Below are 144179 nucleotides of genomic sequence, written 5' to 3' on the forward strand. Positions count from 1 at the left end.
CATCGGACCATTTGAAAGGAGCACCCTTCAAGGTCAATCTAGGCAAAGGAGCTGCGATAGATGGAAAACCCTCTACGAAATGGCGATAATAACCCGCCAAACCCAAGAAAATCTGAATCTTTGTACCTGATGCTAGTCTAGGCTAGTTTTGAAATGCCTCAATCTTCTTCGGATCCACCTTAATCCCTTCACCAGACACTATTTGGCCCAAGAATGCCACTGAATCAAGACAAAACTCGTACTTGGAGAATTTAGCATATAGAATTTTTCCCTCAAAGTCTGGAGCATGATCCTCAAGTGTTGCTCAAGATCCTTCCGACTACCAGAATACACCAATATGTCGTAAATGAACACGATGATGAAGAAATCAAGATACAGATGGAACACGATGTTCATCAAATGCATAAAGGATGCTGGTGCATTAGTAAGCCAAAAAGACATCACCAAAAACTCATAGTGGCCATAGCGAGTCCTGAAAATCGTCTTTGGAATGTCTGAAGCCCGGATCTTCAACTGATGATATCCCGATCTCAGGTCAATCTTCAAGAACACGTTAGTACCCTAAAGTTGGTCAAACAAATCATCAATACGCAATAGTGGGTATTTGTTCTTGACAATAACTTTGTTCAGCTACCTGTAGTCAATACACATCCTCATAATGTTGTCTTTCTTCTTCACAAATAGAACTGGAGCACCCCAAGGTGAAACACTTGGTCTGATGAAACCCTTATCAAGCAACTCCTGAAGTTGTTCCTTTAATTTCTTTAACTCCACTAGTTATATCCGATATGGTGAAGAAGAGACGGGCTGAGTGCCCGGCACCAAGTCAATACCAAAATTGATATTCCTATCAGGCGGCATGCCTGGTAGGTCTGCTGGAAACACATCTGGAAAGTCTGTAACTACCGAAACTGACTCAATGGTAGAAGTATCAGCACTAACATCCCTCACAAAGGCTAAGTATGCCAAGCACACCTTTACAACTATCCATTATAACTTTAGAAAAAACACCACTCTACTAGGAACATAACCAAATAAACCTCTCCACTCCAATCCCGGCAATCTCGCCATGGCCAACGTCATAGTCTTAGCATGATAATTTAGAATAGCGTGATATGGTGAGAACCTGCCCATGTCCAAATTAACATCGAAGTCCACCATGCTGATTAACAGAAGGTCTACCCTAGTCTTATAACCCCCAATATAGACCACACACGAGTGTTAAATATAGTCTAACACAATAAATTCTCCTACGCGTAGACACATAAACAGGAGCACTCAAAGAGGATAACACATACGAATTAGTGGAACCTAGATCAAATAATATTGATGCATCTCAATGGAAAATTGGTACAATATCTGTGATGATAGCATCGGATGCCTCTAACTCGGGTCTCGCTAAAACTGCATAGAAATGTGGCTGAGCCCCACCAGTCTAGCCTCCACCTCTCAGACGGCCTCTACCTCTAATTACATGATCACCACCTCGAGCTGCCTGACCCCCGCCTCTAGCTGGTTGAGCGAGCGGTGGAGAAATCGGTGCCAAAATCAAGGAACCAGAACCCTACTGCGCACACTACTCTGAAGCATGAGACAATACCTACTGATACGACCCGAGCCTCTACACACAAAACACTCTATTGGCTGGCGTGGCTGCTGAATCTAAGATTTAACCTGATAGTCTGGATAACCACTGTGATAGCTCTGAATCTGTGGTGCACTGTAGGCTAGCTGCTCAGGACGATACCCATAAGAACCATGACTGCCCAAAACACCGTGTGATGCCTGAAGTATTGACTGAGCCCGCCTGATAGGATGGCCTCTACCAAAGGAACCCCATCCTTCAGATGAGGCACCACTAAAACGACCTAAATAACGAGGCCTCTTCTCAGATGCCACCTCTCTGCCCTGACCACATACCCTCTGCATCTGTCTAGAAATTTCTACAACTCGGTTGAAAGAAATATCATCCTCAGTCTCTCTCGCCATTTGTAGCCTGATACCATATGTAAGGCCATTTATAATCTCATAACCCTCACCCTCTCAATAGGGATCAAGACAACTGCATGGCGAGATAAATCCACGAATCTAGTCTCGTACTGGGTAACAGTCACACTACCCTGCTGGAGGCGCTCAAACTGGCTACGGTAGTCCTCTATTAGAGTGAAGGGGGTGAACTTCTCAAAATATAGCTGTGAAAAATAATCCCAAGTGAGTGGAGGTGAATCTGCTAGTTGCCCTGAACATACTCCTGCCATCACCTCTTGGCGGAGCCATGCATCTGAAATAATGCGAAGTCAACTCCATTGGACTCCACTATACCCATGTTATTCAGTACCACGTGACAACAATATATGAAATCATGTGGGTCCTCGGAAGGTGTACCACCAAATTGTATAGGAAATAGATTGGTGAACTTGTCCAATCTCTTCAACCCCTTGGATGACATAGTGATTACTTTATCGTTTGATTAACGAAAATATGTACTATCATTATTCATGGATGAGTTTGGGTAGAACAAAATCTAATAGGCTTGCTCGGCCTTTTTGGGTTGAACAATGCACTGGAAAGTGAAGGAAAAATGGGTAGACAAATACATTTCTGCGGCCCACTATGCGGCCGCAGAATCACTCTGCGGACCGCATAATGGTCGCAGAATGAAGCAGGGGCGAGACGGTTTGGACGAAAGTCTGCGGTGCATTATGCGACCGCAGACCAGCATTATGCGACCGCAGACCAGTTCTGCAGTGCATTATGCGACCGCAGAACAGGTCTGCGGGCCACATAGTGACCGCAGACCCAGGCAGATTTTTCCCAGCTTTTGGCACCAAATTGTGCGGCCGATATGCGGACCGCATATCCATTCTGCGGTTGCATATGCCACCACATATCCTGTTCCGAAGCTTTATTTTTGGGTTTTTATAACCCGACCCTACTTTGTTAAATAGATGATTTGTACTGTTTTTAGCTAAAACCTTACATTTTTAGAGTGAGAGAGTGCCCTAGAGTGAGAGAGTGATCTTTAACAAGTTGTCCTTCAATTCTTGCTCAAATATTTGAAGATTAACAAGGAAAACTCACTAGGTCTTCATCCTTGAGGTAAGATTCTACACCCTAACCCCTAATTTCGAAATTTATCTGAAAATGAGTAATTAGCAAGATACTTTTCGAGCATGAGAGTTGTTTATTTTACATGCATGTGTTATCAAAGGAGTGTAGGAAGATTGTTGAACTAAAAATGATAAAGAATAGGTTGTGGGATGCTGGAATCCTCCATAAAAGGACCTTGAAACCTTAATGCACACCTAGTGTTTGATAAAATACTCAAATGAGCTAGAACCATGAACATCTTCCTAATTTTGGTTCAATTTGTTATATTTCTCAAATAGATTGAAGTTGCTAAGAATTCCGGAACATGTTAGAGTTTAAGGAAACTCCATTGAGGTATGTTGGCAGAAACATTCTCCTAGAATTGTATCCCATGGTATCCATGTAATCTATGTAAGTCCCGAATTATTAATTATGAAAGTGGCTATTCCGAGTAAGGTTGTGTTGAAAGATATATGTCAATAAATATCCCAAATATTTTATTTATGTTATGTTATCAAATGAGGATGTATTCAAAATATGGGTTGTGCATTAATAATGTTTCGACTTTAAGTCAAGTTCAAACGAAGGCTATTATGCCAAATTTTGTGAAATATCTCTATGTGCCTAAGACTCTAAATTGCTCACATGTGTACTACAAACCTTGAATTGAATTGTAGTTGTTGTTGATGATGATGATGATGTTTGAAATTGAAAAGGTAAGAATGAAATACTAAATGCAGCCAACGTGCCAAGAATGATTTTATAATTGTGGCCACTAGTGCCAATGAAATGAAAAGATATGAAAGAAGTATGAAATGCGATGATTGATATAAAAAGGTTGATGTCTCGAATAAGACACCCTAGCCGATCGAGTCATGATCTGACACCATGTCGCACACATGGTGGTGATTGTGCTATAAATTGTAATTTAAATGGTGGTTGTGGTTAATGTCACTAATGAGATGGCCTAGTCAATCGGGTCGTGATCAGACTCTGTGCTAAAGGTACAGTGGTATTGGTATGAGAGTGATTGTGGTTGATGTCTCTAATGAGATAGCCTAGCCGATTAGGTCGTGATCGGACTCCGTGCTAAAAGAACGATGGTATTGGTATTGTGAACACTGGAGTCGGGAATGGTATCATATTGGTATTAAAGACCTCCCAACTTAAACATATTGAAATTTATCTGAACACTTTTTTGATCCTAAATTGAGGTTTGATGTTGTTTAAGGCTTCCATTGATATTATGATAATCTTGTTTGTATTATTTATTATTCTATTGAGAGTGTGTTTTGTCATTCATACTAGTACTATTCCATATGCACTAACATACCTTTTACCGGGGGCGCTGCATCTTCAATGGATGCAGGTGGTTCCACAGCAGGAGACATTGATTAGTGATAGCAGTACACCTTCTTCCCAGCTGACTTGGTGAGCTCCACTTCATTTTGGGTTCATGTATCTTTTATTCCTCGTGTACTGTGTTTGAGGTATAGCCGGGGCCTTATTGCCGGCATTATCATAGTACTCTTTTGTATCTATTAGAGGCTCCGTAGAAATAGTGTGCGTTGTATATTGGTGCGGGAAAAGTCAAACTATGTTATGTTGTGGTTGATTACTTGTTCCAATTGAGACTTTAAAAATGATGAAACTAATGGAAAGAGTTGGTATTGCACACATGATCACTCTATTGTTCAATTAACGAAAATGTGTATTCTCTTTATACATGGATGAGTTTGGGTAGAAGGAAATCTAACAGGTTTGCTCGGCCGGGTTGTAAGGCCCCGTAAAATTTTTGCAAAAAGAAATATAATGTGGAAGTGGGAAATGATTAATATAGACTTTGTGGTAGGATTACCCCGCACTCCTCGTAAGTGTGACTCAATTTGGATGATTGTGGATCGACTCACGAAATCAGCATATTTTTTTGCTGGTTAAGGCTGCTGACACAGCGAAACAGTATGCTCAGTTGTATATCAAAGAAATAGTCAGGTTGCATGGCACTCCAGTTTCCATCATTTCTGATCGGGGAGCACAATTCACTGCTAATTTTTGGAAGAAATTTCAGCAAGGTTTGGATACTCAGATGAATCTTAGTACAGCCTTTCACCCGCAGACTGATGGGCAGGCAGAACGGACTATTCAGACACTTGAGGATATGTTGCGTGCTTGCATTCTAGAATTCAAATGTAGCCGGGATGATCATTTACCACTTATAGAATTTGCATACAACAATAGCTATAATGCTAGCATTGATATGGCACCGTTCAAGGCTTTATATGATAGGAGATGTAGATCTCCCATTGGGTGGTTTGAAATTGGGGAAGCAGAGTTTATAGGGCCAGACCTCGTACATAAGGCTATGGAAAAAGTTAAAATCATTAAGGAGCGGTTGAAGACTGCTCAGAGTCGTCAGAAGTCCTATTCAGATGCTCGTCGTAGGGATCTAGAGTTCAAAGAAGATGATTGGGTATTCTTGAAAGTTTTCCCCATGAAAGGTGTAATGCGATTTGGTAAGAAAGGGAAATTGAGTCCGAGGTATGTCAGACCCTACAGAATCATTCAAAGGATTGGTGAGGTTGCGTACAAGCTTGAGTTTCCTTATTATTGTCCTCCATGTATTTGGTGTTTCATGTGTCTGTGTTGAAGAAAGTAGTTGGAGACCCGACACTCATTGTTCCGGTTGAGTCTATTGAGGTTAATGAGAAATTGACTTATGAAGAGATTACAGTTTCTAATATTGATCGGTAAGTCTGAAAGTTGAGAAATAAAGAAATTGCATCCGTGAAAGTGTTATGGCGTAACCAACAGGTTGAAAAGGCTACTTGGGAGGCCGAGGAAGACATGAAGAAAAAGTATCCTTATTTGTTTGAATGACCATGTATTTATAAAGTTTTGATCTAGGAAAAAATTCTAAGACTTACTTTCTATGAATTATGTATCATTTGTACAATTGGCATTAAGGGTGTTTCTTTTCTGGTAATATACTGTTTGTGAGGCCACAGTTGGTGTTGTTTTGTGTTATGCTACATCGTTGGATTATATATATGTTGTTAGGATGTGTTTCTGGGATTCTCTGACAGGTGGATAGGCCCAGTTACAAGGGAGACTCTAGCAAAAATTTTGGAAATTTAGGGAGTTAGCCAAATTTTGAAACTACTAGTGAGTGTGAATTAACAGTTGGGCCACATTTGATGCTAATAACAGATTTTCACCCTCATTCGAGGACGAATGATTCTAAGTGGGGGAGAATGTAAGGCCCTGTAAAATTTGTGCAAAAAGAAATATAATGTTTCATGGTGCCGGATTGGGCTTACGTGTTTAAGGATTGTTAAATTTTTTGTGGCTCGGACTTTTTGGGTTGAATATTGCACTGAGGGATAAAGGAAAATTTTTGGCAGAGAAATACATTTCTGCGGTCCATTATGCGACCGCAGAATCCCTCTGCGGACCGTATAATGGCCGTAGAGTGAGGCAGGAGAGGGGTAGTTTTGGATGCCATTCTGCGGTTGACTATGCGACCGCAGAACTGTTCTACGGTTCACTATACGACCGCATAACAGGTCTGCGGGCCGCATAGTAACCGCAGAACCAGGCAGATTTTTTTCCAGTTTTGGACACCAATTATGCAGCCGATATGCAGTCCGCATATCGATTATGCGATCGTTGACCTTGTTCCGGAGCTTCATTTTTGGGTTTATAAAACTCGACCCTATTTCGTTAAATACACACTTTGGGCTATTTTTGAGCTAAAATCTGACATTTTAGAGTGAAAGAACGTGCCCTATAGTGAGAAGGTGTTCCTCAAAAATTGTTCTTCAATTCTTGCTCAAATTTTGGAAGATTAAGAAGGGAAACTCACTAGGTCTTCATCCTAAAGGTAAGATTCTATACCCTAACCCTCAATTTTGAATTTTGTCTAGAAATAGGTAATTAGCAAGATAATTTTTGGGTATGAGAGCTGTTTATTTTACATGCATGTGTTATCAAAGGGTGTAGGAAAATTGTTGAGCTAAATATAGTAAAGATTGGGTTGTGGGGTGATGGAATCCTCCATAAAAGGACCTTGAAACCTTAATGCACACCTAGTGTTTGATAAAATGCTCAAATGAGCTAGAACTATGATCATCCTCCTAATTTTGGTTCAATTTGTTATATTTCTAAAATAGATTGAAGTTGCTAAGAATTCCCGAACATTTTAGAGTTTAAGGAAGATCCATTGAGGAATGATGGCTAAACTCTTATTTAAGAATTGGAACCCCAATATACTTATAAGTTCAAAAAAATTTATTACAAGTTTAGTATTCCGAATAAGTTTTGTGACAAAGGTATATGTTCAATTCGTGTTTCAAATGTTGTTATCATATTGTATTATAAATTGAGGATGTGTTCCAAACTATGGATTGTGTATCTATGTGTTATGATTCCAAGTCATGATTTATGTGGGAGACTATTATACCAAATTGTGTAGAGATTGTGATTGGGGTTACTTCTCCACCCGCATGTATTGGGGTGAGGCGGAAGAGCCGCTTTGTGTATGATTTTGGCATTGTTGTTGCACCACCACCCACATATACATATTGGGGTGAGGCGGCATGGCCGCGTTGTGCAGGTATTGGTATCATTGTGTTTACACCTCTACCCGCATATATTGGGGTGAGGCGGTGGGGCCGCTTTGTGTGGAAATGGGTATTGTGTTTACACCTCTACCCGCATATATTGGGGTGAGGTGGCGGGGCCGCTTTGTATGGAAATGGGTATTGTGTTTACACCTACACCCACATATATTGGGGTGAGGCGGCGGGGACGCTTTGTGTGAAAATGGGTATTATGCTTAAACCTCCACCCGCATATATTGGGGTGAGACGGCGGGGTCGCTTTGTGTGAAAATGGTTACAGAGGTCCTCATCTTAAATTCTATAAATGTTAATGAGAGCTCTTGATAAGCTTGCTTTGGTTTAAACGGCTATCTATGCTATTCTATTGTCGCCCTAGTTCATCATATTTATATTGTATTTCCGAATTCTTTAATTGGTGTTTGGTTTTCATACTAGTACTATTCGACATGTACTAACGTTCCTTTTGCCGGGGGTGCTGCATCTTTAATGGATGCAGGTGGTTCCACAACGGAGGATATCGACCAGTGATAGCGGTGCTCATTCTTTCCAGCAGACTTGGTGAGCCCCATCTCATTTCGGGGTTGTGCATCTTTTGTTTCGTATGTGTTATCGTATTATAAGGTATAGCCGGAGCCTTGTTGCTGGCACTATCATTGTACTCTTTGGTATTTTAGAGGCTCCGTAGACATAGTGTGGGTTGTGTATTGGTGCTGGAAAAGTCAAACTATGTTGTATTACTTGTTCTATTTAAGATCTTAAAATGATGGAACTATTGGTAATGAATTGGTATTGTAGACATGATCGCCTTATTGTCTAATTAACAAAAATATGTATTATCCTTATTCATGGATGAGTTTGGGTAGAAGGAAATCTAATAGGCTTGCTCGGCCGGGTTCACTCGGTTGAGCGCCGGTCGCGCTCCCCTGTTTTGAGGGGTGACAAACTTGGTATCAGAGCCTATGGTTTTAAAGTGTCCTAGGATGTCTCAGAGCCGTGTCTAGTAGATTCCTTCTTATCGGTGTGTTGTCGACCACATCTATAATTAGGATACTACTTGGACATTTAGGAATAATACCCTTCTTTCATGTTCTTAATCGTGCGATAAAGCTGGATGTAAGATAGTTCCTCCTTTAACTCGTGTATTACTCTAATTTTCAGTACATGGCACCTAAGAAGAAGGCAAGAACTGGCCAAAGAGCCAATGTCACCCCGGGAGTGGCAGTTGATCCTATATTTGATGATGCGGGTGAGCACCCGAGAGGTGAGGATATTCCCCCCATTTACTACACTGCCTGATTCTACCACAGCTGATTCGACCGCCCCTATCCCTACACCTACTGAAGGTGCAACAGATCCTCCAACTGATATTTCAGTTCTACCTCCAGCTCCAACTTCTGATTCTGCTGTTTCTGATGTTGATCTTAGGGGAGCCATACATATGTTGGCACAGATAGTGGCTTCTTAGGCCCAGAGATCAAGTGTTGGGCCTACTTCTTCCAGTCAGCCAGGGGAATTTGCTAGTTCTAGGGTAAACAAGTTGCTTCAGTTAGATCCTCCAGTGTTTACGGGTAGTGATCCCGAGGAGGACCCCCAGGAATTTATTGATGAGAAGCACAAAACTCTCCGGGTTATGCATGCTACAGAGACGGAGGGAGTGGAGTTGGCCTCCTACCGCCTGAAAGGGGTGTCCTATTCTTGGTTTGAGTTGTGGGAGGAATCCCGCGAGGAGGGAAGCCCTCCGGCAAGATGGGGTGAGTTCATCGATGCCTTCATGGATCATTTCTTGCCTGCCAAAACTAAGGCAGCCCGTGTCGCTGAGTTTGAAAGCCTAAAACAGGGTAGTATGAATGTGTGGGAGTATCATATGGAGTTTGCGCACCTATCCAAGTATGCTATTCACATGTTGCCCACTATGGAGGCTAGAGTGAGCCAGTTTGTACAGGGCCTTAGCCCCTTGGTTATTAATGAGGCCGCTACATCTGTCTTTAATTCCGATATGAACTATGGTAAGATGGTGGCATTTGCTCAAGCCACAAAGACCCGCAAATTGAAGAATAGAATGGAGCGTCAGGGTAGCAGCAAGGCCTGGTCCGCGGGCAAATTTGGTGGTTCTTCCGATAGTGGTGATGGTAGGTCGGCATTCAGGGGAGGGTCATCAGTACCATCTCAATCATTCGCTCAGTCTTCGATGAGTACACAGTCATCTGGTCCAGTCAGGGCAACAGGGGACACCGCCAGCAGGGTCGGCCTGACAGAAGGTTTCAGCAGCGGAGGCTCCCATGCCCTAAGTGTGGGAGGATACGCTTTGGGTCCTGCTTCATGGACCTACCTGTATGTTATGCGTGCGGTGTGAGGTGTCACATTCAGAGGGATTGTCGCTCGTCCTGCCAAAATATGGGCAGAGGTGCGGTGCAGCCAGCTAATTCTGCAGCTACTACATCCATAGCTCCTCAAGCTCGAGGCACCCCAGCACCTGCAGGGCATGGTGCAGCTAGGGGTGGTGCATAGAATTTGGGAGGACCCAGCAGACTTTATGCTATGCGGAGGCGTTGGAATTCAGAGGTTTCTCCAGATGTTGTCACAGGTATATTGTCTGTCCAATCCCATGATGTATATGCTTTTATTGATCCCGGTTCCACTTTATCATATATCACTCTTTATGTTGCCATGGAATTTGGGATAGAACCGGAACATTTTCATGAGTCGTTCTCTGTATCTACTCTGGTTGGTGAGTCTATTTTGGCCGCGCGTGTTTATAGGGATTGTGTTGTCATGTTATGTGGTTGTGACACCATGGCCGATCTTTTTGAATTGAGAATGGTCAATTTTGATGTGATAATGGGGATGTGTTGGCTTTATTCATGTTTTTCCAAGCTTGATTGTCGAACCAGAACTGTTAGGTTCGAATTTCCAAATGAACCAGTTATTGAGTGGAAGGGTGATGATGTAGTGCCGAAGGGTAGGTTTATTTCTTACCTTAAGGCCACGAAAATGATCAACAAGGGGTGTATTTACCATTTAGTCTGGGTTACGAACACCGATGTTGAGGCACGTACACTTAAGTCTGTGCCTATTGTGAATGAATTTCCCGGAGTCTTTCTGGATGAACTCCCCAGGATCCCACCAGACATGGAGACTGATTTTGGGAATGACGTGATGCTAGGCACGCATCCTATATCTATTCCACCCTACAGAATGGCACCGACAAAATTGAAGGAGCTAAAGGAACAATTGAGAAATTTATTATAAAAGGGTTTTATCCGGCCGAGTGTGTCACCTTGTGGCGCACCGGTCCTTTTTGTAAGAAATAAAGATGGATCACTGAGAATGTGTATTGACTATCGGCAACTTAACAAGGTCACAATCAAGAATAAGTACCCACTGCCAAGGATAGATGACTTGTTTGACCAATTGCAGGGTGCTAGGTACTTCTCCAACATCGTTTTAAGATCCGGATGTCACCAATTGAAGATCAGGGAGCAGGATAATCCGAAAATAGCTTTTACAACCCGATATCGGCACTTTGAATTTTTGGTAATATCTTTTGGGCTAACAAATGCCCCAGCATCTTTCATGGATCTTATGAATCGAGTTTTCAAAACTTTCCTCGACTCCTTCGTGATAGTGTTTATTGACGATATTCTTGTTTATTCGCGGAGTAGGGAGGACCATGTTGATCATCTCAGGGTAGTTCTACAAACCCTATATCAGCACGAGTTATATGCAAAATTTTCGAAATATGAATTTTGGCTTGAATCTGTTACATTCTTGGGTCATGTAGTCTCTAGTGAAGGAATTATGGTTGATCCTCAAAAGATTGTGGCTGTGAGGAATTGGCTGAGGCCTACAACTCCAACAGAGATTCGTAGTTTCTTAGGCTTAGCTGGGTATTACAGAAGAATTGTGGAGGTATTTTCTACCCTTGCCTCTCCGTTGACTAAATTGACGCAGAAGGCAATTAAGTTCCAATGGTCAGATGCTTGTGAAAGGAGCTTCTAGGAGTTGAAATTGAGATTAACTACGGCACCAATGTTGACTCTACCAGACGGTACGGATGCGTTTGTAGTATATTGTGATGCTTCAAGAATTGGACTTGTGTGTGTATTAATGCAACATGGCAAGGTGATAGCTTATGCTTCTAGGCAACTCAAGAATCATGAAAAGAATTATCCAACTCATGACTTAGAACTCGAGGCGATGGTATTTGCACTAAAAATTTGGCGTCATTATTTGTATGGGTCCATTTGGATATATTCACGGTCCATAAGAACCTTCAATATATATTCAAGCAGAAGGAATTGAATCTGAGGCAAAGAAGATGGCTTGAGTTACTCAAGGACTACGACATTGATATTTTATACCATCCGAGGAAGGCTAATATTGTGGCAGATGCTTTTAGCCGGAAATCTATGGGTAGTTTGGCTCACTTTGAGGCATATCAAAGGCCATTGGCCAAGGAAGTTCATTGATTGGCTAGTTTGGGAGTTCGTATTACGGACTCTAGTGAAGTAGGGGTGATTGTACAAAATAGGGCTGAATCATCACTTGTTGTGGAAATCAAGGAGAAGCAATACAACGATCCATTTTTGGTGCAATTAAAGAAGGGGATTCATAAACATAAGACCATGGCCTTTTCTATTGGCATGGGTGATGGTACACTAAGGTACCAAGGGCGTCTATGTGTTCTAAATATAGATGGTCTCCGGGAGAGAATCATGACAGAGGCTCACACTTCTAGATATTCCGTGCACCCGGGTTCTATCAGTAAGTGAAGGCCGAACACCAAAGGCTCGGTGGGTTAGCACAAAACATAGAAATTTCAATGTGAAAGTGGGAAATGATTAATATGGACTTTCTGGTAGGATTACCCCGCACTCCTCACAAGTTTGACTCAATTTGGGTGATTGTGGATCGACTCACAAAATCAGCACATTTTTTATCGGTTAAGGCTACCAACACAGCGGAACAGTATGCTCAGTTGTATATCAAAGAAATAGCCAGGTTGCATGGCACTCCAGTTTCCAGCATTTTTGATCGGGGAGCACAATTCACTGCTAATTTTTGGAAGAAATTTCAGCAAGGTTTGGGTACTCAGATGAATCTTAGTACAGACTTTCACCGGCAGACTGTTGAGCAGGCAGAATGGACTATTCAGATGCTTGAGGATATGTTGCGTGCTTGCCTTCTAGACTTCAAATGTAGCCGGGACAATCATTTACCACTTATAGAATTTGCATACAACAATAGCTATAATGCTAGCATTCAGATAGCACCGTTCAGGGCTTTATATGGTAGGAGATGTAGATCTCCCATTGGGTGGTTCGAAATTGGGGAAGCAGAGTTTATAGGGCCAGACCTCGTACATCAGGCTATGGAAAAAGTTAAATTATTAAGGAGCGGTTGAAGACTACTCAGAGTCGTCAGAAGTCCTATTCAGATGTTCGTCGTAGGGATTTAGAGTTCAAAGAAGATGATTGGATATTCTTGAAAGTTTCCCCCATGAAAGGTGTAATGCGATTTGGTAAGAAAGGGAAATTGAGTCCGAGGTATGTCGGACCCTACATAATAATTCAAAGGATCGGTGAGGTTGCGTACAAGCTTGAGCTACCACCTGAGAAGTCATTAGTGCACCCGGTATTTCACGTGTCTATGTTGAAGAAAGTAGTTGGAGACCCGACACTCATTGTTCCGGTTGAGACTATTGAGGTTAATGAGAAATTAACTTATGAAGAGATTCCAGTTTCTATTATTGATCAGCAAGTCCGAAAGTTGAGAAATAAAAAAATTGCATCCGTGAAAGTGTTATGGTGAAACCAACAGGTTGAAAAGGCTACTTGGGAGGCCGAGGAAGAAATGAAGAAAAAGTATCCTTATTTGTTTGAATGACCATGTATTTATAAAGTTGTGATCTAGGAAAAAATTCTAAGACTTACTTTCTATGAATTATGTATCATTTGTACAATTGGCGTTAAGGGTGTTTCTTTTCTGGTAATATACTATTTGTGAGGCTACAGTTGGTGTTGTTTTGTGTTATGTTACATCGTTGGATTATGTATATGTTGTTAGGAAGTGTTTCTGGGATTCTCTGATAGGTGGATAGGCCCAGTTACAAGGGAGACTCTGGCAAAATTTTTAGAAATTTAGGGAGTTAGCCAAATTTTGAAACTACTGGTGAGTGTGTTAACAGTTGGGCCACATTTGATGCTAATGACAGATTTTGACCCTCATTCGAGGACGAATGATTCTAAGTGGAGGAGAATGTAAGGCCCCATAAAATATTTGCAAAAAGAAATATAATATTTCGCGGTGCCGGATTGGGCTTACGTGTTTAAGGATTGTATAAATTCTTCGCGGCTCGAATGTTTTGGGTTGAATATTGCACTGAGGGATAAAGAAAATATTTTGCAGAGAAATACATTTATGCGGTCCGTTATCCAACCGCAGAATTACTCTGCGGACCGCATAATGGCCGCAGAGTGAGGCAGGAGAGGGGCAGTTTTGGATGCCATTCTGCGGTCGACTATGCGACCGCAGAACCATTCTACGGTTCACTATGCGACCGCATAACAGGTCTACGGGCCACATAGTGACCACAGACCCAGGCAGAGTGCCAATTTTGGACACCAATTATGCGGCTGATATGCGGTCCGCATATCGATTATACGATCGCAAACCTTATTCCGGAGCTTCATTTTTGGGTTTCTAAAACCCGACCCTATTTCGTTAAATACACGCTTTGGGCTATTTTTGAGCTAAAATCTGACATTTTAGAGTGAAAGAGAGTGCCCTATAGTGAGAAGGTGTTCGTCAAAAATTGTTCTTCAATTCTTGCTCAAATTTTGGAAGATTAAGATGGGAAACTCACTAGGTCTTCATCCTAGAGGTAAGATTCTACACCCTAACCCTCAATTTCGAATTTTGTCTAGAAATGGGTAATTATCAAGATAATATTTGGGCATGAGAGTTATTTATTTAACATGCATGTGTTATCAAAGGGTGTAGGAAGATTGTTGAGCTAAAGATGGTAAAGATTGGGTTGTGGGATGATGGAATCCTCCATAAAAGGACCTTGAAACCTTAATGCACACCTACTATTTGATAAAATGCTCAAATGATCTAGAACTATCATCATCCTCCTATTTTTGGTTCAATTTGTTATATTTCTAAAATAGATTGAAGTTGCCAAGAAATTCGAAACATTTTAGAGTTTAAGGAAGCTCCATTGAGGTATGATGGCTAAACTCTTCTTTAAGAATTGGAACCCCAATATCCTTGTAAGTTCCAAAATATTTATTACAAGTTGAGTATTCCGAATAAGTTATTTGACAAAGGTATATGTTCAATTCATGTTTCAAATGTTGTTATCATATTGTATTATAAATTGAGGATGTGTTCCAAACTATGGATTGTGCATCTACGTGTTATGATTCCAAGTCGTGATTTATGTGGGAAGCTATTATACTAAATTGTGTAGAGACTGTGATTGGGGTTACACCTCCACCCGCATATATTGGGGTGAGGCGGAAGAGCCGCTTTGTGTATGATTTTGGCATTGTATTTGCACCACCACCCACATATACATTTTGGGGTAAGGTGGCATGGCCGCTTTATGTAGGTATTGGTATTATTGTGTTTACACCTCCACCCGCATATATTGGGGTGAGGCGGAGGGCCGTTTTGTATGGAAATGGGTATTAAGTTTACACCTCCACCCGCATATATTGGGGTGAGGCGGCGGGGCCGCTTTGTGTGAAAATGGTTACAGTGGTCCTCATCTTACATTCTATAAATGTTAATGACAGCTCTTGATAAGCTTGCTTTGGTTTAAACGGCTATCTATGCTATTCTATTGTCGCCCTAGTTCATCATATTTATATTGTATTTCCGAATTCCTTAATTGGTGTTTGGTTTTCATACTATTACTATTCGACATATACTAACGTCTCTTTTGTCGGGAGCGCTGCATCTCTAATGGATGCAGGTGGTTCCAGAGCGGACGATATCGACCAGTGATAGCAGTGCTCATTCATCCTAACTTACTTGGTGAGCCCCATCTCATTCTGGGGTTGTGTGTCTTTTGTTTCGTATGTGTTATCGTATTATGAGGTATAGCCAGAGCCTTGTTGCCGGTACTATCATTGTACTCTTTGGTATATTAGAGGCTCCGTAGATATAGTGTGGGTTGTGTATTGGTGCTGGAAAAGTCAAACTATATTGTATTACTTATTCTATTTAAGACCTTAAAATGATGGAACTATTGGTAATGAATTGGTATTGTAGACATGAACATCTAATTGTCTAATTAACGAAGATGTGTATCCTATTTATTCATGGATGAGTTTGGGTAGAAGGAAATCTAATAGGCTTGCTCGGCCGGGTTCACTCAGTTGAGCGCCGGTCACGCTCCCCGGTTTTGGGCATGACACGAGTTCACTAGGTTGAGTGCGGGTCACGCTCCTCGAGTTTGGGGTGTGACATACTCGAACTGTCGGAGTCTCATACATGTGAGCCATTTTCTCAGTAGTGTGAGTGGCGGGAGTCTGGGCTCCTTCCCCAGCCTAATAGACAGCTACTGCCATCGAAAATACTCCGTCCTGGGCACACTCTTTATAAGGCCACATTTGATGCTAATAACAGATTTTCACCCTCATTCGAGGACGAATGATTCTAAGTGGGGGAGAATGTAACGCCCCGTAAAATTTTTGCAAAAAGAAATATAATGTTTTGTGGTGCCGGATTGGGCTTACGTGTTAAGGATTGTATAAATTCTTCGCGGCTCGAACTTTTTGGGTTGAACAATGCACTGAGGGATAAAGATAATTTTTGGCAGAGAAATGCATTTCTGCGGTCCATTATGCAACCGCAGAATTACTCTACGGACCGCATAATGGCTGCAGAGTGAGGCAGGAGAGGGGCAGTTTTGGATGTCATTCTGCGGTTGACTATGCGACCGCAGAACTGTTCTACGGTTCACTATGCGACCGCATAATAGGTCTGCGGGCCGCATAGTGACCGCAGACCCAGGCAGATTTTTTGCTAGTTTTGGACATCAATTATGCGGCCAATATGCGGTCCGCATATCGATTATGCGATCGCAGACCTAGTTTCGGAGCCTAGTTTTTTATTTTTAAAACCCGACCCTACTTCGTTAAATACACGCTTTGGGCTATTTTTGAGCTAAAATCTGACATTTTAGAGTGAGAGAGAGTGCCCTATGGTGAGAAGGTGTTCCTCAATAATTGTTCTTCAATTCTTGCTCAAATTTTGGAAGATCAAGAAGGGAAACTCACTAGGTCTTCATCCTAGAGGTAAGATTCTACACCCTAACCCTCAATTTTGAATTTTGTCTAGAAATGGGTAATTAGCAAGATAACCTTTGGGTATGAGAGTTGTTTATTTTACATGGATGTGTTATCAAAGGGTGTAGGAAGATTATTGAGCTAAAATAGTAAAGATTGTGTTGTGGGATGATGAAATCCTCCATAAAAGGACCTTGAAACCTTAATGCACGCCTAGTATTTGATAAAATGCTCAAATGGGCTAAAACTATGATCATCCTCCTAATTTTGGTTCAATTTGTTATATTTCTAAAATAGATTAAAGTTCCTAAGAATTTCCGAAAATTTTAGAGTGTAAGGAAGATCCATTGAGGTATGATGGCTAAACTCTTCTTTAAGAATTGGAACCCCAATATCCTTATAAGTTCCAAAATATTTATTACAAGTTTAGTATTCCGAATAAGTTTTGTGACAAAAGTATATGTTCAATTCGTGTTTCAAATGTTGTTATCATATTGTATTATAAATTGAGGATGTGTTCCAAACTATGGATTGTGTATCTACGTATTATGATTCCAAGTCGTGATTTATATGGGAGACTATTACACCAAATTGTGTAGAGATTGTGATTGGGGTTACACCTCCACCCGCATATAATGGGGTGAGGCGGAAGAGCCGCTTTGTGTATGATTTTGGCATTGTTGTTGCCCCACCACCCACATATACATATTGGGTGAGGCAGCATGACCGCTTTGTGTAGGTATTGGTATCATTGTGTTTACACCTCCACCCGCATATATTGGGGTGAGGCGGTAGGGCCACTTTGTGTGGAAATGGGTATTGTGTTTACACCTCCAACCGCATATATTGGGTGAGGCGGCGGGGCCGCTTTGTGTGGAAATGGGTATTGTGTTTACACCTCCACCCGCATATATTAGGGTGAGGCGGCGGGGCAGCTTTGTGTGAAAATAGGTATTGTGCTTACACCTCCACCCGCATATATTGGGGTGAGGCGGCGGGGCCGCTTTGTGTGAAAATGGTTACAAATGTTGGTATCTCAAATTCTATAAATGTTAATGAAAACTCTTGATAAGCTTGATTTGGTTTAAACGGCTATCTATGCTATTCTATTGTTGCCCTGGTTCATCATATTTATATTGTATTTCCGAATTCCTTAATTGGTGTTTGGTTTTTATACTAGTACTATTCGAATGTTCTAACGTCCCTTTTGTCTGGAGTGCTGCATCTTTAACGGACGCAGGTGGTTCCAGAGCGGAGAATATCGACCAGTGATAGCGGTGCTCATTCTTCCCAGCTAACTTGGTGAGCCCCATCTCATTCCGGGGTTGTGCATCTTTTGTTTCTTATGTGTTATCGTATTATAAGGTATAGCCTGAGCCTTGTTGCCGACACTATCATTGTACTCTTTGGTATTTTAGAGGCTCCGTAGATATAGTATGGGTTGTGTATTGGTGCTGGGAAAGTCAAACTATGTAGTATTACTTGTTCTATTTAAGACCTTAAAATGATGGAACTATTGGTAATGAATTGGTATTGCAGACATGAACATCTTATTGTCTAATTAATGAAGATGTGCATCCTATTTATACATGGATGTGTTTGGGTAGAAGAAAATCTAATAAGCTTGCTCGGCCGGGTTCACTCGGTTGAGCGCCGGTTGCGCTCTCCGATTTTGGGCGTGACACGGTTCACTCGGTTAAGCGCCGGTCGCGCTTCCCGAGTTTGGGGCGTGACATGCTCGAACTGGTGGAGTCTATTACCTGTGAGCCATTTTCTCTGTAGTGTGAGTGGCATGAGTGTGGGCTCTTTCCCCAGCCTAATAGACAGCTAGTGCCATCGAAAATACTCCGTCCTGGGCCATACTCTTCATTAGGCCACATTTGATGCTACTAACAGATTTTGACCCTCATTCGAGGACGAATGATTCTAAGTGGGGGAGAATGTAAGGCCCCGTAAAATTTTTGCAAAAATAAATATAATGTTTTGTGGTGCCGTATTGGGCTTACGTGTTTAAGTATTGTATAAATTATTTACGGCTCGAGCTTTTTGGTTGAACAATGCATTGAGGGATAAAGAAAATTTTTGGCAGAGAAATGTGTTTCTGTGGTCCATTATGCGACCGCAGAATTACTCTGCAGACCGCATAATGGCCGCAGAGTGAGGCAGGAGAGGGGCAGTTTTGGATGCCATTCTGCGGACGACTATGCAACCGCATAACAGGTCTGCGGGCCACATAGTGACCGCAGACCCAGGCACAGTTTTTGTCGGTTTTGGACACCAATTATACGGCCGATATGCGATCTGCATATCGATTATACGGTCGCAGACCTTGTTCGGGAGCTTTATTTTTGGGTTTCCAAAACCCGATCCTACTTCATTAAATACACGCTTTGGGCTATTTTTGAGCTAAAATCTGACATTTTAGAGTGAGAGAGAGTGCCCTATAGTGAGAAGGTGTTCCTTAAAAATTGTTCTTCAATTCTTGCTCAAATTTTGGAAGATTAAGAAGGGAAACTCACTAGGTCTTCATCCTAGAGGTAAGATTCTACGCCCTAACCCTCAATTTAGGATTTTGTCTAGAAATGGGTAATTAGCAAGATAATATTTCGGCATGAGAGTTGTTTATTTTACATGCATGTGTTATCAAAGGGTGTAGGAAGATTGTTGAGCTAAAAATGGTAAAGATTGGGTTGTGGGATGATGGAATCGTCCATAAAAGGACTTGAAACCTTAATGCACACCAACTGTTTGATAAAATGCTCAAATGATCTAGAACTATGATCATCCTCCTAAGTTGCTAAGAATTTCGAAACATTTTAGAGTTTAAGGAAGCTCCATTGAGGTATGATGGCTAAACTCTTCTTTAAGAATTGGAAACCCAATATCCTTATAAGTTCCAAAATATTTATTACAAGTTTAGTATTCTGAATAAGTTTTGTGACAAAGGTATATGTTCAATTCGTGTTTCAAATGTTGTTATCATATTGTATTATAAATTGAGGATGTGTTCCAAACTATGGATTGTGTATCTACATATTATGATTCCAAGTCGTGATTTATGTGGGAGACTATTATACCAAATTGTGTAGAGATTGTGATTGGGGTTACACCTCCACCCGCATATATTGGGATGAGGCGGAAGAGTCGCTTTGTGTATGATTTTGGCATTGTTGTTGCACCATCACCCACATATACATATTGGGGTGAGGCGGCATGGCCGCTTTGTATAGGTATTGGTATCATTGTGTTTACATCTCCACCCGCATATATTGGGGTGAGGCGGCGGGGCCGCTTTGTGTGGAAATGGATATTGTGTTTACACCTCTACCCGCATATATTGGTGTGAGGCGGCGGGGCCGCTTTGTATGGATATGGGTATTGTGTTTACACCTCCACCCGCATATATTGGGGTGAGGGCGGGGCCGCTTTGTGTGAAAATGCTTACAGAGGTCCTCATCTTAAATTCTATAAATGTTAATGACAACTCTTGATAAGCTTGATTTGGTTTAAACGGCTATCTATGCTATTCTATTGTCGCCCTTGTTCATAATATTTATATTGTATTTTCGAATTCTTTTTTTGGTGTTTGGTTTTCATACTAGTACTATTCGGCATGTACTAACGTCCCTTTTGTCGGGAGCACTGCATATTTAATAGATGCAGGTGGTTCCAGAGCGGAGAATATCAACCAGTGATAGCGGTGCTCATTCTTCCCAGCTGACTTGGTGAGCCCCATCTCATTCCGGGGTTGTGCATCTTTTGTTTCGTATGTGTTATCGTATTATGAGGTATAGCCGGAGCCTTGTTGTCTGCACTATCATTGTACTCTTTGGTATTTTAGAGGCTCCGTAGACATAGTGTGGGTTGTGTATTGGTGCTAGAAAAGTCAAACTATGTTGTATTACTTGTTCTATTTAAGACCTTAAAATGATGGAACTATTGGTAATGAATTGGTATTATAGACATGAACATCTTATTGTCTAATTAACGAAGATGTGTATCCTATTTATTCATGGATGAGTTTTGGTAGAAAGAAATCTAATGGGCTTGCTCGGCTGGGTTCACTCGGTTTAGCGCCGGTCGCGCTCCCGATTTTGGGCGTGACACGGGTTCACTCGGTTGAGCGCCGGTCGCGCTCCCCGAGTTTGGGGCGTGACATGCTCAAACTGCCGGAGTCTGATACCTGTGAGCCATTTTCTCTGTAGTGTGAGTGGCGGAGTCTGGGCTCCTTCATCAGCCTAATAGACAGCTAGTGCCATTGAAAATACTCCGTCCTGGGCCATACTCTTCATAAGGCCAACTCGGCGAACTAGAGTGTCAATAAACCCCTCTAGGACCTGAGTTAGTCCAACTGGCACAGTCTGAACTTGGATCTCCTCCTCATGCTCGATCTGAGGCTCTGCAATGGGTGTTGCTGCACGTGCTGTAGGCTGAGTTCTACCCCTACCTCGGCTCCTACCTCTGGTAGTGGCTGTAGCTCGGGGCTCCGGCTCCTGTTCTACGGTGGATGCTTTGCATGTCCTCACCACCTGTTAGAAAACAAGAATAGAATGATTCAAACTAAATGATAGAATCAAAATCGCACGATAGAGAAAGAAAGAAAGAAATGAAATTTCCTACATCCTTATAACCTCTGGAAGATAAGTACAGACGTTTCTATACCGATCCTCCAGACTCTACTAAGCTTGCTCATGACTTGTGAGACCTAGGCAACCTAGTGCTCTGATACCAACAAGTCACGACCTGAAATCCCAACCGTTGGGCCGTGATGGCGCCTAACATTCACTTGCTAGGCAAGCCAACATTAGCTACACATTATTCATTTAAACATTTTTTAAAAGCAGATAAATAATATATAAAAATAGTAGAACTTCAAAATAGATATAATAAATCCCAATACGCCGTCTAGTAAACTCCCGAAATCTGGTGTCACATGTACATGAGCTACTAGAACAAAATACTACAACCAAGGTCTGAAAATATAATACAAGTGTGAGAATGAAATAACATTGCAAGAAATAAGAAGGGGACTTCAGGGTCTGCGAACGTCGTGCAGCTCTAACTCAAGTCTCTATGAAAAGATGATCCGAGCGAGCCTCCACTAACTGATGTTGGGATCAACAGCAAAATCTGCACAAAAGGTACAGAAGTGTAGTATGAGTACAACCGACCCCATGTACTCCGTAAGTGCCGAGAGTAACCTTGACAAAGTAGTGACAAGGCTATAATAGGGAACTCACTATAAACCTATACGAGTATAATGAAATAACAACAAAACAGAGAAAATAAGTATAACATGAAAACTGGAACAGAAAATATATAACAGAGGACCCCTGAATAACATCAAAGCTCAACTTTCTCAATACAACGTAGATAAGGAACCAACATTTACAGACAATCAATATGTCTTTTCCATTGCGGTGCATAACCCGATCCATAAATATATATAAATAACATGTCTTCTCCATTACGGCGTGCAACCCGATCCACAAATATATACATACATACATACATACATACAAATATGTCGTGCAGCTCTAACTCAAGTCTTTGTGAAAAGATGATCCGAGCGAGCCACCACTAACTGTTGTTGGGACCAACAGCAAAATCTGCACAAAAGGTACAGAAGTGTAGTATGAGTACAACCGACCCCATGTACTCCGTAAGTGCCGAGCCTAACCTCGACAAAGTAGTGACGAAGCTATAATAGGGCACTCACTATAAACCTATACGAGTATAATGAAATACCAACAAAACAGAGAAAACAAGTATAACATGAAAACTGGAACAGAAAATACATAACAGAGGACCAAGAATAACATCAAAGCTCAACTTTATCAATACAACGCGGATAAGGAACCAACAATTACAGACAATAAATATGTCTTTTCCGTTGCGGCATATAACCCGATCCATAAATATATATAAATAACATGTCTTCTCCATTACGGCATGTAACCTGATCCACAAATATATATATACACAAATATTATTGCAGTGTGCAACCTGATCCCAAACAGTAATACTAATATATGTTACGGCGTGCAACCCGATCTCACACAATAATACCAATATCCATTACAGCGTGCGATCCAATCCGACACAATAATACCCATATTCGTTGCGATATGCTACCCGATCCCAAATAATATAAATTAAATGTATAAACTACAACCAACTATGGCGTATCTCAAAATAAAACGCAATAAGAGAATAACATAATTAGAGACATAAAGCGGATAAAAATAGCTATCTAACAATACAAAAAGTCATAAAGCAAGTAAAGGAAGTCAACAAATAAAGACACGGATACATGGAAACAATTAACAAATTAAGGCACATAGCAGATAAAGGCATGAATTTAACAAGGGCAAGTAACAATTAAAAAATTTAACAAGTAATAACATGAATTAAATGAAGGCATGAAATAATTGAAGACAATAAATAAATATCCCAACTCGCATGCTTAACCCATGACTATGTATATACAACTCGTCATCTTGCATATATGCTACCCCCCACCCCTCCCCCACACACACACACATAAATCAAGTAGCAAATAGACCAATCAAGTTAGCTTTTCCTTTAGAACACACCTCCAAACCAATCAAATCTAGCCAAATATAGTTCGAACAATTCAAAATAACTTTTAAAAACTACCCACGAGTGAAAAAGATTCAATCTTTAATGAAATTTAAAAAAAGTCAACAAAAGTTAACCCTGGTCCCGCTTGGTCAAAATCCGAGATTCAGACACAACATTCGACCACCCATTCACCCCCGAGCACGATTATGTAATTTATTTCAAAATCCGACCTCAATTTAAGGTCTAAATCTCAAATTCTCTCAATTCCTAAATTCTACCCAAAACCCCTAATTTATACTTTGAAATCAATAATCTAAAGTTAAAAAATCAATGGGTGATCATGAAAACACATCAAAACTAGTTAAAAAGTACTAACCAACAAAGTAGGGATGAAAATCTCTTCAAAATACTCTCTAGTCTAAGCTCTAGGTTACGAAAATGGTGTAGAATGATAAAATTCTGACATCGAGTTTTTATTTAAATAGGTGTCAGGTGTTCTTCGTGTTCGCCAATCACCGGCCATGATCGCGAAGCACACAGGCCAGTTGGCATTTGCGTTCTCGAGTTCCCAATCGTGTTCGCAAAGCCATCCCTAGACAAGCCTCCGCGTTCGTGACCTGCTGGTCGCGTTCTCGATGAAGAACTCCTCAGCCTTCCCCCCAGCCAACCCAAGGCTACGCATTCTTGAAGGGTCTATCGCGTTCGCGAAAGGGCAGACCCCCCAAGTCATCGCATTCGCGACCTACTTTTCGCATTCGCGAAGAGTAACCAACCCCACACCCAACCCTAAATTTCCCATTCGCGATCATGAAGCCTTGTGCACCAGTAGAAAAACTAGCAATATCACATGTCCAAAAATGGTCCGAAACTCGCCCGAGCCCCTCAGCTCCAAACCAAACATGTACACAAGTGTAATAGCATCATATAAACTTTATCAAACATCAAAATAACATCAAGGATTAGGAACCTTTCTTTCTCTTAGACCAAATTCATCACATCTTTTAAAATATTCTCTAAGTCTATTTCTTCGGTTTGAATAAAAAAGCCAATTAAGAGCCATTTTAACCTTTTCAATTTCAACATTTAAAATTCGCATACCATCACCCACAATTAAATGATAAATATGACAAATACATCTAACATGAAAAATGTTACTAAATGCAGGACTTAGTGTAGTAGTAAGCAAGGCTACAACATTTGTGTTACTAGTAGCATTATCCATTGAAACTGACATTATTCTAGAACTAATGTAAATATATCTACAAATATCAGTAACCGTGCTAGAAATAAACTGTCCTGTGTGATGTGAATTAATTATTCTATAAGCAATAATGCGCTTTTGTATTATCCAATCCTCATCAATCCAATGACTGGTAACAGTAAGGTAATCACAGTCATTACCTTAATAGCGCAAATATTGTTCATATTCATGTTTATATTTATAAATATCGCTCTTTACGGTTGTGCGAGGAAAACCTTTATAAGTAGGATTATAAACTTTTCTAATATTATGCACAAAGTGAGGGTTAGAAGGAAAACTATAGGGTAAGCACATAACAATAACTATTTTTGCCAATTCTTCCCGATTTTTTTTGGATCATAATATAAAATAGCACTAGTAATAGTGTTAATTCCCGGTTGAAATTGATTTGACCTGGTACTAAGGTCAGCCTAACTAGGTGCACTTATCCCCTCGGCCAAAGCTTTCATACAAAAATATCTAACTTTATCTTGGGGGTGTAGCAATATGTGTCTAGTCAAACATCCCCCCCCCCTCCGGACTTCCAACATATTTAAAAACTAACTCTTTGTCACAAGTTTTATACTTAGCCCTTTTTTTCTCTTAGTTGAGTAAAAAATGGCCAAACAATAGATGTTTCTGCCCGTTTAGAAGGTTATCTAGAAAACGTAGGGGCAGTAACAGGAGGGTCAGACGGGGCATCATTTGGATTATTATTAGTTGAGTTAACTTCAGGAGCAGGACTAGTGGGTGTATCGTCATCCGGTTGCGTTTCATCAAAATCTATTTCTTCATCATCATTTTCATCAATAGTTGGATTACCATAAAGAGCATTCATATATTCATGATTTAATTGTTCACCGGTTGTAATATTATGGCAAATTTGACTCTCGGTAAATTATAATAAACTATTATCGCTATTAAGAATAGGAGGTGTAGGACGGGCAACAGGTTTGGGTCGGGGAGTCGGGGAAAGTGGAGGAGGAACAGATTGGCCACTAGATTCACCACTCTTGGATTTTTCCTTATTTTTACTAAATATTGTTTTTAAGGAATAAGCCATCTTAATTAATCAAGCAATACAAAGTAAATAAAACAAACAAAACTATAATATTAAAACTTAACAGTTGGAACGAGTTTACCGAATTAACAAACAACTTGTTGAAAATTAATTATCGTTGAAGACTTCAATTCACCAATTTCACAATTTTGCACAAATTGTAACAATAAAGTAAGCAATTATAAAAGAAAATTAGAGAGAGATTGATGATTTTGTTAGAAAAATGAAAGAATGAGGTGGTATTTATAGTTGAAAATAGGGAAAAAATGTAATTATAAAAAGTTTGGGGTTAAAACAAAGTTGGAGGGGTTAAATGGCTATTTTATAAATAGCCAACGGCTATTTTGGCAGGTAAAACGGCCATATTTTAAATGCCATAACGGCTATAATGTGGCAGATTTTTTTTAAAAAAAATTAGTCGTTGGGCCCGGATAGGCCCGTTTAGGACCGCTTGAGCCGGCCCACTTCCCAATCGGTCCCGGTCTCGCGGGCCTCGCCTATGGGACCGGCCCACTACCCAGCCCACCTCTCCACGGTCCCGGTCCTATCCGGTTAGGACCATTTAGGCCCACCGCCCATTTGGGCTTGCAGTCCTGGGTCGGGGTCGGTCCTAACCGGCCCACATGCCACCCTTAGTAGTGGGTATTAAGTTTAATGAATTACAGTTAAATACGTATGATTTTGCATAATTGGGGTGCCGGCTTTTTATTATTACAATTCAATTTGGAAATTGGTTCGTGATGGATTATATGGTAGTTTTAAGACTTTCTTTTCTTGTATTATGATTTCTTTCGTTTCGTTGCCTATTGAAACAAACAGGTAATGAATAGTTAACTAGCTCTTTTCGTTACCAATTGATACCAATAGTTTTGTTTCTTGAAAAAGTTGAAGTCAGTGTTTCCGACGTGCTTGTACGGCTGAAGAAGATTGTAATGCTAACAAATTGTATAGCACCATAACTTTTTTACAATGAGTTTATGTTGAATTATATTGGCTTGAACATTTAACACATTTTAAAACTTCAAATTCCTAGACAAGTTGACTTTGACTATTTCTGACCAACTTAGTGGATGAAAAATGAGTTTTACCAAGACAACACAAAAAATACTACTTTTCCAAGTTTCAGCGGGTATATCACCTCCGATAAAATGATTAGCTATATTAAGTAATAAAAAATCGTGGAAAACAATGTGATCACCAAACCAACACACACAAACAATTTTGTAGAGGCTAAGCGGAAACTACGAATTAAATCTCTTGACAACCAACTTGTATAAAGGGCTGTCCGGTGCACTAAGCTCTCGATATTCACGGGGTTCAGAGAAGGCCAGAAACAAAGAAAAGCTCACTAGAACTTAAATGGGAAAAACAAATGTGAGAAATGAAGATTTAATCACAGCAACAGCTTTTATGGTAATGTTAAGGTTGCATGATCAAGCATATTATTATTATTATTATTATTATTATTATTATTATTATTATTATTATTATTATTATTGAGTTCAATAAAGACTAAAAGAAAGTGCGGACCTCTCTAATCTACAACTTAGCTATGTTAGTCACATAGAAAATCACGTTTTTCAGTTGCACCAAGAAATGTCTTTAGATTGCTACATCTTAAAAAACTAAAACATATGGCACCAAAGGGTGTGACATAATAGTCAATGAAACGGGTTGAGAACCATGTGGTCTTAGTTTCAAATCACAGCATAGGCTAAAATGCTTGGTGATTTTTCCTCATATGTCCAAGCTATTATAGATAAAGTTATTCGGTACATGTGCTGGTAGGAGGTAATAGATACTCGATGAAATTAGTCGAGATGAACTCAAATTTCCTGGAGACCACGATTATCAGAAGAAAAAAACAAGTATAACATATGTTGGAAGGACAAGTGCATTTAATATGAGCCCTACTGTCACAACTCGCAATTTGGAGTTGTGATTTCGGTCAAGAACTGGTGAGAAAAGGTCCTTCTAATGGTCTGACGTAGAACTGTCTACTCGGGCAACTTGGGCTTTTTAATTTTAAGCATATATAGGGGGGGTATAGGTGATGAAAGCTACGACCTGCCTCCCCCATACGTGCTACCACCGAGCCGTATCGAATGAGCTACCTTGGGGGTAACCTCAAGGGCCTGCCTAGATGACTCAAAGGAGTGTCAAAGGTATCCACACGAGTTTGGGAACTCGTATGGACGGCGCGACGCCTTCGGGCCAGCGTTGGGCATCAAAGTGGTGCTGGAGGCTCGATGTGTGGAACGGCCAGCCCCGCGGGCTGCCGAATGTTGGAACGAGACCTCCGTGCCGATTGGATACTTGACGCACCTGTCATAGGGGCATCATGTGTCAACTTGTGAGCATGGCTTGGGTTCAACCATGCAAGCAAGGGTCCGTTGGCCTAAAGGTGCAGTTGTGGGTCGACACTGCACTATTCGGGATGGAAGCGTGTCGCGAGGGCAATGTATGGGCATGGCACGAAAGACGCGCATGACAATGGCCAAGGGCTAAAGGTTGCCTTACTCGGGCGAGGCACGAGCTAGTCGCGGATGCACTAGGCGAGTGTCAAGCTTGAGGATTGGGCTGTGCACGCAGGAGTGTTGCTCAGTCTTGGGCAAGGGACAAGACATGTCCTAAGCCAATCCCCCAGGGCGCGCATGGATTGTGATCCTAAGATGAAGCACCACGACATGTCTAGGGCCAAGGGCCTAGGCATCTTACGGGCGGCACAAGTTGGGGCGAGCCTATGGGCGAGTCCCACCAACAGGCACAGGATCGTGCTTGGAAATCCTGGGAAAGGAGACAGGCTGGCCTGCAGCGAGGGGAACTGTGGGCGCCGCACGGGCGAGCAGGTGTCGCTACCCAATGTAAGGATTTGGGCCCGTGACACCTACAAGTGGTAGATGGGCATGGGAACGAAGTGGAAAATGGCCACTTGGCTGCTCTGAGTGGGGAAATAGGGTTTGCCCATATCAAAGGAAAACAAAATTATGGACACATGCATGAGTTGAAATACAACAAATCTTCAATTTCAGAAATGGATCTTCAGTATCTAAAATAATGAGTCAAGCATGAAGCTCTATAATTAACAACCGGAGGCGAACCCCAAAAATTGAGTTTTGAACTCATAATACGGCTCGGTTTGGGAACTTTAGGATCAAGATCAAAATAAACTAATCAAGTTTTCTAATCTAGTTTGGTTGATGAATTTTCAAATGGAGGCAACCCCCAATCGGCTGGGTTGAAATCAAGTAAAGAACTCAAAACCTGATCAGCAACTTCATGATATGAACTGTCCAACCTTGCATCTGGAACCATAACCACTGACCTGCATGCAGTGCATAAAACCCACGTCAGTAGATGATGATACCCTGACCATGAGCAGAGCTTTTATACATTCGTATGGAAAACACATTTATATAACATCAAGGCAAAAAATCAGGAACAAAGTAGACAACAACGTGCTATGGAGATAAAAGCAAGATCAGTGACTTCATCTAAACATGCAAGAGGCATACAAGATATCTTCAATGAATTATTGGGTATGCATCAGAATGAAAAGAGAAGAGCAAAGGAGCAAAAATAAAAGAAAAATTGAAGTGAAAGGAACTTGAGCACATCTCATTTTTAGGGTTGTAAAGGAAAATGTGCAAAGGAAATTTGTTCACATTTACTTCCCACTGGACCAAATTCCGTCCATATTACCTCTTATTTTCTTCTTCCCTTTAGTTTCTGGTTTCTAACAAATAATCTTCTACATCAATGAAAATTAAAAGGCAACTTCAGGACTCGCTTGGCATACGTTGCATCTACCAGGAAAAAAACCTCATCAACATAGAGAACTTCGGGAATTTTTAGTAGTTAAAGCATGCTACATGCCTCTTAGAACCCAAAAATATATTGCGAAAGAAATGGACTTTGAGCCTAACTCAATCCCAAAAGCTAGCTCACGAGATGAGGATTGCCCAAGACAATATACCATGAAACCCTCATCCCACTGATGTGGAAACTCAACACCCCTCGCACGTTCAAGACTAGACATCTGGAGCATGAACAATATAATATAGGGTCCCAACATCGGATAAAACAAGAATTGGGTAGGTCTGGCTCTGATACCATGTGAAAGAATTGGACCTTGGATCTAATTCAACCCCGAAAGTTAGCTCATTTAGTGAGAATTGCCCAATACCATATAAAGAGACCATGAAACCCTCATCCTACCAATGTGGTAACTCAAGAGTAATAATAGTAGGAAACAAAGGTGAGAAAGTTCAAAGGTTATGAAAATGGTTAACACTCCACACATATGAATATATCAAATTAAAACAAGAAGAAAAAAAAGATAGCCTTATAATGGATAAAAAAGGAAAACTCCGTTAGAAACTAATTTGAAAAGACAAAAACCAGAGAAACACCAAAAAAGGAACCATGTTACAAGGACTCTGATGATCACTATTAGCAAGATATTTGTGTCTGTATATTTAAGGACACAAACAAGGACTCTTGTCTATCCATCATGGGTAAACACTGGAGTTTGCATGGGTGTCAGAGGAAATTTCAGGGTCCTGGTAAAGCAGCAAACAACTGATGCAGTTGATGGCGGAAAAGTAATATAAATCTTTTTGCTTATCAGATGACCTTGAAGGGGCAGAAAAAGAATTTAAATTATAACACGAGGAAGCATCGTTAAACTTGATTGGTTCAGAGTTTCTTGAAAGTCAAGACAAAATTCACAATAGGAAGAAGAAAAAAGCAAGATCCTGAAAAAAAAAAGGCTTGGAGACCAAGTAAATTGACTTGTCAGAATCCAGAAAGAGGAGAATGGACAAAAACTAGCAGCTAGATGAAACAAGTGTCGTCAGTGCAATAGAAAGATATATAAAAGGTAACCTTGTTTGCTATACTGAGCACGTAGCTCAGACATGGAGAACCATACCAAAATCATATTGTTCCTTCAATAAATTTTAACTAGGTGTTATCTTCAAGAGATTTACACCATCTATGAGTTAATCAACAAAACATAATCTTAGTTCCAAATTATTGAGATATACTCATAAAATCAATCAGTGTAACCTTTTGTAACGACTCAGCCGATCGTTTTGTGTATTGTAGCCCTATTCCTTTATTTATTGCCTCTTTTATGTTCTTTTGTGGTTATGTGACTTACCGGGGTGGTTGGTTTGGTTTCAGGAAAGTGTTGGAGTGAATTGGGACACTTAGTCCCAAGGTTGGAAGCTTAAGTTGAAAGAGTTGACCGCAATTTGACTTTTGTGTACACGACTCTGGAATGGTATTTTGATCATTCAAATAGCTTCGTATGGTGATTTTGGACTTAGGCGTGTGTCTGGATGTTGATTTGGAGGTCCGTAGGTTGATTTGGTGCTTTTTGATGAAAGTTGAAAAGTTGAAGGTTTGAAAGGTTGAGAGGTTTGACCAGGAGTTGACTTTGTTGATAACGGATTCGGATTTTGGTTCCGAGAGTTGGAATAGGTCTGTTGTGTCATTTGGGACTTGCATGCAAAATTTGAGGTAATTCGGAGTTGATTTGATATGTTTCGGCATGAGTTTTGGAAGTTGAAAGTTCATTAGTTTCATTAGGCTTGAACTGAGGTATGATTCGTGATTTTATTGTTGTTTAATGTGATTTGAGGATTCGAGTAAGTTCGTATTGTGTTTTAGGACTTGTTAGTATGTTTGGATGAGGTCCGGGGGTCTCGGGTGTTTTTCGGATGGGTTTCGGACCGTTTCTCCATGTTTTGGCATAGCTGATTCTGATGTCTGGTTTTCTTCTTCGCGATCACGGAAGGGCTGTCGTGATGGCGTATTTTTGGAAGGCATGCGGGTTGTTCTTCGCGTTCGCGAAGTGATAATCGTGTTCGCAATGATTTGATATGCAGTGGCCTTCGCAATAGCATTATGATCGTCGCGTTTGCGTAGAAGGTAGGTCGGCTAGGAGCATCTGGTTGTAAGCCTTCGCGACCGCGAAGCAATGCCCGCATTCGCGTAGTGTCACGGTGCGTTGTGCTTCGCGTTCGCGTCCTTGGCCTCGCGTTCGCGTAGGGTCTTTTGAGGAGCTGGAAGTTTGTTCTTCGCGATCGCGAAGGATATGCCAGGCAGAATGTTTTAAATACTCTATTTCGAGGGTTTGGTTATTATATCACAATTTGGGTTAGACCGTTAGAGAGCTCGGTTTTGGGCGATTTTGGAGGGGATTTTCACAATTTGGATTGGGGTAAGTATTTTTTACTCGGATTTGTTATTATTTCATGATTCCATCATTGTTTTTAGCATTTAATTGGTGATTTATAGTGAACAAATTGGGGATTTTAGTAAAAACTTTCCTAAATTATAAAATGAGGATTTGAAGGTCGATTTAAGGTCGGAATTGAATGAAATTGGTATGGTTAAACTCATAATTGAATGGTTGTTCGGAATTTATAAGTTTGATCGGGTTCAGGGGTGCGAGCCCGGGGTTGACTTTTTGGGTTAACTTTTCGATTTTGATAAAGATCGAAACTTTATTGTTCGAAGTTGTTTCCTACGGCATTATTTGATGATATTAAGTTGTTTGTGACTAGATTCGAGTCGTTCGGAAGCCGATTCGCGTGGGAAGGGCTTTTCGGAGTATTGAGTCCTGCGTTGTGAGGTAAGTAACATATCTAAACTTGGATTTGAGGGTATTTAACCCTGAGAACTATGTTATGAAAGGTATTGGGGTGACGTATGCGCTAGGTGACGGGCGTGTGTGCGTGCACCGGTGTGCTCATGATTTGAGGTGGCTTTTAGACTATTATGGGATTGGTTTGCTATCGTGCCTCGTCCTATCCATGTTTCTAAACCTGTATGATCATTTGAGTTCTGATTCATGTTAGAAATCATGTCTAGGCTATGTGCTATTTGTTTGAGACTCGATAGGGCTATTCTTGTTGTTTATGAGCTATTTGCCTTAATAGTACACACGCTCTCAATCATGATGCTATATCCGTGTATGATATATCTGTCTCAGTACTTTCTTATTTGATTCCTCACATGTTGTTGATGCCTCATATGTGTAACATTGTTGAATTGAATACTGTGAAATGTGGTTAAGTGAGACTTGACCAGTTGATGACTGAGCTTGAGCCATAGAGCAGATTGGTATTGATTTTGAGGTGACACGTACGCCAGGCTCATATTGAGCCACGTGTTAATGATTTGGGGCGAAGCGTGCACTAGGCCTCACTAATAGGCTATATGATTATGGTTAGTGCTTGGGCAGAATCCGCCCCTCCGGAGTCTGACATGCCAGCAGTGGGCGCATGCACAGTGTTTTATATACGTGCTCGATGAAGAGCAGTTTTGTCAGGCACTCGTACAGTGCTAAGTGTTGATGTGTGGTTATTCTTAATGGTTTCATAGTGATATTGTTGATTTGACATATAGGCATAGAGATGTACCTTCCTCATGCTAGCTGGTAAATGAAGCGTCTTATCCGTGTTGGGCTTAAACTGTTATACTTGGAAAGCATGCCTAAATTTCTGAAATGTGAACAAGGTGAACATAATTTCATTGAGTTACTTGCTTCTAATGTTTCCTTCATATTCTGAATTGTTACTGGTTATTGATATTGGTCTCTGACTGCTGTTTCGTAGCTCGTCACTGCTTTCAGCCCAAGGTTAGTGTTATTACTTATTGAGTACATGGGGTCAGTTGTACTCATACTACATTCTGCACTTCGTATGCAGATCCAGGTACTTTCGGACTAGGTGATCTCTAGAGTTATGTTGCTACCAGCTTTTGGGCGACTACGAGGTAGCTGTTATACCGTCCGCAGAACTTGAAGTTCTCTTTCGTTATTTCTACTATTACTGTTCTACTATTCAGACAGTTATATTGAGAATTTGGCCTTGTATTTGATACTCAGTAGTGCTCATGTACTCGTTGACACCAGATCCTTGGGATGGTTGTAGCAGTATTGTGGTTGTTTTCATCAGATATTTCATGATATTTCCGTTGTTGAGCTTATTAAACCATGTTTATCCAATTCGTTGTGTTTGTGTGACTGTTGGATTGCCTAACAAGTAGTGTCAGGCGCCGTCGCGGCTCTGGTGGGAGTTGGGTCGTGACAAGTTGGTATTAGAACACTAGGTTACGTAGGTCTCTCGAGTCATGAGCAAGTTTAGTAGTCTTACGGATTAGTACAGAGACATCTGTACTTATCTTCGAGAGGCTACCAAACTATTAGGAAACTTCACTTTCTTGCATTTTTTTTGTCGTGCGAATTTATTATTTCCGAAGTTTGAATCTTGACTCTTTTATATTCTCGCAGATGGTGAGGACACGTGCAGCCGGATCAGGCGGACAACCACCTGTACCACCAGTTAGGGCCACGAAAGGTCGGGGCCGAGATGAGGCTCATACTACAGCCAAAGAAGCACCTGTGGAGCCACTAGTTTCTCCAACTGAGGAGCAGGTACTAGATATTGTTGAGCCGGTGGGACCAGCTCAGGCACCGACAGTGCCTTTTTTTTAAAAAAAAATCCAACGACCCGGGCTTTCACCTCCCGTGGTGATAGGGGGTTTGGCATTGACACCAAGAAAAGGTACAATATGAGGGGGACATAAAACCAAAACCTCCCGTTAAATTACATAATTATAAATCTACAAATAAGACATATCTAGTACATATAGCAGATCCAACAATGGAGTCATATTTTTTTTTTAATTCCACGTCACAATCTTATTACCACTTGTAACGCAACAGTTACAATTTGAAGGAGAGGATAGCCTTGCCTTCTTAGAAAGATGTGAATTTGACACGGCAAATGCATACAAACGTTACAATGATTTGAGGCAATCTGACAAAACAGAAAGTGGTTATAAGTTCTAGAATTCATGTTGGCTCATATACTAGATTGCTCGGTCTTATCCTCTTGACTCGGAAAGTTGAAATTTGCCATCTATCTACATTAAGTAACCCTCTAACCTGCCTTGGCAATGTGTCAAAGTAGGTATACATGAATATCTCCTCTAACTGGTGACTTAAAGAGGCCATCTTGTCCGTAACTTGATTTGCTTCTCTAAAGCAATGTTTAATGACAAGATTCTTATCTTGAACCAACTGCTTTATCTCCTTTACAGTATTTTTGATCCTCCATGGTGTGGACCAAGAACCTTGAATGCAGTTAAGCAGCAGCAAGGAATCAGTCTCACCTACAATTAACCCATAACCTTGTTGGATGCACCATTTTAAACCAAAAAGGAGTGCTTCCGCTTCTGCAAAATTACTGGATCCTTGCCCCAAAGGTATCGCATATGCCATAATCATCCTACCAACACTATCCTTGACCACACCACCACCCCCACAGCTCCCATTAATACAACTCCCATCACTATTTACCTTAACAAACAATAGTGGTGGTCTAAGCCATTTAACCACAGTGAAGGAATTTTCAAGGAGGGAAATGTCAAATAGTTTACAAATGTCCTCCCATTTACAACCAATAACAATTTTTCTGAAATGAGAGTTAACAATCTGGACAATATTAAAGGTAATGAAACAAATAGATCTATTGATTGATGGCCTCTCCATTTCATACCTGTTGCAGCACCTTGATCTCCACAACTCCCACACAAAAATAAGAGGAAGAATTTTACAAACAAAGGAAGCTACAGAGTTACCGGCTCTATGGTTCCAGCAATTAGAGAAAAGGTTCCTCAAGGAGGTGTTTCTATGTTCAATTCCTACCCTTCCAGCAATGTTTCCCCACAATTGTTGCGCAAACTGCCCGTGACAAAATAAGTGCTTACAATTTTCCACGCCTGGGCTCATATTTGGTGGTGGACAACAGTTACATTTAGAAGGTAATGGATTTATGCCATAATTTGGAGTCAAAAGGAGCAAAATCCTTTCTCTGCCTCAAAGAATTCCAAGCTGAAGCCACAGAAAAATTTCCAGAAGTAGATATTGTCCATACTGGGTCATCATCCTCTTCTTGATTGATTGTAATCTTCACAGATGTTACAAGGTTCTTCACAACTTCTGGAGGATGAATTTGCAATCGAGACCAGTCCCATTGCCCATTATTATACACTTCATTGACTCTTGTATTATCATAGCCCACACCTTCCGCTAGACTTGTGCATAGAGGACCAAAATTAGTCCAATTATCATACTAGAAGCTGCAATTTCCTCTCCCAATTCTCCATAAAATATTTTGCTCCACTTCATACTTCAGTTTGCACATAGCCTGCCAATTATGGGACTGGCCGGCTGACCACTGTCTAAATAGTGGATGGTATGTACTGCAATACTTGGCTCTAACAAACTGAGACCACAATGAATTTGTGGTCCTCATTATCCACCATTGTTTAGCAGTAAAAGCTTTGCATATGTCTTCTAACTTCCTGAAGTTAGCTCCTCCCTCATTATATAGTAGGCACAACTTAGACCAAGCAGTCCAATGGTATCTGTCACTATCCTCTTGGCCTGACCAAAAGAACCTAGCAAGATACCTCTCAATTGTAACAATAGAGCCTTTGGTTGGATGAACTGCAGCAAGTGTATGTATGTTTAGGGCTAGTAGTACATGTCTGATAAGTACTGCTCTACCTCCCGTAGATAAGAACTTTAGATGCCACCCTCTTATTTTGTTAATCACCTTGCTAACCATGTTTGAGAAAATTGATACCTTCTTTCTACTAGAGTAGATAGGGCACCCAAGATATTGGATTGGTAGTGGTTCATGTCTCATCCCTGTAATTCTCCTTATCCTAGTGATAGATCTTTGAGTTGCAGATGGAGCCAGAGAAAAGCTGCATTTATCCTTATTGATTTGTTGTCCCGAAATCTGCTCATAAGTGGATAAAGAGTCTAGGACCTGCTGAAGGGTAGCCTTCCCCGTTAGAAAACAAAATAGCATCGTCAGCAAAAGTAAGATGATTCACCTGGGGTCCTCTATTGTTCATGTAGAAACCTCTATACCTCCTATTTTTCTGAAGATCAATCAATAATTGGGACAACAGTTCAGCACTCAAGACAAAGAGAGAGGGGAAAGAGGATCACCTTGTCTTAGTCCCCTCCCGGATTTAAAAAAACCATGCCTACAACCATTAACAATAAGGGTGTACCAATTATTGCTTATATATCTGTGAATAATCTCAATCCATCTCTCAGAGAAGCTCATCTTCCGAAGCATATAACATAAATAGGTCCATGAAACCCGGTCATATGCTTTGGCCATATCCAACTTCAAAACTACATTACCCTCATCCACATGTTTCCCAATATCATTCACTATTTCCTGAGCCAACAGAATGTTTTCTGTAATGGCTCTCCTTTTAACAAAACCACTCTGGTTGTGTGAGATGATTCTGGGCAATACTGAGCTTAGCCTAGCATTCAACAGCTTGGCAATAATTTTGCTAGACACGTTACACAAACTAATTGGCCTAATATCAGAGAATGTTTGAGGAGATTCCACTTTTGGAAGCATCACTAGGCATGTGTGAGTGAAAAACTTTGGTAGTTGAGCACCATTAAAGAAGGCAACTATAGCATTAAGGACATCCATAGCAATAATAGGCCATGCACTTTGATAGAATCTGCCTGTGAGCCCGTCTGGCCCCGGGGCGCTGTTAGGGTCTATCATGAAAACAGAATTCTTAACCTCCTCCATAGTCGGAGAAGCTATGAGGAAATTATTATCTTCAACAGTGACTGTTCTTCTTACCACCTCTAGAATACTAGAGTCTTGTATGGTAGTTCCCGCACTGAATAAGTTTTGAAAAAAATCGACTGTTGCTCCTGCTACCTCTTCAGTACCTTCCATAGTGTTTTCACTCTCATCTCGGATTCTCTGAATATTTAACTTTCTTCTTCTATCTTTAATCACGGCATGGAAGAAAGCTGTGTTAGCATCACCATCAGTCAACCATTTTACCCTAGCCTTTTGCCTTAATATAGAGTCCTGCAACTTCAGGAACCTAGTAAATTCTGCTCTTGTCTTAGATAAGGCCATTCTTGCTTCAGGAGATGGATTATTCAGCATAGTTTCCTCCAAGCTGTTAATGAGAACTTCAAGTGTTTTTGGCTCTTCATAGATATCACCAAAAGCCTGCCTGGACCAGGCGCTTAAGGTGGAGATTACCTTTTTTATCTTCTGGTGGAGGACATATAAGGGGTTGCCTACAATATCTTCTGACCATACCTGCTGGACTTTCTCCAAATATTCCTCATGATCCACCCAAATGTTGAGAAATTTAAAATATTTCACATATTCAGAATTAGTTGAGACAGCCTTGATCAATAATGGAACATGATCAGAACACGATCCCGATAGATGTGTGACGACTCTGTTCCCAAGAGCATCAAACCATTCAGCATTATACACTAATCTATCTAACCTCTCCCAAATAGTGTTTGGCGGATCTCTATTGTCACACCACGTGAAATTAGACCCATAAAAGCCGGCATCTTGAAGACCGCAATCAGATAAACAAGCTAGAAAGTCTAGGCTATCTTCAACTCTGAAAGGTCTTCCTCCTCTCTTCTCCTCTTCACATGTAATAACATTAAAATCACCCACCACACCCCAAGGACCAGAAATTCTGTTAGCAGTAGATCGCAACTCCTCCCAGAGCTCCTCTCTCATGGACTCATCACACTTTGCATAGACAACAGTGAGAAACAAGGGTGTCGTTCTTGAAGGAATGGAAATCTGCAAAAGCATCTGTTGTTCTTTATCTTCAATAACCTCCACAACATATTCACCTGACCAGAAAATCCAAATCTTGTTGGAACAGTATGCATAACAAGATTGGAAGCTCAATGCCCTTTTATATTTGTCAATCTTTCTAACATTCACCATTGGTTCTTGTAGGAACACGAGGAATTCTGTATTGTTGTTTGAGGAGTTTGAGTCTTTCACACGCTCCTTGAGATCCCACTCCCCTAATATTCCACGATATTGTGCTAATCATGGGAAACATTAGAGGTGGTGGCATTTGGTTCGAATTTGTTGTTTCTTTTGCCTCCCTTCAGGAACATAACAGCTCTCCCAACATTTGAGCTTATCATCCCTCTAGGAGACAAGTTGTTGAAGTAAGTAACATTTTGATGCACTAGCCTAGCACTGCCATTTTCATCTAGGGGAAACTCCTTACCCCCCCCCCCCAAAATCTGTTCATCATCGGATTTAGAACACCTTTGTTCCTCTACAATGGGTTCCATAAAATTGACAGCATCGATCGTAGGAAGAGCTAAATTATGTAATCCTCCTCCTCCGGTATTTATAAGGCCCTCATTCAAAGTAGCAAGACTTGAGTTACTTCCCCCAGGATCTTCTGGCAATCCATTTTGATCACACTGATCAAGATGATCAACATGTGTATTCACTGTACATTCTGTAGTAGGGACTTCATGAAATACATGATCCACATCAAGGAGTTCTAATTCCTTCTCCTTAGCCTTATTTGCAGCAATCCTAGCCGAGAGCTCTAAACAATATTGGACTTACAATTGGTTTACCAATATTAGGTTCATTCTCCAATCTGACCCCACCAGGGTCGGTTGTACCAATATTACTTATTCCTGGCCTTCAGGAGGCCTTAGCCCCAATTTTGACTGTGTGCACAAGCCTGGCTCAGGCGGTTTTGATTCCAGTTGCACCGGCTACCTCACAGGTTGGGGGAGGTGCCCAGACTCCCGACGCCCGTACACTAGAGCAACTAGCTCAGGGTCTTCAGACACCGGGGTGTTACCAGTTCAGCCGGTTACTGCTGTTCCAGCCGAGGTTGGTCCACCTTTGACCGATGAGGAGCGGAAAAGGTTAGAGCAGTTTGGGAGGCTTAAACTGCTAGAGTTCAGCGGAGGAGAGTCAGAGGATGCTCAGGATTTTCCAGACAGGTGTCAGCGGATTCTTCGCACAACGGGTATTTTGGAGATCTATAGAGTTGTATTTACTACTTTCCAGCTGACAGGGGCAGCCTATAGATGGTGGCAGGCTTATGAGTTGAGCAGGCCAGTTGGCGCAACGCCACTTACATGGCATGAGTTCTCAGTTATTTTCTTAGAGAAGTTTGTCCCACAGACTCGCAGAGAGGTGTTGCGTAGAGACTTTGAGCAGCTACGCCAGGGGGATATGACTGTGACTCGGTACGAGATGAGATTCGCGGATCTGGACCGTCATGCTATATGGTTGGATCCTACTAAGAGAGAGGATCAGGAGGTTCATTGATGACTTCAACTATGGTCTACGCTACAGTCTGGCTCGAGAGCCCGAGACGGATGCTAGGTTTGACCAGGTGGTCGAGATTGCTAGGCGCTTCGAGCAGGTTCGCAGGCTTGAGCGCGAGGAGAGAGAGGGCAAGAGGCCCCATGGTTTAGGTGGTTTTAGTGGTACCTCGTCTGGAGGTCAGTCACATCACAGCAGGGGTCGTCCTTTTAGGCCTGCTCAGATGACTCGTCAGGTTCCTCGTGGTTCTTCAGCTAGCCACGGTTCTTACAGCACCGTCCAGTTCAGTCGTCTTTCAGTGCACTTCCAGCTCAGAGCTCGTACCGTGCTCCATCAGTTCAGGGTTCGTCAGTACCGGGTTCTTCCAGTGGCTATTCTAGTTCTTGGGGTCCGATTCAGGCCCTACAGTCATTTCCAGTTCGAGGTTACATTGTGGAGAGTTGGGCATGTGAGGAAGTATTGCCCCCGTCATTACAGAGGTCCAGCGCATTAGGGAGGCCAGACTATGACTCCTGCACCAATTGCTACCCCACCCGCTCAGCCAGCTCCGGGAGGAGGTCGTGTGGGTCGAGGTCGCCATGGGGGGGGGGGCAGTCAGGTGGTGATCATGCTCGTTTCTATGCATTTTCCGCCAGAACAGAGGCAGTTGCTCCTGATACTGTGATCACAGGTATTGTTTCAGTGTGCCACAGGGATGCTTCCGTATTATTTGACCTTTATTTCACTTATTCATATGTGTCATCATACTTTGCTCGTTACTTGGATATGCCTCGTGATTCGTTATTTATGTCTGTTCATGTATTTACACCGGTGGGTGATTCTATTGTTGTGAACCATGTGTATCGGTCGTGTGTGATGACTATTGGGGGTTATGAAGCCGGAGTCAATCTTTTACTGCTTAGCATGGTTGATTTTGACGTGATTTTGGGCATGGACTAGTTGTAGCCATGTCACGCTATTCTTGATTGTCACGCTAAGGCCGTGACATTGGCGATACCGGTGATGCCGAGGTTGGAGTGGAGAGGTTCCCTGGATTATGTTCCTAGTAGGGTGATTTCACATTTAAAGGCTCAACGGATGGTTGAGAAGGGATGTTTGGCGTACTTGGCCTTTGTGGGAGATGTTAGTGCTGATACTCCTACCGTCAAGTCGGTTCTCGTAGGGCGACCGGGGCAGACCGAGTCAGAAAGGCTTTGATTACTCAAGGTTCATATTAGGGAAAGGAGAGTGAGGGGAAGAGGGGTTCACAGGGGCCAGAAAGACTCGATCATAGGAATTTAGAATACCTATGTGCTGGTAAACGAAAATCACCTCGACCAGATCAGAGTATACAAGAAAGTCGAATCAGGCCGCCCTTTGCCTTGAAAGAATTCACACGCGGCCACCCCGGTGGCTAAAATCATCTCAAAGCTGAAGTGAAGAAAAAAGTTTTCCCCAGCCCCTTCTCATCAATGGACTCTTGACGTATACGAAGGAGTGCGGTTCGTTCGAGAAATTCCTACCTCTCTATCTATCTCTGAGATGTTTGGATTTTTCAAAACCTCAATGTCCCGGCTATTCACGGAACGTCAGAAGCATATGATTAATCATCTGTTTCCGGAAGAAATCAAAGAATTTCTTGGGAATCCTACAAGATCCGTTCCACTCCTTTCCAACTCATTTCTCCGGTTCAACAATTTCAATACTGTGTCCCTTCTCAAGGGCGGCAGATGGGTCTAGAGAACTCCTTCGTCAATTATCTTGATGTCGAAAGGGAAGAGGACAGGGGAGGGAGAAGGAGCCCTTGACCCGGAGGAGGATTTATTCAATCACATAGTTTGGGCTCCTAGAATATGGCGCCCTTGGGGCTTTCTATTTGATTGTATCGAAAGGCCCAATGAATTGGGATTTCTCTATTGGTCCAGGTCAGCGCTTTTTTGAAAAGATCGGGCTCGGAATTATTGGAAGAGTTCTTAACATCGGAAGAACAAGTTCTTTCTTTGACCTTCCCCCGAGGTTTTTCTGAAGGAGTCGTCATTTTCTATCAAGAACACCGAAGTGGACGATAGGCAAGAGAAGGCAGAGGAGTGGACCTGACAAGCATAAGATTCATTCAATAGCCAAGCTGGAGAGTATGCACCACTCCGAAGTACTAATAACTAAGTTGAGAAGAGAGCGGGGCAGGCCATTGACGAAAGTGAACTATAGACTACTTACCAAAGACCATAGAAAAACAAAGGCCCCCTCTTTCTCCAGAACATGGACTCAATCCACATCCCTTGCTTTGGCGCTGCTTTATGATAATGAAACCAACCAGCAAAAAACATTAACGCTGCAAAGACCAATCCATCTCACTCTCTTTCGGTCCGAAGCCGATAGGAAGTGAAAGTCGCTGAGGTAAGTTCATCAATGAACTTCTATGAAATGGTTTCATGGGATTCTGAGAAGTGCTAATTCGGTTCAGATAGACGTCCAATAAGAGCACCTGTTTTCCTAACCTTTTTCGATAAAGTTTATCCATCATTTTTCAAGATGACCTGGAAAGGCTTGACCCCTCGTGTTTAGTTGCCATCGTTGCTTTATTTCCTGCTAATTTATCTGCTAATGTCTAATGTTTTTACTTATCCAAAACGTCTACTGCTGCTTATGGCTGGATAGATAAATATTTGGATTTTTGCGATTATATTATAATAGGGATTGCTGAGTATCTTACTTTTCGTGGAGGATTAGTTTTATCAATTTCTTTCCATTTGTATCTGCTGCAAAAGAATTTGTCGAAGTGGTGGAACAAGCTTTCCTATTAAAAGCTGCTAGGTGAATCAAGTTGTTGTGCGGAGCATGAATAAGGTGGATTTTTCCGTGGGACATCCAAGTTTTCTTTTCGAAATGAAAGATTGAACGGGCTCCGCGTTCATTTCGTTGGCAGAAACGATCCATTCCATTCGGGGCTTCGGGTAACCCAAAAATGAAGTCTTTTGACTTTGAGAATCAATGCTATAATTCAAGGGCCCATCAGCAGAAATGTCTCGAGGAGTTCGACGTATTGGGTGTATCTGTATTTATAGAAGCGGTAGGTAGGCGGCGGATGTGTGACGTTTGGAGTTGCCGTTCGTGCACATGTCCCTAATGGAAGAATGAGTGATCTCATCAACCACCAATCGTTCCTTATGATTCTAGGGGTTTAGGATAGGAAGAGGGCTAAGCTCAACTCAGAGGTAGGCAAACCTGAGTTTAGAGCCACCTCAATTCGGGATGTCGGAACATCAACCGGATCGGAAATCGGAGTCTTTTTATTTTGCATATCTCGAGGTCGTACCCAAACAATAATATTCCAGAGGGAAATGCACCTAAGATCAAATATTTTGAGCCGGCTTCCGTAGGAGGGGGAGATGAGAGATATTTTGTTCCACCACAGAAAATTATTTGATTCTTGTCTTTCAAAAAATTTCCACGATATACCGGGAAGATTTCGTGAGACTCTGCTTGGCAAACGAGTTGATTATTCAGGACGTTCTGTCATTGTCGTGGGTCCTTCACTTTCATTGCATCGGCTAAGAGCAGCGGATACGGATAGAAGACCAAGAGCGGATTTCTTATATAGCTAGAACGACCCTCACAAATTGCGAATACTAATTTGTTACGAATTAATCGGATTGAGGACAAGCAGCCCTGCACTAAGCAAGTCGTAGTCCCAACTTTTTTTTCTCCTTCGATAGAGTTGGATTGGAAGAGTCAATTACCCTTTAAGACTCAATTACAAAGAGCAATGTAATCGAACCAGGAAATTACATCGCACCTTTTCTAGGGGTAAAGACGATGCTCTCATTTGGGGATGGGTGAATTCTTATAGATCCATCCCCCGAGGGAACTAGACATGACAATTTTTAATCATCCAGCTCCGGCCTTTTGATTATGATGCATCATGAACGTGCCAATATGTGATCGGGGTGAGCGATGGTTAGATATAGGGGCGGCTTCGCCGGCTTGGATTGGAAGGAAGGGCTTCGCTTTCCGATCATTTTTTGAGGCCAGTTTGGATGAGTGTGGGCAAGTTCGGGATTCACTATCGCTTTCCGCTTGGAGTGGCTCACCCCCTTGTCACTTAAAGGGTGAAGTCGCCGAAGCGAGTCTAAAGGCCAAAGAGTCATCTTTGAAGGCTACTATAGTGTTTTGGTTTGACACTGCTTCACACCCCCAAAAAAAGGAAGGGAGTTACGTCTGAGTTAAACTTGGAGATGACTTTCCAGATGTGTTTCTAGCAAACCTGTCGGGCATGCCACCCGACAAAGACATTGATTTTGGTATTGACTTGGTACCGGACACTCAGCCCAACTCTATTTCACCGTACCGCAGGGCACCTATAGAGTTGAAGGAGTTGAAAGAACAGTTGCCGGAACTACTTGATAAGGGCTTCATCAGGCCTTGTGTGTCACCGTAGGGTGCACCGGTTCTATTTGTGAGGAAGAAGGATGGTACTATGAGGATGAGTATTGACTACAGGCAACTGAACAAGGTTACTATTAAGAACAGGTTCCCACTACTGCGCATTGATGACTTATTTGATCAGCTTCAGGGTGCTAGAGTGTTCTCGAAGATTAATTTGAGGTAAGGGTATCATCAGTTGAAGATCGGGGATTCAGATATTCCGAAATGACTTTCAGGACCCACTATGGCCACTATGAGTTTCTGGTGATGTCTTTCGGGCTGACTAATGCCCCAGCAGCTTTTATACACTTGATGAACAGCATGTTCCTACCATATCTTGATTCCTTCGTCATAGTATTCATTGATGATATATTGGTGTACTCACGCAGCCAGGAGGATCATGAGCAGCATCTGAGGATAGTACTCCAGACTTCGAGGGAAAAGAAGTTACTCCCTCCATTTCAATTTATGTGAACCTATTTGACTGGGCACGGCGTTTAAAAAAAAAAGAAGACTTTTGAACTTGTGGTGTACAATGAGGCACATGTATTTTGTGTAGCTATAAATCATTGCATAAAAGTAAATTGTTTCCAAATAAGAAAAGTGGTCATTCTTTTTGGCATGGACTAAAAAGGAAATGGGTTCACATAAATTGAAACGGAGGGAGTATATGCTAAATTCTCCAAGTGTAATTTTGGCTTGATTCAGTGGCGCGTTCTTGGGGCACGTGGTGTCCAGTGAAGGGATCAAGGTGGATCTGAAGAAGATTGAGGCAGTTCAGAATTGGCCTAGACCGTCTTCAGCTATAGAGATTCGAAACTTCTTGGGTTTGGCAGGTTATTATCGCCGTTTTGTGGAAGGTTTCTCGTCAATTGCTACACCTTTGACTAAAATGACCGAGAAGGGTGCTCGTTTCAGATGGTCTGACGAGTGTGAGGTAAGCTTTCAGAAGCTCAAGACTGCATTGACTGGTGTTGCCTATAAGTTCGGGGTCTTACATCGTGTATTGTGATGCGTCGCGTATTGGGCTTGGCGCGGTGTTGATGCAGGACGGTAGGGTAATTGCCTATGCGTCTCGGCAGTTGAAGGTTCATGAGAAGAATTACCTTGTGCATGACTTAGAGTTGGCGGCCATTAATCACGCGCTGAAGATTTGGAGGCACTATCTAGATGGTGTTCCATGTGAGTCTATACCGACCATCGAAGTCTCCGGCACCTGAAGCAGAAAGACCTTAATTTGCAGCAGCGGAGATGGTTAGAGTTGTTGAAAGACTGTATCACCATATTATATCATCCGGGGAAGGCCAATGTACTAGCCAATGCAGTGAGTATGAAGGCTGAGAGTATGGGCAGTTTGGCATATTGACCGGTAGCAGAAAGGCCACTAGCCATAGATGTTCGGGCTTTAACCAATCAGTTTGTGAGATTGGATGTTTCGGAGCCTAGCCGAATTCTTGCTTACATTGTAGCACAATCATCGTTGTTGGAGCGTATCAAGGCTCATCATTTTGATGATCTTCACTTGGTGTTGAAGGATCATGAGCAGCATCTGAGGATAGTACTCCAGACTTTGAGGGAAAAGAAGTTACTCCCTACGTTTCAATTTATGTGAACTTATTTGACTGGGCACGGAGTTTTAAAAAAGAGAGAAAATATTTAAACTTGTGGTGTAAAATTAGGCACATATATTTTGTGTAGCTATAAATCATTGCATAAAGGTAAATTGTTTCCAAATAAGAAAAGGGGTCATTTTTTTGACACGGACTAAAAAGGAAATAGGTTCACATAAATTGAAACGGAGGGAGTATATGTTAAATTCTCCAAGTGTGAGTTTTGGCTTGATTCAGTGGCGTTCTTGGGGCACGTGGTGTCTAGTGAAGGGATCAAGGTGGATCTGAAGAAGATTGAGGCAGTTTAGAGTTGGCCTAGACCGTCTTCAGCTACAGAGATTCGAAACTTCTTGGGTTTGGCAGGTTATTATCGCCGTTTTGTGGAAGGTTTCTCGTCAATTGCTGCACCTTTGACTAAAATGACCTAGAAGAGTGCTCATTTCAGATGGTCTGACGAGTGTGAGGTAAGCTTTCAAAAGATCAAGACTGCATTGACTGGTGTTACCTACAAGTTCGGGGTCTTACATCATGTATTGTGATGCGTCGCGTATTGGGCTTGGCGCGGTGTTGGGTGTTGATGCAGGACGGTAGGGTGATTGCCTATGCATCTCGGCAGTTGAAGATTCATAAGAAGAATTACCTTGTGCATGACTTAGAGTTGGCAGCCATTAATCACGCGCTGAAGATTTGGAGGCACTATCTGTACGGCGTTCCATGTGAGTCTATACCGACCATCAGAGTCTCCAGCACCTGAAGCAGAAAGACCTTAATCTGAGGCAGCTGAGATGGTTAGAGTTGTTGAAAGACTATGATATCACCATATTATATCATCCGGGGAAGGCCAATGTAGTGGACGATGCAGTGAGTAGGAAGGCTGAGAGTATGGGCAGTTTGGCATATTGACTGGTAGCAGAAAGGCCACTAGCCATGGATGTTCGGGATTTAGCAAATCAGTTTGTGAGATTGGATATTTCGGAGCCTAGCCGGATTCTTGCTTACATTGTAGCACAATCATCGTTGTTGGAGCATATCAAGGCTCGCCATTTTGATGATCTTCACTTGGTGTTGAAGGATCATGAGCAGCATCTGAGGATAGTACTCCAGACTTCGAGGGAAAAGAAGTTACTCCCTCCGTTTCAACTAATGTGAACCTATTTGACTGAGCACGGAGTTTAAAAAAAGCGAGAAGACTTTTGAACTTGTGATATAAAATAAGACACATATATTTTGTGTAGCTATAAATCATTACATAAAGGTAAATTATTTCCAAATAAGAAAATGGGTCATTCTTTTTGGTACGGACTAAAAAGGAAATTGGTTCACATAAATTGAAACGGAGGGAGTATATGCTAAATTCTCCAAGTGTGAGCTTTGGCTTGATTCAGTGGCGTTCTTGGGGCACGTGGTGTCTAGTGAAGGGATCAAGGTGGATCTGAAGAAGATTGAGGCAGTTTAGAGTTGGCCTAGACCGTCTTCAGCTACAGAGATTCGGAGCTTCTTGGGTTTGGCAAGTTATTATCGTCGTTTTGTGAAAGGTTTCTCGTCAATTGCTGCACCTTTGACTAGATTGACACAGAAGGGTGCTCCTTTCAGATACTCTGACGAGTGTGAGGTAAGCTTTCAGAAGCTCAAGACCGCATTGACTGGTGTTGCCTATAAGTTTGGGGTCTTACATCGTGTATTGTGATGCGTCGCATATTGGGCTTGGAGCGGTGTTGGGTGTTGATGCAGGACGGTAGGGTGATTGCCTATGTGTCTCGGTAGTTGAAGGTTCATGAGAAGAATTACTTTGTGCATGACTTAGAGTTGGCAGCCATTAATTACGCGCTGAAGATTTGGAGGCACTATCTGTACGGCGTTCCATGTGAGTGTACCGACCATCGGAGTCTCCAGCACCTAAAGCAGAAAGACCTTAATTTGCGGCAGCGGAGATGGTTAGAGTTGTTGAAAGACTATGATATCACCATATTATATCATCCGGGAAAGGCCAATGTAGTGGCCGATGCAGTGAGTAGGAAGGCCGAGAGTATGGGCAGTTTGGCATATTGACTGGTAGCAGAAAGGCCACTAGCCATGGATGTTCGGGCTTTAGCCAATCAGTTTGTGAGATTGGATGTTTCGGAGCCTAGCCGGATTCTTGCTTACATTGTAGCACAATCATCGTTGTTGGAGCGTATCAAGGCTTGCCATTTTGATGATCTTCACTTGGTGTTGAAGGACATGCTGCAACGTGGACATGCTAAGGAGATTGTGATTGGTGATGATGGTGTTATGTGGCTTCAAGGCCGAATTTGTATTCCAAATGTTGATGGGTTAAGAGATTTGATCCTTGAGGAGGCTCACAGCTCGCGGCATTCCATTCACCCAGGTGTCACGAAGATGTATCGTGACTTGAAACAGCACTATTGGTGGCAGAGAATGAAGAAAGATATTGTTGCTTATTCTCTCGGTGTTTGAATTGTCAACAAGTGAAGTATGAGCATCAGAAACCGGGAGGATTGACTCAGAGATTGGAGATACCGGAGTGGAAGTGGGAGTATATCACGATGGATTTAGTAGTTGGACTTCCACGGACCTTGAGGAAATTTGATGCAGTATGGGTTATTGTGGACAGAATGACCAAGTCTGCACATTTCATTCTAGTTGTGACTACCTACTCTTTAGAGCGACTAGCTCAGATTTACATTCGTGAGATTGTTCGCTTTCATGGTGTGCCCGTGTCTATCATTTCGAATCGAGGCACTCAGTTCACGTTGCAGTTTTGGAGAGCGATGCAGCGAGAGTGGGCACACGGGTAGAGCTGAGTACAACATTTCATCCCTAGACGGACGGGCAGTCCGAGCGCACTATTCAGATCTTGGAGGACATGCTACGTGCCTGTGTTATTGATTTCGGAGGTTCATGGGATCAAATTCTTCCATTAGCAGAGTTCGCCTATAACAACAGCTTTCAGTCGAGTATCCAGATGGCTCCTTATGAGCCCTTATATGAGAGATGTCGTTCTCCAGTTGGTTGGTTTGAGCCTGGGGAGGCTTGGTTGTTGGGCACTGATTTGGTTCGTGATGCCTTGGAGAAGGTGAAGGTGATTCATGAGCGGCTTCGTACAGCACAGTCCAGGCAGAAAAATTATGCTGACAGGAAGGTTCGTGATATTATGGTGACATATATGGCGGGTGAGAAGGTTCTGCTCAGAGTTTTACCCATGAAGGGTGTGATGAGGTTAGGGAAGAACGGCAAGTTGAGCCCTCGGTATATTGGCCCTTTTGAGGTGCTTGAGAGAGTTGGAGAGGTGGCCTAAAGACTTGCCTTGCCACCTAGTTTATCGGGTGTTCACCTAGTATTTCACGTTTCGATGCTCCGGGAGTATTATGGTGATACGTCACATGTTTTGAACTTCAGCATGGTGCAGCTAGATGGGGATCTGACTTATGATGTGGAGTCGGTGGCCATTTTGAACCGGTAGGTTCGAAAGTTAAGGTCGAAGAACATAGCTTCGGTGAAGGTGCATTGGAGGGGTCAGTCAGTCGAGGAGGCAACATGGGAGACCGAGCAGGAGATGCGGAGCAGATATCTATACTTATTTGAGAGTCCAGGTATGAATCTAGACCCGTTCGAGGATGACCGTTTGATTAAGAGGGGGAGAATGTAACGACCCAGCCGGTTGTTTTGTGTATTGTAGCCTCGTTCCACTATTTATTGCCTCATTTATGTTCTTTTGTGGTTATGTGACTTGCCGGGGTGGTTGGTTTGGTTTCGGGGAAGTGTTGGAGTAAATTGGGACACTTAGTCCTAAGGTTAGAAGCTTAAGTTGAAAGAGTTGACAAAGTTTGACTTTTATGTAGATGACTCTGGAATGGTGTTTTGAAGATTCCAATAGTTTCGTATAGTGATTTTAGACATAGGCGTATGTCCGTACGTTGATTTCGAGGTCCGTATGTTGTTTTGGTACTTTTTGGCGAAAGTTAAAAAGTTGAAGGTTTGGAAGATTGAGAGGTTTGATCGGGAGTTTACTTTGTTGATATCAAGGTCGGATTTTGGGTCTGAGAGTTGGAATAGGTACGTTGTGTCATTTGGGACTTGCATGCAAAATTTGAGGAAATTCGGAGTTGATTTGATATGGTTCGGCATGAGTTTTGGAAGTTGAAAGTTCATTAGTTTTATTAGGCTTGCATTGAGGTATGATTCATGGTTTTGGTGTTGCTTAATGTGATTTGAGGTTTCGAATAAGTTCGTATTGTGTTTTATGACTTGTTGGTATGTTTGGATGAGATCCGGGCAGTCTCGGGTGTGTTTCGAATAGGTTTCGGACAATTTCTCCATGTTTTCGCATAGTTGATTCTGATGTTTGGTTTTCTTCTTTGCGATCGCGGAAGGGGTTGTCGCGATCGCGTACTGTATTTTTTGAAGGGAGGCGGGTTGTTCTTCGCGTTCGCGAAGTGGTAATCACGTTCGCGATGGTTTGGTATGAAGTGGCCTTCGCGATAGCGTTAGGGTCGTCGCGTTCGCATAGTAGGTAGGTCGTTCTTTTGGGGCCATCTGGCTGTAAGCCTTCGCGGCCACGAAGCTATGCCCGCGTTCGTGTAGTGTCAGGGTGTGCTGTGCTTCACGTTCGCGTAGGGTCTTTTGAGGAACTGGAAGTTTTTTCTTCGCGATCGCGAAGATATGGCCGCGATCGCGAAGGGTATGCCTGGGCAAAATGTTTTAAATACTTTATTTCGAGAGTTTGGTTATTATATCACATTTTGAGTTAGAGAGCTCGGTTTTTTATGATTTTGGAGGGGATTTTCACGATTTGGATTGGGGTAAGTATATTTGACTTGGATTTGTTATTATCATGATTCCATCTTTGTTTTTAGCATTTAATTGGTGATTTAAAGTTAAAAAATTGGGGATTCTAGTAAAAACTTTCCTAAAGTATAAAATGGGGATTTGAAGGTCGATTTGAGGTTAGAATTACATGAAATTGGTGTGGTTGAATTCGTAATTGAATGGGTGTTCGGAATTTGTGAGTTTGATCAGGTTCTAGAGTGCGGACCCGAGGTTGACTTTTTGGGTTGACTATTTAATTTTGATAAAGATCGAAACTTTATTGTTCGAAGTTGTTTCCTACGGCATTATTTAATGATATTAAGTTGTTTGTGAATAGATTCGAGTTGTTTGGAGGCTGATTCGCGTGGGAAGGGCTTTTTGGAGTATTGAGTCCCGAGTTTTGAGATAAATAACATATCTAAACTTGGATTTGAGGGTATTTAACCATAGGAACTATGTTATATGAAAGGTATTGGGGTGACGTACGCGCTAGGTGACGGGCGTGTGTGCGCGCACCGGTGTGTTCATGATTTGAGGTGGCTTTTAGACTATTTTGATTGGTTTGCTATCGTGCCTCGTCCTATCCATGTTTCTAATCTTGTATGATCATTTGAGTTCTAATTCATGTTAGAAATCATGTCTAGGCTATGTGCTATTTGCTTAAGACTCGATAGGGCTATTCTTGTTGTTTCTGAGCTATTTGCCTTAATTGTACACATGCTCTCAGTCATGATGCTATATCTGTCTCAGTACTTTCTTATTTGATTCCTCGCATGTTGTTGATGCCTCATATGTGTAACATTGTTGAATTGAGTACTATGAGATGTGGTTAAGCGAGACTTGACCAGTTGATGATTGAGCTTGGGCCATAGAGCCGATTGGTATTGATTTTGAGGTGACGCGTATGCCAAGCTCATATAGAGCTACGTGTTAATGATTTGGAACGACGCGTGCACCAGGCCTCACTATTGGGCTATATGATTATGATTAGTGCTTGGGCAGAATCCGCCCCTTCGGTGTCTGACATGCCAGCAGTGGGCGCAGGCACAGTTTTATATACGTGTTTGATAATGGGCAGTTATATCAGGCACCCGTATAGTGCTAAGTGCTGATGTGTGGTTAATCTTAATTGTTTCTGTTAAATAGTTAGTCATGTATAGTGTCCCAAATCGGGAAGTAGATACCTATTATTATGTAACCACTGTATATAAATAAGGCGTTGTACAATACTTTAGATAATCAATAATATTTTCTCTCGTACTTTCTCACATGGTATTAGAGCATTAGTGAAAAATTTATCGATGTGCATCATTCCAGCGACTTCCGAGAAGAGAGACCTCGTCGCCGTGCAATTATCCAGCGACTTAGGAGGCTGTCCGCAACAAAATCATTTTTCCTTCGTGTTGTGCAAAATCCAACACCACTCCAAGGTCCCTAAGACAGAGGCGACCAAAACCCAGAAAAAATCTCCGAAAAAGGACCCTCCACGCGCCCTCACGCGCCGGCCAGAGAAGGGTCTCCAGCGACGCGTCTGTCCCACGCGCCGGCGCGTGTACCTATTTCCGGCCATTTTTTGGCCGACCTTCAGGACAGCCTGATCGCGAGGCTTTTCCGAGCCTACCATCAAGGTTACATCATATTCCAATGACTTTTTTATTTTCTGGCGAGCTACAGTGTTTTACGGTGAACAGTAACATTGAAACAGTGAAAGTGAACAGTAGTTTCTCTTACACTTTGGGAGTTAGCTAGGCCTCACGAAGGTTGTCAGAATTTTGGTCGTAACAAAATGGGAACCGATACTTTGAATGATTGGATGGTTTTGTTTAGCGGATTATATTGAGTTCCTTCAGTACAAAGCATGTAAGCAGACATCTTCTTAGATAGCTTCTGTTGTTCAAACAGGTAATAGCGTGACTTATGTCTCTCAATCTTCATCCTCCGATTCTTGGGTCATTGATTCAGGTGCATCGGATCATATTTCTGGTAACAAATCTCTTTTCACTACTATTTCGTATTCTCAATCTCTTCCAACAGTCACAATAGCCAATGGGTCTCAAACCATGAAAACTGCAATAGGTCAAGCAAGTCCACTTCCTTCCTTACCTTTAGATTCAGTTCTTTATGTTCCTAGTAGTCCTTTTAATCTCATAGTTGTTAGTCACTTGGCCAAATCACTTAAATGCGTTGTTTTATTTCTTGATGACCTTGTTTTTATACAGGAACGCAGTACAGGGCGGATCATTGGTACCGGACGTGAATCAAATGCACTTTATTACTTTATCCTTGCTAAATCACATGGACTCACATCTTGTCTTCCTTCAACAACTTGTCCTATTATTGATTCACCACATTAATTACATAAACGGTTGGGGCATCCCAGTTTGTCAAAACTTCAGAAAATGGTACCTGGTTTATCTCACTTGTCCACTCTAGAGTGTGAGTCATGTGAGCTCGGTAAGCATACTCGTTCCCATTTCCCTCGACGTCTTGATAATCGAGCAGAGTCACCTTTTACATTAGTCTATTCAGATGTTTGGGGTCCTAGTCGGGTCAGTTTTACCTTGGGATCCCGCTACTTTGTCAGTTTCATTGAAGGTGCACTTGGATATTTTTGATGAAAAATCGATCTTAGTTGTTTTCTATTTTCCAGACCTTCCACGCTGAAATTCAAAATCAATTTGGGGTTTCTATCCACACATTTCGTAGTGATAATGCCCTAGAGTATTTGTCTTTCCCATTTCAGCAGTTTATGAACTCTCATGAGATTATTTATCAAACATCTTAACCGTACACATCTCAACAAAATGGGGTAGCTGAAAGAAAGAATAGACATCTTATTGAAATTGCTCGAACCCTACTCATACAATCTCATGTTCCGTTGCGTTTTTGGCGGGATGCAGTTCTTACATCTTACTATTTTATTAATCGTATGCCATCTTCAGCTATCCATAATCAAGTTTCATTCTCTGTCCTATTTTCCCACTTACCTTTGTTCAACTTCCGCCCGGTGTCTTTGGAAGTACATGTTTTGTTCATAACCTTACTCCAGGAAAAGATAAGTTAGCTCCTCGTGCTCTTAAGTGCGTATTTCTGGGTTACTGGAGAACGCAAAAGGGGTATCGTTGCTACTTTTCTGACCTCCAACAGTACCTTATGTCCGTTGATATTACCTTCTTTGAAACCCAATCATACTTCACAGGTCCAAGTAATCACTTAGATATTTGAGGTGCTACCAGTTTCATCTTTTGAAGATTTAGTCACTATCTCCCATTCATCTTCCTCTACAACTCCAGCTCCACCACCTATAGCTCCAGTTCCACCTCCACCACTTATAGCTCCAGTTCCACCACCTAGTCCATTTCAACCTTCTGCAGCTCCGCCACTCTTGACTTATCATCGTCGTCCACGTCCAGCATCAGGCCTAGGTGATTCACATCCTGCATCAGATTCTGCACCTACTGCGGACTTGTCTCCTCTTAGTCAACCAATTGCACTCCGCAAAGGTGTACGATCCACACTTAATCCTAATCCCCATTATGTCGGTTTAAGTTATCATCATCTGTCATCACCTCATTATGCTTTTATATCAACTTTGTCCACCGTTTCTGTCCCTAAGTCTACAGGTGAGGCACTATCTCATCTAGGATGGCGACAGACTATGATTGACGAGATGTCTGCTTTGCATGCGAGTGGCACTTGAGAGCTTGTTTCTCTTCCTTCAGGTAAATCTATTATTGGCTGTCGTTGGGTTTATGCAATCAAAGTTGGCCAGGTTGATCGGCTTAAGGCTCGTCTTGTTGCAAAAGGATACACTCAGATTTTTAGGCTCGATTATAGTAACATTTTCTTTCCCGTGGCTAAAGTAGCATATGTTCGTCTCTTTTTGTTCATGGTTGTTGTACTTCATTGGCCTATTTATTAGTTGGACATTAATAATGCTTTTTTCCATGGTGATCTTGAGGAAGAAGTTTATATGGAGCAACCACCTGGTTTTGTTACTTAAGGGAGTATAGTGGTCTTGTATGCCGATTGCGCAGGTCACTATATGGTTTGAAGCAGTCCCCTCGCGCTTGGTTTGGTAAGTTCAGCACAGTTATTCAGGAGTTCGGCATGACTAGGAGTGAAGCTGATCACTCTGTGTTTTTTCGGCATTCTGCTCCTAATTTGGGTATTTATCTGGTGGTTTATGTTTATGATATTGTTATTACTGGCAATGATCAGGATGGTATTGCTAATCTAAAGCATCATCTCTTTCAGCACTTCCAGACTAAGGATCTGAGCAGATTGAAGTATTTTCTAGGTATTGAGGTCGCTCAGTCTAGCTCAGGTATTGTTATTTTACGGAGGAAGTATGCCTCGGACATTCTTGAGGAGATTGGAATGATGGGCTGCAGACTTGTTGACACTCCTATGGATCCGAATGCTAAGCTTCTGCCAGGACAGAGGGAGCCTCTTAGAGATCCTACGAGATATAGGAGGTTGGTTGGCAAGTTGAATTACCTCACAGTGACTAGACCTGACATTTCTTTTACGGTGAGTGTTGTAAGTCAATTTATGGATTCTCCCAGTGATAGTCACTGGGATGCAGTTGTTTGCATTCTTCGGTATATAAAGTCCGCTCCAAGTAAAGGATTACTATTCGAGGATCGAGGCCACGAGCAGATTGTTGAGTACACAGATGTTGATTGGGCAGGATCACCTTATGATAGACGTTCTACGTTTGGATATTGTGTTCTAGTAGGAGGTAATTTGGTCTATTGGAAGAGCAAGAAACAGAATGTAGTTGCTCGATCTAGCGCCGAACCCGAATATCGGGCCATGGCTATGGCAACGTGTGAGCTAGTTTGGGTCAAGCAGTTGCTGAACGAGTTAAAGTTCGGAGAAATCAGCAACTCGTGTGTGATAATCAAGCTGCTCTTCATATTGCGTCAAATCCAGTGTTCCATGAGAGGACTAAACACATTGAGATCGACTGTCACTTTGTTAGAGAAAAGATACTCTCAGGAGATATTTTTACAAAGTTTGTGAAGTCGAATGATCAGCTAGCAGATATTTTCACTAAATCTCTTACTGGTTCTTGTATTAGTTACATTTGTAACAAGCTCGGTACATATGATTTATATGCACCGGCTTGAGGGGGAATGTTAAGTAGTTAGTCATGTATAGTATCCCACATCGGGAAGTAGATACCTATTATTATGTAATCAATGTATATAAATAGGGCGTTGTACAACACTTTAGATAATCAATAATATTTTCTCCCGTGCTTTCTCACAGTTTCAATGTGATATTGTTGATTTGACATGTATATTTGACATGTAGGGATAGAGATGTACCTTCCTCATGCTAGCTGGTAAATGAAGTGTCTTGTTCGTGTTGGGCTTAAACTGTTATACTTAGTGTTAGAATAGTTATGTAATTATATGCAATTAGTCTTAGTCCCTTATGTAATATGAGTAAGTTATGTGTTATGTATACATATAAATAGAGCTTATTGTAACATACTCCCTCCGTTCCAATTTATGTGAACCTATTTCCTTTTTGGCGCGTTCCAAAAAGAATGACCCATTTCTAAATTTAGAAACAATTTAGCTTAAACTTACAATTCTACCCTTAATGAGAAGCTTTATGACCACACAAATACTCTGAACCCTTTTTTGACTTGTTTAGGACCACAAATTCAAAAAGTCTTCATTTTTTCTTAAACTTCGTGCCCAATCAAATAGGTTCACATAAATTGGAACAGAGGGAGTAGAAAATAACCAATAATATTTTCTCCCGTGCTTTCTCACATGATATCAGAGCATTAGTGAGAAAAAATCGTTGTGCGTCATTCCAGCAACATCCGAGAAGAAATAACTCAGCCACCATGCAATTTTCCGGTGACCTAAGTGACTGATTTGCATCATCTCACGTTTGGTGAGTGTTGTGCACAAACCAATACCACCATTAGACTCAGAAACCTCCAGCGACCAAACCCCAAAAAGATTCTCCGGCAACAGACGCTCCACGCGCCTCCACGCGCCACTAGATTTGCGATTCCACCAGCGCATCTGTCCCTAACACCGGCGCGTGCTTGCTTCTCCGGCCATTTTTTGGCCAAGCTTCTTCAGGACGGCCTGGTCGCACAGCAATTCCGAGTCCACCAGTGCTATTTCCGATAGATTCCAACAATTTTGGAATTTTCCGGCGAGCTACAGTGTTCTCCGGCGTGAACAATGTTTTCCGGCGTAAAATAGTGCTCTTTTTCTCTGCTATGAACAGAGTTTTCCCAGATATATCTTCAGATTTCAAGAAGATACTGATTTTTCACTATTTAAAGTTAACCCTATAACTTTTAGTGAAGATTTTGAGAAATTAATTATAGCAACATGGGATCCAATACTATGAATAGTTGGATGGTTTCTCTACCGGATTATATTGAGTTTCTTCAGTATAAAGCTTTTAAACAGACATCTTCAAAAATAGATTTTGTTGTTCAAACATGTAATAGCGTGACTTGTGTCTCCCAATCTTCATCCTCCGATTCTTGGGTCATTGATTCAGGTGCATTTGATCATATTTTTGGTAACAAATCTCTTTTCACTAGTATTTCGTATTCTCAATCTCTTCCAACAATCACAATAGCCAATGGGTCGCAAACCATGGCAACTGCAATAGGTCAAGCAAGCCCACTTACTTCTTTACCTTTAGATTAAGTTCTTTATGTTTCCAGTAGTCCTTTTAATCTCATAGCCATTAGTCTCTTAGCCAAATCACTTAAATGCGCTATTTTATTTCTTGATGACCTTGTTTTTATACAGGAACACAACACGGGGCGGATCATTGGTACCGGACGTGAATCAAATGGACTTTATTACCTTATCCTTGCTAAATCACATGGACTCACATCTTGTCTTCCTTCAACAACTTGTCATGTTACTGATTCACCAGATTTATTACATAAACGGTTGGGACATCCCAGTTTGTCAAAACATAAGAAAATGGTACCTGGTTTATCTCACTTGTCCACTCTAGAGTGTGAGTCATGTTAGCTCGGTAGCATACCCGCTCCATTTCCCTCGGCGTTTTGATAATCGAGCAGAGTCACCTTTTACTTTAGTCCATTAAGATGTTTGGGGTCCTAGTCGAGTCTGTTCTACCATGGGATTCCGCTACTTTGTCAGTTTCATTAATGATTATTCCAGGTACGCTTGGATATTTTTAATAAAAAAATGGTCTGAGTTGTTTTCTATTTTCCGAACCTTCCACACTGAAATTCAAAATCATATTGGGGTTTCTATTCGCACATTTTGTAGTGATAATGCCCTAGAGTATTTGTCTTCCCCGTTTCAGCAGTTTATGAACTCTTATGGGATTATTCATCAAACATCTTATCAGCACACATCTCAACAAAATGGAGTAGCTGAAAGAAAAAATAGACATCTTATTGAAACTATTCGTACCCTACTCATACAATCTCATGTTCCGTTGCGTTTTTTAGGGGATGCAATTCTTACATCTTGCTATCTTATTAATCATATGCCATCTTCAGCTATCCAGAATCAAGTTCCATTCTCTGTCATGTTTCCTCACTTACCTTTGTTCTCTCTTCCACCCCGTGTTTTTGGAAGCACGTGTTTTGTTCATAACTTTACTACAAGTTAGCTCCTCATGCTCTTAAGTGCGTATTTCTAGGTTACTCGAGAACGCAAAAAGGGTATCGATGCTATTCTCCTGACCTCCAGCGGTACCTTATGTCCGTTGATGTTACCTTCTTTGAAACCCAGTCAAAATTCACAGGTCCAAGTAATCACTTAAATATTTCTGAGGTGCTACCAGTTCCAACTTTTGGAGATTCAGTCACTATCTCCCATTCATCTTACTCTCCAACTCCAACTCCACCACCTACAGCTCCAGTTGCAGCTCCACCACTTATAGCTCCAGTTCCACCACCTAGTCCAGTTCAACCTTTTGCAGCTCCATCACTCCCGACTTATCATCGTCGTCCGCGCCCAGCACCAGGCCCACCTGATTCACGTCCTGCACTTGACCCTACTAATACTACGGACTTGTCTCCTCTTAGTCAACCGATTGCACTACGGAAAGATATACGGTCCACACTTAATCCTAATCCCATTATGTTGGTTTAAGTTACCATCGTCTGTCATCACCCCATTATGCATTTGTATCATTTTTGTCCTCTGTTTCCATCCCTAAGTCTATAAGTGAAGCAATGACTCATTCAGGATGGCGACAAGCTATGATTGACGAGATGTCTGTTTTACATACGAGTGGTACTTGGGAGCTTGTTCCTCTTCCTTCTAGTAAATCGACTATTAGTTGTCATTGGGTGTATGTAGTTAAAGTTGGTCCAGATGGCCAGGTTGATCGACTTAAGGCTCGTCTTGTTGCCAAAGGGTATACTCAGATATTTGGGCTCGATTACAGTGATACTTTCTCTCCCGTGGCTAAAATAGCATCAGTCCGCTTTTTTCTATCCATGGTTGTTGTTCGCCATAGGCCTCTCTATCAGTTGGACATTAAGAATATTTTTCTTCATGGTGACCTTGAGGATAAGGTTTATATGGAGCAACCGCCTAATTTTGTTACTCAGGGGGAGTCTAGTGGCCTTGTATGTCGGTTGCGCCAGTCCCTCTATGGTCTAATGTAGTCTCCTCGAGCCTAGTTTGGTAAGTTCAGCACAGTTATCCAGAAGTTTGGCATGACTCGTAGTGAAGTTGATTACTCTGTGTCTTATCGGCATTCTGCTTCAAATCTCTGTATTTATCTGGTCGTTTATGTAGATGATATTGTTATTACCGGCAATGATCAGGATGGTATTACTAAGTTAAAGCAACATCTCTTTCAGCACTTTCAGACCAAGGATCTTGGCAGATTAAAGTATTTTCTGGGTATTGAGGTCGCTCAGTTTAGCTCAGGTATTGTGATCTCACAACGGAAGTATGCCTTAGACATTCTTGAGCAGACAGGAATGACAGGTTGTAGACCCGTTGACACTCTGATGGATCCGAATTTTAAACTTCTGCCAGGATAGGGGGAGCCTCTTAGCGATCCTGCAAGATATAGGCGGCTGGTTTATAAATTAAATTACCTCATAGTGACTAGACCTGACATCTCCTTTTCTGTGAGTGTTGTGAGTCAGTTTATGGATTCTCCCTGTGAGTCATTGGGATGCAGTTGTCCGCATTTTTCGGTATATAAAATCAGCCCGAGACAAAGGATTATTGTTTGAGGATCGAGGCCATGAGCAGATCGTTAGATACTCAGATGTTGATTGGGCAAAATCACCTTCTGATAGACGTTCTATATCTGGATATTGTGTCTTAGTAGGAGGTAATTTGGTGTCTTGGAAGAGCAAGAAACAGAATGTGGTTGCTCGGTCTAGTGCAGAAGCAGAATATCGAGCAATGGCTATGGCGACATGTGAGCTAATTTGGATCAAACAGTTGCTCAAGGAGTTGAAATTTGGTGAGATCAGCCAGATGGAACTTGTGTGTGATAATCAAGTTGCTCTTCATATTGCATCAAATCTAGTATTCCATGAGAGAACTAAACACATTGAGATTGACTGTCACTTTGTCAGAGAAAAGATACTCTTGGGAGATATTACTACAAAGTTTGTAAAGTCGAATGATCAACTTGCAGATATTTTCACCAAGTCCCTCATTGGTCCTCGTATTTGCTACATATGTAACAAGCTCGGTACATGTGATTTATATGCATCAACTTGAGGGGAAGTGTTAGAATAGTTATGTGAATATATATAATTAGTCTTAGTCCCTTATGTAATAGGAATAAGTTATGTGTTATGTATACATATAAATAGAGTTTATTGTAACATAGAAAATAAGCAATAATATTTTCTCCTGTACTTTCTCACACTTGGAAAGCATTTCTAAATTTCTGAAATGTGAACAAGTTGAACATAATATCATTGAGTTACCTGCTTCTATTGTTTCCTTTATATTCTGAATTGTTACTGGTTATTACTATTCGTCTCTAATTGTTGTTTCTTAGCTCGTCACTGCTTTCAGCCCAAGGTTAGTATTGTTACTTATTGAGTGCATGGGGTCGGTTGTACTCATACTATATTTTGCACTTCGTGTGCAGATCCAGGCACTTCCGGACGAGGTAATCTCTAGAGTTACTGTTGCTACCAGCTTTTGGGAGACTACGAGGTAGCTGTTATACTGTCTGCAGACCTTGAAGTTCTCTTTCATTATTTCTACTATTACAGTTCTACTATTCAGACAGTTGTATTGAGAATTTGGCCTTATATATTGATACTCAGTGGTGCTCATGTACTCGTTGACACCGGATCTTTGGGATGGTTGTAGTAGTATTGTGATTGTTTTCATTTTATATTTCGTGATATTTCCATTATTGAGCTCATTAAACCATGTTTATCCAAATTCGTTGTGTTTGTGTGACTGTTGGCTTGTCTAGCAAGTAGTGTTAGGCGTCGTTGCAGCTCCGGTGGGAGTTGGGTCGTGACCCCTTTTGCACAGGATTTCAAGTACATAAGACTGTTGTCGAAGGGAAAAACTATCCTAGTAAGAGCTACTAAGGCGAAAATACATAAGACAAAATACAAGAAATGCACATGTGCAAACATTTAATGGGAAGTGCATGGGGGTTAGTATCAGTGAACTCCTTAAACCATGAAGGAAGAAGTGCTATGAAGTTTAATTTTAATTGAAGCGCTTAATTGAAAAGCAATCGCATAGCTCTCTCAAGCTATCTGAAGAAAATTAAAAACATATCAGCAAACATTAAAGTTCTGGGTGATAGACTTACATTCCAGCATTCTTGGCTGCAAGGACACCTGAGGGTGCATCTTCAAATACAAGAATCCTCTGTGGATCTACTGGTCCACCCTGTCCATGTTAAACTTTAAATATACAGCTCATAGGCATCCATGATACATCATACTTTAATTATACCGACCATACTTCTAACTTTCCATTATCTGAAGGACTCAATTCTAGTTTTACTAATTACATCTTGGTGACCAAAATCAGCGTTATTTTACATTTTTTATCCCATGAAAGCTTCTACAATCAAAAAAAGTAGTCTTTTGTCTAATTTTAGGAACAAATTAAAGTTGCTTTTTTGTAGTCAAACGTCCTAGTTTCCATCATTAATCATTTAGATGTTGTACTCTTTCTGCTTCAAATTGAGCACCCACCTTCTAATTTTAGTTCATCCCAAAATAGTGGACTTCCTAAAAAGAGAACTTCTTAAACATACTATACCATAATGGGACCCATTTTTTGCTCTTTTTAGATACTCCATCTATCCAAAAGTTTTTCGATGTTGACTTTTCAATAATCAAACTGCATTTTGTTCAAACATAACTTTAGATAAACTTATATTCACATAAGAGAATCTTCTTCTACATGAATAGCCTTTTTTCTCAAAATAAAGTGCTTTATTTTCAAAGTTGAAGTGTTTGGCCAAACTTTTAGAAGGAAAAAAAATGCTTTTGAGTAGAAGCAGAAACAGTATTGGAGAAACTGAAAAAAGTAGCTTCTGTCCAAAAGCACTTTTTGAAAAATATTTTTAAGAAAAATACACTTAGAACCACTTTTTAAAAGCTTGGTCAAACACTAATTGCTGCTCAGAAGCGCTTTTCAAATTAATTAGCCAAACACAAACTGATTTTCATCAAAAGTACTTTTGAAAAAAAAGCACTTCTCAAAATAAGCTAATTTTTTAAGCTTGGCCAAACAGGCTAGTATGCTCGACACAATGTATGATTTTTGTCGTTTCATAATAAAAGTATTTTTAAAATTCGGCCGTAAAATGGCTCGGACACGCCTCAGTCTCTATCATTGAGAAGCGAGTTTCATCATAGAAAGAAGGTCCTTCTAGTTCTATCTAGAAGCAATCTAACTAACAATGATTTTGATTTAAGAACTAGCTTAACCATAGTTTACAACAACGAGAATATAAATTAATTTGTACTAACATCACAACTAACTAGTGACGTGAACATCAATTCTCATCCATAACAACAACAACAACAACAAATCAAGTGGGATATGGGGAGGGTAATGTGTATGCATACCTTACTCCTTCCTTGTGAAGGTAGAGAGGTTGTTTCCGATAAACCCTTGGCTCAAGAAAGCAACCAACAATAATAACAACAAGAAAAAAACAAAGACACAACGTATAATAACAAAGATCTAGAGATAAGAAATACAAGAATAGTACTAATACTACTAGTAAGAATGACACAACATGTAATAAAAAGATCTAGGAACAACAAAATATAAGAATATTATTAATACTACCGGTAAGACTAGGAGAAACCCTTGACTATCTATCAACCTTCGATCCTAATTCTCGACCTCCACACCTTCCTATCGAATGCCATGTCCTCGGTAAGCTGAAGCAACGTCATGTCCTGCCAGTCACCTCTTCCCATTACTTCTTTGACCTACCTCTACCTTTCCTTAGACCCGCCATGGTCAACATCTCACACCTCTATGTCACTCCTCATCACATGCCCGAACCAACTCAACCTTGATTCCTGAAGTTTGTCTTCCGCAGGAGTCGCTCCCATCTTGTCCCTAATAACTTCATTTCTAATCTTATCTTTCCTAGTATGCCCACAAATCTATCTCAACATCCTCATTTCTACTACGTTCATCTTCTGGACATGGGATTTCTTGACTGGCCAACACTCAGCACCATATAACATAGTCAGTCTAACTACCACTCTGTAGAAATTTTCCTTAAGTCTTGGTGGCACATTTTTATCACACAAAACACCATATGCGAGCCTCCATTTCATCCACCCCGATTCAATACGATGTGTATCATCCTTGTCAATCTCCCCATTGCCTTGGATAACAAACCCAAGATATTTGAAACTATATCTCTTGGGGATGACTTGTGTATTAAGCTTCACGTTCGCATCTGCTTCATGCGTCCCATCACTGAACTTGCACTCAAGCATTCTGTTTTGGTTCTACTCAACTTTAAACCTTTAGACTCCAGGGTCTGCCTCCAAACCTCCAGCCTAGCGTTGACCTCGCAACACGTTTCGTCAATCAGCACTATGTCATTTGCAAATAACATACACCATGGCATCTTCCCTTGAATGTGTCGCGTCAGCACATTCTTCGCCAGAGCAAATAAAAATGGGCTAAGATCTTATCCCTTATGTAACCCCATTATCACTGGAAAATGTTCTGAGTCTCCTCCCACAGTCCTCACCCGAGTTTTAGCACCATCGTACATATCTAGTGTATGCTACTGGAATACCGCTAGCCTCCAAACATCTCCATAGAACCTCCCTCAGGTATTTGTCGTAGGCTTTTTCTAGGTTAATGAACACTAAATGCAAGTTATTCTTCCTCTCCCTATACTACTCCACCAAACTCCTCACACGATGAATGGCTTCTGTAGTCAACTGCCCCGGCATGAATCCAAACTAGTTCTCAGAAATATACACGCTTCTCCTACCCTCATCCTCACCATCCTCTCCCAAACTTTTATAGTGTGATGCAGTAGCTTGATACCCCTATAGTTGTTGCAATTTTGGACATCACCTTTATTCTTGTACAACAGAACAATCAAACTCCGCCTCTATTCATCGGGAATCTTCTTCGTCCTACAAATAACATTAAACATTCCGGTAAGCCACTCCAAGCCTGCTTGGCCCGCGTCCTTCCAAAATTCCATCGGGATCTCGTTTGGCCCAATCGCATCAATTCTTATCTCATGAGCTAATTTTTGGGGTTAAGTTAGGCCCAAGATTCATCCTTTAACACGGAAAAAGTTGAGAATTTATAAGATTTCAATCAGCAAGGTAGCTGCTTGCAATCCAAATTCTGTAATTGAATAATCTTTATTGTGTCAAACAATGAGATAGAGAGAAGAGTTCAATTTGTTGATACAAGTTTAAGGGCAGCTCGATCATTAGAAGGTTTGATCGGTTCGATAGCAGTATGGGCAGCGTATAGTAGGCAGGTACATGTCATACTGAAGGTCTCCAAAATAGAAGACTATTTTTTGATGTTTGGTCCCATCAAAAGTGGAAGCAATTGATTATTAAGATAAGGCAGTAGATAAATGGGAGATTTGTCCTGCCACTTGATTGATGGGCGCCCAATACACTTGTAACAGAAGGACAACAAACAAAGGTGAGTTGATGGTGACCGTAATCAGTGTTCCAGTACATTAACAGTGTAGGAAGCTCTTCCAACAGATCGGAGATCTTTGAGAGGATTTTATAAAAGTGGACAATAGTCTATCAAGATATGCCAAGAGTGAAGGCAGTAGTAAAGCACGATGACAGCATATCCCAATTCAACCATATATCTAGAGATAGTTGTTTCTGTTATAAAATATGGATATCGTCAAGCAAGCGAATTGAAATAGCCTTGATCCAAAATCATTTCAAAGTTCTAAGGGAAAAGAAAGGTGAAAGTAAGTAACATACTACTGGAGCTAAATTGTAACGACCTGACTGGTCATTTTGAAGATCTGCACTTCTCTCGATGTTTTGAGGGCTCGAGTATCTCCGCATGATGTATTATGACTTGCGTAAACCGTCGGTGTTGGTTTTCAAGTTATCCAGAATCGATTTAGAAGAATGAACCTCAAAATTTAAGCTCTAAGTTGGAAGAGCTAACCAAGTTTGACTTTTAAGCATTTGACCTCGGAATGGAGTTCCGTCAGTTCCGTTAGCTCCGTTGGGTGATTTTGGACTTAGGAGCGCGTCCGGATTGTAATTTGAAGGTCCGTAGCCGAATTAGTCTTGAATTGGCGAAAGTTGGATTTTTTGGGAAGTTTGACCGGGATTGGACTTTTTGATATCGGGGTCGGATTCCGATTCCGGAAGTTAGAATAAGTCCGTCATGGCAAATGTGATTTGTGTGCAAAATTTGAGGTCAACCGGAGGTGATTTGAGGGGTTTCGGCATCGGTTGTAGAAGTTGAAGTTTCAAAGTTCATTGATTTTGACTTGAGGTGTGATTCATCGTTTCGAGGTTGTTATGCGTGATTTGAAGTTCGAGTTGGTTCGTTTCGTCAAATGAAAATTGTTTGCAAAATTTGGCGCCATTCGGAGTTGATTTGATATGATTCGAACGCTCGGTTGCGATTCTAGAAGTTCTTGAAGTTAAGTTAATCTTCATGCGTTTTGGCGTCCGATTCGTTGTTTTAGAAGTTATTTTGATGATTTGAGCGCGCGAGCAAGTTCGTGTTGTGTTTCTAGACCTGGGTGCATGATTGGTTTGGAGCCCCGAGGGCTCGGGTGAATTTCGGATTGATTCTTCATAAATTTTGATTGCTGGTACTGGTATCATCGCATTTGCGATGTATTGGTCGCAAATGCGACAGCCGCAATTGCGAAGCAGCCATCGCATTTGCGAAGTCTAGGTTGCTGGGGAGAGTTCGCATTTGCCAAAAACTCTGCCGAATTTGCGAAATTTCTGCCTTCGCATTTGCGAAGTATAGGGTCGCAATTGCGACCAAAGCAGGAGGCCCTCTAGTTCGCATTTGCGATACATTGTTCGCATTTGCGAGGGTCGCATTTGCGAACCCCCTGTCGCAAATGCGACATCTGCAACCTGTTAAGTGCTGAGAATTCCGAGACTTAGCTTCATTTGGGTATATTTTGAACCCTAGGTCCGAGAAAAGGCGATTTTGTGAAGGGATTTTCATACCAAATCATTAGGTAAGTACCTTTAATCATTTCCCAACTACATTTCATGATTATATATATGATTTAACATCAAATTCATGAGAATCTAAAGGAAAATTTGGGGAAAATTGTAAAATCTTTCAAAAATGCAAAATGATGATTTGAAGGACAAATTGGTATGATCATTTCCCTTGCATTGTGTGATGTGTTTAAGTCGTCTTTGACTAGATTGAGCCGAGCGGAGGTGAATTGGTAAAGGAAAAGCTAAATTGAGTATTGAATTAGCCGAATTGAGGTAAGTGTTTGGCCTAAATTTGTTGAGGGAATTTTTCCTCCTATTTGTCATTGTTTGCCGCATGCGGGGGTGATACATATATGAGGTGACGAGCGTATATGTATGTGCCAGGGTTAATCATGCTCGGGGGGTGGACTATGTTACATTTATGGTTGTAAAATTTCGTGATCTCCTGCTTCACGCCTTACTTGACTCTTAGAAACTAAGAACATAATATTAAATGATAGAAATCAAGACTTAGCTTATTATAACTTGATCAAATTTGATGGAATTCTGGGAATATATTGATGTGTCTAATTCGCTCATTTCTATGCTTAATCGTTAATACATTGCTACAGCCGATCTCCTTGGGATACTAGATTCTATACTTGTGTTGTGGAACATTTGTGAGATTGTGGAAGTATTTGAATAATACAGTTCTTGAGGATTTATTAAATCATTGTTGGCTCGAAAAGTTGTGATTGAGATTTGTTTGGAACATCCGTTAAAATACTCTCCTTGATGTTATTTAAGCTTCTTGTCTTGTTTGTCATTGATATACATATGCTTGGTAAGGAAGAGTGTAAAGCACGAAGGGTGATGTCGTGCCATATTATTGAGAGTAAATGCACGAAGGGTGATGCCATGCCATATTATTGAGAGTAAAAGCACGAAGGGTGATGCCGTACCATATCATTGTGAGTAAAAGCACGAAGGGTGATGCCGTGTCATGTTATGTGAGTAAAAGCACGAAGGGTGATGTCGTGCCATTGTATTGATATTATTACGCTTTCATGTTATGGTGAGTTCATGGCAGGAAGGGTGTTTCCGTGCAAGTGAGGACGAGAGACATGCATTATGTTGTAATATCTCTTTCTTGCAAATATTTTTATGTCCTTACCTGGAGTTGTTGTTATCGTGTTCATGGTTCTTATGTGATATGCTGTTACTGTTCTGTCTTATCCTCTATCACCTTCGTTGTCGTGTTACCATGCCTTCTATTTACTTAAACTTGCCAATATCATGCTTACTTCCTGTTGTTATGATTGCATCCATGTCATCTGATTTGTTGCACTTAAGTGTAGGTCTTCTTCCATACTAGTCGTTCATGTCCCTACTTGCTAATTTATAAAGATCATGTGTTCGCTTCCTTATTTGCCATATCTATTTTCATGCCTTTACTTTGCTAGTTAGTCGAAGTTACATCCCTTTTTCCTAATCGTTATTATTACCTTTATGTTTTCTGTTCAGTCTATTACTGATGTTCTCATGTGCATTCTCGTTCTCCATAGCTAATTGCATATTTCCTACACTATTATTTTTATTATCGGCATTTCTGTCATTTGGTTGGTACTGTTTTACGCATAATTGGTGAGGATGAGATAAATGCACGAAGGGTGTTGCCGTGCCGTTGGATTTGATGTCTTGAATATATTTCTCACATTATGAAAGTTTTGAGGTGACTGTTGTGATTTATTGGCTTTCGCTCCAAGGAAAGGATTGGGTGAGATATTGATACCCGTTGAATTGTGTTTTCTTCTAGTACTCCGTTATTGCTTTGTATATTCGTTTCGTGTGCTCTATTCTGTTGTACTGTAGTATAGTTCTATTGTTAGTTTATATTACAAGGTTTAATTAATGAGCATCTTTTAACCAAAGCCTCGTCACTATTTCGAAGAGGTTAGACAAGATACTTACTCAGTACATGGGGTCGGTTGTACTGATATTACACTTCTGCACATTGTGTGCAGATGTTGGCTGTTGTTGTTGTTGTGCTCGACGATACCGGAATTGAAGATGTACCTGTGTTTCTGTTGTAGCTGCCTCTTGTTCATGGTAGCTTTAGATTTATAAAAACTCTGTTTATGTACTTTTCAAACAGAAAATGTATTTACTTCATATCAGCTTTGTAAATTCTATTCTTAGAAACTCATGATTCGTACTACCAGTCCTTGGGGATGTATAAGATTCAGATAATTTCTTTGTTTAATTGCTTTATTAAGTTAATTGAAAATGGATAATCGTTAATTGGCTTACCTAGCGGGTTGGGTTAGGTGCCATCGCGACTAGTAGATTTTGGGTCGTGACAGGTGGTATCAGAGCACTAGGTTCGTAGGTTCTACAAGTCATGAGCAAGTGTCTAGTAAAGTCCTGCGGATCGGTTTGATGACGTCCATGCCTATCTTCGGGAGGCTACAGGGCATTTAGAAAAAAAAATTCCCTTTCTTCTTTCCTTATCGTGCGGCCTTGTTTCAGCTTGAAATCTATAACTTTGACTCTTCCCAATCGCTCATATGTGATGTTTTGCACTCAGTATTCGCTATGCGCCGGTGATCAGTGATGCTGCAGATGGATTACGATGGGCCATAGATACTTGATTATCATCGCAATGTGTTGTCTAGCCTCAGAAGTAGATGCATTGTTAAATCTTCTAGTCGTTCATTTGCAGTATGAGGCGGGTTCATATGTCTGGTTGGTAAGCACAAATTTGGGAAGATTGGCTGGAGGCCTGACTATTGTGACTAAGGTGGGTTTATGGAAAGGTGTCCATTTGAGTATAACCGGTGGGCCATCTCCTGCATGATGAGTTTGGATCGTGTGTCTCGTATGAGGTTTCCATTCGGTGGAGTGCATATGTTATCATTTCAGAGCATTTGGGGAAGTTGTTTGACTATTGCAATGATAGGTAAGCGCTTGGCAGAGTCTTCGGGGTGTTCTATGATCGGCATTGCATGAGTTTTGAAGTATTCAGTTGAATAGTCATGCGAAATCGGGGCATGCTGTGAAGATATGGTACTTTGGATTACTGATGAGGTGATCTATGGCTTCGAACTAAGTGGTAGAGTCTGCTAATGGAGATCGGATTGTAAGATCATGGGCCGTATCAATTTCCGAACCGAGAGATTGTTTGGTTATTCCCTTGAATGGGCATATGCTGGTGAAGCACGGGTTGCTCGACGCGTATTAGCTGTGTATTTAAGATCAAAGTAAGATGAGTGGTCATCGAGAAGGTTCTAGCGAGTTCCGGGTCTTATGTAGCCTTTAAGGACTTTTGAATTTGTCTACGGGCAGACTTGAAATCGGTAGCGAATGGTAATCGAATCTGCGGTATTTCCTTGTCAAGAAAGGTCTACATGTCAATGTTGGAGTGATGCAAGAAATGGCTTCGGGTTCCCGGGAAGTTCCCTCAAGGCGGTCATATCGGATTGAGTTACTTTCGGGTTGGCAGCCTGCGTGACCCGGTTGAGTTAGAGGCTATTGGTTCTGATTACTCGATTATGTGATACTGAGTTCCGAAGAATTTATCATGGTTATGACCACGGCCGGGGTTGGTGTTTACCACAGGTATAGAAGCTATATTGTGTATGGTGGTGTTCTCCTGGATTGAGTTAAATGAAAGATTCTCGGTTGATGAGGTGTTCAGTTTGCTTATGGTTCAAAGTTGACTATGAGATTTTCGTAGTGTTGCGAGTTAGCATGTTAGAGGCGATGCGCCGTGTGGGGTTGAAAAGTTGCACGTACAAGGTTGCAGATAGTTTCGGAGGGGAGTATATGAGTTCTTGATGACACGGACGATTTCGGGTGTTTAAGGTTTTGCTGGCACCATGTGTTTCCACTGGGGGAGAGTTCGCATGTTGGCAGGTACGATGTGTTTTGACTTATGGGTGTTTTTCTGTGAGATGATGGAGTATGAGTCACGTATCAGCCATTTGAGTAGCGGTGTTGAGATTGGGTATGAAGATTCTGGTATTCGTGAGGCTCAGAGACTGAATGTTCTTGTCGGCAGACTATTCCTTGATTGCGAGTTGTGAAGAAATGTAAAGGATTGGATAATTGATGGTAGGTGTTATGGAAAGGTTGCTATAGACTTTTGGAAGGTTTATTACATATTGGGGATGATCGGAAATTTGTTTGGGAGTTGCTTTTGAGCCTAATGAGAATGTGTATTCTGTATCGGATCGGATTTGTTTGTTCTTGCACAGTTGTTATCACATGTATATCATCGGGCGGAATGGATGTTATTCGCGCCTTGGTTTATGTTATATGTTTCTCTCTTATACTACGACGGGTTGTGAGGGTTACATGATTCTTCGCGCGCATATTGTGATTCAGTTTAGGCCTCATGGCATTATGGGCGAGATGGCCTTTGTGATGTTGATTTGCTTATTGCGCCATAGTTGTGCTTGTCTTTCTCAGAATTGTTTGTTCCTAATGATTTTCCCACAGTTATATTTTTTTGCACTCGATTGTACTTGATATTGACGCACATGTGATCAGTGAGCCCGAGTATTATGGCTCGATGAGTACCCTATGAGGATTGATATGATGGGATCGGGTTACACGCCGCAATGGTACAGTGATGAAATGTGACTCCTTATTCCTATTTCGTGTATTTTTGCTTTCACCTCGTTGAAAATAGTTCATAAATTTCCCTGCCTGCTTAACTTGCTTAGTAGTCTTCTTATTTAGTTTTCTTACTGTTATCTGTCATGTCTGAATTATTACTTGTTAGTGTATGGAACCGGATTGTGTAGGGCTCCATATGATTATTGTTGATACTTGTCGGTGTGGCTGCTCGTATTGGCTGAAATGAGGTTTTTAGACCTGAGATTTGTGCTATTGTATTGGGATGAGGAAGGTTTGGAAGAATAACACTATTTTGTTGAGGATGTGGACAATGGCCTGGTCAGGCGAGTGAGTTTCTTGGCTTATTGATCAGGTGAGTGGTTAAGCGGTTATGCGTGTTTCTTTCATCATCGGTAGGGTATGAAGGTTTTGAATGAGGTTCTAATCAATAGGAGGTTGCTACCGGCACCAGATTTGTTTTGGGCAGTAATGGTGGTCAGCAGTTCCTACTGTGGGTGTCAAAGTGATGGGGTATATCATGTGATTACATCTTGGGTTATGGTTATGACTTGATATAGCTTGTTCAGACTTATACAATATGTAGATGTGGGATTCGGGTCTTGTAATGAATTCTGGATGATAAAGATTGGGTTCTAAGGTTTCAGGACCAAGGTTGAAATAAGGATCTCTAATGGTGTGGTGTTGGCGGGCTTATGTGGAGCAGGGTGACGTGGGATCACCCCCGGGTTTATGCATAGTAAGGTTACACCGTGATTTGATAGCTTCGGAATGACTCCTGGCACGTTCGAGGACGAACGTGTGTTTAAGTGGTGGAGGATGTAACGACCCGACTGGTCATTTTGAAGATCTGCACTTCTCTCGATGTTTTGAGGGCTCGAATATTTTCGCATGATGTATTATGACTTGCGTAAACCGTCGGTGTTGGTTTTCAAGCTATCCAGAATCGATTTAGAAGAATGAACTTCAAAATTTAAGCTCTAAGTTGGAAGAGCTGACCAAGTTTGACTTTTTAGCATTTGACCTCGGAATGGAGTTCTGTCAGTTCCGTTAGCTCCGTTGGGTGATTTTGGACTTAGGAGCGCGTCCAGATTGTAATTGAAGATCCGTAGTCGAATTAGTCTTGAATTGGCGAAAGTTGGATTTTTGGGGAAGTTTGACCGGGAGTGAAATTTTTGATATCAGGTCGGATTCCGATTCCGGAAGTTAGAATAGGTCCGTAATGGCAAATGTGACTTGTGTGCAAAATTTGAGGTCAACCGGAGGTGATTTGAGGGGTTTCGGCATCGGTTGTAAAAGTTGAAGTTTCAAAGTTCATTGATTTAGACTTGAGGTGTGATTCATCGTTTCGAGGTTGTTATGCGTGATTTGAAGTTCGAGTAGGTTCGTTTCGTCAAATGGAAATTGTTTGCAAAATTTGGCGCCATTCAGAGTTGATTTGATATGGTTCGGATGCTCGGTTGCGATTCTAGAAGTTCTTGAAGTTTAGTTGATCTTCATGCGTTTTAGCGTCCGATTCGTTGTTTTAGAAGTTATTTTGATGATTTGAGCGCGCGAGCAAGTTCGTGTTGTGTTTCTAGACCTGGGTGCATATTTGGTTTGGAGCCCCGAGGGCTCGGGTGTGTTTCGGATTGATTCTTCATAAATTTTGATTGCTGGTACTGGTATCATCGCATTTGCGATGTATTGGTCGCAAATGCGACAGCCGCAATTGCGAAGCAGCCATCGCATTTGCGAAGTCTGGGTTGCTGGGGAGAGTTCGCTTCTGCGAAGAACTATGCCGCATTTGCGAAATTTCTGCCTTCGCATTTGCGAAGTATAGGGTCGCAATTGCGACCAAAGCAGGAGGCCCTCCAGTTCGCATTTGCGATACATTGTTCGCATTTGCGAGGGTCGCATTTGCGAACCCCCTGTCGCAAATGCGACATCTGCAACCTGTTAAGTGCTGAGAATTCTGAGACTTAGCTTCATTTGGGTATATTTTGAACCCTAGGTCCGAGAAGAGGCGATTTTGTGAAGGGATTTTCCTACCAAATCATTGGGTAAATACCTTTAATCATTTCCCCAACTACATTTCATGATTATATATATGATTTAACATAAAATTCTTGAGAATCTAAAGGAAAATTTGGGAAAAATTGTAAAATCTTTCAAAAATGCAAAATGATGATTTGAAGGACAAATTGGTATCGGAACTTGATAATTTTAGTATGGTTGAATTCGTACCGGAATGAGCGTTTGGATTTTGTAAATTTATCGGGTTCCGAGGTGCGGGCTCGGGGAGTTGACTTTTTAGAATTTGAATAAAAATCACACCTTTATTAATTGAAGTTGTTTTCCCTTGCATTGTGTGATGTGTTTAAGTCGTCTTTGACTAGATTGAGCCGAGCGGAGGTGAATTGGTAAAGGAAAAGCTAAATTGAGTATTGAATTAGCCGAATTGAGGTAAGTGTTTTGCCTAAGTTTGTTGAGGGAATTTTTCCTCCTATTTGTCATTGTTTGCCGCATGCGGGGGTGATACATATATGAGGTGACGAGCGTATATATATGTGCCAGGGTTAATCATGCTCGGGGGGTGGACTATGTTACATTTATGGTTGTAGAATTTCGTGATCTCCTGCTTCACGCCTTACTTGACTCTTAGAAACTAAGAACATAATATTAAATGATAAAAATCAAGACTTAGTTTATTATAGCTTGATCAAATTTGATAGAATTCTGAGAATATATTGATGTGTCTAATTCGGTCATTTCTATGCTTAATCGTTAATACATTGCTACAGCCGATCTTCTTGGGATACTAGATTATATACTTGTGTTGTGGATCATTTGTGAGATTGTGGAAGTATTTGAATAATACGGTTCTTGAGGGTTTATTGAATCATTGTTGGCTCGAAAAGTTGTGATTGAGATTTGTTTGGAACATCCGTTAAAATACTCTCCTTGATGTTATTTATGCTCCCTGCCTTATTTGTTATTGATATACATATGTTTGGTAAGGAAGAGTGTAAAGCACGAAGGGTGATGCCGTGCCATATTATTGAGAGTAAAAGTACGAAGGGTGATGCCGTGCCATATTATTGAGAGTAAAAGCACGAAGGGTGATGCCGTGCCATATCATTGTGAGTAAAAGCAAGAAGGGTGATGCCGTGTCATGTTATGTGAGTAAAAGCACGAAGGGTGATGCCGTGCCATTGTATTGATATTACTACACTTTCATGTTATGGTGAGTTCATGGCAGGAAGGGTGTTTCTGTGCAAGTGAGGACGAGAGACATGCATTATGTTGTGATATCTCTTTCTTGCAGATATTTTTATGTCTTTACCTGGAGTTGTTGTTATCGTGTTCATGGTTCTTATGTGATATGTTGTTACTGTTCTGTCTTATCCTCTATCACCTTCGTTGTCGTGTTACCATGCCTTCTATTTACTTAAACTTGCCAATATCATGCTTACTTCCTGTTGTTATGGTTGCATCCATGTCATCTGATTTGTTGCACTTAAGTATAAGTTTTCTTCCATACTAGTCGTTCATGTCCCTACTTATAAAAATCATGTGTTCGCTTCCTTATTTGCCATATCTATTTTCATGCCTTCACCTTGCTAGTTAGTCGAAGTTACATCCCTTTTTCCTAATCGTTGTTATTACCTCTATGTTTTCTGTTCAGTCTGTTACTGATGTTCTCTTATACATTCTCGTTCTCCATAGCTAATTGAGTATTTCCTACACTATTATTTCTGTTATCGGCATTTCTGTCATTTGGTTGGTACTGTTGTACGCATAATTGGTGAGGATGAGATAAATGCACGAAGGGTGTTGCTGTGCCGTTGGATTTGATGTCTTGAATATATTTCTCACATTATGAAAGTTTTGAGGTGAGTGTTGTGATTTATTGGCTTTCGCTCTAAGGAAGGGATTGGGTGAGATATTGATACCTGTTGAATTGTGTTTTCTTCTAGTACTCCGTTATTGCTTTGTATATTCGTTTCGTGTGCTCTATCCTGTTGTACTGTAGTATAGTTCTATTGTTAGTTTATATTACAGGTTTTTTCAATGAGCATCTTTTAACCAAAGCCTCGTCCCTACTTCGACGAGGTTAGATAAGATACTTACTCAGTACATGGGGTCAGTTATACTGAAACTATACTTCTGCACATTGTGTGCAGATGTTGGCTGTTGTTGTTGCTGTGCTCGACGATGCCGGAATTGAAGATGTACCTGCGTTTCTGTTGTAGCTGCCTCTTGTTCATGGTAGCCTTAGATTTATAAAAACTCTGTTTATGTACTTTTCAAACAGAAGATGTATTTACTTCATATCAGCTTTGTAAATTCTATTCTTAGAAGCTCATGATTCGTACTACGAGTCCTTAGGGATGTGTAAGATTCAGATAATTCCTTTGTTTAATTGTTTTATTAAGTTAATTGAAATGGATAATCGTTAATTGGCTTACCTAGCGGGTTGGGTTAGGTGCTATCACGACTAGTAGATTTTGGGTCGTGACATAAATATAGGTGGAACAATGATGGAGGCAACCAAGATTCATTGAATTCTTTGGTCCAGATGGAGAATCAAACCAAGATTGATTTCTACAAAGCTTACGAAGTGAACATCGACCACTAACGACATGAATATTGCAAGAACTTGCCTCAAAATAAAATGGCAAAAGCGATAGGAGTGGAGTTCATATACGAAGACTATAGGAACTTGCTGGACCAGAGGAAAGCTATGATAGAAATTGGTGAAGGCTTAGTGGTCAATGAAATAGGTGAGAATCATGAGGTCTTAGGTTCAAATCCCAGCGGAGGCAAAAATACTAGGTAATTTCTTCCCATCTGTCCAAGCCTTGGTGGACACAGTTACCTAGTACCAGTTGTTAGTGGGAGGTGACAGGTATTCCGTGGAATGAGTCGAGGTGCGCGCAAGCTGGCATGGACACCATGGTTATCAAAAGAAAAAAATTGGTGAAGCATCAGGCCTTGGCATCGACATAAGCCTCATTATTAACAACAATAAACCAAGTGTAATTCCACAAGTGGAGTCTGGTGAGGGTACTGTACACGCAGACTTAACCCCTACCTTGTGAAGATAGAGGTTGTTTTCGATAGACCCTCGGCTCAAGGAAAGCATAACCACAACAGTGTTGAATAGAAATGCGGTAGTGAAGAAACCATGTAAAAGTAAGAAGTAATAACAGCAAGTAATAAGATAACAAACGCAAAAAAATTAACAAGTAGTAATAGAAATCAAAGAATAAGAAAATATGAGAATACGACTAATACTACTGGTATGAAAAAGAAGTACGCTCGACTACCTACTAACTTTCTATCCTAATTCTCGACCTTTGCACCCTCCTATCAAGGATCATGTCCTCGGTAAGTTGAAGATATGTCATGTCCTGTCTAATCACCTCACCCCAATACTTTTTTGGCCTACCTCTACCTCTCCTTAGACCCACTATGGTCAACATCTCACACCTACTTATTGGGGCATCCACGCACCTCCTTTTCACATGCCCGAACCATCTAGACCTCGCTTCACACATCTTGTCCACCACGGACGTCATTCCTACCATGTCCCTAATATCTTCAATCTTATTCTTCTCTCTCCTAGATATGAGCCTCCATTTCATTCACCCCACTCCAATACGATGTGTGATATCAACGTCGATCTCCCCATTACCTTGGATAATAGACCCAAGATACTAGAAACTTCCTCTTTTGAGGATGACTTGCGTATCAAGCCTCACTTCCATGTCAGCCTCATGTGTTACATCACTGAACTTGCACTCCCAAGTATTCTGCCTTAGTCCTACCCAACCTGAAGCCTCTAGACTCCAGAGTTTGTCTCCAAACCTCCAGCCTTGTGTTAACTTCGTCTCGCATCTCGTCAATCAGTACCATGTCATCTGCAAATAACATGCATTATGGCACTTCCTTTAGAATGCGTCGCGTTCGTTCATCCATCACCAAGGCAAATAAAAACAGTCTACGAGCTGATCCCTAGTGCAACCCCATCATGACTGGAAAGTGTCCCGAGTCTACTCCCACTGTCCTTGCCCGGTCTTGGCTCCATCATACATGTTCTTAATCGCCCTAGAGTATGCTACAGGTACACCTCTAGCCTCCAAACATCTCCATAGAACCTCTCTTGGAACTTTGTCGTAGCTTTTTCAAGGTCAATGAACACCATATGTAGGTCTCTCTTCCTCTCCCTATATTGCTCTACCAATTTCCTCACAAGATAAATGGCTTATATGGTCGATCGCCCCGACATGAATCCAAATTTGGTTTCTCGAGAAATAGACACACCCCTCTTCACCCTCATCTCTACCATTCTCTCCCAAACTTTCATAGTGTGGCTTAACAGCTTAATACCCCTATAGTTATTGCAACTTTTAATATCATCTTTGTTCTTGTACAATGGGACCATTGTACTCCACCTCCATTCTTTGGGCATTTTTGTCGTTCTAAAAATGACGTTAAACAGTCCAATAAGCCACTCCAAACCTACCTTGCATGCGGCTTCCCAAAATTCCACAAGGATCTCATCCGGCCCGATCGCTCTTCTCCTGCAGATCCTACATATAGCCCTCTCAACCTCCTCAACCTTATACGCCTACAACACCTACAATCTCAACGACTCTCGGAGTGCTCCAAATCACCCAGCAAAATATTCATTACGCCCTCTTCATTTAAGAGTTTATAGGAGTATGTCTACCATCTTCGTCTAATATAAGCCTCTTCCACCAATACTATGTCATCATCATCTTTAATGCACTTCACTTGGTCCAGGTCTTGCGCTCTCCTCGCTCTCATCTTGGCCAGCCTGAACAGCTTCTTATCCCTTTATTTTCCCTTAAGTTCTTCATACAAGCGTTTGAACGCTGCCGTTTTCGCCATGGTAACCGTTAATTTCGCCTCCTTCCTCGTTGTCTTATACCTCACCCTATTCGTCCTCTTATCCTCCTCGTCTTTGTTCTCCACTAACTTTGCATAAGCAACCTTTTTGGCTTCCACTTTCCTTTGGACCTCTCTATTCCACCACCAGTCCCATCGATGTCCACTAAAGTTGCCCCTTGAGACCCACAGCACCTCTTTAGCTGCTTCCCTAATGCACCGAGTTGTCTTATCCGCATATTGTTTGCATCCCCAGTACTCCCCCAAGCCCCCATCATCATCAACTTCTCACATATCTCCTTAGCCCTTGCAATAGTCAAGCCACCCCATTTGATCCTTGGCGTCTCGTACAAAGCCCTCTTTTTCCTTTTCCTCTTAATCTATAAATCCATCGCCAAGAGCTTATGTTGGATTTAAGGTACTCGCTCAAGATAACCTTGTAGTCTCTACAAAGACCTCTATCACACTTCATCAGGAGAAAGTAATCTCTATCTAAGTCCTAGCCGACGTACTACGGAAGGTTACCAAGTGCTCCTCCTTCTTCGGGAAACTACAATTAGCTATCACCAACTCAAAAGCTTCCGCAAAATCCAAAAGTGAGACTCCTCCTTTGTTTCTATCCCCAAAGCCAAAGCCTCCATGCACAACATCATAACCCCCGTGATGTAGACCCGATGTGGCCATTAAAATCTCCTCCTGTGAATAGCTTCTCGGTGTACGAATACCTCTCACAACCCCGTCCAAATCCTCCCAAAAACGCCTTTTAACCTCCTCTTCCAAACCTGCTTGAGGTGCGTTGCACTAATTATGTAAGCCTCAATATTAAGCATCGAAGATAAAAGATGTGTGTCAAAAGTTAAAGATAGCAAGACGTTATTGTGCCTGAAAGGGTGTCCAAAATTAAGGATAGCAAGATGATATAGCACCACACAGTTTGGGTCTTTCTCGAAATATTTCATAGAGAAGTCATTACATTCACCTACACATGGAAGGTGACTTAACGACCGATTTGGAAATTGCTATGGAGCTCTAGAGCACTGAAAATGTGTCGTTCTTCATATAGACAACAGCAGAAAATGCTATTTGACAACAGATAAGTGAGGAAAACATGTATAACAAATTAGTCACTGGTGTTTATATAAATGACATGGGTAGGATATTGATCACCTCTTTACTACATTGTAGTTTTGTAACATTCAATTAGTCCTCTTTGTTTATATAAATGACATGGGTAGGATATTGATCACCTCTTTACTACATTGTAGTTTTGTAACATTCAATTAGTCCTCTTTACTACATCGTAGTTTGCTATAGAGACATGAGCACTAATATAATAGTTAACATTTAACTGGTGATCGTTTAAACCGTAGCTTAGGAGTTGACAGACACACATGTTAGGAGCTAAGAGAAAGTGGTTATGGATGAGGACACCTTTTTGCATATTTTAGATTATATAGAAAGAAAGAAATAAAAGAACTTTCAAAGGGATTGAAAATAAAAATAACACAAATTAGGAGCTCAATTTTGTCCATTTTGTACATTTGGTGTAAAGAGGAAATATTGGCATGTGTCGATAGTTGATCAAAATTTTGGATGCTTAGCATAATACTTGTAAAATTCCTCTTCTATAAGAAAATTTAACCTAAATAGCTGCTCATCCAATCATTTAAATTAATAAAAGTCGGCGAATGTATAATTTATATATACTTCATGTATAATATGTGTATAATAAATGTATAGTCTATATATACCTATTAGGAAAAGTAAACAGTGACTTTGGCCGGCTATTTGTGTAAAAGATCCTTTTCTATAATAATGAATAATTTGATCAATCCAAAAAATATTGCTTTAGTTTGACATTTCAAAGTCAAACACATGAAACGATTTTGGGAAGTCAAATATAGGAAAAGATTTTGGGACGCAAATCCTGTTACAGCTTCTTTTTCCATGGCTTCTTCATTGATGTATTTCTTTTCAATTATGTTGTGACTATGTTTTTTCTGAGCCCAGTGTCTCTCGGAAATAGCCTCTCTACTTCACAAGGCAGGGGTAAGGTCTGTATACACACTACCTTCTCCAGACCCTACTTGTGGGATTACATTGGGATTGTTGTTGTTGTTGTTGTTGTTGTAATCTCCAAAAAAGAAATGCAATCTTATGACCACATGTTTTCTCAACAAATAGTGGTAAACAATTCACTTTTTAAGTTCTTATATTAAAGTAAAAGTCAAAATAATACAGTCAACTCGAGATCGAGGACTACATATTTGGATCATTTAAGGATTAAGTGAACAAAAACTATTTGGCATTAGAGAAAAACTTAAGTATGAAAGTGGAACAAATTAGTGGTGTTAGAATAGCTATATAAATAGTTCTAGTCCCATATGGAATAGGAGTAGAAATATTGTACTGTGTATAGCTATAAATAAAGGTATTGTAAAACACTTAATAGAATATCAATAATATTTTCTCTCATTCTTTCTCACATGTATCAGAGCTACTAGTGAGAAATCTCTGTTGTTCAGTAACCAGCGAGTCCGAGACAGTCACTGTACCTTTTTCCAGTGAATTAAGGTTGTTTTTTGCGTCACTTCTTCTCCACTGGGTTTTTAACGAAAAATAACACCACCAGCGGGTACGGAATTCTTCGGCGATCAAACCCAGAAACCACGCTGGCAGAACTCTAACCACGCGCCCTCATGCGCAGACCTACGTCTCGGCGCGTGACACTTGTTCCGGCCACTTTTTGACAAAAGTCCTTCAGGACAGTTGGCTCGCGAGGTGATTCCAAACCTACCCATCAGGTTACACCAAATTCCGACAACTTTTTTATTTCCGGACTTGTTGCAGATTCCGTCGACTGTTTCCAGTTTCCGGCAGCTACAGTATCCTTTTCTGCTGCTTCTTGATTGTTTATGTGACTTCTTAATTATTTGGTCCAATAATGTCTTTGGGAGTTGATGTTTTTTGTTCTAAAAGTGCGGGTTACGGAAATTCAAGTGTTATGATTACTTTGAAATCCCTGACAGGAAGTTCAAATTATTTAGCTTGGGCTTCCTCGATTGAGTTGTGGTGCAAGGGTCAAGGCGTTCAAGATCATTTAACCAAAAAGACCAGCGATTGAGATGAAAAAGCCAAAGCACATTGGGAGAAGATTGATGCTGAGTTATGTAGTCTCCTATGGCAATCCATTGATTCCAAGTTAATGCCTTTGTTTCGGCCATTCCAGACATGCTATTCCGTTTGGGAAAAGGCTTGCACTTCATGCACTAATAACATATCTTGTTTTTATGATGTGATATCTCGGATGACATTATATTCATCGACCTAGAGAAGGCCTAAGATAAAGTCCCGAGAGAGGTCCTGTGGAGATGTATGGAGGCTAGCGGTGTCCCGGTGGCGTACATTAAGGCGGTTAAGGACATGTACAAGGGAGCGAAGACTCGAGTGAGGACTGTGAGAGGAGACTCGGATCATTTTCCAATGGGGATGGGGTTACATCAGGGATCGGCTCTTACCCCGTTTTTGTTGGCCTTAGCGTTAGATGTGTTGACGCGACACATACAAAGGGAGGTGCCATGGTATATGCTATTTGCTGATGACATAATCCTGATTGACGAGACGCGAGGCGGAGTATAAAGGTTTCAAGTTGAGTAAGTCAAAAACTGAGTACTTGGAGTGCAAGTTCAGTGATGGGATGCATGAAGAAGTGGAAGTGAGGATTGGTACTCAGGTCATCCCTAAAAGAGATAGTTTCAAGTATCTTGGGTCTATTATTCAAGGCAACGGGGAGATTGACAAGGATGTTACTCATCGTATTGGAGCGGGGTGGATGAGATGGAGGCTCGCCTCGGGGTTTTGTATGATAAGAATATGCCACCTGGACTTAAGGGCAAGTTCTATACCGGAAACAGCCTCTATATCTCTATGAGGTAGGGGTAAGGTCTGCGTACACACTACCCTCCCCAGACCCCATTTATGGGATCAAACTGGGTTTGTTGTTGTTGTTGTTGTATATCAAGGATGACAAACTTAAAGAGACAGAAACTGGATATGTCTACTTACTTGGGACAAGTACAAGCAGTCATGGACGAATTTGAAACGTTGATGCAGTTTCTGCTAGTGTTGAAAAGCAACAGAGCAACCAACACACTTGCTGGACTACCTAAAGACCTTGATTCAGTACGCAATCAAATTTTGGCTAGTCCGACTGTTCCTATCGTTGATGAATTATTCTCTCGATTACTCCACCTTGTTGCAGCACCCAGTCATACAGTGATCCCATCACAAATAGTTGACTCATCTGTTCTCGCATCTCGGACAATGGAAAATCGGACATATCAGACGGGAGAATCGACGAGGATGAGGTCGTTTTGGGAGACCTCGACCTAGTTGTAGTCATTGTTATAAACTTGGACACACTAGTGAAGTGTAATATTCTTTACATGGTCGACCACCCAGAAATGCTCATGTTGATCAGACGGAGACTACAGGTAACAAGGGATTTTCTTTATCTAAGGGGAATATAATGAATTCCTTCAGTATCGAGCAAGTAGACATCTTCACAAGTAGCCTCGGTTGCTCAGACTGATACTTTTGTTGCTGGCAATTCTTTTGCTTGTGTTTCATAGTCTAGTACTCTTGGACCGTGGGTCATGGACTCAGGCACTTCTGATCATATCTCTGGTAATAAATCACTTTTGTCAAATATTGTGTATTCACAATCTCTTCCCACTCTTACTTTAGCCAATGGGTTCCAAACTAAAGTAAAAAGAGTTGGACAAGCTAATCCCCTATCTTCTGTCACTCTAGATTCCAATCTTAATGTCCCTGCCTATCCTTTTAGTCTTGCATTTGTTAGTCGTTTGACTCGCGCCCTCCATTGTGGTATATATTTTATTGATGATTGACACAGAATGTGAATCACAAGGCCTTTACTACCTTAATTCACTCAATCCCTCCACAGCATGTCCAGTTACAAATCCTCTAGACCTAATTCACAGACGTTTAGGACATCCGAGTTTATCCAAGCTTCTTAAGATAGTGCCTAGTTTGTCTACATTAGATTGTGAGTTGTGTCAGCTTGGGAAACATACCCGAGCCACCTTTCCGCGTAGTGTTGAGAGTCATGTAGAGTCTGTTTTCTCATTAATTCATTCTGATATAAGGGGTCCTAGTAGCGTTGGTTCAACCTTAGGATTTCGTTATTTTGTTACTTTCAGTGATGATTATTCAAGATGTACTAGGCTTTTCTTAATGAAAGATCGTTCTCAGTTGTTTTCTATATTCCAGAGTTTTTGTGCTGAAATAAAAAATCAATTTGGTGCTTCTATTCGCACTTTTCGTAGTGATAATGCCTTAGAATATTTGTACTATCAGTTTCAGCAATTTATGACTTCTCAAGGAATTCTCCATCAGACATCTCTTATACCCCTCAGCAGAATGGGGTTGCAGAAAGAAAGAATAGGTACCTCATTAAGACTGCTCGCACACTTCTCATTCAGTCATATGTTCCGTTGCTTTTTTGGGACGATGCAGTTCTCACAGCTTGTTACTTGATTAACCGGATGCCTTCATCTCCTATCCAGAATCAAGTCCCGTATTCAGTATTGTTCCCCGAGTCACCTTTATACTCCCTCCCCCCTTATTCATAACTTAGCCCCTGAGAAAGATAAGTTAGCTCCTCGTGCTCTCAAGTGTGTCTTCCTTGGTTATTCCCGTGTTCAGAAGGGATATCGTTGCTACTCACCTGATCTTCGTAGGTACATTATGTCAGCTGATGTCACATTTTCTGAGTCTCATCCTCTCTTTACCTCTTCTGATCATATTGATATATCTGAAGTCTTACCTATACCTACTTTTGAGCAATCTATTATTGCTTCTCCAATATCCCTAGCCACTAAAGTCTTACCCACACCGACTTTTAAGGAGTCTACTGTTGTTCCTCCAATATACCCGCTGCAAGAATACCACTCTTGACTTATCATCGTCGTCCTCGTCCAAAATCACGCCCCGCTGATTCACGTCTTGCACCTGACCTTGCTTCTACTCGGACTTATCTCCTCCTAGTCCACTGATTGCACTTCGGAAAGGTATACATTCCACACTTAATCCTAATTCCCATTATATCGGTTTAAGTTATCATCGTCTGTCATCACCCTGTTATGCGTTTGTATCGTCTTTGTCCTTTTTTTCCATCTCTAAGTCTACAGGTGAAGCACTGTCTCATCCAGGATGGCGACAAGCTATGATTAATGAGATGTCTGCTTTATATACAAGTGGTACTTAGGAGCTTGTGCCTCTTCCTTCACGTAAATCTACTATTGGTTATCGTTGCGTTTATGCAGTCAAAATTGGTCCAAATGGTCGGGTTGATTTACTAAAGGCTCGTCTTGATGCCAAAGGGTATACTCAGATATTTGAACTCGATTACAATGATACTTTCTCTCCCGTGGATAAAATAGCATCAGTCCGCCTTTTTTTATCCATGGTTGTTGTTCGCCATTTGGCCTGTTTAACAGTTGGGCATTAAGAATAATTTCATTCACGCTGACATTGAGGATGAAGTTTATATAGAGCAACCACCTGGTTTTGTTGCTCAGGGAGAGTCTAGTGGCCTTGTATGTCGGTTGCGTCATTCACGCTATGATCTAAAGCAGTCTCCTCGAGCCTGGTTTAGTAAGTTCAGCATAGTTATTCGGGAGTTTGGCATGACTCTTAGTGAAACTAATCACTCTATGTTTTATCGGCATTCTGCTTCAAATCTCTATATTTATCTGGTCGTTTATATTGACAATATTGTTATTACCAGCAATGATCAAGATGGCATTACTAAGTTGAATCAACATCTCTTTCGGCACTTTCAGACTAAGAATCTGGGCAGATTATAGTACTTTCTGGGTATTGAGGTCGCTCGGTCTAGCTCAGGTATTGTGATCGCGCAACGGAAATATGCCTTAGACATTCTTGAGGAGACAGGAATGAAAGGCTGTAGACCTGTCCGAATTCTAAACTTCTGCCAGGACAAGGGGAGCCATTTAGCGATCCTGCAAGATATAGGCATCTGGTTGGTAAATTAAATTACCTCACAGTGACTAGACCTGACATTTCCTTTCCTGTGAGTGTTGTGAGTCAGTTTATGGATTCTCCTTGTGATAGTCATTGGTATGCAGTTGTCTGCATTCTTTGGTATATAAAATCAGCTCCAACCAAAGGATTATTGTTTGAGGACCGAGGCCATGAGCAGATCGTTGGATATTCAGATGTTGATTGGGCAGGATCAACTTCTGATAGAAGTTCTACGTCTGGATATTGTTTTTTAGTAGGAGGTAAATTTGGTGTTTTGGAAGATCAAGAAACAGAACGTGGATGCTCGGTCTAGTGCGGAAGCAGAATATCAAGCAATGGCTATGGCAACATGTGAGCTAGTTTGGATCAAACAGTTGCTCAAGGAGTTGAAATTTGGTGAGATCGGCCAGATGGAACTTGTGTGTGATAAACTGATAATCAAGTTGCCCTTCATATTGCATCAAATCCGGTGTTCCATGAGAGAACTAAACACATTGAGATTGAATGTCACTTCGTCAGAGAAAAGATACTCTCTGGAGTTATTGCTACAGAGTTTGTGAAGTCAAATGATCAGGTTGCAGATATTTTCACCAAGTCTCTCACTGGTCCTCATATTAGTTACATATGTAACAAGCTCGGTACATATGATGTGTATGCACTGACTTGATAGGGAGTGTTAGAATAGCTATGTATATAGTCCTAGTCCCATATGGAATAGGAGTAGAAATATTGTATTGTGTATAGCTATAAATAGGGCTATTGTAAAACATTTAATACAACAACCACCTAGTAAAATCCACAAGTGGGGTCTGGGGAGGGTAGTGTGTACACCGACCTTACCTCTACCCCGAGGGAGTAGAGAGGCAATTTCCGATAGACCCTCGACTCAAGAAAACGAAAAGAGATAATATCTCAGTATCATCAACAGAAAACCATAGAAATAATGACAGCATCATAAGAACCAGAAAATAGATGAAAAGCAATAACAATAACCAGTAAATAAGGCCCGGCACAATGAAAAACGGGAGAATAGTGTGAACACAACATTAACCACTAGCAGTCTAAAACAAACCCTATCCGACTAGCCTCACACCTGTACGAAGTTAAAAAATGTCCAACTACCTCCTAACCTACAACTCTAATGCTCGATCCCCACACCTTCCTATCAAGGGCCATGTCCTCGAAAATCTGAAGTCACGTCATGTCTTGTTTGATCATCTCTCCTCAATATTTCTTAGGCCGCCATCTAGCTCTTCTCGTACCCGCCAAAACCAATCGCTCACACCTACTTACGGGGCATCTAGACTTCTCCTCCGTACGTGCCCGAACCATCTGAGCCTCGCTTCCCACATCTTGTCATCCATAGGAACCACGCCCACCTTATCTTGAATATCTTTATTCCTAATCTTATCCATCCTAGTGTGCCCGCACATCTCAACATCCTTATTTCTGCTACTTTCATCTTCTGGATATGTGAATTCTTAACTGGCCAACACTCAGCCCCATACAACATGGTCGGTCTAACCACCGCTATATAAAACTTATCTTTGAGTATCGGTGGCACTTTCTCCTGATAGAATATCACTAATATTTTCTCCCGTAAGAAAGCACAAGTATATTAAAAGTGATGGAGATAATTTGTCACAATGCTACATCCTAAGATAAATTATAGTCTTTACATTTTTAGTTGGGAGCTAGCAATTAAAGATGATAATTTGCTGATCATTATGTCAAAGCGAATAGACTACAGAGTAAAATTTAAATCTCGAAAGAATTAGATTATGATGAAGCTTGATATAAGAACTAAGCCAACAGTAACACGTACGTAAATTATCAGTTAGACAAGGTTTGTGTACTACAAGATTGACCCAGAGCAAAGATTAGTGTCATAGCTATGAGATCTCTCAGATTATGTCGACGGAAAAGGGCCACATTTGTCCCTCTACTATCGAAAATAAGCTATATTTACCCTCTGTTTCAGTTTCATAATGATACACTTACTATTATACTTTGGAGTTTATTTTACCCCTTATCCGTTGAATCCCTCTTCTAAGCTTGAAAATAACATGTGGCAAGCCCTGATTGAACTAAAATAATCCGCTCCACTTTTAATTAAACCCAACCCGGCCCAGCTTATTTACCCACCCATTCGAACCCCCCTAAATCCCCTCATTCTCTCATTCTCTGCCTTCACCCCTCAGCACTCTTAGAAACTCCAAAGCCATTGCCTTTGCTTTGTTGTTTCCATTAATAGATACACGGACAAGTTCAAGGATGACTTGTTCATCCATCACCGGTTGACAATATTGAACCTTTTGAGAGCATAAAGAAAGAAGAAAAGCCATTGCATGCTCCCGGTCATTGCGATTGTAACGTTAGAGCAGTTTCACAAGTGAGGCAATGCATCAATCAGTTTCAGCTATCGCAATTCTAGCATCTTCATTGATGCATAAGTTTTGCAAAATAATAACACAATCTCTTGCAAGAGCTTTATCCTCAAGAAAAGGAACCAACTTGGGAAGCAACTCCGAAGGTGCAATCAAGGAACCAATTTTGCTACTTTTTGACATGTCACATAACATTTTTATGGTTGATGCTTGCAATTCCCTTCTGCGAGCCCTGATTGAGTGTTGGTCTATTTAGACTGAGAATGAGGGGATTTAGGGGCATTCAGATGGATAGGTAAATAAGTTGGGTCGGGTTGGATTTAATTAAGGGAAAAGGTTCAAATTTACCCCTCAATTTTTGAATATTGTCTACATTAACCTCCGTTATACTATTCGGCCAAATTTACCCCTACCGTTATACTATCCGACCAAATTTACCCCTACCATCAACAAACTTTTAAAAATTACCCCTCAGTCCGTTAGGCGACCCGGAATCTCCCAAATCATTTTAGTTACGTCACTTATTCTTCTTCTTGATCCACTATTTTCAAAATAGTTGGCATTTACCTGCTTTTTTAATTGGAAAAAAAGAAATAAGAGAAAGAAATATTAAAATAATGAAGCGGTTAGTAAACAAAGTATAGTAAATTGAAAAATCTAAATTAGGTAGCTTGTCTAAATTTAAAAAGTATTTACAACACCCAGCTTTAATGAAATCGTTCCACCAAAGGTATGAAGACTTTGTAAATATTAGTAATAGAAGTTGAAGTTCCTTGGAGATTTTGCATTGCCGAATTCAACTTTGCTTTAATCAAATGCCTACGCGTTATGCACTCTAAAGTTAATCGACCGAACTCTATACTAACTAGACAATTACAAAATATATTCGAATATACATATACATACATGATGAGCAGCCGCATATAATACATAACAAATGGACTCATAGAATTTTGCGGTGAGTATATGGTTGAAAAATTATAAAAAAATTTAAATCAATTCCAAAACCATTATCACAAAGAGGGAAGTGGGTGCAATGGTAATTAAAAATATCCATGAATAATTTGTATAGTTGAGTACCTTTAGCATTCACATTAATAGTAATTTCTGAAAATAGTGGATCAAGATGAAGAACAAGTGATTTAAATAAAAGGGAATTGGAAGATTTTGGGTTACCTAACGGAGTGAGGGGTAATTTTTAAAAGTTTACTGATGGTAGGGGTAAATTTGGCCGAATAGTATAACGGTAGGGGTAAATTTGGCCGAATAGTATAATATAGACAATATTCGAAAGTAAAGGGGTAAATTTGGACATTTTCCCACTAATTAAAAGTGGGGCGGATTATTTTAGTTCAATCAGGCTTGCCACGAGTTATTTTTAAGTTTAGAAGAGGGATTTAACCGATAAGGGGTAAAATAAACTCAAAAGTATAACAGTAAGTGTATCTTTGTTATGAAACTGAAACGGACGGTAAATATAGCTTATTTTCTATGGTAGAGGGGGCAAATCTGGCCCTTTTCCGTTATGTCAATCTACAGGAAAAGCAATATTTTTTTAAAACAATAGTCCTCGAGAAATAAAAATACATCAAAGTTAATCAGAAAATTACCTCAAATCTGTTTGCAGCTGCAAGGAATATATCTGGTGATGGCTTTCCTTGTTTAACTTCTGGATCATCACCGCGAACGATATGATGCATCAGTGAAAAAAGTTCACCATGTCTTTGAGTTTTCAAGTCAAAATGTCGCGTGTGTGTACTGAAAATGCATTTATATTAGTTCACTTATTGCATCTTACTTCTTAAACATTATTTTAGCTTATGCAGAATCTAACGTCTACTTGCTATACTAATTGCGCCACCAACATTAAACTTTCTAAAGAACAAAACTAAAAGAAGATGGCATACCCCGTAGCAACACAAATTGGTATTCCATTTGCATGAAGGTGATGAATCAGGCGGCTGGACCCTGTAACAGGACAAAAAGTTAAAAGATGCAAAGAGACTCGTGTATACTAATCTAATTTTGCATTAAACAAAATCAAAAGACTGAAATAATATGCAAGTCAAGTTTCATACTTGATAGCCACTCTACTTCAGAGATAACTGTTCTAAAATTACATTACTAGACACAAGGAACTTGAAAAAATAATTATCCTAGAGGATGTTGGACAAGATTTACAAGAAAGGAGATAAGGAATTAGATTTAAGATCATGGGTGTAATTCTTCCAAGCAATTCTCAAGTTGCTATGCAGCTTTACTCACACAAGCTATAAATGTTAATTTCAATCCTTTTGATAAGATTGAATTACGAAATTTGTCCCACACAGTGCTTTCTACATTTTATGTAGGGACCTACAAATGGTGAATTTTTTGGAAGGAGTTAACAGATGCACAATACACAAAATGAATAGTCAAACTAACCATTTGCCATTGTGATGGTTGGAGCAGAAAGAAACAACTGCAAATCATTTCTCATGTTGGCAGAAATGTTCTAACTTGGAAGAGTGTACTACAAGAGGATAACAGAAGCCTTTTTCCTTGAATAACTAGGAAATCATATGCTCCATTTCACTTAAATATAGAATTTTCTTTTATAATTTTTTTTGATAATAGTGGTATCGAGGCCAGCTTGCATGTACCTCCACTAAATCAATCCAGTACCTATCATCTCCTACTAGCACAGGTACCGGATAGCTCTAGCCACCAAGACTTTAGGCAAATTGGAAGTTTCATCTAGGGTCACCTTTGCTGAGATTCGAATATAATTGATCAAGGTTGTTTCTCCAACTCCCAACCGCTAGGCCATCCTCTGGCGACAGTTCCAAGGCTTTGAAATGCAAAATAAAGCATAAATGTTATAAGGGAAGCTTTTATTTGGCATCTAAAGGTTACCTATCCCTGCATATTACCCGCTTCTTCTTTTGGGTGATGAAAAGAAATGCGGAGCTATTTCCATCAATTAAAGCACAGCCTCTCCAGAACATTAAACTCAGCTAAAGCTATCCCCTATCGGTAAAAGTTCATCGTGAAATACCATATAAGTTAGGCCCCATTAGCCGGCAAAGATGGAGATAAAGAGAAAGGATTGAAACCCCATTAGCAGCTTGTATGTTCAGGCAATATGGGTGTCTCATCCTTAAGAACTGGTTATTCCCTTAGAAAAACTAGGATAAAGTTGATTGCTATAAAGTAGCTAGCTTTGTATGGTTAGTTTCTAAAGAGGCATGTCTGACTCAAGAAAACTTGAAGAGAAAGGGCTTCTAGTTATGCTCTAGATGCTTTTGTATGTGGGAAGGAGTCCGAGACCATCAACCACCTTTTCATTCACTGTCGACTCACTGACCAGCTGTGGCAATTGTTTCTCAGTATGAAAGGAATTAAGTGGGTTATGCCTAAGTCCACAGGAGATCTGCTAAAATGTTGAAACAACATGGGAGGTACAGTGAAGCAGAAGAGATGATGGAGCTCAATTCCAGCATGGGTATGATGGACAGTATGGATGGAAAGGAACTTAGGTGTTTGAAGGAAATGCAGCCCTATACAAAAAGTTAAGATGTGAACTGTATGATGCTATTTTATTTTTGGTGTAAAGAAGAACTTCTGGAAGATGTAGAGGCTTTAGCAGATATCATTGGATCCTTGTAAGACCTTTTAGGGTCTCTTTTTGATGATCCTTTTGCTCTGTATATGCGGCTTCAACACAGCCTTTTACCTTTCGCAAAAATAAACATTAAAGCAGAAGATCTCGTCTCGTTTCAAGAGAGATTCATGAGAACGCGGCCCCCTGCCTTTTCTCTTTCACAAATTTCACAAATAGGAAGTTTAGAATCTGACTTGAATATTGAAGGGAACACCAGATATTATACAAAAAAATTCCACCTGTCCCTACTTGTCTATTTAGCATTATTCAAAACTTAATTTGACATCTTTTGGATCAACTTTTTTTATATAACGGTGGTATCCAGGCTAGTTTGCGCACACCTCGATATTTCTAACTATCACTTCAGAGTATCTTTTTCATGCTAAAATATAAAAATGCACACACATTGTTTTCACCTGAAGCTAAAACCTGAAATTTGTGCCATATACTGGTTGAGAAAATGGAAAACTGAATGTGAGAAGAACTAGGAGGAAAACCAGAGTTTTCTGGAAACAAAAGATTTCTTTAATAAATAAAAAGAAAAATGGCTCTTTCAGTCACATCTCATGACGAAAGGGTTATTGGAAAATCAATAGATTGATAAAAATGAAGGAATGATGTAACAGTCAGAAGAAACAAAACGATGATTACTGAAGCTAAACTCAAAAGTAACTTTGCAGAGAAAATTTGCAGAAGGGGCCATCAAAGGGAACTTGGTCAAAAAGGAAGGTGGCTACTCCATGCCATTTTAAGACAAATATCCAATTCCATAAATGTCTGCTACTCTTATGTAGAACACTGAGGAAGGGTGAGAAAGCTGAAACTTGAGAAATGAATAAAGAAAAATAATCTGCTACAGTGCTACTAGTGCTTAAACTTGTACCTGGCATGAGGTCACTTGTGGGAAACATTTTCTGCAACATTTCCTCTCTTTCTACAAGAAAATCTTCAGCTGTAAGTGAATCACTTATTCCTGTCTCTTCAACAAAGACCCTGGCAGCCTCTATCGCCTTCTTCCCCATCATCTTTGCCTTGAGTGACCAATCAAAAGTCTTATTATACCTAGCAAGTATAATCTCCTGGACCTCCGTATAGAATATCTCCGTGTCTGATACACAAAAGAAAAGCAACACAGAAGCTAGTCAACCAAAACTTGTCTTCAAGTAGCAACTATTCAACCACACAAAGATTTCCTTGTTTCTTTCCAATAGAATCCAACAAACAGGAAAAGCCTGGTAAATATCAATCTCCCCTTTGATCCCCTAAGTTAACAATCTATCCTCACCTCTTCTTCCCATTACTTAGAAGCTATTTTTTTTTTCAAAGAAACATACTGGAGTGTCCTCTCTGCATAAGAAATGGCCTAATGGTCACAAGGTCTCACTTATTCTTGACTAATCTTCTCTGCATAAGAAATGGCCTAATGGTCACAAGGTCTCACTTAAAGAGACTAGATATTGTAGAGTTGTTCACATATCACTTATCATTGACAACTTGTGGTATCAATAAGAAAGGCAACTTCAAAATTCCAAATCAAATAATGCCCTCAAGCAGCGGCTGATTGTTTTGTTGCACCGCATGCGCTCAATATTCTTCCACGAATGAAATTTTACCCTTTAAAAGCTTTTCTAAATTTTTAAAAACGCCCTACAGAATTACTTCTGTCCCCTCCATCCCCTAAGATTTTATTCAGAAGTTCCGTTAAGTATTGTCAAATAGATGAGCTTCCCTACCCTATTTTCACAAATCCTGAGTCTATCACAGCTGACAAGGTATAACATCAAAAGCACAGTATTCAACCTCTTCTTTTCAATCATAATCATATTCTCTATTATGGATTTTTTACCACATTCTATATAAGACCCTCGTATCTCTTTCTTCTGTGAGCTCTTGTTATGAAAGATGTTGCATTTGGGATTGATGCAATTGGAAACGATTTGATAACTTATAGATGACACTTAGAGCAGTGACGAAGTTGCATTTGTTGTTCACTAAATTTACACTGAACTTTCACTGACAAATGCAACTTCGTCGCCGTGTCTATAAGTCATTAAATCATTTCCAATTGCATCAATCCTAAATGCAAACTCACAAAAGGAAGAAATAAGAGGGGCCTAAGTAGATTGTGGTCAGAAATCAATAATAGAAAATATGATTAAGATTGATTATGATTGAAAATAAGGGTAGAACATATCACACTCAAATTTTTTAACTTCACTTCCCCAATGATCACAAATTTTACGACATCCAAAGAACAAACAATTTAAGCAAACGATTGCATACCAAAGGTATACCAACCCTTGAAAAACTACTTACAGGAAATTCCCACGAGCACATTACCAGTTATTGGCAAAATGGGTAATTGGGTCAAGAAACAGTGGGCATTGCATTCTCAAGTCATCCAGATTTGCAAAATAGAATGGAACTATAGTAAATCAAGTAAGAAAGATCTTATACAGAATGATATATACACATATATACCTAAAAGAAGGCCGTCCATGTCAAAGATTACGTGAGTGATTGAGGCTTTTCTTGCAGATGAAGCATCACTGTTGCCCTGATTCGCCATTTTTTTAACAACTTTTAACAACCTGCAAGCGCTGAAAATGTGTAAGCTTCTCGGCTTAATTTGAAGATGTATCTTTTATTTCCCTTCTTGTAGAAAATGCACTAAAGCAGTACTGATGGGTTTAATTGAGTTTTTACCGTATTAGCTGGTTGAACAATATTTTGTTGAAGTTCCAGGAAAAGATTTAAAAATTCTCTCTCGTTTGGCCATATTAAAAAATTAAAAATATTATTTATTCATGGGATATGATCAGTTTTAAAAATAAATTGAAAAAAAAAACTTTAAGTTCCAAAAATTAGTATAGGGCAATTTTTGACTAAAAAATTTTCTTCCACTCACAAAACTTTAACTTTTTTCAAATGAAATGCATGTCCAAACACAAACTTTAACTTCCAAAAGATATTTTTTAACACAATTTCAAAAACTTTTTTTTTCAAGTTTCAATCAAATTTAGGTCCAAACGCTAGAAGTTGCAATTTATAAAAGAGTAAACAATATTTTTTATGAAAAATATTTTCCTGAAAAATAAATATTTGGTAAGTAGGCAAAAAATATATCCCGAGAGCATTTATATATTTTCTAAGCAAATACTATAAGGTTGAGGTGGGGTGATTAGGTAAGGGTAGATATACGCAGAGGGGGCGCAACCCTATTAGGTAAGGGTGGATATACGCGGAGGGGGCGCATCCCTACCCAAAATTTTCATGCGTTTACACTTTAACATATGACGACTTTCACTTTTCCCGTGGTACTTGTTCCCTTTTTTTCCTTTTCTATTCTTTTTTTTTGCTCATTTTCTTAATTTCTAAAAGAAAAAAAATTATCTTTGTATTTTCTCTCTCTTTATACAATCAAATTTTTATTATTTATTTAAATTACATATTTGCTTTCATTTTTTTCTAGATTTTCAATATTGTATATTAATGTGATAGTAATCATTTTCTATCCTTAACTGTGTAATGTCAATTTTTTCTTGTTTTCGAATCGGAGAATCATTTGGTCATATGATCGTGCATTTGTTTATACACCAAAAAACTTGCAAGTCAAACCGACCTTATTCCAAATGAAGCGAACCAAATCGAATTATTTAAAATGGGTCAAATAGACTAAATGTACATCTTAATTCAATCTTATTGACTAGCGGTACATTTGTATTAAAGACAATGGCACTCGTAGCCATCAAACCTTGGCTATGCTTCTAGTTGGAGGGTTGGGTAGTCCGGGGGGTCAGGATAAGTAGTCTGGGTCGGGAGGGATCGGGGGTAGGAGCATTGGGCCGAGAGGTGGGGTGGCGGCGCGAATAATGTGGTAAGGGGTGGGTGGGGGAGGGGTGGAAGGGTGGTGGATGGGATGGGAGAGTTGGAAACATCAATTGGAGAGTATCAAGTATATTTTCCCTCATCTTTCTGTAAAAGTCATTTTACTGCAATTGGAGGTGAAAACTCTAAAATATCGAAGCTAACCAAATATGAAAAAATAAAAAAATATTTTATTTTTCTTTAAACCTAATGCACCCATAATTCTTTCTTGTTTTCTTTCTCTCTTTTTCTTTTCTTGGACTAGAATATAGGTAAAAGGCTTGGCAAGGCTCTAGTCCTAGTGCATTTAAATATAGTGAAAGAGCAATATCCTCCCTTTCTTTAAAATAAATAGAATTTTCTGGAGTAGACGAACAGTACAAAGAGAAAGAGAGACGAGGCAAATACTTATACAATAACTTCTACTACAATAATATTCAATATATAAATTCAAACTATCCATTTTAACTCGTTTTGTTTAATGTTTAATATTTCGTGATTCTTAAATGCAAGAAGTTATATATGTTTTTTTTTCTAGCATATAGATCGAGCAAATACATAGACCAAACAAACTTGAGAGAAAAAAGCAGCATATCCTTAATCTTTACATATGTTGATAAAAAATTAAAATTCATGGTAGCTTATACATTGATCTCATGCATTGCTACAATCGACGATGCAAGTGAGATAAAAATAGTATTAAAAGCAACAACAATAAATAAAGAAAAAAAGAGAATGTATTTGTATTATTAGATGATGGTTCCTCACGATACACCGCTTTCTCATGGAATATAAGCTTTGATAAGGCCAAGTACAATGTCAAAGTAGGGGGTACAATATATAGAGCTTCAATAAAAGCTAAAATGGATGCTAAGTGTTTACGTGTGAACTGAACAAGTTTAAGACCAGAAAGAATAAATAGTCTTGGTCAATATATATCATTTGTGTCAATGTATTATCTCCCCCAGTCGCTTGTCCTGCGTTCAGTTTATATAGGGGTCGGGATCCCTTAGAGTCCAAGTCTTCTAGAATCTTCAGGTAGACTATTATAGTGAAGTAGCCGTTAGCGCCGAGATACATGCTCAAACTTCTTGAAATCGGTTGATGAGCTTGTTGGACGTGGTTCTTACCCTTTTGGACTCTGTAAAGGGAGCTGATATAGATTGTCAATACAATTTCAAAAATTTTTTTTTCAAGTTTCAATCAAATCTACGTCCAAACGCTAGTAGTTGCAATTTATAAAAGAGTATTTATTCCTTTATAGGGTGTGTTTGGTAGGAATGAAAATGTTTTTTATGAAAAATATTTTCCTGAAAAATAAATTTTGGTAAGTACAAAAAATATGTCCCAAGAGCATTTATATATTTTCTAAGCAAACACTATAAGGTTGAGGTGGAGTGGTTATAGCTGAAGTAAGAGTGGATATATGCAGAAGAGAGGGGAGCGCATCCCGACCCAAAATTTTCGTACTTGTTCCTCTCTTTTTTCTCCTTTTCTTTATTTCTATAAAATAAATTATTTTTGTATTTCCTCTCTCTTTGTACAATCATACTTTTATTAGTTATTTAAATTATATATTTACTTTCATTTTTTTCTAGATTTTTAATATTATATTTGAATGTAATAGTAATCATTTTCTATTCTTATATATCTAATGTCAATTTTTCCTTGATTTTTAGTTGGAGAATCATTTCGTCATATGATCGTGCATTTGTTTATGCACCAAAAATCTTATAAATCGAACTGACTTAATTTAAAATGAAGCAAACCAAATCGAATTATTTAAAATGAGTCAAATAGACTAAATGTACGTCCTAATTCAATCTCTTTGACTAGCAGCATATTTATATTAAAGATAATGCCGCTCGTAGCCATCAAATCTTGGATATGCTTCTAGTTGGAGGGTTGGGTAGTCCGGGGGTCAGGATGATGAGTTTGGAGTCGGGAGGGCACGGGGAGGGAGCATTGGGCCGAGAGGTAGGGTGGCGGCGCAAACAGGGTGGCAAGGGGTGGGGGTGGGGTGGAAGGGTGGTGGATGGGATGGGACGGTTGGAACCATCAATTGGAGAGTTTCGAAAATATTTTCCCTGCTCTTGTTATAAAATTCATTTTACTGCAATTGGAAACGAAAATTCTAAAATATTTAAGCTAACAGAAAAAAAAAATTGAAAAAATATTTTATTTCCCTTTATACCTAAGACACCCATAATTCTTTCTTGTTTTCTTTCTTTCTTTTCCTTTTCTTGGACTATAATATAAGTAAAAGGCTTGGCATGACTTTAGTCCTGATGTGTTTAAATATACTGAAAGAGCAATATCTTCCCTTTCTTTAAAATAAATTTTATTAGAAGCAACTAAATTTTCTGGAGTAGACAAAATAATACAAAGAGAAGGAGAGATGAGGCAAATACTTATACAAGAACTTCTACTACAATGATTTCCAATATATAAATTCGAACTATCCATATTGCTTCATTTTAACTTATTTAGTTTAATGTATAATATTTCGTGATTCTCAAATGCAAGAAGTTATTTCTATTTTTTACTAGCATACAGATCGAGCAAATACTTAGACCAAATAAATTTGAGAGAAAAACGTAGCATATCCTTAATCTTTACATATGTTGATAAAAGAATTAAACTTCATTGTAGATTATACATTGATCTCATGCATAGCTACTGTCGACGATGCAAGTGAGATAAAGAATAGTACCGACAATAATAAATAAAGAAAAAAAAAGAGAAAATGTATTTGTATTATTCCATGATTGGTTCCTCATGATACACCGCTTTCTCATGGAATATAAGGTTTGATAAGGCCAAGTACAATGTCAAAGTAGGGGGTACAATATATAGAGTTTCAATAAAAGTTAAAATGGATGTTAAGTGTTTACGTGTGAACAGAACAAGTTTAAGACCAGAAAGAATAAATAGTCTTGGTCAATATGTATCAGTTGTGTCAACGTGTTATATCCCCCAGTCGTTGATGACGTCCAAATCAACTACTAAAAAGTAAATAGACACGGTCGCATGCAATATAATATACCCAACTATGAGTCGGGGTCGAATCCCATAGAGAACAATATATATGCGATTAGGCGTGTAAGAGAATTATCACTTATTATGCTAAGCCACACACTTAAAAAGGTTTTGAGAAAATATTTATGTCTAAATGCGAATATGCAAACTAACCTAGAAAGCGAGTAAAATGATCAATGGCTACAAGCATGGATGCAATGGGAATTTTACACTCAAGTAACGATCCAATGTATTTCACGATTTTACAAATATGAGCGAGTGTATGTTAATTAGCCTCGGGTAATAATTCTTTATTAGTTTCTTCGAAGACTAACAAGACTTCCTAATTGAATTATCCCTAAAATAATTAAGAGATTAAGCACACCCGAATATGGCTACAAGTAGTTCAATCCTATCCCTAGGTCGAATCTATAAAGTGAGGGTTAACGCCTCAAGTTCTTGTTAATTAATATTTCCCAACCTCAAATTATCTTTTCCAAAATTAATTCGAAGTTAATGGGCGAGTCTTAGGATTAGCTAATCCTTTTGGAAACATTAAAGAATAAGAATAATTAAAGAAACAATAACTCACTTCAATATAAATAAAAATGGTTCAATACATAAGCACAACAAGATATTTAATCCACACTTTAAATATGAATATTCCCATAAACAAGATTCAAGTGTTGCAAAAAATACTACACACTTAAATATTCAATACAAAGCAAGGAAATGAAGAAATGACCATAAATGGGTAAGAAATTCTCAACCAAAAGCTTCAAATCTTCAAGACCTAAGTGTGTGTGCAAGAACCCTAGCTCAAAAACTTGTGTTCTCTAGTCAAGGAGACTGAAAATAATCCAAATATGTCCAGAGATCGGCCAAAGATATTTTATAAATGAGCTAGGTCGTGTATTAAAGGGTTTGGGGGTCGAAAACGTGAAATGCCAAAACTGCCCAATTTCTGCCCGATTATAATGCTATGCGATCGCGTGAAAAAGCACCGCGATCGCGGAACAACATATGATAAGCTTCGCGATCGCACAACAAACCACGCGTTCGCGTAGTATAATTGACTAGCCGCTGACCATGCTTTCTTCTTCGCGTTCGCACACCTTCAACTGTGTTCACATAGCTTCATTCTCCTGAACTTCTGCGATCGCATATAACTCTCTGCGATCACACAGAGCAATAACTGGCAACAGTCCATTTTTCCCAATTTAATACATTTTGACTTGTTTTCTTTCGTATCTTCTCCAAATCATATGATACCTAAAATATACCAATAAACCTCAACAAATGCCTTAGTTTCTCAATAAAATCATGCAAAAGTCTAAGTATCAAGAAGAGGTAAGTTGGTAAAATACCAACTATCAAACCCTCAAGCTTAAAATATTGCTTGTCCTCAAGCAATTCAACAACTAAGAACATCCTTTAATAAAATTATCAATTAAGCTCAATGACATACCAAACATCATTTTAAGTCAAAAAGGTTCAAATTGAACACAATCTAGTGACTTCGGTTAGTACCAACAATTAATCCAAAGCATATGAATGGCCAACAAATTTTCACAAATTTTATTTCAATTCAAGTGCCCAAATACCACATTAATCAAAGAAGCAACTAAGTCATGACACTAAAGCTTCAAAATTTGCCTCATTATCACAGACAATTTTCTTTTGTTCATTCCTCCCAATTGGAGATTGGATTAAATTCACAGCCCAAAATTTCATGTGCGCTCACTTAAGAGAGAATCCCAACTCATAAATTACAATTTAAATACAAATGAGATATCAAATGGAAATAATTAACTCTCTCTCACACAAAGATATTCAAATGCATATAAGTAGTGCCATATGCTTGCCCTTCATGTATTTCTCCACTAATATAGACACTTGGTTCAAAATCAAGTAGGACTTAAAGGATTGTAATGTAGGTTTTTGGTTAAGGTAGGGCACAATTTGGATAAGAGTGACTCAAAACCTCCCTAAGCACTACAATTTGCAACAATTACACACTTTCTTTAAAAACTTTTTCATCCTTTCTTCACTTTTCATTTCACACCTAATCTTTCCTTTATTCGTAACTCCTTATTTTTCCTTCCCTTTTCTTCTTTCTTACTCTTTTTTTTCAAAAATCAAGGAAGTTTTCACTATTTTTTTTATTACCTTTCACCTTTTAAGCAACTTCCACATCACAACTTTTCTAACCTTCACCCCCAAACTTAGGCTTTTAGCCTATGTTTACACTTTCAAAGTACTTAGGGAGGTAGGATTCCAAAATATATATCAATACAGAATGAAGTGTAACATGGTTGCCAAAGAAAAGGTTTAAAGGCTTAAAAGGGGTTGACTAGGGAAAATATGCAAGGGTAGGAAATTTAAGGCACAATAACGGTCCAAGGAAGGCCTAACATCATTTTTCAAACCAAGTTAGTCTAGGATTTCGCCTTGAAGTACATTCCGGACAAGTTCTAGACTACAAATAATGCAAGAGAACTCACAACAAATCTCGCCACACATGGCACATGCAAACTCGAGTGACATATAAATCCAAAATCCAATTAAAACCAATGAACCCAAAGAAAATCACATATAGCCTAAAAGACTATTTAATGAATCAAAGAGCCAAAAATAGAACCTAAAAGTCACAACAAGGATTATCACTTCAATCATTTTTTATTTTAAAGATCAAGAATTCATATGCCAAAATTTAAATCATGTTGGTACCAAATAAGCCACATGTTGGTTTATGGACAAAAATATCACACCCAATAACTAATTTATTCACTACTAGCTACTAAACTAACAAAAAAATAATTTACCTAAAAAGAGAAAAACTAGACAAGACTAATCCCTTAAGAAAGTTGTCACGCCATCCATCATAGGAAAATGTCACCCCGTTCGACACAAATTATTTCCTTGGAAAAGAATCAAGGCATAAAGAAAAACCAAGGAATTTAATTAATACTACTACAAGTAAATAAAGTAACAAAATAAGAAAATAAAAACTAATGCTAACATACTAGAATTAAACTACAAAATATCACTAATAAACTACAAATATTAACCAATCTATACAAGTTTAAAAAAAATAGTCATGCTCTAAATACATCATCACATATAAATGAGCCACCCCCAACCTAAACTGTTGCACTGTCCTCAATGCAACTAAACAAAACAAGATAAAATGAAAGAGGTGCTCCCTAAAACTGCATCACTCGGAGCTGGAGGTGGTGGGAAATTTGAGCTCCGAATCCTCCTCATCATCGTCCTCTGATTCATGTGAGCCACAAAATGATCTCAGCTTGTGCATCATTTTGGACAGGAATTTGCTTTTCTTTTTCTCATGCTCCTTGAACTTCAGTTGTTGCCTCTCAATCTTTCCTTGTCTTCGGCTCATGTCTTCCAATGTGTTTTTGATTGCTTTTTATTCCAGAACTATATCATCCAGAGATGGCTCCTTACCAGTCCCAGTTGAAGTGCCCTCCTCAGATAGACCAGACGGAAGGCCAACTACAAGTCGGTGAATGTGTGCATTGACGCCATAGATTTAACTGGAGGGGTAGCGAATAGTGGGAGGTCAATAAGGAATTAGAGTAATGGGGTCATGTAGCCCTATTGCAAATGTGGAAGAACCACAGGGCCCAACGACAGTCTCAGTAAACTGCCCAAATGAAGGATATGATACATCAATCCTCCTCTTCTTCTGCTGCCCGCCAGTTGGCCCCTTTCTGAGCAATGGATAAATTGCCTTGCCTGGGTCCTTCTCAGAATCATTCGGTTCCTTTAGTACCCCAACATCATAGCATAACTGAGTGATCAGAAGTAAATGGACACGGCCGCATGCAATATAATATACCCAACTATGAGTCGGGGTCGAATCCCACAGAGAACAATATATATGCGATTAGGCGTGTAAGAGAATTATCACTTATTATGCTAAGCCAAACACTTAGAAAGATTTTGAGAAAATATTTATGTCTAAATGCGAATATGCAAACTAACCTAGAAAGCAAGTAAAATGATCAATGGCTACAAGCATGGATGCAATGGGAATTTTACACTCAAGTAACGATCCAATCTAAATTTCACGATTTTATAAATATAAGCGAGTTTATGTTAATTAGCCTCGGGTAATAATTCTTTATTAGTTTCTTCAAAGACTAACAAGACTTCCTAATTGAATTATCCCTAAAATAATTAAGAGATTAAGCACACCCGAATATGGCTACAAGTAGTTCAATCCTATCCCTAGGTCGAATCTATAAAGTGAGGGTTAACGCCTCAAGTTCTTGTTAATTAATATTTCCCAACCTCAAATTATCTTTTCCAAAATTAATTCGAAATTAATGGGCGAGTCTTAGGATTAGCTAATCCTTTTGGAAACATTAAAGAATAAGAATAATTAAAGAAATAATAACTCACTTCAATATAAATAAAAATGGTTCAATACATAAGCACAACAAGATATTTAATCCACACTTTAAATATGAATATTCCCATAAACAAGATTCAAGTGTTGCAAAAAATACTACACACTTAAATATTTAATACAAAGCAAGGAAATGAAGAAATGACCATAAATGGGTAAGAAATTCTCAACCAAAAGCTTCAAATCTTCAAGACCTAAGTGTGTGTGCAAGAACCCTAGCTCAAAAACTTGTGTTCTCTAGTCAAGGAGACTGAAAATAATCCAAATATGTCCAGACATCGGCCAAAGATATTTTACAAATGAGCTAGGTCGTGTATTAAAGGGTTTGGGGGTCAAAAACGTGAAATGCCAAAACTGCCCAATTTCTGCCCGGTTATAATGCTATGCGATCGCGTGAAAAAGCACTGCGATCGCGGAACAACATATGATAAGCTTCGCGATCGCACAACAAACCACGCGTTCGCGTAGTATAATTGACTAGCCGCTGACCATGCTTTCTTCTTCGCGTTCGCACACCTTCAACTGTGTTCACATAGCTTCATTCTCCTGAACTTCTGCGATCGCATATAACTCTCCGTGATCGCACAGAGCAATAACTGGCAGCAGTCCATTTTTCCCAGTTTAACACATTTTGACTTGTTTTCTTCTGTATCTTCTCCAAATCATATGATACCTGAAATATGCCAATAAACCTTAATAAATGCCATAGTTGCTTAACAAAATCATGCAAAAGTCTAAGTATGAAGAAGAGGTAAGTTGGTAAAATACCAACTTATCATTCGTTCGTCGCGCGTCCAGTTTATATAGGGGCCATGATCCCTTAGAGTCCAAGTCTTCTAGGAATCTTCAAGTATACTACTATAGTGAAGTAACTGTTAGGGTCGAGATACATGCTCAAACTTCTTGAAATCGATTGAGGAGCTTGTTGGACGTGTTTTTTTTTTTTTTACCCTTTTGGACTCTGTAAAGGGAGCTGCTATAGATTGTAGCTAGGATAGAAATATACAGGTCGTGGATAGTAAGCTGCACTTTTGCGTTCTAAGCATTGTGAGTCAGTTGGGAGAGGGATAAATTGTCAGCTTAAAAGTTCATCTATTTAACTTGTTCTGAAGGAAGCGTTCAGCCTTGTTGAGGACTCTAATCAATAAACAATCTCGCTTGCACACACGAAGCGTGTATAATTTTTTACCAATGCTCGAACATTTTATCTAAGGAAGTGGAAGCTTACAAAAAAAGATGTTGATCTTTTACCATTTGTTCACACCATTGACCTTCACCATCCGCTACCCATAAATCACAAAGATCCAACTCATAAAATGTAACGTTCCGACCAGTCATTTTGAGCTTTAACACTTTGTTAGAGGGTTTGAGACCTTGAGTAGCTACACATTATGCATTATGAGTTGTGTGTATAGTTGGTTTTGATTTTTGAGAGGTTCAGAATTGATTTGGAAGAGTAATTCTCAATTCGGAAGCTTTAAGTTTGAAGAGTTGACCAAGGTTTGACTTTTGAGCAAACGACCTCGGAATTGGGATTTGATGGTTTCAATAGTTATGTATGGGGATTTTGGATTTCTCATATGTTCGAATTTGAATTTGGGTGTTCCTAGAAGATTTTGGCTCTACTTGGTGAAAGTTAGAAATTTGAAGGTTTGGAGAGTTCACAAGTTTGATCGAAAGTTGACTTTGATGGTATCGGTTTCAGATTGTTGTTTCGAAAATTGGAATAGGTCCCTTTCATCATTTGGGAGTTGTGTGCAGAGTTTGGGTTCATTCTGGATTAGTTAGGCTTGAATCAGACGCTTGGTTTGAAGTTGGAAGTTTATGAACTTAAAAGGTTGATCTTGATCGACGATTCTTGGTTTTGATATTAATTACGGTGTTTGGGGATTTTGGATAAGTTCGGATAATGTATTTGTACTTGTTGGTATGATTTGACGGGATCCTGTAGGGCTCGAGAGTCAAGTTGATTTCGGACCATTTGAGTACATATTGGCATTGCTAGTTTTTGGTAGGAATCTGGTGCATCGCACTTGCTGCTTGGAGCAGTGCACAGTAATGACCCGACCGGTCATTTTGAGCATTAGCATTCTGTTAGGTGGTTTGAGGTCTTGATTAGCTTCATATGATGTATTACGAATTACGTGCATGGTTGGTTTTGATTTTCGGGAAGTTCAGATTGATTCGGAAGAGTAATTCTCAATTTAGAAGCTTTAAGCTAAAAAGTTGACCAAGGTTTGACTTGTGATAAAATGACCTCGAATTCGAGTTTTGGCGGTTCTGATAGGTCCAGATGATAATTTTGGACTTGGGCGTATGCCCGGATTTGAGTTTCGGTGTTCCTAAATAATTTTGAGGCTAATTACTGAATGTTGGAAGTTTGAAGATTTGGAGAGTTGATAGGTTTGACCAATAGTTGACTTTGTAGTTTGGGATTTCTAGCCTTGGAATAGGTTCGTATGATGATTTATGAATTGTGTGCAAAGTTTGGGGTCATTCCGAGTTGTTTAGCCGTGTTCGGTGTAAGTTTGGAATTTGAAATAGTTCATTAAGCTTGAATTGAAGTACAATTAGTAGTTTTGATGTTATTTTGTGGGATTCGAGGCATCGAGTTTGTACTTGTTATGTTTTGGGACTTGTTGGTATGTTTGAATGGGGTCCCGAGGGCTCAGGTGTGTTTCGGGGTAATTTCTCCCTTGTCTTTGCTTGCTATTTTTTTCTGATATTCTGGTGCTGTGTGTCTTCTTCGCGATCGCGTGAAGAGGACTGCGATCGTGAAGTGTATGTTCGACCTGGGTGGGTTTTCCTCTTCACGTTCGCGACAGGTGGTCGCATTCACGGAGGTTGAGTGGCTTGCCCATCGCGTTCGCAAAGCGGGGTCGCTGGTGGATTTGCCTTCGTGTTCGCATGGTCTAGGACGCGTTTCCGAAGGGGTTGGCGTCTGTGGTCATCGCATTCGTGAAGTCAGTGACGCGAGTCTGGAACAGTTGTATAAGGTCCTACTTTCGGACTTTGAGCTCATTTTATCATATTTTAAGATTGGGAGCTCGGATTGAGGCGATTGTTTAGGCGATTTTCACCACTTGGATTGGAGTAAGTGTTCTTGACTGAGATTTGATTATTATTCATGATTCCATCATTGATTTTTGCATTTGATTGGTGGATTTAAGAGAGAAATTTGGGGATTTTGGCAAAACTTTTCTAAAGTAAAACATTGAGATTTGAACATTGATTCGGAGTCGGATTTGGATGAAACTTGTATGGTTAGACTCGTATTTGAATGAGTTGTCGGAATTTGTGAGTTTGATCGAGTTCCGTGGTGCATACCCGGGTTGACATTTTGATTGACCTTGAGTATTTGATTAAAGATTCGACCTTTATCGTTTGGGTTTGATTCCTATGGCAGTATTTGATATTGTTGAGTTGTTTTTTGCTAGATTCGAGCCGTTCGGAGGTCGATTCACACGAGATGACACTTTTTGAGTATTGATTTGGCTCATTTGAGGTAAGTGTCTTGCCTAATCTTGTTGAGGGAATAACTCTTAGGATATGACTCTCTGTTTGTCTAATTGAAATATGTGAGAAGCGCCATATATGCGAGGTGACGAACATATATACATCTGCTATGTATGTTTCATGATCGGAATAGTCTTTATATTATACTATGCCTTGATTTGGATATTGTGCTTCTTTCTATCATGCTTTATATATTTGTATGACTACATGAACTCCGTAAATCATGCTAGAGACCATGTGTAGATATTGATTTCCTGTTGAGCATGATATTTGCTGTTGTATGGCGTATCCGCCTGATTTGAGTTGTATTTATATACTTGCACATGCATACACCTTAGCATGCTATCTTCTTCTGTCCATGAGTATGTGATTTGATATCCATTATCTGTATACATATATTCTTGTATATGCTTTTGTTTGATGGACTTGATTGGCAGCACGTGAGTGGTCCATGCGGGATGAGTTATTTGGCACGTGAGTTGTCTGTGTGGTTGTTATTATTGGCACGTGAGTTGTCTGTGCATCACGTGAGTTATCCGTACAGTGTGAGAATAATTATCCATCCCCCTAGGGTCATGTAAGGCCCCGTGAAATTTTTCCTAAAAACCGGAGTTCCGTGATGCCGGGGCAGGTGTAGAGGTTAATAATAGTAGAAATTCTTCGGTTCAAATTTTTTGGATTGAACAGTGCGTTGGGGAGTTGAAGGAAAATATTTGGCAGAAATAAGTGTTTCTGCGGCCCATTCTGCGGCCGCATAATCACTCTGCGGGCCGCAAAATGGTCATAGAGTGAGTCAGTTTTCTAGGTCATTTAGATGTCATTTTCACGGTCCATTATGCGACTGCATAACCGTTTCGCGGGCCGCACTCTTGTCTCACAATCGGTCTTGAAGTTTTGTGGAGGGAGGTTTTGCGGCGCATGCGACCCCAGAACAAGTCTGCGAGCCGTATAGTGACCGCAGACCCGGTCAGTTCCTTTCCAGTTTTGGCACCCAATTTGTGCGGCCGATATGCGGAACACATATCCATTCTGCGGTCGCATATGCGACCGCATATCCTATTCCGGGGCTTCATTTTGGGGGTTTTTAAACCCGACCCTTCTTCGTTAAAACATATGTCATAGTCCATTTTGAGCACATTTCTGATATTTTTAGAGTTAGAGAGAGTTCTTAGAGTGTGGGAGTAACCTTCAACCTATTATCCACCAATTCTTGCTCAATCATTGAGGATTAACAAAGGAAGTCTTCATCCTAAAGGTAAGAATCTATGCCCTAGCCCTTAGTTTCGAAAATCTTCTAAAAGGGCAGTAATTAGCAAGACAATTATTGGGTGTGGGGGTTGTTATCTTGCATGCATGTGTTATCAAAGAATGTGGGAAGGTTGTGAGTTAAAAATGGTAGAGAATGGGTTGGGGAATGATGGAATCCTCCATAAAAGGACCTTGAAACCTTAATGCATACCTAGTGTTTGATTAAATGCTCAAATGAGCTAGAACCATGATCATCCTCCTTATTTTTGGTTCAATTTGTTATATTTCTAAAATAGATTGAAGTTACTAAGAATTCCGGAACATTTTAGAGTTTAAGGAAGCTAAATTGAGGTATGTTGGCTAAACTCTTCTTTAAGAATTGGAACCCCCAATACCCTTGTAAGTTCCAAGATATTTATTGCAAGTTGAGTATTCCGAATAAATTTTGTGACAAAGATATATGTTTAATTTGTGTTTTAAATTCTCTCATGATATTGTATTATAAATTGAGGATATGTTCCAAACTATGAATTGTGTATCTACATGTTATGATTCCAAGTTGTGATTTATGTGGAAAACTATTTTGCCAAATTGTGTAGAGATTGTGATTGGGGTTACACCTCCACCCGCATATATTGGGGTGAGGCGGCAGGGCCGCTTTGTGTATGATTTTGGTATTGTTGTTGCACCACCACCCACATATATATATATGGTGAGGCGGCGGGACCGGTTTGTGTGAAAATGGGTATCTTGTTTAGCCCTCCACCCGCATACATTGGGGTGAGGCGGCAGGGCCGCTTGAGTAGAGTTTTGGTATTGTGTTTAGCCCTCCACCCGCATACATTGGGGTGAGGCGGCGGGACGCTTTGTGTGGAAATGGTTACAGAGGATCTCATCTTGAATTCTATAAATGTTAATGACAACTCTTTATAAGCTTGCTTTTGGTTTAAACGGCTATCTATGCTATTCTATTATCGCCTTGATCCATCATATTCATACTTTATTTCGAGTTCTTAAATTGGTGTTTGGTTTTTATACTAGTACCATTTGACATGTACTAACATCCCTTTTGTCGGGGGCGCTGCATCTTTAATGGATGCAGGTGGTTCCAGATCGGAGGATACTGACCAGTGATAGCACTGCTCATTCTTCCCAGCTAACTTGGTGAGCCCCATCTCATTCTGGGGTTGTGCATCTTTTGTTTCTTATGTGTTTTGAGGTATAGCCGGAGCCTTGTTGCCAGCACCATCTTTACTCTTTTTTGTATCTTTAGAGGCTCCATAGACACTATGTGGGTTGTATATGGGTGTTGGGAATGATAAACAAGTTGTGTTGTGATTAAATCACTTGTTGCACTTTGAGCCATGAAGGGATGTGTGTGTGTGTTTTGAGACTTATTAATGGAGTGACTAATGATAATGAATGGTATTTCAGACATGATCACTTTATTGTTTGAATAACGAAAACATATATTCTCTTTATTCATGAATGAGTTGGGTAGAAGGAAATCCAATAGGCTTGCTCGATCGGGTTCACTCGGTTGAGCACCGATCGCGCTCCCCGATTTTGGGGCGTGAAAGGTCACCCTCTCATGTTTCTCTCTTGATGGTGTACATGCAGGTTGTGAGAAACCAACAAGTTTCTGGTTGATGTGGATCTTGGTAAAGTTGATCATTGGTTAGACTTTGCATCTCTTCTCTATTTGCAAACTCCTTGGATGTATACATGATTTTTCTGCATATCTTCTCTATATGCTAGTTCCGGAATGCATACATGCCCTATTTCATGTGTATCTTCTCTATATGCTACTGCTGAAGGATTATCTGGTATTTCACACATCCTCTCTATGTGAAACTGTGGAAGGATTATTTGACACTTTACGCCTATCTTCTCTATATGCAAGCTTGATGATTTAATGATGTTGGACACATATCTTCTCTATATGCTGAGTTGTTGAATTTGAATAGTATCTAGGCATATCTTCTCTATATGCAATTGTTGATGTGTTATTTGTTATCCAAAACATACCTTCTTTACATGTTGAGCAGTTAAAAGACTTGCGCACATCTTCTCTATGTGCACTATGTGGTACTTGTATTTTCCTGTTTAGACTTCATTACTGTTGCTGGGTACACATATATGTTATTAAGTTGTGCATGTTATATATACATAATGAGTATCCTTGATCAAGACCTCGTCACTACTTCACCAAGGTTAGTGAGGATACTTACTAAGTACATGGGGTCGGTTGTACTCATACTAAACTTGTAACAACCCGAACGGTCATTTTAAGCATTTACACTTCGCTCGGTTGTTTGAGGGCATGAGTAGCTCTGTATGATGTAATATAACTTATGTGAATCGTCGGTTTTGGTTTTCAGGTTTTTCGGGACTGATTTAGAAGAATGATTCTCAACTAGAGAGCTTTAAATTTGAAAGAGTTGACCAAGTTTGACTTTTTTGCATTTGACCTCAGATTGGAATTTTGATGGTTCCGTTAGCTCCGTTAGGTGATTTTGGGCTTAGGAGCACGTCCGGATTGTGATTTGGAGGTTCATAATGGAATTTGGCTTAAAATGGAGAAAGTTGAAATTTTGGAAAGTTTGACCGGGAGTGGACTTTTGATATCGGATTTGGATTGTAATTTCCGGTAATTGGAATAACTTCTATATGTTATTTGGGACTTGTGCACAAAATTTGAAGTCATTCCAGATTAATTTGCTATTTCGGCACGTGTTATTGAATTTGAAAGTTCAAAATTCATAAATTTTGACTTGAGTTGCGATTCATCATTTCGATGTTGCTATGTGTGATTTGAGGCTTTGAGTAGGTCCGTGTTATGTTATTGGACTTATTGGTATATTCGGACGGGCTCCTGAGTGGCCCGGATGAGTTTCAGACGAGGTTCAGATCATTTCATTTCATTTTGGATTTTTTGCTAAGATTTCTGGTTATGGTGTTTCCGCATCTCTGGAAGAGTGGGCGCAGATGCGAGTCCGCAGATGTGGACAATTAGCCGCAGAAGCGTAGCAGGCCATGGAGGACAGGGGTCATAGGTGCGAAGGAATTCTCGCACATGCGGTAGCGTAGATGCGAACAAGTGGACGCATGTGTGGGGGCAGCTAGGAGTGATTGACTCTGTAGAAGCGAGGCCAAGGCCGCAGATGCGCATTCACAGGTGCGGGCCCTGGACATGTAAGTGACTTCCGCAGAAGCGGCATTTTCATCGCAGATGCGGCGTCGCATGTGCGACAATAGGCCCGCAGATGCGAAAAGTCTGGGCAGAAGGTTTATAAGCAAGGGTTTGCGATTTTAGTCTTATTTCAACATTTTGGACTCGGACTTAGGCGATTTTCGAGGTGATTATTGAGGTAAGCTTCTTGTACTCGTTTTGGATCATAAAACTTGTTTCCCCACCTAGTTTGTGAGATTTTGAAATGAAATTTGGGGGTTTAGGGCTTGAGAATTTGAGAGTGGATTTTGGGGATCTGGATGACCAAATGGTGTCAAATTTTGATAAATTTAGTATGGTTAGACTCGTGAGTGTATGGGCTTTCGGGTTTTATAAATTTTGTCGGGTTCTGAGGCGTGGGCCCGGGTGTATTTTTGGCCGATTTTGGGTTTTGATTGATGAATCGATCTTTATGATTTGGAATTGTTTTCCTTGGGCTGTATTTGATTTATTTGAGTTGCTTTTGGCTAGTTTTGAGCCGTTCGAAGTTCGCTACGCGTGTGATGGCATCTTTGGAGCATCGCTTGGCTTGCTCGGTATTTGGTATTAGCTTGTTCGAGGTAAGTAACTCTTCTAATCTTAGTGCTGAGGGTATGAAACCCCGTATTACGTGTTATGTGATTGGTATTGAGGTGATGCACATGCTAGGTGACGGGCATGTGGGCGTGCACCATGGGAATTGAGACTCTGTTATTTCCATGGCACTGAATAGTGGCCCTATTTTGTTGATATCCGTGTTTTCACCATGTGATAAAGTAATTGAGTTGTCAATCATGCTAGATATCATGTTTAGGCATTATGCCGATACTGTTTGGACTCATAGTGGTCGTTTCTTACTGTCATCTCACTGATTTCATTGATATTTCGTACTTAGTCATATTCATGCATTCATATCATATCTCGGTCTCAGTTGTTATTTATTGATGCATCATATCATTGTTGTCGGGCTAGTTTCATGACATTGTGAGCCCGTGAGTGAGACTGGAGAGATTGATGACTGAGTGAGGCCGGGGGCCTGTTGTGAGGATATTGAAACTATAGCACGTGAGTTGTACGTGCAACACGTGATTTATCCGTGCGGAACCAGATATTGATATTATGGCACGTGAGTTGTCCGTGTGGATTATAGCGCTTGGACTGTAGGAGCCCCTCCGGCGTCTGCACAACCTTAGTGAGCGCAGTTGACTATATATATGTAGATCGGGCTGCACGCCACATCGAGTATTGTACAACGCTGAGTGATTGAGTGTGCGGAGCATTGAGCATAGTGAAAGAGGATGCGAGACCGTGAGATTGAGTACTCTGAGAGTGTGAGTACATGATTCATCTTTGAGATACATGGCATTTGCATGCACACATGACATACATGCATAGAGATGCATTTTCTTTCTCATGTTGTATAGTATCACGTCATTCATGACTTTTTACACACATTGATATGTGGGCGTAGAGAGATATTTCACACTTGCTATCTCGAAAGAAAATGAAACATTTTATTTATTATGGTAAGGATATTTGGAAAAATTACAGTTTTCAAACTCACTCGTATTTTTGGCATTTTCGGTAAAAGATTTGGGTTTTCGCTAAGATACTTAAAAAGCATTACTATTTTCTGGAACTGTGAACGAACTGAGCATTTTATTTCCAAGATACTCTTTTGTTATTGTACTATACTGTTATGAACTATGGTGGAATATTGGTATTGTACCCGACCTTTTTGTTAGCTCGTCACTACTTTCAACCTAAGGTTAGATTTGTTACTTATTGAGTACATGGGGTCAGTTGTACTCATACTACACTTCTACACCTTGCGTGCAGATGTTGGCTGCTGATGTTGCTGTGATCGATGGGAGCTGGGTTGAAGATATACCCGCGTCCCAGTTGTAGCTGCCTCTTGTTCGTGGTAGCTTTAGATTTATAAAACTCTGTTTATGTAATTTTCAAACAGACAATGTATTTATTTCATTTCAGCTTTGTAAATTCTATTCTTAGAAGCTCATGATTTGTACTACCAGTTTTTGGGAATTGTATTAGATTCAGATATTTCTTTACTTAATCGCTTTATTAATTTATTATCGGAATTGGATTACCTAGCGGGTTGTGTTAGGTGCCATCACGACTAGTGGATTTGGGGTCGTGACAAGGTGGTATCAGAGCTCTAGGTTCATAGGTTCTACAAGTCATGAGCAAGTGTCTAGTAGAGTCTTGCGGATCGGTATGATGACGTCCATACCTATCTTCGAGAGGCTACAAGACATTTAGGATATACTTCCCATCTTTCTTTCCTTATCGTGCGGCATAGATTTAGCTTGAAGCGTAACCCTTTGAATTCCTTCCACGCATTCGTATGCACACATGAGCCCCCGGTATCGATTGTGCAACGATGACTTGTGATTTCATGGTTGAGGTACGAGAGGTGATTTTGGCGTGCTGATGATGGGCCAGTCGGGAGGACTTGAGGCTGGGTTTTGATTGTAGTTTGAGCACAGAGATTTTGATTGTGTGAGCACGTGCTTTTGGACTTATACGTCCGGTAGTGTCCCTATGAGTGGAATTTTTGGCTCGATGAGCGGTAGAATGGCTATGTGGTGAGTATAATGTGACTGCGGGATGTGTTCAGATTATTCAAATGTGACGATAAGAGTTTACTTGAGATGTAACAAGGACTATGGGGTGTCTAATTTCTGTCTTGATTTGCGCGTATGGTCTCGAGTTATGGGTGTTGAGGGATCTCTCTTGTTATTTAGTTGTGGAGTGAAGTAGATTCTCATATCTTGTTGACGAGTTCAGAATCAAGAAGATTAAGTGATTTCATAGTAGTCGTGACTGTGGAAGGGTATAGAGAGATGTCAGTTCGAGGCAGAGCAGGCGGGTTATCTCCTACGAGGTGTCCTGAGGTTGTGTGGTCCTTATGATGTTTTGTAGAGAGTTCTCTTTTACCAGTGAATGATATATGTTGTAATTTGAGTTTGGATCGCTTGTGGGAGTTGGCTTGACTATTACAAGGGTGAATGTGAGATTTGCAGACGATTTGAGGTATTATATGGTTTGTGTTACATGGGCTTACGAAGGATTTAGTTGAATTTCAGTGCGGGATTCCGGCAGTAATAGAGTATGGTTATCGTGATGTTATCGACTGCTTTGTTCTATGGCTTTGAGTCAAGTGGGGGAGTTGGCTATTGACGAGTTGTTTGCACGGTTATATGTCGTATTGGTTTCGGTTCGGGGTATACTGGTGAATCAGTTATGACTTGCAGAGGTCGAGATCGAGGATGACTCGGGTAAAGGAATTTCTGGATACAGGTTGTATTACGCTCTATGGGTATATGGGAATCATAAAATAATTGACTGGTTATTCGCGAAGGATGTAGGGTACTTGGAGTAGGAATTTGCTCAATTGCTTAGGAGTGTGGAATACTCCCTTGGGTGTTGGTGTACTAATGGGGCACAGGTCGTTTGGTCCATTTGGTCGGTTCAATTGAGATTTGAGTAGAGTAGATGACTCTCGAGAATGGTTCTAATGGATTCAAGAATTATATGTAGAAATTGAGAATTTTGGATTGGTATATGGCTAGGATATGATATTTGTATAGGATGGTGTCGAGACTTGTGGCATTTTTATATCATTATAGATTATGCATTTCAGTATCAAGAAGGTGAAGGAAACAATTTTAGGTTCACATAAGGTCTTTAGAGTAGGTGTCTCGGTTGTGGTGCCTTGGGGTGCTTAAGAGGGGAGTCAACGGCTTATGAGCCTTAGGGCGTTATGGTTTTATACTAGGGTCTCTTGTGTGGTGAATTTTGGTTAGGGATCGTGGTTTTCTAGCAAGGAGAAGTATCAATTTGAAGGCAATTTGGAAAGGACTTGGAGAAATAGGACAGCTTGGTAGTAGGTTGGGTTAGCACAGTAATGGGTATGATAGCTTCTTTGGGTACTTATGACGCGGCTAGTCTTTACAGGTGTTTCGTGGCAATGCTCTTGGGTTTTGGCAACCTGCGTGGCTGGGTTGAGTTAGAGAGATTCAGTTCAGATAGCTTGGTTGTATGCAAATGGGTTTCGAAGAGTTCTCAATGGCTTTTACCATGGTTCACGGAGTATATTTCCTACCAGTGTGAGGAATATGTTGCGTATTGAAATTTTCTCCAGGATGAGATCAAATGGAAGGTTTCTAACTGATCGGGTATGTATTCTGCTTGTGACTCAGAGTTAATTATGAGATTCTTGTACTCTTCGTAGGATGACACGGTAAACGCGGTGTATTGCGTGGGATTGAGATTTGCTTGTGCAAGGTCACGGCTCAGTTTTGAAGGGAATGACATAAATTCATAGGCAGCATGGACGGATTCAGATGACTAGGTGAATAATATTACTACTTGGTACTGCTTGAGAAGGGTGCGCATTTCAGAAGGGGCAATGTGTTTTGATTTATGGATACTTCATTTGTATTGTAGCACTCTCCTGGTTGATCGACTACTGATATTCAAATTTTGCTATGTGGCACAGAAGAATTTTAGAAGTATTCCTTGGGATGATTGTGTATGAGAGATGTGTTAGACATTCGGGCGGTGAAGATGGAATCAGATATGGTGATTCGTGTGTTTTATGGATTTGGAGGCTGGGAGTTCTCAGGAGCAGATTGTTTCATGGTTGTGGACTGTGAAGTTATAGCCGAAGCTAGCCAGATGATAGTATGTGTTATGATTCAGTCATTGTGGACTTTCGGGGGGTTATTTATCTATCTGTGGGTGACTAGAGCTGATTTGGGAGTCCATTAGTAGGCCCAATTAGGATGTGTATTCTGTACCGAGCCGGATTGGTTGGCTCCATACTGCTACTGTTGAGGGATGTGCCATTCGGTTGTTGTTGAGATTATTCGTGTTCTGAAATGATCTGTGAGTTACTCTTCTATGCTACAAGGAGTTGTGATTCGTTGGTTGTATGCACAGACGATGCAGTTCTATTGGGGCTTTATGGCAGAATTTGAGCGAGATGAGTAGTTGGGTATTGCATGATTGATTGCGTATTGGTTATGTCCTTTCGAGTTTTGGGTGACATTGTGTCATTGGCTTCTCTGTGTTTAAGGTAATGCACTTTGGGTACTTCAAACTGCGCATGGTTATTGATTTTTAGCAAGGTGGCTTGAGCTATTTCAAATGGACCAGTATTTGGATAGGGTCGCTCATTGCATCAGAGTTATGTGAAAATATGATCCTTTGTGATGGATTCGTGTGTTTTGGTTCTACAGTGTATGGTAGGTTCTTAGTATTGCGTTGTGGTGGTACTTGTTGAGCTTGCGGGACAGTTCTCCCGTTTGAGTCAGTTTTCCATAATTTGAGTATATTTGGAATGTTACTTATTGGTGCACGGATTGCACGGGTTATGGCTTTAGATTGTATTGATGTGGCATGTCACTAGAGTGGTCATGTTGGATGAGATGAGATCATTGGACCTAGAATGGATACTTTTGGAATTGATTACAGCATGTTTGGAAGGATAATATCGAAAGTCGGCTTAGAATTGGCTATAGTTCTTGTCGAATGAGAGGGAATTCCATGTCTGGTTGATCCGATGAATGGTTATGAGTTCTGCATGTTTCTTTCATCATTGGCAGTGTACGAAAGTTTTTGAATGGAGTCTTGTTTGATATGAAGTTTATTACCGGCATTGGGTTGTTTTGAGCAGCTACTGTGATTAGAAATCATTGCTTCGAGCATTTCAGCTATGTGGTACTTAAGTTTTGAGTATTTGAATTATGATTACGGCTTTTGGTACATCTTGTTCAGATTTATATAGTGTGTAGATTGCAGGCTTTAGATCTTATAAGAAATTTCGGATGTTGGAAATTAGATTCGAAGTCTTGTGGGCTAGGTTGAATTGAGAAATTTCAGTTATGTTGTGTTATCAAACCTGTATGGGATAGGGTGATGTGGGATCCCGGGTATGTGCGTGGCAAGGTAACACGACGGTTTGATGGCTTTGAGAACAACTTCGTCACAATGATTAATCGTGGCAGCACTATTGGAGGTGTAACGACCCGACCAGTCATTTTGAGCATTTACACTTCGCTCGGTTGTTTGAGGGAATGAGTAGCTCCGTATGATATAATATGACTTATGTGAATCGTCGGTTTTGGTTTTCAGGTTTTTCGGGACTGATCTAGAAGAATGATTCTCAACTAGGGAGCTTTAAATTTGAAAGAGTTGACCAAATTTGACTTTTTAGCATTTGACCTCGGATTGGAATTTTGATGGTTCCGTTAGCTCTGTTATGATTTTGGACTTAGGAGCGTATCCGGATTGTGATTTGGAGGTCCATAGTGGAATTTGGCTTAAAATGGCGAAAGTTGAAATTTTGGAAAGTTTGATCGGGAGTGGACTTTTTGATATCGGATTCGGATTGTGATTTCTGGGAATTGTAATATCTTCGTTATGTTATTTGAGACTTGTGCACAAAATTTGAAGTCATTCCGGATTGATTTACTATGTTTTGGCACGAGTTGTTGAATTTGAAAGTTCAAATTTCATAGATTTCGATTTGAGGTGCGATTCATCGTTTCGATATTGTTATACGTGATTTGAGGCCTCGAGTAGGTACGTGTTATATCATTGGACTTGTTGGTATATTCTAATGGGGTCCCGAGTGGCCCTGATGAGTTTCGGACGTGGTTTATATCATTTCATTGTATTTTGGATTTTGGCCGGTTTTGGGTTTTGATTGAGGAATCGATCTTTATCATTTGGAATTGTTTTCCTTGGGCTGTATTTGATGTATTTGAGTTGATTTTGGCTAGTTTTGAGCCGTTCGGAGGTCGCTACGCGCATGATGGCATCTTTGGAGCATCGCTTGGCTTGCTCGGTATTTGGTATTGGCTTGTTCGAGGTAAGTAACTCTTCTAATCTTAGTGCTGAGGGTATGAAACCTCGTATTATGTGTTATGTGATTGGTATTGAGGTGACACACATGTTAGGTGACGGGCGTGTGGGCGTGCACCATGTGAATTGAGACTCTGTTGTTTCCATGGCAATGAATAATGGCCCTATTTTGTTGATATCCGTGTTTTCACCATGTGATAAAGTAATTGAGCTATCAATCATGTTTAGGCATTATGCCGATACGGTTTCGACCCATAGTGTCGTTTCTTACTGTCATCTCACTGATTTCATTGATATTTTGTACTCAGTCATATTCATGCATTCATATCATATCTCAGTCTCAGTTGTTATTTATTGATACACCATATCATTATTGTCGGGCTAGTTTCATGACATTGTGAGTCCGTGAGTGAGACTGGAGAGATTGATGACTGAGTGAGGCCGGAGGCCTGTTGTGAGGATATTGATACTATAGCACGTGAGTTGTCCGTGCGGATCCAGATATTGATATTATGGCACGTGAGTTGTTCGTGCAGCACATGAGTTGTCTGTGCGGATTATAGCGCTTGGGATGTAGGAGCCCCTCCAGAGTCTGCACACCCCCAGTGAGCGCAGTCGACTATATATATGTGAATCGGGCTACACGCCGCAGCGGGTATTGTACATCGCTGAGTGATTGAGTGTGCGGAGCATTGAGCATAGTGAGAGAGGATGCGAGATAGTGAGATTGAGTACTCTGAGAGTGTGAGTATATGATTCATCTATGAGATACATGGCATTGGCATGCACACATGACATACATGCATAAAGATTTTTTTCCCTCATGCTGTACAGTATCACGTCATTCATGACTTTTTACACACATTGATATGTGGGCATAGAGAGGTATTTCACACTTGCTATCTGGAAAGAAAATGAAATATTTTATTTATTGTGGTAAGGATATTTGGAAAAATTACAATTTTCAAACTCACTCGTATTTTTGGCATTTTCAGTAAAAGATTTGGGTTTTCGTTAAGATACTTGAAAAGCATGACTATTTTCTGGAACTGTGAACGAACTGAGCATTTTATTTCCAAGATACTCTTTTGTTATTGTACTATGCTATTATGAACTGTGGTGGAATATTGGTGCTTGTACCTGACCTTTTTGTTAGCTCGTCACTACTTTCAACCTAAGGTTAGGTTTGTTACTTATTGAGTACATGAGGTCGGTTGTACTCATACTACACTTCTGCACCTTGTGTGCAAATGTTGGTTGCTGATGTTGTTGTGATCGATGGGAGCTGGATTGAAGATGTCCCCGCGTCTCGGTTGTAGCTGCCTCTTATTTGTGGTAGCTTTAGATCTATAAAACTCTGTTTATGTACTTTTCAAACAGACGATGTATTTATTTCATTTCAGCTTTGTAAATTCTATTCTTAGAAGCTCATGATTTGTACTACCAGTTCTTGGGGATTGTATTTGATTCAGATATTTCTTTACTTAATCGCTTTATTAATTTGTTATTGGAATTGGTTAGAGGTTAATTGGCTTACTTAGCGGGTTGGGTTAGGTGCTATCACGACTAGTGGATTTGGGGTCGTGACAAAACTTCTGCACCTTGCGTGCAGATCTTGGAGTTGAGCTGCTGTGGATGATGGAAACTATTATTGAAGATGTACCTGCTTTCCGGATATAGCTACCACTTATCCTTGGTAGCTTTAGATTTGTACTCTGTTCATGTATATTTAAAATAAATGTTGTATTTATTTTCTTATCCGCTTTTGGAATCTAAATCTTAGTGGCTTATGACTTGTACTACCAAATCTTGGGATATTGTATGAAAATTCAGCTATTTTATTTAATAATTATTTATGATATTCATTAGGATTATATTAACTGTTGTTTGGCCTACCTAGCGGGTTGGGTTAGGTTTCATCACGACTGGAAAAAATTTTGATTCGTGACAATGTGGTATCAGAGCTCTAGGTTCTCAGGTTCTACGAGTCATGAGCAAGTGTCTAGTAGAGTCTTATGGATCGATATGATAATGTCTATACTTATCTTCGAGAGGTTACAAGGCATCTAGTAACCTTCTCATCTTTCTTTCTTTATCGTGCGACTTTATTTAAGCTTGAAGCTTATATCTTCGGTTTCTTTCCATTCACTCATATGTGATGTTGAGCACTCGGTATCAGCTGTGCACCGATGACTTATGATGTCGTGGATGAGGTGCAAGATGTTCTTTCTGTATTGTGGAGCTGGGCCAGTTTGGAGGACTTGAGGCCAGGTTCTAACCGCAGCTTGGGTTCAGTAGTTTCAGTTATGTGAGTGTTGATGATCAATTTTAACCCTCCCCTATTAAATTAAAATTTTTACACTTATTGATCAACAATGAATGTAGTGGAGTATTTTTTTTTCTTAAATTGATAACACCTATTTTTCTCAAAATATAAATAACATAATAAGTAATAATAAGAATAATAATAGTTAATAATATTAATTCTATAATCAATAATAATCTAGTTTTAAAATATTTATAAATTATATTACTTCTACTGCTTTAATTAATTAAAACTAGCTTTCATAATTTTATAAACAAGTATTACAATTATTTAATAATTTAGTTTTAAAATTTTTAGTTTTTGTTTCATCACTGTAATTAACCAAATAGTTTGTTTTCATGATTTAATAGATGAAGTATTATAATTATTTCTGACAACCTATACATTTGATAATTATATTTTATTACATTTCATTGGGATTAATTAAGTCTAACTGATTTAATTATAAAAGGGGTTAAAACTTAAAAAAGGCTACAATTGCAATTGGATAATTTTATCTCAAATGGCCATGACTTAAATTAAATCCTAGCCCACTACCCAAATAATTAGCCTAAAAGCACAGGCCCAACACTCTTGATTCGGTCCGGAAGCCCCACTACCATCCTATTTGGCAATCCATGCCACCCCCTTTCAACCAATCGTCGCACGTCACGTCACCCCTCCCAAACACTCACAGAAGAAACACAAAGCATCTGGAGATGGTGGTGTGTAGCGGTTTCAGAATCGAATCGGTGTTTCTAATGCTGATGGCTCGAGAAAGATGATCTTCGAGGAGTCTTAGAGTTGGTAGCAATTTATTAGTTCAGGTGCTATAGAGATGGGTTTTGATTTGAGGCAGCATTTGGGCAGTGAAGGATGAGTAAGGACATGGTGGGAGGTGTCTCGCGATGGTTGAATTGCTAGCAGGTCAAATATGAAAAGCAAATGTCGAGAAGTTGCTTAAAGAAGATGGTTTAACCAAAGTAGGAGTGTTCATGTGATAATAGAGCGATGGAGTTTGATTATATTCAGGATCAGTTCAGAGTGGGTGACTCTCAATAGTGGTTCTAGTGGAATCAAGGATGTAAGCGCGGTATCTTAGGATTTTGGGTTCGTTGTGTGGCTGAAGACCAGGATTTTATAGCAGAGTGTGAAGAATACTTGGGGAATTTTCTATGTTATCATCGGGTATGCGGGGCAGTATTGGAGAAATGGAAGAAATAGTTTCGGATTCACGGAAGGTCCTTCATAATGGGTATACCAGTTGGAGATGTTATTGTGCGCATGAAGAGAGTATGAGATGGTTCATGAGTATCGAGACGATATGGTCTCGTGATTCGGGTCACTTGGGATAAGTGCAAATTGAGTTCGTTATGTTTTTGAATGGAGCTATTATTATTTCTAAGGCAAGTCAAGAGTAAATTGGAAGAAGTTGGGTCGGTTAGTAATGGTTTGAATCAACATGATTGTGGAAATGATCAGTTTCTTTGGCGTGTTAGTTATACAGGTGGTTTGTGGTTGTATGTGTGGGCTTGATAGCCACCATAATTTGATTAATTTAGGAGGTATTTGATTCAAATGTCTTTGTTATGTGTAAATAGATCCCGAAAGAATTTTGGCGGTTTAGACCATAACTTGAGGTTTGTATTTTCTACAGTTATCGGAATTTAGCTGCGTGTTGCAATGGTTCTTCTGAAATGAGTTAAGTGAAAGGGTTCTAGCCAATGAAATGTTTATTCTACTAGTAGTACAGGGGTTATGATGAATTCTTGTACTCTCGCATTGCGGCATGATAGGTGCAGTGAGCAGCATGGGAATTGAAAGCTGAGGATCAAGGTTGCGGCTCGGTGTTTATAAGAATGTGACGAGCTCGGATGAGAAGGGAAGAATTCAGATGTTCAGAGTAAGCTGTCATTTTCTTTAGTGTCACCTAAGAACGGTGTCATGTGTAAGAGGCTTTGTGTATTGATTTGCGGATTCTTGATTTGCTTTACAAAATTAGTACGGTTGGTGGTATGGATGTGCGGACTTGGCTACCTGGTGCGGAAGCTCATGGGAGCGTATCCCACGGGGAGATTTGTATAAGTGTTACATGTTAGTCCCTTAATTGTTAAGGATTGAAACCAAGTATGGAGATTCTGGTACTATCTCTAATGTGAGAGTTTATGCCTGAAAGGCGTTCTAGTCATTTGGTTGTGGACTGTGGGAGTTTGGTCCGGATTGGATGGCTGCTCGTGTGTGTCATTAATAGGGCCATTGTTGTTGGCTCAATATGGTATGATCAGAATCGGTTTGAGGTCCGTTGGTGGGTCTAATGTGAATGTGTGCTCTACGTAAGTCAGATGTGTTCATTCATCATAGAATTGCTTACGGAGGAGTCTTCGAGCATTGGATGTTATTCTCGTCGTCAGCTATTCCATATAATACTCTATTGTGCCAGGTGGGTTGTGAGACGACTTGATTATTCGCACATGTATTGTGATCCCGTGTATTTTTTGATGTTATATGAGCAGGATGGCTCTCAAGATACAGGTCATTTATTGCACCTTAGTCGTGCTTGGGTTTTTGTAGCATATGGCGCCATCCGTCTCCCCAGGGTTGTATTATGCACTTGGCGTGCTTGTGGTCGATATTCGAGCATTCGTAAGTATATGCATTATGGCTTGATGGGTGTTTCCTTATTGATTGTTGTATGGATCAAGTGGCACGCCGCCACGTGTATATTGTTTGGATCAGATGGCAAGCCACCACGAGTATGTTGTGCAGATCGGGTTGCGCGCTGCAACGATGTCATGCTTGGATCAGGTTGCACGCTGCAACAATGTCATATTTGGATCGGGTTGCACGCCGCAACCATGAGATGTTGAGTCCGGTTCCCTATACTTATTTTGTGTGTCTTGTTTCTCTTCTCTAAGAAAGGTTCATAGCAGTTGTTGGCCGTTTTATTCGTTACGCGGGCTGGGTAGTTCCTTATCGTAGTTCATTCTTCCTTATGAGTCATATTCGAGTTGTATCTTGTTGGTGCTTTGATGGCGATGTATGAGATTTTAGACGGTGTTTGAGGTGGCTTATTGCCCGAGTAGATTGTACTGGGTGGGACGAGATTATTGGACCTGAGATCGGTGCGATCAGATTCAAGTAGGGTATATTAAAGAGAAAATATCGTTATTCGGTTCAGAAGGAGGTAATGGTTCTTGTCAGGTGAAGAGGCCCCATGATTTATTGTTTTGGCAGGTGGTTATGAGTTTCTACACATCTCTTTTATCGTGGAAGTATTGCGAGAGTCGGAATAGGGCTTACATGTGTTATGAGGCGTATTGCGGGCATCAGATTCGTGAAATTGTAGCTATTGTGGTTGGAGGATGTTACATGCGAATTATACGTTGCATGATGTGATTTCAGCAAAGGTGCATGATCATGTTTTGGTACAGTGTGTAGTGATTGATGCGGTGTTCGTATGTTAGAATCGGGTCTCGTGGAGAATTTCGGATGTTGGAACCTGGTTCTAAGGCTTGTTGGCTAAGAAAAAAAGGAAGGATCTTCAGTCTGGCTCGAGCTAATGTGCTCACATGGGTTGTGGTGGCACGGGGCAGGTGCACGAGGTGTTAAAGAGTGATTTTGGACAACTCCGGAATAGTGTTTGGCACGTTCGAGGATGAACATATATTTAAGTGGGGAAGAATGTAACGACCCGACCGGTCGTTTTGAGCTCTAGTGCGTCGTTTGGTGGTTTGAGGACTTGAGTAGCTTTACTTCATGTTTTATGACTTGTACGCGTAGTCGGAATCGAATTTCGGGAAATTCGGAGTTGATTCGGATGGAAAATTGTCAATTCGGAAGCTTTAAGTTGGAAGAGTTGACCAAGGTTTGACTTTTGAGTAAACGACCTCATAATCGGTATTTGAAGGTTCTAATAGGTTCGTATGATGATTTCGGACTTGGGCGTATGTTCGGGTTGAGTATCGGGTGGTCCGGAAGTATTTCAGCGCGTATTGTGGAAAGTTGGCATTTTCAAGGTTTTAGAATTTTCTAACATTTATTTGAAGTGAACTTTGATTTTATTGAGGTTCGTTTGGGATTCCGAGACTTGGAATAGGTTCGTATCGTGATTTATGACTTGCACGCAAAGTTTGGCATCATTCCGGAATATTTAAGCGTAATTCAGATGCGTTCGGCGAAGCTTGAAAGTTTGAAAGTTGATATAGGTATTTTGATCGTCGATTCATAGTTTGAATGTTGTTTGGTGTGATTTGAGTCCTCGAGCAAGTTTGCATCATGTTTTGGGAATGGTTGGTATGATTGTACGGGGTCGCGAGGGCCTCGGGTGTGTTTCGGATAGGTTACGGGCCATTTCACCATGTTTGAGCAGCTATTTTTAAGATCTGGTGCATCCTTCTTCATGATCGCGAAGAAAGGGCCGCGATTGCGAAGATCAAAGTGTTGTTCCAGGCCTTGTGAATCGCGATCGCGGAAGGAAATTCGCGATCATGTAGAAGGATTTTCTGCTGTCAGTGGCCTGACTTCTGGAGCTTATATCTTGTTATCTATAAGGAATTTGGGAATGATCCAAATATGCAAGTCGTAGTTCTTTGAATCTTGTCTTCAGAAAATTAAACAGATTGTCATTTGGAATTTTGTATAAAAAGGTATGCCCATTATACCGAAGGGTGTCTGTGAAGAGGAAACAAAATTTGTACATCGCGATCGCGAGGTTTTGGCTGCGATCACGATGAAGGAAAATGATGCTTTAACTTTTGTTAATTGCGATCGCATGGATAATGACCACGATCGCAAAGAAGGAGGCCTGACAGGTGTATTAAACTTCTAATTTCGGGATTTTGAGCTCATTTCATCACTTTTAAGTTCTTGGAGCTCATGTGGAGCGATTTGGGGTGATTCTTGAAGATCGTTTTCGCCATATATCATAAGGCATGTTATTCCTACTTGTTTTTAGTTAAATACATGGGGTATATATGGATTGTAACATGAATGTTTGATAGAAATTATGGAATTTTTGGAAGAAAACCTAGAAATGATATTTTTAGATTTTGACCACGAAATTGGATATGGAATTAGGAATAAATTATATATTTGAGTTCTTGGTATTATGGGTAATGTTTATCTTCGAAAAATTTCGGAATCCGAGAACGTGGGCTCGAGGGTTGACTTTGTTGACTTTTCGAATGGAGTTGGGAATCATTATAAATTGTTAAATTGTATGCATTGGAGAATAATTTTATTGATTTGCACGTTGTTTGACTAGTTTCGGAACATTTGCCTCTGAGTTGAGGTGTTAGAGAGGCGTTGGAGCCGATTATGGAACTTCGGAGCGAGGTAAGTCTCCTATCTAACCTTGTGAGGGGAAACTACCCCCTAGGCAATGTAATTGTTATGTGCTACTCATTGTGGGAGCTATGTACACACGAGGTGACGAGAGTCCGTACGTAGCTAAAGCATGTTTATGTCCGGGTAGACTTAGGACTTTATCATGTAATATTTGAATTATTTGAACTCATTCTGCTGGCTTAATTAATTGAATTTATAATTGAAGTTGATTTAGAAATATTTATATATATTAGGCCGAGCCTTATCACCTTCAGTTGTTGGCAAGTTATTTGAGAAACGATAAAGGTTATATTCACTTTGTGCCCATGTACTGTATTATAAGCACGTGTCTCCTAATTCTCATGTACTGTATTGTAAGCACGTGTTTCGTAATTAGATAATTTACTTCCTTTCTTGTGGAGCGGGTCGAATGCCTCGGCAGTATAGTAGATGCATCTATGGTTCATGCCGCTCGACCATCGGCAATGTACACATTATTCTGGATTGGGCCGAACAACCTCGGCATAATCGTGCGCTATATCGCTAGCAGTCCGAATATTCATGAGATTATCCTTCCACTGATGCCTGAAAATTTATATGGTATTCCTTATCCGTTTGACACTGGCACTTGATACATCTGAGTTGTTGAGGTAGAATACAAGACTGAGAAATTCATACCTTTAAAAGAAATTTTTGGAAGATTATGTAACTTACAGATTTACCCCATTATTGTTGTGTGATTCATATCTGCTTATGATTTATTATATTACTTTATTGGACCTATAGTAAGTGTTGAATTCGACCCCTCGTCACTACTTCTCCGGGGTTAGGCTAGATATTTACTGGGTACGCGTTGATTTACGTACTCATGCTGCACTTCTGCACTAAATGTGCAGGATCTGATAGATTCAATTGGTGGTTATCTTGGCGCGTGGGGGCAGCTGCTGAGGAGACTTTATGGTGAGCTTCATTCCAGGCCACATATCGCAGCCCGCAGAGTCTCCATCGTACTATTTACTCTATCCTATCTAATTTACATTCCGGACAGATGTTGTATTATTATCGTACTCCTTAGTAAATACTCATGCACTTGTGACACCGGGTTTTGGGATGTTCTAGATGTCGTTGGTAATTTTGCATAGCATATGTACACTCTTATTTTCTATTATATTTAAAGTGTAAGTTTCCATAATTGTATTGCGTTGATTTCTGTATCTAATAAGATTCATGATTTCGAAAATAATAAAATGCCTAATCAAGTTGGTAGTTCACTGTTGGCTTGCCTAATGGCGATGTTGGGCGCCATCACAGCCTATAGTGAGTTTTGGGTCGTGACAGACACCTACTGATTTCTATACTTGTGCCCATATTTATCATGTTGTTTCTTCTAATCATATGATGTTCATAAACGTTTGCATGCCCTTAACTGAGAGAACTTCATGCTTAAATCATTATGTTTACTTGCTTATAGTCTCCTGTTGATTCAAAGGATCCTCCCTAATAGTTATGCCTATCTCATTATGCTGATCTATTTGTTTAATCAAGGAACTCTAGCTAACAGTTTTGTTTGGTATTATGTTGATTCTATCCAGTTGATATAGAATGGTCTCTGTGTTTTTATCATGATAACATAAATAAAGATGGAAATACATGACAAACGTTGACTTAGGGTACCACAATAATTTTGCTTGCCTACCTGAAATGATGTCTTGCAATTATCTATTTGTTTTGCTTTGGCTATTTGTGCATACATGTTTCTGATTCTCTCATGATCATGTGATGTCCAAGACACTGTCTAGAAAAGCTTTTCTTGCCAATTTGAGTACTGCTTGCCCTGATAACTTAATAGCTCAATTGAATGTTATTAAACATGTATTATGTTAGACGACATGCCGATCTAAATGGTGAGATTGGAAATTGACCACCCCTTTCATGTCTGCACTATTAATCTAAATCTTTAAGTCGGTTCCGAGTTGAGATGTTTGGACTTGATTGTTTAGCATGTATCATGACCTACAACTATATGCTTTTTTGATTGGAAGGATGTCTAGAGACTACTCTAATATCCTATAGGTAGCTTTAACAATTTTAATTTGCCTTGAGGAAATCCTGTTTGACTGGACCATTTATGAAACATTGAACCACTGGTAAGGTTGGTAGTGGGAGCATTTGTTTGTTAACTACTAATGCCTTAAGTCGCTTAGCGTAGTATTCTTGAATGTTTAAATTGGTAGTAGTATGGCACACATGACTGCATGGGTGTATGGTTGATTAAATGTGATTAGTGACCCTTGTTTGATTATGCATGTGATTTTAAGGATATTATGTCAGTATTGTGCTACATGAGGTGATTTAGATTTAACCTTTAATCACTCTGAAATTATTAAAGGATTATGAGAACTTACATGTACTAGTAGCATGTGTCTGATAATTGATCACAATCTTGAAACTCTAACTTGTAAGTTCATGGGCTGCTTTGACCCTCTAGTGGTGACTTCAACTCCTAGTATGTTATTACCATAAGTTGTTAATATCTTTATGTGATTGAGTTCTTGGAGTATGTTTCTATATTGAATTTGTTCTATTTCTGCTAGTTTGCTACATTAACTATGTGAACTGCTTGGGTGCATGTTTGATTAAATGTTAAGTTGAGATCTCATTTCTACTTAAACCTCTGGGGAGGAATGAGGTTTAGTGCTCAAGGCTAATTGGTGTGGTCTTGACTTTATAGTTGAGGTGTCCCTCTCTGACACAGGCACTGCTCGGGGTCCAAGAGACCCTCTTGAACTCTGAAGTGTCAGGGGTCCATCGGGGAGCCTCATAAGTAAATATGGTTCACCCTAGGCCTATGAGTCCTGACCTTAATTAATCTCCATAGGATTAGTATAAATGAAATTAGACTTATTACCTTTCTTTAGATTCTGCGCATACTCATTGTAACTCTATCTTACTTTACCTTTTATGTTTACATATGCTAATTAGTTTTTCCTCTTTTCTTTGCATGATAATTGGGCATGCTGAGTTTATTGAAAATTCAGGCCAGGTTCAAGAAACTGGGTCGCTTCTTGGTCATCTACTGAAATCCGCTGCCGCTTAGAGTCAATATGGGCCTTGCTGCTTTGGTCATCCTAATAGAAGAATCTAACCATCCTCCCTTTACTTAAATAATTATTGTTGTTATCGTTTTGCTTTTCTGTATATATGTCTTTGAGAAAACTAACACTATTATTGGATACTCGTTGCTCTCTTGATTGTTTAGGCAGATTTTAGGCAGACCAAAATCTTTTAGATAAGAGGTAATTGTGATTTCAAAGGTTAATCGTTTTTAGACAACCTTAACACTTTTTGAAATCTAAACGCTCTTGAAACTAACTATGTTGGCAACAAATCTTTTTTTTCCGCTTGCATATCTTTTTAATGAATTGTTTTTGGTTTTATGCATCGGCAGAACTTGGATGAACTTAAAAGGAAATCGAATATGAACAAGTCTAATCGGGAACAACTCCTTTGAAAGGTCTTCAAAAATAAATTAAAAACAAATAAACTGTTTTAACACAAAAGGAAACCATGCACAAGTGGTTTCGAAAGGAATAAGATCAATAGTTTTGGAAAAACACAAGGGCTTCTACTAGAATGAATTTTCAATAAATAAACCAGGTATACCAATTTTTAATAAAATATTTTGAAACAATCTCTCATTTTACAAAGTATATTACAAAGGTTATCAAGTAAAATTTACCATTTCAAAGGAGATACACATCCTTTCTCAAAGTAAGAGATAGGTTTTCAAACAAGATTTAAAATGTTTTCTCACTTTCACAGAGTCCCATTTAACTATTTTAACCACTAATCAACTAGGATATAAACATTTATTTCCCCGCGTCTAGGTTAAGTTTAAGGAGCTACCTCAGGTAGATTTTAAGGGATGCCTAATACCTTGCCCTTAGAATAATAAGAACCATTACCCCAATCTCACTGGTTAGTAGAATATTAGGACAATGATTTTCACAGACTTATAGGTACCCTAGTATACCTTAAATATTAGGTGGCGACTCTTTCTTTCATTAACTTTAAAGGAACCACAAGTTGTATTTTGTTTTGACTTGTGCAAAATAGGGTGCAATAGTGAACATGTGCATTTGGACTTATGTGTCCGGTAGTGTCCCTAGGAGTGGGATTAATGGCTTATTTAGTTGCAAGATGGCTATATGATGAGTATTTTGTGGCTGAGGACTACACCTATATGGTTGGATATCACACGAAGCATTTGATTAGGATGTAAAGGGGCTATGGATGCTTGATTTCTGTCTTGGTGTATTGTACAATCCTGAGTTATGAGTGTGTTGAGGGATCTTTCAGTTGTTCCTTTATGGAATGAAGTAGATACTTATGTCATGTTTATGAGTTAAGACTCGGGAGGATTAAGTGATTGCGTAGTGTTTGTGACCACGATAGGGCATAGAGAGATGCCAGTTTGAGACTAAACAGGTGGGTTATCTCCTGCGGGATGTTCTGAGGTGGTGCGATCCTTATGATGTTTCTGTGAAGAGTTTTCTTCTATCAAGTGGGATGTATGTGCTGCAATTTGAGTTCGTATTGCTTGAGGAAGTTCGCACGGCTCTCACGAGGATGAATATGCGCTTGGAAGATGATTTTAGGTGTTTTATCACTAGTGATGCATGATCTTATGAAGTATTCAGCTGAAAAATAGTGAGATATCATGGAAGTTATAAAGATAGAGTGACGTGGTTATCAGATGATGTATATTATGGCTTCGAGCTAAGTGTGGGAGTTTTCAGACAATGATCGGGTGGTATAGACATGTGTTATATTAGTTTTGGACTGAGGAATACTTGTGGATCAGTTATGACTTGAAGAGGTTGATTTCGAGGATAACTCGAGCAAGGAAATTGCTGGACACATAATGTACTATAATTTATGGGCAAATAAAAATTTGGAAATGATTCAGGGTTGATATTTGTTGTGGATGTAATGTGCAGGGGGGATGGATTCACTCGGTTGCTTAAAGATATGGTTACTTCTTAAGGTATTTGTGTGCTAATGGAGCACAAATGAATCGGCTCGTATTGGCCGTGCTTCAGGGATTAGAGTAGGTGAATGACTCCCAAGAAGGTTCTAAAGAGTTCCAAATTTTTATGTGGTATTTGAAGGTTCCCCGAATTTGTATATGTCTATGATCTAAGATTTGAATTGGATGGTGCTGAGACTTGCGGTTTTTCTATATCATTATTGATTCTACATTTCAGTATTAGAGAGGCTAAAGAAATAATTTCAGATTCATAGAAGGTCTCTTCAGAGTGGGCATTTCGGTTGCGGTACTATTGGGTGATTTAGAGGGAATACAGTGGCTTATGGGCTATAGGGTGACGTGGTTTCATGCTAGGATCTCTTGGGGTGAACTTTGATTAAGGACCATAGTGTACTAGCAAGGAAAAGTGTTAACTTGAAGGCAAGTCAAGAGCAACTCGAAGATGGGTCAGTTTGGTAGTGCTTTGGATCCGCATAGTAATATGAATGATCAGTTCCTTTGATGTGGTGGAGCTTTACAGGTGTTTTGTGGCAATACTCTTGGATTTGGTGACCTGCATGACTTGGTTGAGTTAGAGGGATTCAGTTCTTATGGCTTGGTTATGTGTAAATGGATTTTAAAGAGTTCTTGATGGTTTTGACCACGACTTGAGATAGATGTCTTCTACAGGCATGCAGTGTGTATCCTACTTATGTATCAAAGCTGATAATGAGGTTCTCGCATTTTCTCATATGATGGCATAATGGATATGATGCACCATGTAGGATTGAGATTATATGTACAAGGTTGCAGTTTAGTTTCAAAGGGAAGGTCATGAGTTCTAGACAACATGGACGGTCTTAGATGTTTAGAAGAAAGCTGGCACTATTTGGTAGCACCTGAGAAGGGTGTGTATTTCAGAAGGCGCATTGTGTTTTGACTGGCAGATGCTTGACTAGTATTACAGTCATCGTGTGGTTGTTGACTGTTGATGTTCAAATTTTGCTATGTGGCGCGAAAGATTTATGGAAGTATTTCCCTTGAGATGATTGTGTATGAGGGATGTGTCGGTCATTTGAGTGGTAGAGTTGGAATCAGATATGGAGATTCATGTATTCTTGAGTTTTAGCAATCAGATGATCTCAGAGGCAGATTATTCCTTGGCTGCGGACAATGAAGGTATGTTAAGAGTTTGACGGTCGATTGTATGTGTTGTGGTTATGTTACTGTGGGCTTTTGGAAGGTTATTTACCTATTTTTGGATGATCGGAATTGACTTGGAGGCTCATTGTTAAACCTAATGAGAATGTGTATTCTACATTGGATCAGGTTGGTTACTCAACACAGCTATTGTTGAGGGGTGTGTCATCGACTAGTGTTGATCTTATTCATGTCATGATACATTCCATACGTTACTCTCTTATGCTACGATGGGGTGGGAGCCTGTTGACTACCTACACACATGATGTGGTTATGTTTAGGCCTTGTGGCGAGATCGCTCTTAGGGTGTTGAGTTGCTTATTGCATCTTAGTCGTGTTTTCCCTGTCTGTGGTATATTTTGCTATTCGTTTCTCTATGGTGTCATGCACTTCATGTGTTTGCTGTTAATACACTTGTATTTGTCGATTGTGAGCATTATGGCTCGATGCGTATTCCATATGGGCTAGTATGTTTGGATCGGGTTACGCACCGCAGCGGAGTTATATTGGGATATGATCCTTTATGCTTACTTTGAGTGTTTTGCTTTTCGTCTATGGGATGGGTTCATAGCATTGTGCTTTGTGGTCGTATCTGTTGAACTTGTAGGATAGTTCTCTCCTTTGGTTCTCCTTCCATCATTGGTTATATTCGAGTTGTTGCTTGAGGGTGCACCGATTGCATCGTATGTAGCTCTATGTCACGACCCAATTTTCCCTCCGTTGGGTATTGTGATGGAACCTAGTCTTAGGGACTAGGTAAGCCTAACATTTTCTAAATAACAACAATAATTAAATAATATCTAACAATTTCTGAAATGGAAATATCTATAAAATTTACAATTCCCAAAACCGGTAGTACAAGTCATAAGCTTTACAACGTTTGTTACAATTTTCTAAATACAATTGTTTGAAATAAAGTAAATAGTGTGAATTCAAATCAGAAGGTGACTCCGAAGCCTGCGAACACAGCAGTAGGTTTACCTTGAGTCTCCACAGCAACAATCCGCACAACTAGCTAATGATCAACTGACTTCGAAAATACCTGGATCTGCAAAAAATATGCAGAAGTGTAGTATGAGTACACCACGACGGTACCCAACAAGTATCAAGACTAACCTCAGTGGAGTAGTGGCGAGGAACAATCCAGACACCTACTGGACTAAATAACCTGAACAAAGTATAAGTATAGAACAACAAAGTATAATATCTACATAAAGACTACGCGATATTACTAACAATACGGTAATTGCAATAGGAAAGGACAACAACAAGTATCAGCAGAATACCATAATAATGACACAGAAGGGTGAACATAAACACAACCTAAATCCGAAATCATAGATACAGCAAGGACAATTGATAACTCAGCAACAAGGACCGCTTTCATATCAGGTTTTAGTAAACAATTCCACGAGGTACCGAGCCTCGGACAAATCACAACTCACGAGTCTCAATACCTGAACCCTAACACTTGGCATCATGTGCCCTCATTACACCTCATAACCGCACTAACGACTCGCGTGCCAAATAGAGTCATTCTCACATAGAAGGCAAGTAAGCAAGGGTGTACATCTATACTCAACAATATCAAGAAGACCTCTTATCCGATAAGAGTGCTTAACTACGTGTATGCTTGTGCAAGTGTCCTAACATAGTTCATACCAGCTAGTGAGCATAAGGGAAAAGAACAGACAACACGTAGGATGTTTTCTCACAACTTTCACAAGATAAAGCTCACACAGGTAAGTGTACCACTATACAAATATCAACAACAAGAATGCCCTCAGGCCATCACAAATCATCACAAATCAATCCCTGACATAGCCCACCTTGTTTCGCCACGTGTGCAATAATAAAGTAAATGCCCGCCTTGTCTCGCCACACGTGTATCATAATGTTCCTACCTTGTCTCGCCACATGCGCAACACACATATAAGCATATATATACACCGCATATGGAAATATCAATATTTAACAATAGCACGGCAGAAACCTCGTGCAACCAAATAACACTCGCACGGCAGAAACCTCATGCATCACAATAACAACAACCACACGGCAGAAACTGCGTGCATCATAATAACAACAAACGCACGGAAGAAACCTCGTGCATCACAATAACAAGTACAATAGCAACAATGACAATAATACAAGGGTACGACAAATAAATCAACTCAGAAATTCTAGAACTCAAAGAAATAGAAGAACAAGTTCACAAGGAGTAGTCACAATAGGGAATGCTAGTCATAATAATAACAGCTCAACAAGGCAGGAAATAATATGTAACAACGACCCGCAATGTACGGTTCAACAACAAGAAACTAACACGAGTCAAATAATTCTGAATAAGGGCAAGTCCACTAATGCATAGGATATCTAAGCTTCTTTTAAGTTTGGACAATTACAGAAGAGATAAAACCGATTCAAATAAAAGTGGGCCGCGAGAAAATCACCATAACCTCAATTAAGGGTGAACATTTACAAAAAGGGACAACTATAACTTCAAATAAAGATGCGTAGTTAGGGAAAAGATAACATGGTAATGGAAGAGATAACAATTTCAATTAATGCACATATGAATCAAATAAGCAATAAGAGTGAATCATGAAGCAATTAATTCTAATTAAGCAGGTAGAGGTGAAACTAGTAATTAAGAAGCGAAATCATAACAAGAATAACTGCATATTCTAAGTCCGAGCACGTACTCGTCACCTCGCGTACATGGACTACAATCAACATAAAAGACTCAAATCTTAAGGGGTAGTTACCCCACACAAAGTTAGGCAAGATACTTACCTCGAAGAAGACAAACCGATACTTTAAAATGAACTTCTTGGGTGAAATGACCTCCGGACGGCTCAAATCTAATCAAACTAACTTCAAAGCACAAATAAAACTCATAAGAAGCTATTCCGGATCATAAAGCCTCGATCTTTATCAAAATCTAAAAATCAACCCAAAAGTCGACTCCCGGGCCTGCACCTCGGAACCCAGCAAATTTCACAAAATCCGAACACCCATTCCAATACGAGTTCAACCATACTAAATTTATCAAATTCCGATACCATTTCATCCCTCAAATCATGATTTTTCATTTTGAAAATTTTCTTCAAAAATCCCCATTTTCCTTAACTCAAAACACAAATTAAATAATAAAAATAAAGATAAAATCATGGAATATAATAAATTCTAGGTGAAGAACACTTACCCAATCGATTTTCTTGAAAAAAACCATAAAGAATCGCTCAAAACCGAGATCTACAAGTCAAGATATGATAAAAATGGCATAACCCTCGATTTGGAAGAATATATTCTGTTTCCCAGGTGTTTGTACATCGCGATCGCGGAAGAGGAGCTACGATCGCGAAGAGGAAATAGCTACTGCCCGGAATTGGTGCTTTGCGATCGCGAAGAAGGAAAATAATGGCCTAGAAACTGGGCTACGCGAACGCGTGAAGCGGCACGCGAACGTGAAAGAGGGGAAAACACACTTATGCGTTCATGGATAGAGCAGTGCGAACGCGTAGAGGAAATGGTCACCAGCTCCCATCTCCTAGTTTCTACTACGTGAACGCGATGGAGCGGATGCGAACGCGAAGAAGGAGAAGGCAGGCTTCCACGATCGCGAAAGGAGGCATGCGAATGTGAAGAACAAATATTCCTTCCTCCAAAATTACTCTTCGCGAATGCGGAGGAACAGACGCGAACGCGAAAGAGAAAACCAGATGACAGATTTAGCAGTTTAAAAATAGAAAACAATGGCCCGTAGCCCATCCGAAACACACCCGAGGCCCCCGGGACCCCGTCTAAACATACCAACAGGTTCCATAACCTAACACGAACTCGCTCGAGGTCTCAAATCATATCAAACAACATCGAAACTACAAATCGTGCCAAGAATCGAACTTATGAACTTTTAAATATTCCAACTTTAAAAACTTCTGCCGAAACCTATCAAATCAACCCGGAATGACGTCAAATTTTGCACGCAAGTCATATTCAACATTACGAACCTACTCCAACTTTTGGAATTAGAATCCGACCCCGATATCAAAAAGTCCACTTCAGCTACAAACCTCAAATTCATAGTCCGAACATGCCCCTAAGTCTAAAATCACCCAACGAAGGTAACGAAACTAACGGAACTCCATTCTGAAGTCGTCTTCATATCATTCCGACTACGGTCAAAATCCTAAGACTTAAGCTTCCGTTTTAGGGACTAAGTATCCCAAATCACTCTGAATCATCCGATAACTGAATTCAACCATGCATGTAAGTCAATGCACATAATAGGAAGTTGCTCAAGACCTTATGCTGCCAAACGGGACTTAAATTCTCAGAATGACCGGCCGGGTCGTTATACTCTAGGTGTCATTGGTGTGGCCTGTCAGTCAAGTAGCTTGTACTGGGTGAAATAAGACTGTTAGACCTCGAATTTGTGCCATTAGATTTGGCTAAGATATGTTTGGAAGAATAATGTCAGTAGTCAGCTTAGAATTTGACAATGGTTCTTATCGAGCGAGAGAGGTCCACGCCTTATTGATATGATGAGTAGTTATGAGTTTCTTCGTGTTTATTCCATTATTGGTAATGTACCAAGGATTAGACAATATTTTATTTGATATGAGGTATGTCGTCGATATCGGTCTTAGTAATGAGCAGCTATTGTGGTCAGAAAATATTACTATCAGTACATGAGTTATGTGGTATATGGTGTGATTTTATCTTGGAATATGGTTATGGCTTGATGTAGCTTGTTTGGATTTATGTAGTGTATAGATGCGAAAATTGGGTCTTATAATGAATCCCAAATGTTGGAGATTGGGTTCTAAGGTTTGTGAACTAAGATTGAAGAAAGAATCTTCAGTTAGGTTGTGTTGACAGGCTTATATGGTTTGAGAGGACATGGGATCACCCAGGGGTATGTGTATGGTGAGTTTATATAGTAATTTGATGGCTTTATAACGACTCTTGGCACGTTCGAGGATGAACATATGTTTAAGTGGGGGAGAATGTAACAACCTGACCAATCGTTTTGAGCATTGGAATTCTGTTTGGTTTTTAAGGTCTTTAGTAGCTTCATATGATGTATTACTAATTACGTGCATGGTTGGTTTTGATTTTCGGGAAGTTCAAGATTGATTGGGAAGAGTAATTCTTAATTTAGAAGCTTTAAGTTGGAAGAGTTGACCAAGGTTTGACTTGGCAGAAAACGACCTCGGATTCAAGTTTTGATGGTTCCATTAGATCCGGATGGTGATTCTGGACTTGCGCGTATGCTCATATTTGAGTTCCAGCATTCCTAGAAGATTTTGAGGCTAATTGTCGAATGCTGGAAGTTTGAAGGTTTGGAGAGTTGATAGGTTTGACCCATAGTTGATGTCCATTTGGGATTCTGGACCTGGAATAGGTTCGTATGGTAGTTTATGACTTATGTGCAAAATTTGGGGTCATTTCGAGTTATTTAGACGTGTTCAACGTATGTTTGGAATTTGAAAATTTTGAAATAGGTCATTAAGCTTGAATTCGATACCTCGAGTTGGTTTGTGTTATGTTTTGGGACTTGTTGGTATGTTCGGACGGGGTCACAAGGGGCTCGGGTGTGTTTCGGGGTGGTTCAGACCTTTTTTCCCTTATCTTTGATTGCTGGTTTTCTCTGATTTTCTAGTGCTGTGAGTCTTCTTCGCTATTGCGTGAGGAGGACTGTGATCGCGTAGTGTATGTTGGAGCTGGGTGGTTTTTCCTCTTCGCATTTGCAACAGGTGATCGTGCTCGCGGAGGTTGAGTGGCCTTCCTATCGCGTGCGCAGAGCGGGGTCACATTCGCGGTTGAGAGTCAAAGCTGGTAGATTTTCCTTCCCGTTCGCATGGTCTAGGATGTGTTCGCGAAGGGGTTTGAATTTGTGGTCATCGTGTTCACAAAGTCAATGACACGAACGCGAAGTACATTCTTTTTGGCAGTGTTCATCTTAGTGCTTCGCGATCGTGAAGTAGGTCCCGCAATCGCGAAAGGTACTCCTGCAGCAGTTATATAAGGTCCGATTTTCGGACTTTGAGTTCATTTTATCATTTCTTCATGATTCCATCCTTGAATTTAGCATTTGATTGGAGGATTTAAGAGAGAAATTTGGGGGTTTTGGCAAAACTTTTCTAAAGTGAAAAATTGAGATTTGAACATCGATTCGGAGTCGGATTTGGATGCAACTTATGTGGTTGGACTCGTATTCGATTGAGTTTTCGGAATTTGTGAGTTTAGTTGGGTTCTAAGGTGCGGGCCTGGGTTGAAGTTTTGATTGACCTTGAGTATTTGATTAAAGATTCGACCTTTATCGTTTGGGTTTGATTCATATGGCATCATTTGATGTAATTGAGTTCGTTTGGCTAGATTCGAGCCATTTGAAGGTCGATTCACGCGGGATGGCATTTTTAGAGTATTGGTTTGGCTTGTTCGAGGAAAGTACCTTGCCTAATCTTATTGATGGTATAACCCTTAGGATATGGCTTTATTTGTCTAATTGAAATGTGTGAGAAGCGGCGTATAATGATGAGCGTATATACAGGCACTATATATGATTCATGACCGAAGTAGTCTTTATATTGTACTTTGCCTTGATTTGGATAATGTGCTTCTTGCTATCATGATTTATATGTTTGTACGACTCCGTAAACTCCGTGAATCATGCTAGAGACCATATGTAGGTATTGATTTCCCGTTGAGCATGATATTTGCGGTTTCATGGCATATCTGCCTGATTTGAGCTGTATTTGTACACTGTCACATGCATACACCTTAGCATGCTATCTTCTTCAGTCGTCGAGTACGTGATTTGATTTCCCTTATTCATATACATGTATTCTTGTATATTCTTTTATGTGTTGGACTGAATTGGCAACATGTGAGTGGTCTGTGCGGGATGAGTTCTTTGCCACGTGAATTGTCCGTGCATTTGTTATAATTGGTATGTGAGTTTTCCATGCAGCATGTGGATAAGGATCCATCCCCCTAGGGTCACCCTCTCATGTTTCTCTCTTGATGGTGTACATGTAGGTTGTGAGAAACCGACGAGTTTTTGGTTGATGTTGATCTCGGTAATGTTGATCATTGGTAGAACTTTGCATTCCTTGGATGTATACATGATTTTTATGCATATCTTCTCTATATGCTTGCTGCGGAATGTATACATGCCCTTTTTGCATATCTTATCTATATGCTACCTTACTTTATAAGATGAGACACGATACACATCTTCTCTATATATTAACCCGTGTGACTTGACTTGCTTAATCATGCATATCTTCTCCATATGCAATTGATGAAGGATTAATTCAGTAATCATGCAAATCTTCTCTATATGCTAGCTTCGAAATGATTATGCGGCCGCATAATGGACAACATAATGGTCCTAAAATTAGCTCAAGTTTCTGCTTCATTCTGCGGCGGATCTGCGGTCCGCAGATCAGTTCTGCGATCGCAGAATGGACCGCAGAAATGCCCTGCACTGCCAAAATTTTTCTTCAACTCCCCAACACACTGTTCAACCCAAAAAGTCTGTACCACATCATCAATACATAAGTCTACCTCGGCACCACGAAACCCCGAGTGCTATGTAATTACATCCTCCCTTGCTTAAGATCATTCGTCCTCGAATGAGGGTCAAAATCTGTCATTAGCATCCACTGTGACTCGGCTATTACTTAACACACCAATAGTCCCCAAATTTTTGACTAACTCCCTAAATTTCCAAATATTTTGGCAGAGTTTCCCCTGTAACTGGGCCTATCCACCTATTAGAGAATCCCAGAAACCAATCCTAACAATACAACCACAACACAACGATATAAAACAATATGGAAACAACACCGGCAACAACGCTATAAACATTGCATTACCAAGAGGGAGCATCCTTAACATAAGTTGTATAGGGGAAACATAATTTGTAGAAAGTTAGCTCTTAACATCATGGATACAATTACATAGATATTCAAATAAATTAGGGTACTTCTTCTTCATCTCTTCCTCGGCTTCCCAGGTGGCCTCCTCAACCTGTTGATTTTGCCATAGCACTTTCACGGAGGCAATCTCTTTATTTCTGAACTTTCGGACTTGCCTATCAAGGATGGCAATTGGAATTTCTTCATAAGTCAGTCCTTCATTAACCTCTATAGTCTCAACCGAAACAATAAGCAACGGATTTCCAACCACCTTCTTCAACATGGATACATGAAACACTGGGTGAACTAAAGATATCTCTGGAGGTAGTTCTAGGCTGTAAGCCACCTGACCGATCCTCTAAATGATTCTGTACGGTCCGACATACCTTGGACTCAATTTCTCCTTCTTACCAAACCGCATTACCCCTTTCATGGGGGAAACCTTCAAGAATACCCAATCATTTTCTTAGAACTCCAAATCCCTATGACATATATCCGAATAGGACTACTTTTGGCAGTTTTCAACCGTTCCTTAATGATCTTAACCTTCTCTATAGTCTGATGCACGAGGTCTGGTCCTATCAACTCCGTTTCCCCAATCTCGAACCATCCAATGGTAGATCTACATCTCCTACCATATAGAGCCTCGAATTGTGCCATCTAAATTTTAGCATGATAACTATTATTGTAGGCAAATGCTATGAGCGGTAAATGATCATCCCAGCTACCTTTAAAGTCAAGAACACAAGCGTGCAACATATCCTCGAGTGTCTGAATAGTTCGCTCTGCTTGCCCGTTAGTCTGTGGATGGAAAGTTGTACTAAGATTTACCTGAGTACCCAACCCTTGCTGAAATGTCTTCCAAAAGTTAGCTGTGAACTGTGCCCCCTGATCAGAAATGATGGAAACTGGAGTGCCATGCAGCCTAACTATTTCCTTGATATACAACTAAGCATATTGTTCCGCTGTGTCGGTAGCCTTAACAGGTAAGAAGTGTTTTGATATCGTGAATCGATCCAATATCACCCAAATCGAGTCGAACTTGCGAGGAGTGCGAGGTAGTCCTACCACAAAGTCCATATTGATCATCTCCCATTTCTACATCGGAATTTCTATGTTCTGTGCCAACCCACCGGGCCTTTGGTGTTCGACCTTCACTTGCTGACAATTTGGACATCTTGCAAAAAAGTCCGCTACATTCCTCTTCATATCATTCCACCAGTAGACTTCCTTAAGATCATGGTATATCTTTATATTTCCCGGGTGCACGAAATACCTGGAAGTGTGAGCCTCGATCATGATTCTTTCCCAGAGACCATCCACATTTGGAACACATAGTCGCCCTTGGTACCTTAGTGTACCATCATCCATGCCAAGATAAAAGGACATGGTATTATATTTATGAATCCCCTCCTTCAATTGTACCAACAATGGGTCGTTGTATTGCTTTTCCTTGACTTCCACAACAAGCGATGATTCAGCCCTATTTTGCACAATCACTCCTCCTTCACTAGAATCTACATGACGAACTCCCAAACTAGCTAATCGATGAACCTCCTTGGCCAACGGCCTTTGTTATGCCTCCAAGGGAGCCAAACTACCCATAGATTTTCGGCTAAGAGCATCTGCCACAGCATTAGCCTTCCCCGGATGATACAGAATACTGATGTCGTAATCCTTGAGTAACTCAAGCCATCTTCTCTACCTCAGATTCAATTCCTTCTGTTTGAAAATGTATTGAAGGCTTTTATGGTCCGTGAATATATCCACATGGACCCCATACAGATAATGATGCCAAATCTTCAATGCAAATACCACCGCCGCAAGCTCTAAGTCATGTGTTGGATAGTTCTTTTCATGATTCTTTAGTTGCCTAGAAGCATAAGCTATCACCTTGCCATGTTGCATTATTACATACCCAAGTCCGATTCTTGAAGCATCACAATATACCACAAACCCATATGTACCCTCTAGTAGGGTCAACACCGGTGCTGTAGTCAATCTTGATTCAACTCCTAGAAGCTCCTTTCACAAGCATCTGACCATTGGAACTTAACCGCCTTCTGCGTCAATTTAGTCAGCGGAGAGGCAAAAGTAGAGAACCCCTTCATAAACTTCCTGTAATATCCAGCTAAGCCCAAGAAACTATGAATATCTATTGGGCAGTAGGTCTAGGCTAATTCTTCACTGCTGAAATCTTGTGAGGATCAACCTTAATTCCTTCTCTAGAGACAACATGACCCAAGAGCGTGACAGATTCAAGCCAAAATTCACATTTCGAAAATTTCGCATACAACTAGTGCTGACATAGAGTCTGTAGAACTGCCCTGAGGTGATCTGCATGGTCCTCTCGACTTTGTGAATATACAAGGATATCGTCAATAAACACTATCACAAAAGAGTCGAGGAACGACTTGAAAAATTGGTTCATAAGATCCATGAAAGCTGCCGAGGCATTTGTTAGCCAAAAAGACATTACCAGAAATTCAAAGTGCCCATACCAGGTTCTGAAAGCTGTTTTCGAAATAGATGATACCCGGATCTCAAATCAATTTTGGAGAAATACTTAGCACCCTGCAATTGATCAAACAGGTCATCTATCCTTGGCAGTGGGTACTTATTCTTGATCGTGACCTTATTGAGCTGCCGAAAGTCAAAACACATTCTTAGTGACCCATCTTTCTTTCTTACATAGAGAACCAGTGCGCCCCAAGGCGACACACTCGGCCGGATAAAGCCCTTCTATAACAAATCCTTCAATTGTTCCTTTAGCTCCTTCAATTCTGATGGTGCCATCCTGTAGGGCGGAAGAGATATAGTCTGCGTGCCTGGCATCACATCAATCCCAAAATCAATCTCCCTGTTTGGCAGAATACCAGGGAGCTCATCAAGAAAGACCTATAGAAATTCATTCACAACTGGCACAGACTCAAGTGTAGGCGCCTCAGCATCAGTGTCTGTAACCCGGACCAAATGGTAAATACACCTCTTGTTGAGCATCCCCGTGGCCTTAAGGTGAGAAATAAACCTACCCTTCGGCACCACATCATCCCCCTTCCATTCCATCACTGATTTATTTGGAAATTCAAACCTAACGATCCTAGTTCGGCAATCAAGCTTAGCAAAACATGAATAAATCCAGTACATCCCCATTATTACATTGAAATCAACCATCCTAAATTGAATGAGATCGGCCATAGTGTCCTGACCACGCACCGTGACAACACAATCCCTATAAACTCGTGCGGCCACATTAGACGGACCAACCAGAGTAGATATAGAGAACGGCTCATGGAGCTATTCCGGTTCCATCCCAAATTCCATAGCAACATAGGGAGTGACATATGACGAAGTAGAAACGGGATCAATAAGAGCATACACATCATGAGATTAGACAGTCAATATACATGTGACAACATCTGGAGAAGCCTCTGAACTCTGGTGACCCTTCATAGCATAGAAATGGCTGGGTCCTCCCGAACTCTGTGTACCACGCCCTGCGGGTGCTGGGGTGCCTCGAGCTAGAGGAGGTGCTGTGGATGTAGTAGCTGTAGATCTGGCTGGTTGTACTGCACCCCTGCCTGTGCTCTGGTGGGACGAACGGCAATCCCTCTGAATGTGACCTCTCATACCACACACGTAGCATATGGGATGGTCCATGAAGCAAGGCCCAAGCTGCATCTTCCCACACCTAGGGCACGGGGGCCTCCGCTGCTGCTGAAATCTCCCACCAAACCAACCCTATTGGTAGGATCCCATGTTGCCCTATCTGGGCCTAAAACGACTCCACTGCTAAGTCTACCTCGGCACCACGAAACCCCGGGTTTTAGGTAAAATTTTATAGGGCCTTATATTTTGGACTTGGGCGTATGCCCGGGTTTAGTTTTGGGTATCTCTAGGAGGTTTCGGCACTAATTGGCTAAAATTGGAAATTTGAAGGTTTGGAATGTTCATAAGTTTGACCGAGAGTTTACTTTGATGATATCGGATTCGAATTGTTATTCTGAGAGTTAAAATATGTTCGTTATGTCATTTGGAACTTGTATGCACAATTTTTATTCATTCGGATTGGTTAGGCTTGAATCAGACGTTTGGTTCGAAGTTTGAAGTTTATGAACTTAAGAGATTGATCTTGATCGAAGATTTCATGGTTTTGATGTTAATATGTGTGAATTGAGGCCTCGAGTAAGTCTGTGTTATATTATGGGACTTGTTGAAATGTTCGTACGGGTCCCGAGGGGCTCGGGTGAGTTTCAGATAGGTTTGGGTTATGTTGCGCTTGTTTTTTTATGTTTCGACGTCGTTTCTTCAAGCATAAATAGTACCACATTAAGCAAATGAGCTCCAATTTTTGTATTGATTGAACCATTATATCTGTATCGTATTTCGGAACCATAGCAACTGGAATCATCAAGTTGCGACATCGTATGAGGAATTTATGGTCATTTTACTAAGAATTGGGTTGCCAGCTTTTTAACATTAATTGTGAAATTACTACTGAATTCGTTCTTAAAAATCAGCACTATTTCTAAATATTGAAACCAATATATCTCCTTCATTATAAGGTCAAATAGAGTGATTCAAAAGCCTAACTTAACTGGAATTTCATGGGGAATCCATTGGAGGCATCAAAAGTGAGTTTTGGGATCATTTGGAATAAGAAACAAAGAAGAACAGCTGGGCAAAAGCATATAATATCGATGATTTGTTCATTTGGTCATATTTTAAGTTGGGGAGCTCGAATTTGGGCGATTTTGGAGGCAATTTTCACTACATGGATTGGGGTAAGTATTCTATACTCAGTTTTGATTATATTTCATGAATCCATCTTCGTTTTTGACATTTGATTGATGATTTCAAAGTGAAATTTGGGGGGGTTTTGTCTAAAATTTTATAAAGTAATTTTTGAGTTTTGAACATCGATTCAGAGTCAGATTTGAGTGAAATAGTATGGTTGGACTCGTAATTGAATAGGTTGTC

At 40.2% G+C, this 144179-nt stretch overlaps 1 protein-coding gene across 2 annotated transcripts; it reads right to left on the minus strand.

The window, feature by feature from the left end:
* Positions 1-22428: 22428 nt before the first annotated feature.
* Positions 22429-93905, minus strand: LOC107785265 ((DL)-glycerol-3-phosphatase 2-like). 2 transcript variants are annotated; one of them, XM_075221634.1, is made up of 7 exons: positions 93702-93905; positions 92104-92328; positions 89485-89545; positions 89188-89335; positions 61727-61806; positions 29158-29218; positions 22429-22617 (listed from the first exon to the last, which is right to left on the minus strand). In XM_075221634.1, the coding sequence occupies exons 1-7, from the start codon at positions 93787-93789 to the stop codon at positions 22546-22548; spliced, it is 735 nt and encodes a 244-aa protein (XP_075077735.1). In that variant the 5' UTR covers positions 93790-93905; the 3' UTR covers positions 22429-22545. The 2 variants fall into 2 exon arrangements, with proteins under 2 accessions (XP_075077735.1, XP_075077734.1); XM_075221633.1 differs by lacking the exon at positions 22429-22617 and having other exon boundaries at positions 28943-29218; positions 93702-93904.
* Between the last annotated feature and the right edge of the window lie 50274 nt (positions 93906-144179).

Source organism: Nicotiana tabacum, chromosome 9 (genome assembly GCF_000715075.1).
Source record: "Nicotiana tabacum cultivar K326 chromosome 9, ASM71507v2, whole genome shotgun sequence".
NCBI classification, from domain to species: Eukaryota; Viridiplantae; Streptophyta; class Magnoliopsida; order Solanales; family Solanaceae; genus Nicotiana; species Nicotiana tabacum.

Excerpts from the sequence above, each read along its gene's own strand:
- LOC107785265 (XM_075221633.1), bottom strand. The coding sequence starts at position 93,789 with ATGGCGAATCAGGGCAACAGTGATGCTTCATCTGCAAGAAAAGCCTCA. Across the intron at positions 89,546-92,103 it reads CACAAGTGACCTCATGCCAG|GGTCCAGCCGCCTGATTCAT; the intron begins GTACAAGTTTAA and ends GTCCTGTTACAG. Across the intron at positions 29,219-61,726 it reads GCAGCCAAGAATGCTGGAAT|GTCAGTGGTTATGGTTCCAG; the intron begins GTAAGTCTATCA and ends CACTGCATGCAG.